The sequence below is a fragment of the Colletotrichum chrysophilum genome (assembly GCF_026319265.1).
Source record: "Colletotrichum chrysophilum strain AFK26 chromosome Unknown scaffold_112, whole genome shotgun sequence".
Classification (NCBI taxonomy): domain Eukaryota; kingdom Fungi; phylum Ascomycota; class Sordariomycetes; order Glomerellales; family Glomerellaceae; genus Colletotrichum; species Colletotrichum chrysophilum.
Genome location: NW_026517399.1, coordinates 1 through 136,822, shown reverse-complemented (window position 1 = coordinate 136,822; position 136,822 = coordinate 1). Strand labels below are relative to the sequence as shown.

At 53.8% G+C, this 136,822-nt stretch overlaps 32 protein-coding genes and 2 non-coding genes across 34 annotated transcripts; 14 read left to right on the top strand and 20 right to left on the bottom strand.

The window, feature by feature from the left end:
• Positions 1-5,013: 5,013 nt before the first annotated feature.
• Positions 5,014-6,274, bottom strand: COL26b_010482 (uncharacterized protein; the record flags this gene model as incomplete). Its single annotated transcript, XM_053183181.1, has 2 exons — positions 5,014-5,858; positions 6,034-6,274. The coding sequence occupies 2 exons, from the start codon at positions 6,272-6,274 to the stop codon at positions 5,014-5,016; spliced, it is 1,086 nt and encodes a 361-aa protein (XP_053032901.1).
• A 3,474-nt stretch (positions 6,275-9,748) lies between these two features.
• COL26b_010481 (uncharacterized protein) lies at positions 9,749-12,019 on the bottom strand (the record flags this gene model as incomplete). Its single annotated transcript, XM_053183180.1, has 4 exons — positions 9,749-11,397; positions 11,452-11,768; positions 11,849-11,879; positions 11,938-12,019. 4 exons carry the CDS (start codon positions 12,017-12,019, stop codon positions 9,749-9,751), a joined length of 2,079 nt encoding a protein of 692 aa, XP_053032900.1.
• A 2,909-nt stretch (positions 12,020-14,928) lies between these two features.
• On the bottom strand, positions 14,929-16,653 carry COL26b_010480 (uncharacterized protein; the record flags this gene model as incomplete). Its single annotated transcript, XM_053183179.1, has 2 exons — positions 14,929-16,001; positions 16,062-16,653. 2 exons carry the CDS (start codon positions 16,651-16,653, stop codon positions 14,929-14,931), a joined length of 1,665 nt encoding a protein of 554 aa, XP_053032899.1.
• A 971-nt stretch (positions 16,654-17,624) lies between these two features.
• COL26b_010479 (uncharacterized protein) lies at positions 17,625-23,318 on the bottom strand (the record flags this gene model as incomplete). The annotated part of the gene is made up of 3 exons (XM_053183178.1): positions 17,625-23,007; positions 23,050-23,096; positions 23,151-23,318. The coding sequence occupies 3 exons, from the start codon at positions 23,316-23,318 to the stop codon at positions 17,625-17,627; spliced, it is 5,598 nt and encodes a 1,865-aa protein (XP_053032898.1).
• A 2,731-nt stretch (positions 23,319-26,049) lies between these two features.
• Positions 26,050-27,153, bottom strand: COL26b_010478 (uncharacterized protein; the record flags this gene model as incomplete). Its single annotated transcript, XM_053183177.1, has 1 exon — positions 26,050-27,153. The coding sequence occupies one exon, from the start codon at positions 27,151-27,153 to the stop codon at positions 26,050-26,052; it is 1,104 nt and encodes a 367-aa protein (XP_053032897.1).
• Positions 27,154-27,565: 412 nt separating this feature from the next.
• Positions 27,566-28,600, bottom strand: COL26b_010477 (uncharacterized protein; the record flags this gene model as incomplete). The annotated part of the gene is made up of 1 exon (XM_053183176.1): positions 27,566-28,600. The coding sequence occupies one exon, from the start codon at positions 28,598-28,600 to the stop codon at positions 27,566-27,568; it is 1,035 nt and encodes a 344-aa protein (XP_053032896.1).
• Positions 28,601-29,556: 956 nt separating this feature from the next.
• Positions 29,557-38,773, bottom strand: COL26b_010476 (NRPS; the record flags this gene model as incomplete). The annotated part of the gene is made up of 2 exons (XM_053183175.1): positions 29,557-38,507; positions 38,593-38,773. 2 exons carry the CDS (start codon positions 38,771-38,773, stop codon positions 29,557-29,559), a joined length of 9,132 nt encoding a protein of 3,043 aa, XP_053032895.1.
• A 1,982-nt stretch (positions 38,774-40,755) lies between these two features.
• Positions 40,756-48,010, top strand: COL26b_010475 (Type I Iterative PKS; the record flags this gene model as incomplete). Its single annotated transcript, XM_053183174.1, is given in 4 exon segments — positions 40,756-40,821; positions 40,834-41,047; positions 41,230-47,264; positions 47,303-48,010. 4 exon segments carry the CDS (start codon positions 40,756-40,758, stop codon positions 48,008-48,010), a joined length of 7,023 nt encoding a protein of 2,340 aa, XP_053032894.1.
• Positions 48,011-49,270: 1,260 nt separating this feature from the next.
• COL26b_010474 (putative secondary metabolism biosynthetic enzyme) lies at positions 49,271-50,932 on the top strand (the record flags this gene model as incomplete). Its single annotated transcript, XM_053183173.1, has 2 exons — positions 49,271-49,819; positions 49,883-50,932. The coding sequence occupies 2 exons, from the start codon at positions 49,271-49,273 to the stop codon at positions 50,930-50,932; spliced, it is 1,599 nt and encodes a 532-aa protein (XP_053032893.1).
• A 2,310-nt stretch (positions 50,933-53,242) lies between these two features.
• On the bottom strand, positions 53,243-54,679 carry COL26b_010473 (uncharacterized protein; the record flags this gene model as incomplete). The annotated part of the gene is made up of 1 exon (XM_053183172.1): positions 53,243-54,679. One exon carries the CDS (start codon positions 54,677-54,679, stop codon positions 53,243-53,245), a length of 1,437 nt encoding a protein of 478 aa, XP_053032892.1.
• Positions 54,680-57,594: 2,915 nt separating this feature from the next.
• COL26b_010472 (uncharacterized protein) lies at positions 57,595-58,845 on the bottom strand (the record flags this gene model as incomplete). Its single annotated transcript, XM_053183171.1, has 1 exon — positions 57,595-58,845. The coding sequence occupies one exon, from the start codon at positions 58,843-58,845 to the stop codon at positions 57,595-57,597; it is 1,251 nt and encodes a 416-aa protein (XP_053032891.1).
• Positions 58,846-71,531: 12,686 nt separating this feature from the next.
• Positions 71,532-72,652, bottom strand: COL26b_010471 (uncharacterized protein; the record flags this gene model as incomplete). The annotated part of the gene is made up of 3 exons (XM_053183170.1): positions 71,532-71,668; positions 71,723-72,128; positions 72,185-72,652. The coding sequence occupies 3 exons, from the start codon at positions 72,650-72,652 to the stop codon at positions 71,532-71,534; spliced, it is 1,011 nt and encodes a 336-aa protein (XP_053032890.1).
• A 1,312-nt stretch (positions 72,653-73,964) lies between these two features.
• On the bottom strand, positions 73,965-74,285 carry COL26b_010470 (uncharacterized protein; the record flags this gene model as incomplete). Its single annotated transcript, XM_053183169.1, has 2 exons — positions 73,965-74,131; positions 74,183-74,285. The coding sequence occupies 2 exons, from the start codon at positions 74,283-74,285 to the stop codon at positions 73,965-73,967; spliced, it is 270 nt and encodes an 89-aa protein (XP_053032889.1).
• A 562-nt stretch (positions 74,286-74,847) lies between these two features.
• COL26b_010469 (uncharacterized protein) lies at positions 74,848-75,620 on the top strand (the record flags this gene model as incomplete). Its single annotated transcript, XM_053183168.1, has 2 exons — positions 74,848-75,172; positions 75,238-75,620. The coding sequence occupies 2 exons, from the start codon at positions 74,848-74,850 to the stop codon at positions 75,618-75,620; spliced, it is 708 nt and encodes a 235-aa protein (XP_053032888.1).
• Positions 75,621-76,008: 388 nt separating this feature from the next.
• Positions 76,009-76,082, top strand: COL26b_010468. The gene has a single exon. It is a non-coding gene; the product is annotated as a tRNA-Val (tRNA).
• A 3-nt stretch (positions 76,083-76,085) lies between these two features.
• COL26b_010467 lies at positions 76,086-76,157 on the top strand. The gene has a single exon. It is a non-coding gene; the product is annotated as a tRNA-Ala (tRNA).
• A 927-nt stretch (positions 76,158-77,084) lies between these two features.
• On the top strand, positions 77,085-78,812 carry COL26b_010466 (uncharacterized protein; the record flags this gene model as incomplete). Its single annotated transcript, XM_053183167.1, has 3 exons — positions 77,085-77,318; positions 77,389-77,770; positions 77,824-78,812. The coding sequence occupies 3 exons, from the start codon at positions 77,085-77,087 to the stop codon at positions 78,810-78,812; spliced, it is 1,605 nt and encodes a 534-aa protein (XP_053032887.1).
• Positions 78,813-79,163: 351 nt separating this feature from the next.
• Positions 79,164-80,201, bottom strand: COL26b_010465 (uncharacterized protein; the record flags this gene model as incomplete). The annotated part of the gene is made up of 1 exon (XM_053183166.1): positions 79,164-80,201. The coding sequence occupies one exon, from the start codon at positions 80,199-80,201 to the stop codon at positions 79,164-79,166; it is 1,038 nt and encodes a 345-aa protein (XP_053032886.1).
• Positions 80,202-85,405: 5,204 nt separating this feature from the next.
• On the top strand, positions 85,406-85,864 carry COL26b_010464 (uncharacterized protein; the record flags this gene model as incomplete). The annotated part of the gene is made up of 2 exons (XM_053183165.1): positions 85,406-85,801; positions 85,823-85,864. 2 exons carry the CDS (start codon positions 85,406-85,408, stop codon positions 85,862-85,864), a joined length of 438 nt encoding a protein of 145 aa, XP_053032885.1.
• A 6,568-nt stretch (positions 85,865-92,432) lies between these two features.
• On the bottom strand, positions 92,433-94,036 carry COL26b_010463 (uncharacterized protein; the record flags this gene model as incomplete). Its single annotated transcript, XM_053183164.1, has 2 exons — positions 92,433-93,942; positions 93,993-94,036. The coding sequence occupies 2 exons, from the start codon at positions 94,034-94,036 to the stop codon at positions 92,433-92,435; spliced, it is 1,554 nt and encodes a 517-aa protein (XP_053032884.1).
• A 1,791-nt stretch (positions 94,037-95,827) lies between these two features.
• COL26b_010462 (uncharacterized protein) lies at positions 95,828-97,825 on the bottom strand (the record flags this gene model as incomplete). Its single annotated transcript, XM_053183163.1, has 4 exons — positions 95,828-96,293; positions 96,357-96,566; positions 96,617-97,016; positions 97,177-97,825. 4 exons carry the CDS (start codon positions 97,823-97,825, stop codon positions 95,828-95,830), a joined length of 1,725 nt encoding a protein of 574 aa, XP_053032883.1.
• Positions 97,826-98,511: 686 nt separating this feature from the next.
• COL26b_010461 (putative secondary metabolism biosynthetic enzyme) lies at positions 98,512-99,646 on the bottom strand (the record flags this gene model as incomplete). Its single annotated transcript, XM_053183162.1, has 2 exons — positions 98,512-99,173; positions 99,247-99,646. 2 exons carry the CDS (start codon positions 99,644-99,646, stop codon positions 98,512-98,514), a joined length of 1,062 nt encoding a protein of 353 aa, XP_053032882.1.
• A 1,099-nt stretch (positions 99,647-100,745) lies between these two features.
• Positions 100,746-101,748, top strand: COL26b_010460 (uncharacterized protein; the record flags this gene model as incomplete). The annotated part of the gene is made up of 3 exons (XM_053183161.1): positions 100,746-101,047; positions 101,104-101,243; positions 101,294-101,748. 3 exons carry the CDS (start codon positions 100,746-100,748, stop codon positions 101,746-101,748), a joined length of 897 nt encoding a protein of 298 aa, XP_053032881.1.
• Positions 101,749-102,259: 511 nt separating this feature from the next.
• COL26b_010459 (putative secondary metabolism biosynthetic enzyme) lies at positions 102,260-103,139 on the bottom strand (the record flags this gene model as incomplete). The annotated part of the gene is made up of 2 exons (XM_053183160.1): positions 102,260-102,783; positions 102,848-103,139. 2 exons carry the CDS (start codon positions 103,137-103,139, stop codon positions 102,260-102,262), a joined length of 816 nt encoding a protein of 271 aa, XP_053032880.1.
• Positions 103,140-103,695: 556 nt separating this feature from the next.
• On the top strand, positions 103,696-104,120 carry COL26b_010458 (uncharacterized protein; the record flags this gene model as incomplete). Its single annotated transcript, XM_053183159.1, has 2 exons — positions 103,696-103,857; positions 103,917-104,120. The coding sequence occupies 2 exons, from the start codon at positions 103,696-103,698 to the stop codon at positions 104,118-104,120; spliced, it is 366 nt and encodes a 121-aa protein (XP_053032879.1).
• Positions 104,121-104,938: 818 nt separating this feature from the next.
• Positions 104,939-106,054, top strand: COL26b_010457 (uncharacterized protein; the record flags this gene model as incomplete). The annotated part of the gene is made up of 2 exons (XM_053183158.1): positions 104,939-105,396; positions 105,451-106,054. The coding sequence occupies 2 exons, from the start codon at positions 104,939-104,941 to the stop codon at positions 106,052-106,054; spliced, it is 1,062 nt and encodes a 353-aa protein (XP_053032878.1).
• A 619-nt stretch (positions 106,055-106,673) lies between these two features.
• COL26b_010456 (uncharacterized protein) lies at positions 106,674-108,327 on the bottom strand (the record flags this gene model as incomplete). Its single annotated transcript, XM_053183157.1, has 4 exons — positions 106,674-106,800; positions 106,873-107,311; positions 107,368-107,933; positions 107,987-108,327. 4 exons carry the CDS (start codon positions 108,325-108,327, stop codon positions 106,674-106,676), a joined length of 1,473 nt encoding a protein of 490 aa, XP_053032877.1.
• Positions 108,328-109,665: 1,338 nt separating this feature from the next.
• Positions 109,666-110,548, bottom strand: COL26b_010455 (uncharacterized protein; the record flags this gene model as incomplete). The annotated part of the gene is made up of 2 exons (XM_053183156.1): positions 109,666-109,677; positions 109,742-110,548. The coding sequence occupies 2 exons, from the start codon at positions 110,546-110,548 to the stop codon at positions 109,666-109,668; spliced, it is 819 nt and encodes a 272-aa protein (XP_053032876.1).
• A 938-nt stretch (positions 110,549-111,486) lies between these two features.
• On the top strand, positions 111,487-112,926 carry COL26b_010454 (uncharacterized protein; the record flags this gene model as incomplete). The annotated part of the gene is made up of 1 exon (XM_053183155.1): positions 111,487-112,926. The coding sequence occupies one exon, from the start codon at positions 111,487-111,489 to the stop codon at positions 112,924-112,926; it is 1,440 nt and encodes a 479-aa protein (XP_053032875.1).
• Positions 112,927-113,219: 293 nt separating this feature from the next.
• On the bottom strand, positions 113,220-114,243 carry COL26b_010453 (uncharacterized protein; the record flags this gene model as incomplete). Its single annotated transcript, XM_053183154.1, has 2 exons — positions 113,220-114,140; positions 114,196-114,243. 2 exons carry the CDS (start codon positions 114,241-114,243, stop codon positions 113,220-113,222), a joined length of 969 nt encoding a protein of 322 aa, XP_053032874.1.
• A 531-nt stretch (positions 114,244-114,774) lies between these two features.
• Positions 114,775-116,308, top strand: CTB5 (FAD-dependent monooxygenase ctb5; the record flags this gene model as incomplete). Its single annotated transcript, XM_053183153.1, has 2 exons — positions 114,775-114,778; positions 114,891-116,308. The coding sequence occupies 2 exons, from the start codon at positions 114,775-114,777 to the stop codon at positions 116,306-116,308; spliced, it is 1,422 nt and encodes a 473-aa protein (XP_053032873.1).
• Positions 116,309-117,368: 1,060 nt separating this feature from the next.
• COL26b_010451 (Type I Iterative PKS) lies at positions 117,369-123,995 on the bottom strand (the record flags this gene model as incomplete). The annotated part of the gene is made up of 6 exons (XM_053183152.1): positions 117,369-118,047; positions 118,107-118,906; positions 118,960-119,532; positions 119,590-119,799; positions 119,850-123,290; positions 123,351-123,995. The coding sequence occupies 6 exons, from the start codon at positions 123,993-123,995 to the stop codon at positions 117,369-117,371; spliced, it is 6,348 nt and encodes a 2,115-aa protein (XP_053032872.1).
• Positions 123,996-124,501: 506 nt separating this feature from the next.
• Positions 124,502-127,193, top strand: COL26b_010450 (uncharacterized protein; the record flags this gene model as incomplete). The annotated part of the gene is made up of 2 exons (XM_053183151.1): positions 124,502-124,595; positions 124,870-127,193. 2 exons carry the CDS (start codon positions 124,502-124,504, stop codon positions 127,191-127,193), a joined length of 2,418 nt encoding a protein of 805 aa, XP_053032871.1.
• Positions 127,194-128,964: 1,771 nt separating this feature from the next.
• CTB2 (O-methyltransferase ctb2) lies at positions 128,965-130,125 on the top strand (the record flags this gene model as incomplete). Its single annotated transcript, XM_053183150.1, has 1 exon — positions 128,965-130,125. One exon carries the CDS (start codon positions 128,965-128,967, stop codon positions 130,123-130,125), a length of 1,161 nt encoding a protein of 386 aa, XP_053032870.1.
• Positions 130,126-136,822: the final 6,697 nt, after the last annotated feature.

Sequence of the window (136,822 nt, the reverse complement as noted above, 5' to 3'; positions counted from 1 at the left end):
TAGACTTGATAGCTAGCACAAATCTGCTGAAAAAGAATGTTGCTGATCTAACGGTGACAGACCATCGTCACCCGCCTTTCTGGACTCTCGGCTCGACCACACCCTATCTCACTCCAGCAGAGGACCGCATCCGTTGCGCGAAAACCTGGCTTGAGACGTGCGAGAGAGACGCGCATCGCGAATGCCGGCCTGTTGAAGGTTTCTTGCCAACTAGGCTAATTGATGTTGGAGTGCAGACAGGTATACTACGCCTGGTGCACTCCGACAGTCTAGACGAGCGAGAAGGAAGGGTGAGATACGCGACTTTGAGCCACTGTTGGGGGCTTCCCGGAGTGAAAGGACCCCTGAAAACTACTAGAGAAACGGCGGAAGCTTTTTGCCAAGAAATACCAGAAAGAATGCTTCCAAAGACGTTCCGAGATGCGGTCAGAATTACTAAGTCTCTGGGAATTCCTTATTTGTGGATAGACTCTCTCTGCATCCTCCAAGATGATCCTGACGAATGGCAAAGAGAGGCGTCTCGGATGAAGGATGTCTACTCTGGGGGTGTTGTCACCATCTCAGCCACTTACGGTAAGAATAGCAGCTCGGGCTGTCTTCCGGAAGACGGATCAAAAACGAAGGTAGACATCGCGACCAAGTCATCTCCATTGTCTACCATCAATAACAATCCAGTTGGACATTTTTCATACAACCATCGAGAGAATTTCTCTAGACATCAGAAAAGCGTAATGGTCCGTCTCGAAGGACAGAGTCCCCGGGGTCAGTTGGAGGAGGCCCATCTCAGCACCCGGGGCTGGGCTTGCCAGGAACAGATACTGTCACGCCGCATTCTCTATTGTCTGAACTCAGAGATCCACTGGCAATGTAAGCGATTCTATCATACGCAGTCCGGGCAAACCTTCGGCGGTTCAGAGTCACTCGGGCGTGGGATTGACTTAATCAAGTCTGACCACGGAGAGATCTGGTACAAGTGGATCGAAGATTACGCCAACAGAGAGTTCACAATCTCTTCAGACAGGATGCCAGCATTTTCTGGGGTTACTGAATACTACCAGAACATCGCGCACCAGGAGGTGCTGTTAGGCGTTCGCCGCAAGTCTGTAGCAAAGGATCTATCGTGGGTGAGAATTGGATCAGAAAAGGGCCCAGCGGGCACAAGAGCGCCTTCTTGGAGTTGGCTTTCTTGCAACGCACCTATCTATATAGACTACTGGCAGCGGCAGGAAGGCGATGTCGAACCCCAAGTCTGCACAGTTGCGGTCGATTGCCGCGTTGACTGGACCGGCCCAGCAATGACCTCGGCAATTCAAGCGACCGTCTTCCGTGTACGAGGCCCGGTCATGAAGATGTCGATGCGAATCGCACCGGAGTCTTTACACTGCAACCCGCCATATTTCCTCGTTGGCCAGGAAGAGTCAGATTTCACTAGGGGGCCCATGCCATGGCGCTGTGCTGGACAGTTTGACCACGAAAGTCATCCCGGTGATGAAAAGACCGAATACACTTGTCTTCTTCTTTTTTCACGGAGAAGGGAGGGTGGCACAAGACATAAAGAGGTCTTTTTGATACTTTTACCCAATACGGAGACAGAAGTGGACGGTCAGCTTGAGACTACGAACGCATGCAGCTTCCGCCGCATAGGAATTGCAATGATCAAGGGGTCTGACCCAACGTTTTTGGGGGCAGAGGAAAGAACTCTGGACCTATCATAAACCTAGATATAGTTTTGAATGAGGATTTCTTTCGTCAACAAACCTAAATACGATAGAAGCTCGCATTTAGATCATCGTTTTTTCTTTCGGGGGCCTGTAAGTAATTATAACTCGAACTCCCAATTAAGACTAAGCACCCTTGTGTAACTCAACACCTCCCACCGGCGACTTACTGACTCTACCGCACAGGGGTACTGTTTAAACTCTAGGAACTGGTTGACGTGCTTCGTCAATCTCATGCAAAGCACACTGCGTTGGGGGCTCTTTCTGCCCTTATTCCATCCGTGCCTCTCTTGTTCCTCGCGGCTCTCGCGAAACAACCCCCAATCTATCCCCGGATCCAATGGGCAGAATTGCCCACCCTCCGTTTCGACGCAGGCGAGCTATACTTGACAAATTACTTAAGAGACTCGAGCAACTACATCAACTGAATTGGGAGTCCGTTATTGCCACGACATATAGATGTTAGTCAGGAACAAGAAACCACTCCGCCCGCTTTTCGGGAAAATTGACACGCAATCCATACGTCTCACCATTATCACCGGGGATTCTTTTCTTATGTCTGTCGAATTTTATTTTGATGAATATGACGAACTAGTGAAGGTCTCGGGTGTCAGTCGGCCTTACAAGTCGAACGAGACGGGCCGCTGATTAAGAGGCTCCTGTAGTTCACGTCTTGGGGACAGCTGGATTCGACCGCAAGATATCAAGAATGGGGGGAGATGTTGTCAACCAAATACCATATCGGAAGAGTCCCGAAAAGAAAGCACCAAGATCGCCAACTAGCCCCCGATCGACAAGATAAGCACCCAGTTCCCCCAAATCGCAGCACATCATCACGCCCCCGACATCTCGGGTACCCTTCTCGAACGTATCATCTCAACCTCCGGAAACGTTCCCGGCAACGACACACGTCAGAAAAAGGGAAAGCTCACATCGGATCTGTCAGCAACATCAAATACGGCCCCAACACGAGCGTCTAATAGCTCCAACCCGGGAAACATAAGATCGGCCCCCAACAACAGCCTCCAACCCCGCACCAATCCACGGCCGAGTCCTGCCCCGAGCACTCGGCACTTGCATTGCGCTCTCACGACGATCCGGCATTCAGAACCACCTCTGCGTAATAAAGGCAAATCCAGTCCGGGACAGACATGCCTTATCCCAGGCTCGGCAAGAATCACGCATGCAGACCTCAAACTCTTAAAGCCCAGGGATCGCCTTAGTCAAGGGGGCGCAGTCATCGCTAAACGTGACACGGCTCGCTCCCCTCTCCAAGCGCTCAAGCTCACGCTCCCGGCGTAACGACTTTCCAAGAATGACGGTCGAATCTGCATCACGCAATGCTCCATGTGCCGTGCTATATCATCCGCAGATATCATAGTTGGGGGCCCGGAGGAATCTGCTGCCCACGATCGTCTCTGATCCCCTCTTCGCTGTTCGTTGCGAATCCGATGTCTTATATGCGGGTTGAAGATCGCCTCGATTCCTCCCACATCTTTTGAAATGGATCGTGGCTACCGAGGACATCGGGTTCGTGATCGTAGGAGGCTACTGCAGGATCTGACTTGTGCTCGCCACCCATCCCTTCTCGGCTCCCACCAGGCCGGCTCTTACACCCTCACCCCCAGCCCCGTCACCCGAACTATGTCGGCTGTCAAGAAAGGCCAACCTGCCAAGTCTAACTTCCCCAAGCGTCCCTCATCTCAAAACGAAGCTTTTCCTAAAGCTGGCGTGATGACACCCCCATTTTCCACGGCGAGTCAAGATTGAATGTGATAAAGCTAGTTGACATCCAACTTTTCCTCTCATTTCCAAGACATGCAGTTTCCCGTCAAATCACGACCCCCAAAACCCACGGATCATACTCAATCTGTCGGAAACGCACCAACTTGGCAGCCTTCAGCCCTGCTCTGCAAGGAAAGGGATGGGGATGGGGTTATATCGCGTCATCCCATATAATAACAGGTATCGACAATCATACCTCATGAGACGTCGCAGCGAACTCTATTCTCAGAAACCCCCTGCATCCCTGCCAAAACCTCGCCCTACAGCCAGGGGTCCCATATCGCAGCAGGGGTGGTCACGGACTCGACGACAGCAACGACGTTCCGTCAACTCACGACGACGCCCACTCACACTTATTCCAACATCCACTCACACATAACACCGCTTCACTCACTGACATTTGTCCACACACCGCACGGGAGTACCTCTGCGCTCTGCGCCCTATCAATGCGCGCCACCGGATGACAATCATGACATAAACTCTTTTTATGCCCGGCTCACACCAAAGGCCACCAGTATGCGCAGACGTTTAGCCGTCGAAAGGGATGATCTGCCTTGCCGCGGAGAAGCATACTCTTTCCATCATGAAGCCAAACCTTGCGTGTGGCCACCCATTAGCAATAGTTGAAATCGCAACCAGCTGTTGAAGCCCAACCCAAAATCAACAGCCAGCCTGCCCTCTCACGCCAAGGGAGCCGCAGAGCCCCTGCCGATCATTGCCCTCTCCATGAAGCAGCGGCTGAGTCCCATCCCGGGCCCCCTTCCAACCGTGACTACGACCCTAAGGCGCAGCACGTGGTGCTCGTCGATGAAGAGTCCCGAGTCCCACGAGGAAGCGTGTCGAGAGGGGCTTCCGAGTGGACGCCGATCCGGTCGGTCGTTTCCCTAGCCGAATCCACTCGGCTGGTAAACCGCTACCGTGTCTACCTACCTACCTTACCACCCCCCCCTTCATGGGCCGTCTGACGATGTTCAGCCGCTCCGTCGGTTAGAGTGGCAGTCTAAGAGTTGAGTTGTTCGTGCCGAAATGCCGGCGCCCGTCGTCGTGACTCGTCCGGTCCCCTTCCCGTGATGGTCGAATCAGGACGGTTTTCATTAGGCTTATCGGTCGTTCCTCCTGTCAGAGTAAACATGTTTGCTGTCCGTGATCCGTCTAGTTGAGATGATCTCGGCCGTACGTGGATCAGTGGGCGTTGATCTCTCAAGAATGAGAACAGTGGTAGATCTCAGCAAGGCAGATTTAGTCCCCAGTGTTCATTGCGTGATTCACCCAGATTGAAGCCCGTGATATTTGACATCATGATATGAAATTCGTAGAAGAGTAGATTCTCATCAACCATGAACTAAAAAAGATGAAATCCAAAAGAAATCCCGCTATCCGAATTGAAGGTATCACCCACCATCACCGCCATACTCATCCCTTCCGCCCCATGCCATCCGGTTTTCTTTTTGTACAAATCAACCACCGTCTACAACTCACCACCGCCCCTCTCAAGCTCGCACGCCAACGCTACGGCAACTCATACAGACTCTTCTTCCGCCCCTTCGGCTCCCCAACCACCAGCGCCTCCTTGCCGTCAATCTCCGCCATCTGATACGACCCGCCCAGTCCGCCCGGGCTGCCGTCCCACTCACTGCTCGCCCTCCTTCCGCCCATCGTCCCCATGCCGTTCACATACGTCCCCGTGCCCATCGAGCTGATCGTCCCCGTCCCGTTTCCCACATTCATCCCGCCGTACGCGATCCGCCCCGAGTTCGCCCGCGACAGATCCCCGCCGTTGCCGCCGGCCCCGTACACGCTGCTCCCGTCTAGCTCCACGGGGCCCCTCTCCCTCCTCTCCTTCCTCATCCACCACATCACCCCGACCGCAACCAGCAGGGCGCCGCCCACGCTCGCGCCCACGCCCATCCCGACCGTCGCCACCGTGCTCAGGCCCTGCTTCTCCGTCGTGCCGCTCGTCGTCTCGCCCGTCGTGGCGCCCGTTCCCGACCCAGCGGCGGGGGTGGACGCCGGGATCTTGGACGTCATCGTCGGCGCGCTCGTGATCGCCGGCGTGTGCCCCGGCCCCGTCGCCTCCGCCGCGGTGCCGCCCGTCTTGTGCGAGCCCGAGGCGGACTGCGTGGGCGTGGACTTGGAGTTGGTGTTGAGCGTCTGCACGGCGGCGGCGTTGCCCGGCGTCGCGGCGATGAGCGGGCCGAAGACGGCGGCCGGCGTGGAGCAGCACCGCGTCTTCTCGGCGGCGGATTCGCAGCAGAACTTGCCCGGCGTGGCGAAGCCTTGCGAGTCGCATTGCCAGACCTGCACGCCGTTGAAGCGGAAGTCGAAGGCCGTGTTGTTCTTTCTCGTATCGGGGTCTGTGGGTGGGCTGTTAGTACGATATGTTCCCGTTTCACCCCCATCAAGCTGCCATCTCATGACCGTTCCCCCCCTTTTCACGCACTGAGAGGGCGGAAACATCACGGGGAAGGAAGGACTCACTCAACACGCAATGTTGCGGGCAAATCGGGCTCTGCCATGTCGGGTCCGAACACGTCCCTCTCGCGTACGCGATGCCCGTGTTGTTCGAAGTGTCCTCGAGCTTGCACAGCCCGTTGCTCAGGCACGCGTTCACGCTGCCGCAGCACATGCTGACCTCGGCCTTGGGGTCGCACGGCACGTCGAGGCTCTGCACGCCGCCGGGGAAGAAGCACAGGTTCGCCGCGGCCCGCACTCCGTTGACACCGCTGGCGAGCGTCGTCAGCGCCACGACGAGTAATGTTGTCGACCTCATGTTTGCTTTGGTGATACTGAGGTTGTGTGGAGAATAGGGAGTAGGCCAGGTGGAGTTTTTGTCGTCGTTCACAACAGTCGGCCAAGCTTGCTGAAGGAACGGTTGTTCGGGGGTTAATAGTATGTTGCGTCTTTTGTCGAGAACCAGCCTCTGTTGTATCGTTGGACGTAAAGTCGATTTTCGGTGTGCGGAAATTCGAGTTTCGAGTGACGATTTGAGGCGTTCGGTGCCCTTCCGGGTAGGATAATGAGTGATTACAAGATAAAAATGAATGGATGTGATGGGGGTATGATGTATGTTGATGGTGAATGATTCCTCCAGATACTGAGCAAAGCAAGAAAAGAACAGAGGCTTTCGATCCTCCCCCGTAGGATTACGATTAACCTCGACCGAAACAACGAAAACAAGTATAACAGATATTTGAAAAGAGTGTGATGGGTTTGCTTTCCTTTTCTCTCTCTCCTCTCTCGTGTCCACACAAGTCAACAGTCGATGTCCGTGAAGGTAGCCGTCTTGAATAGTAGTCGCCAGGCAGGAAACGTAATCAACACGATCCAAGCAAGGGAAACACGACCAACAACAGCAGCGGCAACAACAACAACAACAACAACAAGGCAAAAAGGAAGGAGTGAGAATATGTTGCAAAGAAAGTCCGAAGAAGACTTCCAAGACGGAGGGAAGGGGGGTCAGGAGGGGAGGAGAAGAAAGGCGGCGGTGCAGCTACCCTTAAGAGACGTCACATAACATCAGACACACACACATCCACCGGACTCTTCCAGTCTCCACGACTCGCCCTCGTGGGTGGTCGGAACGAAAAATCCGTGCTCACGTTCGCCTCCCAGATGGACCATGGCCGATTCCCCACGAACATCTCGCCGGCAGCACGCCGACCCGGGGCCCTGTCTGCAAAAGTCTTGTCTCTCTCTCAACAGCGGTGCCAGGGGTCTCCCGAGATGCATCTCTGTGCGTCTGCGAAGCGACAAGGCTTGCCTGCTGCCCGCGCCAGTAACCCAAAGCACGCACAACCCAAGACGTTCCCTCCTCCCGAAAAGGGCAAAAAGAGGATACTCCCCAGGGCCAAGACGTCGTCAGGTACGCTGCAGGTTCTGCACCACCAGTGGCACTTGGCACGTACACACACACACACACACACACACACTCGGTAGGCCGATTGACTCGTCCCAAGTCTGGGGTTGGTGGCCTTTGGGACCGGGGTCCGGTTGTGGCCCCAAGGATCAAGGGTCCTGGTGTGAGCCACCCCTGTTCAGCCGGCACAATTTATCGCTGCCCAGCAAGGCCATCCATCGTCAATGCAATAGCAAATGTATTAGAAATGCCTCTGCCCTCTTCTTCTGTATTCTGTTTCTCTGTGCGAGAAACTTTGGACAGCCAGAACCAGTTGGAGAAAGTAGTCTGCGTATCAATGTCCTGATAGCTAAACCATGCAGTCCTCAGACATTGAATACAACTTGCGTATAAGACCAAACAAACCGCAAGTATCCAACACAACTCACAAAGTCCGCTCGTCCTCCGGCAGCCCTCATTTTGACTTCCGCCAAGTTCCCGGCGCACCGTTCTGCAGCAGACGGCGGCACACAGAAGCAAGAAGAGTCCAACAAGGGTCATGACTCGAGCCGCCCCACGCGCGCGTCTGGTTTCAGGTTGAGGATACAGGACGTCCAAACCTGCCGCCGCTGCGACTTTGCTTTGGTCTGCTTTACCTTGCCTGCCTTTTTTGCCTTCTGCTTCTCTGGAGTTCTTGGATGTAGTATCGTATCGCACTCCCCATCGTCGCGAAATTCCCATACCGTCGGACTCGTCTCCGACTTCCATCCGTGCCCTCACTCCTCACTCTCGATCGGATACCTACCTACCTAACCTACCTTATCCCTCCCATCCAAACACACACACAAATTCCTGCTGCCCTCCTCCCCGCCGCCACCGCCAATGCTTCACCACAAAACCCCATTCATCCAAGATTCCAAGGCCGTTCTTGCCAAGGGTCCGTCGTGGGTAGAGTCATGTCAAACGGCCATATAACAGACCACAGAGAAAACCCACCCGCCATCCTACCTCCCTCCCATCCCATGAATTCCCATCACATATTCCCCCCTCCCTCCCCTCCCCCTTCCCCGGTCTGCTCGCAGGCGCTCTGAACTTGAAGCGTCCCAAGTCCAGCCGCATCCCCCTCCCCTCGCTGGCTTCCAAGAAAATCCGCATCGAGGCTGAACGAACATCAACCACATGCACAAAACCCCCCTCCCTCCCTCTCCCAGCCCCCATGAACAACAGAACAGAAATCCAGCGAGAATTTCTGCTTGGTACAACACTTGTTTCCTCCGGCAGTCCCGCCCAGATCCCCAAACCCACACAAACTTGCCCTTGCAGCGTGCCAGCCAAAAAGGCCAAAAGAGGCCACCACCACGCGGCCAAGCGGACGTACCCGCGTCTAGAACCGCTGGCCACCGCAGCCACGCCGGCGCAGGGTATCCTCATTCTTCAAGATTTCCGCGCGGGAATACCACTCACTCCACAGACAAACTAAGCGCGAATGAAAGCAGACCAAATAGATTAAAAAACCGCCGTCCCACAAACCCAAAGTGGCTGCGTTAAGAAACCATGAATAATAGACAACATGCGCAGAAGGTCTCGCCTCTCTCGATATTAACACACACATTCCCACTCCAGGCCTGTGCCTCACCATGACTGGCTAGGCAAGGCGGCGTCTGGGCACGCAGGCGCCAGCCGCAGCCGCAGCCTCAGCCCTGCATCGGGTCCTCCGGGGTGGCCCCAGGTCTGGTCTCCCAGAGGCAGACAGAGAGAAAGAAAGGCGAGAGCGAGTGAGAGCGAATAACACGAAGGGCACGCACTCTATTCTTGGGTTAAGTAGATGCCGGGTATAATACAGAGGGAATCAAAGAGAAAACACATAGAAAACAACACACACAGTCCAGTGTAATCAGTCCATTTCATTCGTCTTTGCGGAAGCCCACCCACACCTATAGCATCTCGCCACCATCCCCATTTCATGTTCTTATCGTTTCTTTCCAGTCTGAGAAAGACAGGACAAGCCAAGAAGAATATCAATCCGTCGTGTCGTGCGTGTCGTGTCGTCTTTTGCCGGCCCAATCAATGCCTCGCATGAGTTTGTTGTATAGTAATCGTACTTTAGAGTGTCGTATAGTCTTTTGTATCCCGTTTCGCTTCGCTCGCTCGCTCGCCGCTCGCCGACGACGGCTGTTTTTTAATACCGCGAAGTACGACCCCGATCGAACCGGCTGTTCGCAATATCCATTGTTCCCATATTCCCATATCCCATGCCACCTCGCTAAAATGCACTCGTGACAAGCGGCGAGTCGAGAAGCATGTGCTTCTCGCTGGCTGCTGCTGGCTGTCCCCACCAGGCATGCCCCCTGTCCCCCTTTCGTCCCGCCTGAGCAGGCTCACACACATCCGCCAAGGCCATCAGACGGCTCACGCCGCAACTTCCTCCTCGTCGAGGGGTTCAACCCTGACGAGTATTTCCTCCAGCAGTCCCTCCAGGAAGGTGCCCACGTCTCTTCCCATACCCACCGGCTCCGCCTTGTCATAGTGGTCAATCTCTTTGCAGACGTGGGCGAGCTTATATACGAGCTTCCGCAGCTTCTCGTGCGCCGCCTCGGCGCGCTGCTGCTTCGGGGTCACCTGGTTCATCACCACGGGGCTCGACGAGCCGGGCTGCGGCCGGAAAGCCTGCTGCAGTCTGATCTGCCGTCTCTTCAGCGCCTCCTCGAGCGCTGGGAAGATAACGTCGTTCAGCGCGTCCAGCTCGCCGTTGGGGTTCGACGGCGCGGGTGAGGGGAACGCGGAGGGGGCCGGCTCCGGTGTGGGCGTCTGCGTCTTTGAAGGCAGTGCGTGGGCCTTGGACGGCGGAGGCGGCGGCGCCTGGCCCGAGGGCTGCCGGAAGTATTGCCCGTTTGGTGACTGGCTCGATATTCTGGGCGACATCTGTGAGGCCTGCGGCGGCCCACCGCGGTAGGGCGGGATCTCTGGGAGCGCCATGGGTGCTAGCTTGGTATTGGAATTGGGCGGTCTGGGCCCGTGAGGCGGTGGCCGCGGCGTCGTCTCCTGCTCCCGCAACTCCGCCGGCTGGATCACAGGGCCCAGACTCAGCAAGCCCATGTCTCTCTGCAACTGGGCCTGCAGTTCTCGGTCGTAGTCCGGCGATTGACTTACAGCGACGGCGGGAGGAATCAGTCGAGAGACGGGCCTTGGCGTCTCTGGAGCTCTCTGGAACTTTTCTGGAGAGACTGGAAGAGACACCTTGGCCGGTGATTGCGGCGCGGTAGTCGGCACTGGTTTCCGTTGTGGTGAGGCCTGTCGAGAAGTTCCCGTATTCGCAATGGCCGCCTTTAGAGTATCTGAAGCGAGAGCAAGGTCACGACCAAACTCGCGGACCTTGGTCGGGCTGTTGTCCCTTGGCCGCTCTCCATAGTCATCCGTATTCTCGATTGATCTCGCTGCCCTGGAGTTGGCAGCCGACTCGTCCAAGGCATTGAGTCCAGGCCGCGGAACGAGACCGCCTCTGTCGCCTACGAGCCGTACCGTGCCAAAGTCCCACATGTCCTCGTCTACCTGCTGTCGCTCGTGGTATTTCTCGTTCTCCTGGTCGCTCTCCTCGTCATCGTTCTTGTGGGTGGTGGCCCACCGGGAGTGCCGCTCAATCAACTCTGTGAGATAGCTCGTCTTCTTAGCGCGGCGTATAAAGGGGTGCTTGAGCAGGTCCTTTGCCGTGGGCCGGTCCCTCGGGTCCCTCTGTAGACACGCCTCGATGAAGTCCTTGAAGGCCTTGGTGAAGTTCCCTTCCAGCCGCGGCGGCGGGTTCTTAGGGATCAAGAACAACACCTTCATGGGGTGGATGTCGGCGTAGGGGGGCTCGCCGTTGGCCAGCTCGAGGGCAGTGATGCCGAGCGACCACACGTCAGCCTTGTGGTCGTAGCCCGATTGCTTAATGACCTCGGGCGCCATCCAGAAGGGGGTGCCCACGAATGTGTTCTTCTTGGTCATTGTCGCCGAGAGCTGTCCGGAAACGCCAAAGTCGGCGAGCTTGACCTGGCCGTTAGAGCTCAGGAGCACGTTTGCAGCTACTTAGCGTTAGCGACACCTCCTGCGACATAGCTTTGCTTGGGGGTACAGACCTTTGACGTCGCGGTGCAGTTTCTTGTCCGAGTGTAGATAGTCGAGTCCCAGCAGCAGCTCGCGGATGATGATGGCAATGTAGTCCTCGCCGATCAAGCCCGGCTTCATCAGGTCGGCGCAGCTCCCGCCGGAGCAGAACTCCATGACGATCCACAGCTCGGCGCCCTTGGCATAGGACCCGTAGTACTTTGTGACGTAGGGCGACTGCAGCTCCGACAGGATGGCGATCTCCTGGATGATGTCTTCGACCTCGTCCTCGGCGCTCTCGATGTCGATGATCTTGATGGCGACGGCATGGCCGGTGCGCTTGTCGACGCTGCACACAAAGGCAATTGTCAGCTTGAGCTCTAGACAGACAGTCTGGTGCGTGCCGGGAGAGGGATCATGCACACTTACCCCTTGTAGACCTTGCCGAAGCTTCCTCCGCCTGGGGGAACCTGTGTGTTAGCGAGGTGCCGCCTCAGACGCGCGGGAACGGCGCATACCGATGCAGTACTCCTTGGTGTAGAGCAGCCCGGGGTCGAGGGCCTCGTTGCCCTCCTCCATGTCCCTCTCGCGATCTCCCATGTTTGCGGCTCGCAATCGCGCAGTGGTGCCCTATGCCGCAATCCCTGTGCTGGCCCAGCAGAGCCGTGGTTCGTCGTCGGCTGCGTAGACCAGCGCGAAGTCGGTGCCGCGGGGTTGCGATCGAGGAGAAGCCGTCGGCGACGTTGGCAGCCGCAGAGGGTTCGTCTGAGTCGCGGGGGCGGTTCGTCGCTGCCCAATTGAAGTTTGACGGTCGCTCGGGAGATGGCAGGGCAAGAAAAGAAGTCTTGCTTCCGTGCTCGGACGAGGATGGGAGGAACCAGGAGGTTTGAAGAGGGGATCCTGGGGTTTGGCAGCGGCGGCGGCCGGGGGAGGGGGGAGGCGGTGGGGGACGACGACGACGACGACGACGACAGCGACAACGAACGACGTTGACGACGGATGCAGCCGTTGTGAGCTGAATGTGCCGGCAGACAGAGTCGAGACGATCTGGGGACGAACGAAAGAAGGGGCGCCGACGGGACGGAGGTGGAAAGGAAGCGATCTGGGATTAAGGCGCACAGTTAGCCTCGAGATCCTTCTAGTCGGGAGCACCTAACGGTGGCTAGCTCCAGACGGGGCGGGTTGGTGCAGCTGGAAGTCGTACGTTTCGCCGCGTGTCTCTGGCTGGCTTCTTCAAAGGGAAATCGACCAGAAACAGAACGTACCAAAAAGGGATGTCGCAGAGGCAGCGAAAGAGAGAGACACTCTAGCGGGCCGCGGCAATTCGCATTTCTCAGATGTCGAGGTCGAGGTCGAGGTGGTCGTGGACTCGTGGCGGGAAGACGTCAATCGATGTCTCGCTGCGCCGAATTTCACAGCTGGAAATACGACCAAAACAACGGACGGTGAGGAAGGGTAAAAAAAGAAAGCAAGCTCCTGCGCAGGTGAGATGAGATGAGGTAAGGCAAGGAAAGGAGAGGGTCAGTTCGCAGCTGCTGCAAGGGCCTAAGAAGGAACGAGCTTTTTCAAAAATAAAAGTGCCGCTGAGTCGCTGTTTTGAGGTGTTGTCGTGCCTTGCTCCGGAGCAATGCGCAAGAACAAGTACCCACGATATGGTAACTTGCAGTGGTCCTTGGTGAAGTGGAATTGGATATGGCCGACAACAATTGTCGTTCAAGGCACAAGAGCTGAGAGTTGAGAGAGAAAGTAACTTGGGGGCAGAACGGTGTGTGGTGTGCTTGAGTGACGCTTTTGGGTGTTGGCGCTGGCTAGACTCGACGCGATGAGGGAACGGACGCAGGAACACACGAGGAAGAGTGTGGGGTAAACAGCCTGCGCCGCTCAGGGACAAAGAAGCGGCTGCGAAGGCGTCTGTTGATGTTTGTGGTGGTGGTTGCGGTGGTTGTTTTCTTCGTCTTTTCCCGTCCCATTCATTCACATTTGACCCCCTGACGCTAGGTAAAAAGGCACTTGATGATTGACCACAACTCAATCCGATGCAGCTTTACCTAACGACTGACTATTCGGATACACCATGGAAACACACGAAAGTCACTATTTCTGCTTTCCTTCCCATAATTGCCAGTTGATATCTTGCTAGATCATTCATTTAATTCCGTCGAATCGCCTCGGGCGGCCTTCCCTCACTGGGAACGAGGTGCATCCCATTTGTTTACACCCAGCCGAGAGGGGTTCGTTCACCAGCAACCAGCCGCTGTTGATGTCAAACCTTTTCCCCTCACTGGGCCGCCCCCCGCAAGCGATTCACAGTTGCTCCCCTCCCCCCTGTCCAGTAAAAACGTCAGCGCTCTCTATCGCCCAAAAACATGAAGCCTTGGGTAAGGGTGTTAAGCGAGCGAATAGAACGCACGGGCCAGAAAGACAGGCACCTCGAGAAAATCACCAAAAAAAAAAATGGGAAAGCTTCTGAACCGACAAGTCTCCGCGCCCTCCTGATTGGCTGGCTCTGCTGAGTACACTTGACCACTGCTCAGGAACCCGTTCGCGACGCCCGCTTGATTGGCTACCAGACGCGCTTTCTCACCTCGGTGAACCGCGGTGAAACGTCCGCTTCTCAGGTGTATGCAACTTCTTCTATTTGCTTGGGTGTGACGACTGCGGCCTCTCTTGACTTTTACCAATGCAAATCGATAGGTTATGAGCCATCGTATTGTATCCAATCCAATACGAGAGAATCAGTACGGTTAATACAAGACCATTTTAGCTGGCGGTTCCTGTGGGCTATATCATTATCCCAACCTGAATTGGAGCTGGGCCATCGTTCATAGATTTGTCGAGCCCACGATAAGTAACGGAATATAAAAAGAGCAACAAGGGCCGAGGAGCCCAAAAGTTCAGCCATAATTTGAAAACCCGCAGATGATTCTTACCAATCTCAAATATAACGATGGCCCATTGTCCTAAACCAGCGTTGAAACTTCAAAATCACTCACATGTGGACTCGGGGCGTTATATCTTGGTCACTCGAGAAGGTGGGTGCCTGGTGACCCCCGAATGCTTGCGAAAGTTCGCGAGTTGGTGAAGCTGTCCGGGGAAAGGGCCTCGGGGTACTCTGGGAAAATCATTCACCCTTCACGTCGCACAAAATCTTTCTGCTGTCTGTCTCCGAGGTCTATTGATGCGCCTCTGTAAGCTCGTCTACCCTAGTCGCCGAAGGTGGAAACATCACCCCCATCTCGGCCCTTCCTCTGTCTGTACTCGGCGGATTACGTCCCAGCCCGCCTGGCAATCATCATCGAGCCAATGCTGTCACCGTGTCATCGTGGTATGTGTATGTGAATGTCCCCTAGTGAAGCGACAAAACAATAAAAGAGAAAAAAGGGGAAGAAAACCAGTCGTCCTCCCTGTACCATCTATCGGTCATGCTCTCCCGGCCCGTGTGAACTCATGCGCGTTGCCCCCAAAAACGGCTGTCATTATCGATCCGTCACTCGTAACCTCGCCAAACCCTAGTCCTCGATGAACTCAATCATGACGGTTCCCTGCTTGAGGCCGGCCTCCATGATGGTCTTGTCCAGCTCCTCCGTCAGGTCTTGGCCCTGCGGCATGCGCTTCAGTTCGAACTCAACGCCCTCCTTGCCCTCCAGCGGCTCTGCCTTGAGCCACTCGTAGATGCGTCTGACCGTGTCGTCGAGGTTGAACCGCCGGATGACACGTCCGGTGGGGTGGCGGAACTGTATCCGCGTCGTCGTGGCGGGGTTGTTCTCGGGCTCTGTGTGGGGCTTGTCGCTCGCGATCTTGGCCCAGATGCTCTGCACAGGTGCCTCCGCCGTGGGGGTCGTCGCCTCGTCCGCCGCAGGAGCCTTGCCCTTCTCGCTGGATGAATCCGACTTGGTGAGCGCGTCGGGGTCGAACACGCTCGTCTTGGGCTTGGAGCTGCTGCTGCCGCCGCCGTTGGACGTCTCGAGACTGTTCTGCAGCGCCATCTCCAACATCTCCTCCTCCGTCATGCGGTCGACGTCGACCGTCTTGGGACGCTGCGTCGTCTGGTCCGCGACGGGGTTCTTGCTGTTCGCCGCCAAGCTGTAGCGGTCGAGGAACTCGGCCAGCTGTGCGTGGAAGTCAGTGGCGGTGGGGAATGGCCGTCCGCTCCAGACCTTGACCTGCTCTCCTGTTCTCGGATCGATAATGGCGACGTGGGGGTAGTTGTCGGGGTTCTCGTGGCCACCATGGTGGAAGTAGAACGTCACGTACTGCTGTGCGGAGATGGAGGACTTGTCGTACTGGAGAAAGATGAAGCTCTCTGCCAACAATTGCCTGATGGCGGGGTCCTTCCAGATGTCGCGGTTCAGGGCCTGGCAGTTGAAGTCGCTCATGTCCTGCAGGTTGACCAAAATCCACTTCTTGTCGTCCTTGCCCTCCTGTCGTGCTTCGTCCCAGTCCGATCTAGACATGATGTCGTAGGGCGGGCGGAAGAGCTCCGCCAGTCTCTGGGCGCGGGCGCCGCTTTCGGTTGCGGCTGGCTGAGGCGTCGGGCTGTCGTCGTCCCAGATAGACAAGTTATGACTGAAGGGGCCACCACCTGCGAACAAATCTTGTTAGCCTCCAGAAATATGGGACGCAATGGCAGCATGTCGCTTACCTCGTGCTGCTCTCGCCGCCTCTCTCTGGCGCATCTGTGCTCGGATGATGGAGTCCATATCCATACCCATGCCGTCGTCGGCATCGTAGCCTCCAACCAGCGTCTCCGTAGTTCTGGCGATGGGCGATCTGACATCGTCGGGGGCAGCTCCGCCTCCTCCTCCTCCTCCGCCGGCGCCACCGCCGTAGAGCTCCTCTTGTAATCTCTTCGCCATGGCGGCATCTTCCTCCTCCTGCGCGTTCCGTGCAATAGCCTCAACCTGGGCCTGGGCCGCGATATCGGAGTCGTCCTGGCCAAACGTATCGTCATCGTCGTCGACGGTCATGGCCGTGTCGCCGTCGTCATCGCTGTCTATGTGAATAATTCCGCGGTCGTCTTGGCGGCCGATGTTTGGTCGGGTAGCTGCGGGGACGGGTGGTGCTGTGGACGCGCTGGCGGCAGGAGCGGCGGTGAAGCTGCTCGCGAGGTCGGGGCTCTCGAAGAAGAGCTGGATGGCCGACTCGAGGTTGTTGTTCGCCATCTCGAGGTAGCCGCGGGCAGCCTCCGGACTGGCGGCCGTGATGGCGACGAAGTTGGAGATGTCCTCGTCCATGGTTGCGGTTTGCGCGCGGCAGAGGTAGGTGCTCGGGTTGCCGGTGGGTGGTTGATTAAGCAGTGTCAAATGAAGCCTCTGGCAGCAGAAAAGCTTGTGTCGGACACGAATATTTTGGTGGCGGTCAAAGAGGTGAACGCAGAGAGGGCTTCGGAGCAGGAAGACGATGGCACCTCTGCCCCACCTTCAACCGAAAGGCAGTGGACGTGGAGTATCCGTAATCCGTAGGTGGTGTTCTGCCACAAGGCGAGGGGCGAGGGGCGAGGGGCGAGGGGCAGCTGCAGGCCTGGGCTGTCCGTGTGCTTCAGTGGCCCGTTTGGGTTGATGACCTCTTTGGCTGTGGTCCTTTCAAGCGTTTCAAGGACGTAGATGGTGCGGCTCCGGACACAAAGAAATATAAGTCCTGGATGTGGCAGCGGTGGTGAATTTGACACGGGAAAAAAAGGATGTCTGCGCGCCGCAGAAGTGTTGTCGTGGTTGCCGTTGGTTGTTGCTGCTGCTACTGCTGCTGCTGGATGCGGGCTTCAAGGCTTGTCCCGGCGGCGCAGGTGCCAGGTGCTGCTGTTGCCGAATCAGTGCCACTCTGAAGGCGCCAGCTCAGTGACGCAACCGCCTGCCCGCTGTGGTGAAATTAGGCGTCGGTGCGGTGCGGCCTGCAGCGGCCCGGGAGAATGGCGGAATGTTTTCGCGGTGACATAATCCCGCTCTCTAGCCACACGGGACAGGCCGCAAGGGTCCTCATGCTGAGGCTGGTGCTCCCGGAAGGCCCAAGCCACATGTGAAGCCATCACCATCTCCTAGCAGCAATAGTATTTCAAAAAGCCATTTCAATTCCTAAAGCTCAAGCAGAGGGTATCTTGCCCCTTGGTTTCCAGTTCTATACAGATCACCATGATCTCACCTATCGTCGTCCGTCGTCTCCGGCGTCTTCACCGTCTGCCTTGGTCCTCTATGCCTATCGCACGTCACCTCTACTTCTCAAGCTCCGCGAGAATCTCCTTGAGGTGCTTCTGCACCTCCAACGACCTCTCACCCTCCAGCATCTTCTTCACCGCCTCCTTGTACTCCTTCCTATCGTCCGCCGTAATCGGCCCAAACACGCCCCGCTGCATCGCCTCGAATACTTGTCCCAGAGCCAGAACCCTCATCGTCCGCTGCGACTCCGTGCCGTTGTCAGGCTGTTCAAGATCGAGACTCTTCAGATACGCCTGAGCAGTCGCCTTATCGCCCGTAGCAGCCTGCGGCTTGGGAGCCGCCTTCATCAGGTCCCTGACGCACTCGTACCACACCTCTCGCTTGATAGCTGCAAACTTGTCGCTCGCGAGGTACGGCTTCAGCAGCTCAAACACCTTCTTAGCCACAGCGCCGGGGTCCTCCTTCATCTGAGGACGGTTGTAGCCCCTAGCAATGGCCTCGACACCATTGACAGCAGCCTTGCGGAGCTTGTCCCCGGACCCGTCGACGTCCATCCTATCCTCGTCGAGCATGTCGTCCAAGACGCCGCTGACGATGCCTGAAATTTCCTCAAGCATATCCCGGTCCTCTCGCTGCTCGGCAAACTTCCACAGGGCCTTGAACGCGTGCGGCCGGTAGTCCTCGTTATTGCGCTTCGCCTCCCGCACGGCAACCTTCAACTGCTGCGCCGCCACGGCGTGGTCGTTCTTCCAGAGACTCTGCCCCTTGCCGACAAACTGCGGGTACGACTCTAGCAGCTTTTCTTTGCCAGGGAACGTCTTCACCGCAAGCGCCTTGTCGAAGATGGGCCAGATAACCTTCAAGTTCGCCTCGGAAATCTGGCCGGTGGCGTCGCTTGAGTTGACGACTGCCTTGACCATCGCCGCAATCGTGAAAGACGCGGTGTGCTGCAAATTCCACCGAGGCGCCTCGAGACCCCTCTTGACAAAGCCAACAATCTCGGGGACGTAGCGCGCAACGGTGCGGGAGCTGCATCCGTGCTGACTCCAAACTTCGTCGAAGCACTTGCGCGTGTAGTCGTCGGTGTCGTGGAGGCCCATATACGTGAACGGGATGAACTTGGCCGCGAGCCTGTTGAAGTGGTCGGGAGCGAGCTTCGAGACTCCAAGAACCACATCAGCTACCTTGGCGCGACGAGCCTCGTCCTCGCTGCCAAAGTACAGCTCGACAAACTTATCAACAAGCCGCTCCTTGGACGCGTCGGGGACGATGCGCATAAGATATCCCACGGCGCGCGCGTAGCCCTTGCTGACCTCGTCGTTGCGGTCCAGGGCCTGCTTCTCCATAAGCTGCATGAACTTGGACGAGACGGGCTTGAAGTCGACGGCGTGGCGCATGACCAGGTCGCCGATGAGTCGGGCGCAGGCAATCTTGGTCGGCATGCCGATGGCCGTCTTGATGATCTCCTCGAGCTTGGGCGCAAGCTGCTTCATGCCCTCGGCGTCCAGCTGGCGAAGGCAGTTGTCGATGGCCTCCGAGATGGGGGACTGATTGACCCATCTGGCGCGCAGCTTGTCGAGTTGGTCCCTGGAGTCCTCGCTGACCTTCTGGTAGGCGTAGTTGATCTGCTCCGGCTCGATGGTGCTGTGGAGACCGAGCAGAGGGGGGATGAAGTCGACGATGAATGGCTTCAGGTTAGGACCGCCCTTCTTTGTGATGTCGATGATGGTCTTGAGCGAGAACAACTTGACCTCGTCGACGCCGCTCTCGAGGCCGCTGGGGGAGAGAAGGAAGCGCAGCGCTTGCTTCAGCATTGCCTGTGCCGACGACGATGATCCGCCTTCCTCGAGCTGTCGTACGATGGTGTTGGTCAGGCCCATGCACAGCTTCAGCGCCGCCTCGCGCACGGAGCCCTTGACGTCGTCGAGAACCTTGAGCGCAGCAGTCCATATCTCGGCGTAGTACTGCTCGTATTTGTGGAACGGCTGCCCTGAGATGAGGTCGGAAATGGCGCCGCAGCTCGCCTGACGGACGCGCCACTCCTTTCCAAGGACGTTCTTCAACAGGTCCTGCATGATGGCGTCGAAGTGGGTGCTGATCGTCTCGTTCGGGTTCTTGACGAGAGCCTTCCAGATGTCGTCCATGGACCGCTGGACATTGGAGTTCGGGTCGAAGCGGTAGCGGAAGAGCTTGGGATACAGCTTCGGGTCCACTTCTGACTCGGAGAGGATATTGCTCAGACCGAATCTGCCAAAGGCGGAACGCGTTGACCAGGTCGCCGCATTGGTGGCGAGAGACATGAACTTGTACACCAAGCTCTGGTCGCCGACCTCATTCGCAAGGCTGACGATATCCTTGTACGAAGTAACAGACTTGCCCTCGCCCGTGGGCAGAGCACCGGGCTCGAAAAGCTCCGTCTCCTCCTCGACCTTGATCTGCGTGCTGTTGCCGGTAAAGGCAGAAACCAAGTCCCTAGTCAGATCCTGCTTCAAATCCTCGTCGCCCTTCTCGTATACCAGCGACAGACCGCGCGAGGCAGTCTCCTGCACCAGCTCGTCTCTCGCGCTGAGGAGCCGCATGAAGGCGACCTGGGCCTCTCTCAAACGAGACTGAACCTCGGTCAGGTGGCCGCAGTACTGAACCACGCAGAAGAGCCATATACCGGAAGCCTTAAGAAGGGAGGGTTTGGTTGTCTTGCAGTCTTTGATCAGCTTGTCGAGGACGGCAGTGACTCTGACGCTGCGCTTTTCCTTCTTCCAGGATCCGGCAGGGGCATCGACGTTGAGAGTAAGTTTGACAAAGTCCGAGTCCCAGCACGCGATAGCAGCGGTGATGGCCTCGCCCACAGTGAACTGGATCTCTGTCTCGCGTCTGGTGTGAAGACCGAAGAGAACGCGGAGGACATTGTCGATGCCGGAAGTCTTGCTTGATGGGTACAGCAGGCCGTCCTCGGGGGTTGCCTCCTCATTGGGCTCGTTGAATGCAAGCGCAAGCCTGCCAAGGGCGAAGATGGCCTTGTCGCTTCCGGCTGCCGCCTTCTCCCCAAGTCTCTCAATCACGTAATCAGCTGTGAGGTTGTTAACATTGTCTGGGATGTACTGCGAGAGGCTGGCAGTCCAGAGCTCAGCGTAGCAGTCGAGGATTGCGTCCTCGAGCGACGGGCGGTGGGAGCTCTTGTCCATGAGCAGCTTCGACGGCAGATGGGTATCGGCCGGGATGGGCAGGTCGTAGTACACGGCCCTGGAGAAGATGTGCCCGAATGCCTGTATGGAGCCCTCCACCGCGTTGGCATATGAGCCCACTGAATTCTCCCATGCATAAGTCGTGGCCTTGAGGTTGTGCAGGAACTCCTGGATGTGCTGGTTCCTGACCTGCTTGGCGGCTGTCGCATCAGGGATGTCCAGATCCGCTTTGTTAAGAGGATGAGGAACCAGGATGCCACACGCCTGAGCTGCGAGGAAGCGAATGTGACGGTTATTGTTTCTCGTGCATGCTTGCAGCAGGTGTGCGTTGCCTGCGATGTGGTTGATGGCGCCTGAGGGGGAAAGCGAGGCGATGTCGACGAGAGAGCGTAGACAGCTTTCGATGACGGGGTTGGCGCCTTCCTTGTTTCTAAAGCGGACGCCGTCGAAACAGACCTTGATTAGCAGCGCGACGTGCTCTTCGTCGATTGAGCGCAGGTAAGCGCGGATTTTGTCGCGGGTCTTGATGTCGTTCCAGACTTGGGTGTCGAGCTGCTCAGCCCATCCGGGGACGAGCGGGAAATCGGGGAGCGCGGCGACGAACAAGGCCCTCTTGACGTACTCCACGGCTACGGGGTACGCCGAGATCTTTTCGCCTTCAAAGTTCTGAATCGTCGCCTCATCCTCAAACTCCAAGTTGTACTTCTTCGTCGCGCTAGTGAAGTCGTCGCTGGTAAAGTCGTCCGAGATCTTTTCGCAGAAGAAGTAGACCATCAGCTTGATCCAGTCCGGCATCTTGTGGTCCTCGCCGTCCCGGTACGTCCACGGGTCCAGGCCCTTACGGCCCTCCTCGACAACTTCCGTCCTCTCGCCCCTGCGTCCAGCGATGGCGAGAATGTCAATCCATCGTCCCCTCTCGTCCCACGATGCAATGGTCTGATTAGCCCACTTAACGGCCGAAAAGCGCGCGCTACGCACCGCGGGAGCGTCTTCGGACAGGTTCATGTAGTGCAGCAGCAGGGAGATGAGGCTCACGTTTCCGCTGCCGCGTCCGTCGCCGCTGACGGTCTTGGGGTCGAAACTCCTTGTCAGTCCCGAAAGCGAGCCCTCGATGTTAACAATCGTCTCGTTCGTGGGATCCTCTGAGAGGGAGCGGAACAGCCAGCCGACGAGGTGCAGCTTGTCCTGTGCGGACCCGGGGCTTCCCATTCCCAAAGAACCCAGAAGATCGTAGGCCATGGCTCGAAGGACCTCTTCGTCTGCGGACAGGGTGCGTGGAGAGGGCCAGCCTTGGTCCTCGACGTATCCGCGCATCATGTCGATGAGCTTGGAGCCAATCGTGAACGGTCCTTGGGTCGGGCCCCGCGTTGCTGTCCAGTTGATGAAGTGGAAAAGGGCCTTGTGGAGCTTGTTTCGCTCGAGGCCGCTGGCAGCTTGGAGATGGGCAGGGGTGTTTGAGGTAGTCTCGGTGCCGAAGTCCAGGGTGACAACGGCGTGGATGCGGTCGTGCATTGTCGTCGCAAGCGTGGACCTGGACAGCAGACCGAGGATTCTAATGCGGTGCGGCGCCGGAAGTCTAGCGTGAGAATTGTAAAGCTCCTCGACAATCTCCTTCTTCTCAAAGTCAATCGTCATTCTCTTTAAAATGTCCTCTCCAACCTGTGAAACCTGGTAGTCCGGGCTCGCGGCAGCAGACAAAGCGGGCAAAAGCCTCTCCTCGTCCTTGAACGCTCCGCTCGCCAGCAGCTGCGCAATCTTGCGGCGCAGGTCCTGCATCTTCTGGAACGCCGATGCCGTGTCACGCTGCTCAGGCTTGAGAAAATCCAGATCCTCCGGGGCGAGTGCAGGGTTCATCCTCTCAAAGTCCTGACGGCTGGGACTTGAGCCTCCGGGGATTCTCAGGAGGAGCACCTTGCCGAGCCATTTGGCGATGAACGCGGCGTCCGCATCGTCGGTCAGGCCGCTAGCCTCGCGGAATGCCATGTCCTCTTCGCTACCGCGTGATGGAACCTGGATGTCGGGGAGAATCTTGAGGAGGACGTTGAACATGGATGCTTGGGTCGGCGACGGTGATGAGATGCCCTCGGCGACTTTGCTGATGAGGGCGCGGCGGTCGTAGTCCTCCATACGGCCAATGCTGTGCTGGATGAAAGACATGTCCAAGACGCGCAGGATGGGTGATGTGGCTTTCTTGTACTGGTCGACCAGAGCCTCAACTGGCAAAATGATGCTGTCGCCACCGTCAGTCTGGCCAGATCTCAATCAAACCGGCAAAACCGTAAGGGGACGACCGGCATACCTCGGATGCATGATGAGCGTCTTCAACTTTCCAGCAAACTGGATAACCTGCGGCAAGCATGAGAATCAATTGAGTCCATCAAAGCCGGGGGGTTCTCTCACCTCATTGCGAACTGATGCATGGTCGCTCGTCGCCTTCAGCAGCAGGGCGCACAGGTACTTCTTCAGAATGTCGTTGAGCTTGTCTTCCTTGTTCGAGGCCTCGAGGATCCGGATCTGGACGGTCCCCACGAGCCTCTTCTCCCGCGCCTCGGGAGATTCGCCCGACATCTTGAAGCTGTAGTCGCGGCGATCTCTTCTAATGTGTTGTTGAAGGTCAACGATGATGATGATGAAGGGAAGTCGGTCCAGGTGTGGGGGTACGGGTACATGTACCACGTTCGCTGGGCCAGGCGGTCGTGTACCCGACGTGGCTGGTGGCTGTGGCCAAGTCGACGTTGCTTCCGGCTGCCTGTAGCTTATTCAGCTGCGTCTGAAGGGTTCCAGAAATTCCGCTACAGGGGTGCCCCGCGGTTCCCAGAGTGGCTGAAGCTCCGAAACCGGTTTAGCGACCTGTTGCGGAGTTCTGTTTGCGGCGACTCAGTCGTCTTGAAGTTGAGTATTGATAGATTTTGGGGGATGGAATGAAGTTGAGGAGAAAGATTGTGGTTTCAAAATGAATCGGAAAAGAGGTGGAAGCAAGATGAAAATCCAGGTCTTGTACAGTAATTGACCTAGTGTGTGTGTTTGTTCCTGTTCGAGGCGGGTGCTCTCAAACTTACAAAGCGGGTGCACTCGCCTTCATTGACTTGTGACCACTTTTTCTACCTTGCTCACATGGCGAGAGCTTATCCAGGACCAAAAAGGCGAGAGCATCAAGTTATCAAGTCTTCAAATGAGACTTCCCAAAAAAGAAAAAGAAATGAGTAGAGAAGAGAAAGTACCCAGGGTGACATAATTGCTTATATATGATGGATTAGGTCAGAGTGTCTTTAATCCTGTTCTTAAGCTGGGTGCTGTTAAGGTTGCAAGGCACACCTTCTAGGGGATTCAGTTGTGCCCATTTTATCTATCTTGCTTGCAGCACTGTGAAGGCAAGAGTTAACCCAAGACCCAAAAGGCGAGAGCAGTGGGCTTTTAAGTTACAAGAGATAACAATGACAAGGCATGAGGCGGGTGCTGACAAAGGCATTGAAGTGGATGCACTCGCCTGCATTAAACTGTGCCCGCTTTGTTTAACTCACTCAAGAGGTGGGAGCTAACTTCAGGTAGTGAGCTTCTACTTAAGGTACCCTATGCTTCAACACAAATAAAGAAAGATGCTTATATTTGTTTGGAGAATGATGATGTACACGTCTGGCCCACCCCAGATGCTCTCGCACGGCGGCTGCCACTAGAGTCAGCCTGGGCAATTATCCCAGTCCCCTGGATATATATACTGCGCTCGTCTCACTGGAAGGAGCACCGGCTGAAGTGCTGTTACTGGATTTCCATTATTACTGAATGTCCTTTTTCGGGGTGGGCCATGAAAATCCGTCAACATATTCGTCTAAAGAGTCCTTATCCCTGGATTCAGTCTCCTTATCAGGCCTAAACGAGTTGCTGTAAGGTACACATGACCAGACTCGCTGTGGACAGTCCAACAATCAGAAAATGTGATTGAAGCGTTCCATGGGTGGGTGTTCTGACGACTCCTGCTTATCCCAAAACCTCAAACCTCACAATTACAGTTTTGAGCTTCAGCGAACGGAGCGTCGCTTATAATGACTTTTGTTGGTTCTGATAATGCAGATTCGCATTCGAGAATGAAATCGACGTCATACGCCCCCGATCGCCATCCACTAGATAGATCGTAGAAGTTAGGGGTCAAAGTATTGGCCGTGCTTTCCAGAGTTGTTTGTACTATGGTATGATGGGTAAGTAACACCTGTGGAGCTGATATCGTGAGGACTTGCGGCCCACTCGAGGCTTTGGATTAACTGCTGAATGGCTGTGTGAGCGATGTATCGGCCCTGGGTCGCCTAGCTCGCAAAACCCTGATACTGTGTTTTTATTTTGGCCTGGTATCGGAGTATTGGTTTGATGCTTTAAAAAGGATGCCTGTGACTTAAATTAGACGTCACATTTGAGGCGATACCGCCCGCAAGTGCGACATGGATATGCAGCTTTGCGATGGCCTGGTGCCGTTGCTTCTTTCCACGCCGCCCCCTGAGTTGTCCGAACCATGTAAGAGCTAGTGCTCAGCATAACCCAACGGCCAAATCAACCCATCAAACAATCTCTGCAATGACGCCTTCGGAACACCCTTGCCTGGCCAAAACGGAATCGTAAGTTTTTGAATACATTATCTCTCTTTCTCCAGACCAGCCAATTCCTAACGAGAGAACAGTGCTGTATTTCCCAGCCAGAGTACAAGACGAGATACGACAAGGGCTGCACGGATAACCAGGGTAAAGTTAACCAAATCACCGACTGCTAAGGGAAGTGACGAAGTTGTGTACCAAATTTGTCTGCAGAGCGCTAGGTCGATACTATGGATACATGAATGATTTGATATCTTCTCGAAGGTGCAGTTTAAGCCGAGTTAAGCTCCGCAGGGTACCATGTCTCTAGCACATATATTTTCGAAATGCCTCTTCTTCCACCAGGAGTTTCCACACCGGCTCAGATACTGAAAAGATTGCATCAATGGCTCGGGGGGCCGCAGATGTAGAAGGAGCCCCGTCTTCATTACTCTCACGAGCCTCTTCTGGTGGAGATGATACCATCAGCGCCAGCCCATCCATCAATGACACCTCCGTGAAAGGAGGAGCAACGAGAGCCGGACCGACCGAGTTTCCATCAACGTCTGTCTCAAAGTCCACCCCGGAATACATCTCGTGTCTGGACCACTGGCTCACAACAAAATTCCCAGTGCCGAAATCGAAGTCCATTTTGAGGCGGCTCTTGTCTGGCTGCGCCGCAAACCAGTTCGTGATATTTTCCATGTTCGTCTTGTTCATCGACCGCACCAAGTTATGGATTACTTCGGCCACCTGCCAGAGCTCGCCATCTGCAAGTATGGAATGATCGATGCGGGTGAGGATGGAGAGCGACGCATTGCCAAAGTATCGAGAACCCAGACCGAGCCTCGAAGGATCACGAGTGTCGATTGAACCCAAAAGCCCTGCCGTAATTGAGAAGCGGCTGATGACGACGACACGCCCTGCATGTCGAGCAGACGGAGACGAGCTTTGTAGATGGTCTGGCAGAGGTACGCAGACACTGACTCAAAGGCGGAGACCCAGCCCTGGCCAGAAGGATTCGTTGCCTTTTTCTTGAGCAAGGTAAGGTGTTCACTGGAGAAGTGCAAGGTGTGACCGACGATAGGGTCCCCATCTGCTGGAACAGCACTCGGCGCGTCGACCGGGACCGGCTCGGGCTTCTGATCTTGGGCGTACCAGAACAAGGGGTTGCCATCGAGAGCGGCACGCCTTTCTTCCGCAGACATGGCATCGGGCGCTGATAGGTAGTAATTGAGATCCGGCGGCGATGGCGGAGACGAGGATCGGTGAATTGTCGCCCAGTCTCGCACGAACTGGAAGAAGCCGCCAGCGTCACAGACCATATGATGCAGGCGGATCCCCAAAGCCACTCCACCGCACGCGAAGCGAGTATGTTGGACTGCGAGGATGGGGTCCCGGCAGATGCCTTCAATTGTGGCCTCGAACGGCGGCATCAAAGCGTTGCCAGAGCCCGGCAGGTTCTCAACAATTATGCGACCCGATCTGCTCTGCGCAGCGATGTCGGTAAGGATTGCGTCGCATTCTGCCTGCAAAAAGACAACGCCTTTTGAAAAGTTTCCAATCTCGAATGTGTTGGAGCTTTTGTTGAGTTGAAACCGACCGGTGAGATGGGGATAGTGGGTGAGAAGACGTGTAAGTGAAAGTTGCAGTGCCTGCGCCGTCATGAAGCTGTTCGCGGGGCTGCTTTTGGGCCGTTCGTAGACAAAAACTACGTTTGTCGGAACAGTGGGAAAGACCATGTGATCGATAGGTCCGAGAAGCATCCGAGATCCAAGTGTTGACTCGGCCTCGGGGTTGTATAGCTCAACGACAGAGACGACAGAGACGACAGGGATGGTCATGACGGGCGCGTCAATGAAGGGCAGGAATTATGTTTGAGAAGCACGTCCATTTGCATTTTTTTTATTATTTGCGTATCATTTTATATAGAGACGACTCTAGAATTTCACATCTATTTCGCAGTAACACTGTCTAGATCACTCGTCTGAACTCTGAAATTGCTCATTGTGAGTCATCTGCTATAGTCTTGTAGCCCCCACACAGCGCTCATCACCGAGTAAACTTGTAATCATTACATGTGGCAGTAGAGCTGAGCTTAATTCTTTTCATTGAATTAATGCATTGCTGTTCAGAAACCACAATGCTCGGGTGTTTTGAGAGAAGCAAGCAGCCTTTTCCAACGCTTACCTTACCTCTAAAAGAAGCATAAACTCAAAGTCCTCAATCGATAACTACAGTAAGTTAAGGAATGATTTAAGTAGGTAAATCGGATCTCCTCCTGTTCCAATCGAGACCGAGCAGCCAGGAAATACCGTCGAGTGTTGCCTCCTTAATCCTCCGACTATGGCACTCTGGCGGCGGCAGTGACACCCACGCTGTGTGGCTCTCATTCTCAACCGCCGAAGTTCGAGACTCGACACCCGGCAATTCTGAAAGCCATTTGTTGTAAATTAGGCAGTCGTCGCGGAAGGGATCAAGTGTCGTGTAGTAGGTAAAGACCTTGGGCGGATGATTCTTGGCAAATGCTGGGTTTGATGAGTCCAGGTGAATCGGCGAGAACCATGGTGTGTTAACGGCAGTGCCGAGGAGCTGCTCAAGTTCTCGGACCATTGCACTGGTCTGCCCGGTACCGTCGCCGTTCTCCTCACGGGACTTGAACATCTCTTTAAAACGCGGCGGCAGCATCGTCTCGGTGGCGAGCATCGGGGTGCCCGAAAAGATCCCCGTGATGGGACTTCTCAAGGGGCTGAGACCATCGAAGCCATTCGACCCAGCCGCGATCGCCGCCGATATCCCACCGATACTCGCTGCGGCACCGCCGCCGGCGCTGACACCGCCAATGACAAAGCCGCGATGCAGATCAACTTTGACATCCTCGGCTTCCAGGATTCCGCCGTTCAAGTGCTTCGCATCAGAAAGCCAAGCGCAGACTTCCCAGGCAATCTGTACGGGCGCTGGGAATGGTTGCTCGGGCAGTTGATTGAGGGACGGGCAGACGACGACAGTTGGAAACATGGATGCGAAGCCTCGGGTGGGTGCGAGGACGATGTCTGGGCTGCCGACGGCGAAACCGCCCCCGTGAAAGTATACGACAAGCGATGTCTGCAGAGGCAAAGACTGGCCTTCGATGGGCTTTGGCCAAACAATTTTGGTGCGGTTCACCTGTCCATCTGGCAGTGGGATGTCGATCCAAGCCTCGCCTAGATGAGGCGGACAAGGGCCGAGGAGCTCGAGACCGGCGGCCTCGGCTTGGGCCATTCCTCGGCGTTGATCCTCGACAGTGCTCATTTTCGTCCAAATTGAGCTGTGAAAGAAAATTTGGGGCAGAGAAATCCACTGCAGAGAGTGAGCTCAGAGCTGCGTGTGTTCCGAAAGAATGTGTTGTCTTCTATGTGTGGGTTGTGAGATGGGGACCGAATAGCAAAGGAGATTTTACATTCGCAGCAGTATTATATCGCGAGTTGCTCCTAGGCAACAATATCTGGTTGAGAGTTGCGACGCGTCATTGCAATACGCCCGCTGTTCCTCAGCCGATATTCTCGCCTATTATTGGATAGAAGTATCTTGGCGGCGCTCGTATTCTTACCGCGACTGGCCACCACGCGATTGTTTTACTATGCGGTATCCCCCAAAATTGCACGTTTGTTTCCTGAAATCCATGCGAAGTATGCGTAATCACTTACGCGGGCAAATCAGATCAAAACGGACATCAGTCCACCTTTCACCAAAATGTTTGATCTCCTCCAATTAGGCTTCCATTGGCAGCATTTATCCAGCTGCAGATTCCAAAGACACTGATATATGTTGACTAGTTCAATCAATCGTAATGTTGTACCTGATCCTTTTTTCCCCAATCACTAGAACACCCAGACTATGCCTGCATTACAGAATAACGATGCACGAACTTCCACTCGTTTTCCCTTGTTCTCTTGCCTTCCCAGTATCTATCTATGCAACAGTATTTATATAACTGCTCAGGAGTTGATGTGTCTTCAATTCTTTTTTCGTCTGTGTACCCCAGCAGCAGCCCCTCGGTTTGCAAGCGATAAAGCTGTAGTAAAAAAATGAACCTTGGATGAAGTCTGGGCTTAGTCTAAGTAGATCTTAATGAAGGTGGGTGCACCCAGCTCCATACTTTGACATGACCCGTTGTAAGAACAGGACCAACTGTCGTGGATGCTTCATGATTCTTGCGGCACCTCGATGCCACAGAATCAGTCCTTATGCGGTATGCTACACACCTATCAAAGGTACTCAAAATGCTTCGCCTGAAGCACTCTATCAACAACATCCTCCGGATCGGCCCCCGCTGTCCTGGCTGTGTCTCTATCGTACCGAATAGGAGACAACGGGTTGGGCCCGGACGCGCGCAAAACGTCCTCATGGATGTCAAGTATTATCCTTTCCCACGACCCCGATAGATTGTTCAACAGGCTCTCGAAGTAGCCAGAGATCCATTGGCACAGCCCTACCGGCACCCTAACCGGTGAAAACCTCAGTTCAATGCTGAGCGTTTGATCCATCCCCGGAACCGCCGAGATCCAGACGTCAGCCGAGTCTGCGCCTTGCCCAACTCCGATAATTGCGCACTCGGTATCTCCTAGCCTGATGCTATCGCCCATTGACTCGTGGTTTTGGAATAGAATAGCCGAGTTAAACCGGCTCGTCGGCCACTGCGTGCAGTGCTTTACGATAGAACGGAATCCGACATGTTGATACGGGAGGGTTTGGTTGTGCTGGTCTTGCAGCTCCGTGACGAGAGACGTCATGGACTTGGTGCCATCGCCCATGGAAGCTCGCATAGGCACCAGGTTGATACACGGCCCAGCCACCTGCTCCGCGCTACCGCGAGGAAATGTGCCGGAGAAGCGGTTAGCACTCACAAAGCCGAAGACGATGTCAGGGCTTTCGAGCACCTGAGAGAGAACACAGGACCACGCGGCCTTCAAGACCGTTGCGGGAGTTTCGTTGGGGCTTGCAAGATTCGCGGTCGGCACCTTGAATGACGCAAGGTGTTGGTTTTGATGTGAATCTGACAATCGTTTTTGCTGCCTCGTGTTGCCCCTAGGTGCCAAGGGGTGAGACATGGAACCATTCAGCAACTTTCTCCAGAAATCTTGCCCTTCGACTACCCCGTCAGCCTTGGCAACGTACGAAGACCACTCATGGAAGCTTGGATGCCTCGTTACGATGGCCGTTCCGGCATAGACAGTTTTCAGATCTCCCAAGAGGTGACCCAGGGAGACGGCGTCGTAGTGAGCGTGATGGATGGACAGCTTGAGGCGGGTGCAGAGCAACCCGCTATCGTCGCTGTGCAGGTCAAAGTGAGGCAGGATATCAAGCATATCCGACGATACCGAGACTCGGTGCTGGCTCGTTTCACCTGCACGTAGCACGTGAATCTGCTCCACCGGCGGGTTCCGCAGCGTCACCTGCAACAGGGACTGCTTATTCTGGATGAAGACTGTTCTCAGGATGCCATGGTGGCGGATGACCTGCTCGCAAGCTTCTCGCAGCTTAGCAAGGTCCAGGCTCTGATGATTATTCCCGCTGAGAGGCTCAAGCGTAACAGTTGCAACCATAGTACCGCAGTCTGGAACATGCTCTATGGCGAGCATGAGCGCTTGGAGATCTGTTGCCAAAGAGACACCCTCGATATTTGATGAGTCCAACCACGTTCTCTTCTTGGCCAGAAAGCCGAGATGTGGGAAATCACGCGGCCGCACAGAGGCGGACCTCTGCGAGACACCGGCCTTGCGGTCACCTGCAAGCTGGCCAATCTTCATCGCCATCTCTGCTAGGGTCGGATGCTTGAAGACATCAACGACGCCGAGACGGTGCCTTGACTTCCTCAGGGCTGTCACAAGACGCATGGCCCGGATGGAGTTGCCTCCGAGGACGAAGAAGTCATCTTGGGGCCTGATCGACTGGGGCGGAAGACCGAGCAAAGCAGCCCACGTGCGCTGCAGCAACAGCTCGAGATCTGTCAGCTCTCCACCAGAAGCAGCGTTCGGCTGTGTCAGGACATTGACGTCTTGCTGCCGTCCGTCAAGACGGTAAGAAAGTTTATCGGATGCAGAAAAGCCACTCGCCATCGTGCGCAGAGCTTTACGGTCCGTCTTCATCGGCCCAACTACCGGGAATTTTCGCAAAGGAATGAAGATTTCCGGCACCATATAAGACGGCAACACTTGTGGAAGGGCTGCTGCGGCTGCCTCGGCCGCCTTAGGCATGGCTGCGAGGACGTTGTCGCCGAGCCCTGACGCCGGAAGGGTTGCGGCATCTCTGCTCGACACTTGGCAAAACGCAGCTAAAGTTTTCTCTTGGCCTGCGCCTTCAAGAAAGGCGTCGACGACCCATTTAGTGTCTCCTGTCGTCTGTCGATTGAGGTGGTATTCGATCTCGCCCATCTCGATCCTCTGGCCTCTGATCTTGACCTGGGTGTCCTTCCGGCTCTCGTAGACAAAAGAGTCTGCCGCTTTCTGCGTGACGAGATCTCCCGTCTTGTAGAAGCGACGCTGGCCGAGTCCCATATGCGCAAGGTCGGGATGCCGTGTCCACGCAGGCGCATCAATGAAGGCAGCAGCCATTGCCTGGGGGCTGTTCACGTAGCCGCGGGCCACGATAGGTCCTTCGATGAGGAGCTCACCGGTGGTTCCCACGGGGACCAGCTCATCGTGATCTTGCGGGTCGACAACCCAGTATCGGCAGCCAACGGGAAGACCAATGTCCTGGATGATGGCGCCGCTCTCGCTAACGGCAACAGGTCTGCCGCTCGAGATACCCACCTCGGCTGGGCCGTACACGTCCATGACGCGAGCGTGAGAGGCCCAGGTTTCCAGGTTCTCCTGCCTGAGAGCCTCGCCGCCCAAGACCACCGCTCGTACGCTCGGGGAGTCTTGCGGGCTGAACAATGTGGCATACGTCGGCGTGCATTGCACATAGTTGGCGCCGGTGCGTCGTATCGCACCGGCGATATCACCGGACGCTTCCGCGTCGGACGGCATACACACACAGGCTCCGTTGTACAGGGCAAATATGATGTCTAGGAGACCGAAGTCGAAGACCAAGTTGTTCAGCTGCAGAATGCGGCTTTGCGATGTGACACCCATGATGCGCGGTATCTCCTGGGCGGTTGTAGCGATGCCTTTGTGTTCGAGCACAATGCCTTTGGGTCGCCCCGTGCTTCCAGATGTGTACACGAGATAGCCGGCGTGGTGTGGATCGATCGTGAAGGACCTCAACTCATCGATGATGGCGGAATTGTCTGGTGTGAAACTTTCGAGGGCCGTCAAATCCACGAGGTCAACGGCGCCGCCGGGAAAGCAGCTTTTCATTGTAGAAACACGTTCGGGTGCGTTGACGAGAATCAATGTGGCTTCCGTCTCTCTCAAAATGGCCGTTCGACGTTCCGGTGGGTGGTTGATATCCAACGCCAAGAAGGCGCCGCCAGCTTTCCACACGGCCAGCATGATGATGACGGCGCTCGTTGCCTTGATGCAGCAGAAGGCAACCACGCTCTGGCTTCGGACGCCGTGCTCGATCTGAAGCTTGTACGCCAGGCGATCGGATAGACGATCCAGCTCGCTGTAAGTCAGATCACCGTCCCATGAGCAGACAGCGGGGGCAGATCCTTGCGAGCGGGCCATGGCCTGGAAGGCGCTGACGACATTTGAATACGCTGCCGCGGCTGGGGGTTCTGCATTCCATTGCTTCAGGAGATCTAGAGACCCAGCTGGCAAAGAGGAATGCTCGTCAAGATGGACTAGGGGCTCATGCGGTGTTTGGATCATGTATTCGATGGCCCTCGCAAAGGTGTCCGCGATGCGCCCGACCAGCTGGTCAGAAACGTGGGCACGTTCGTGTGCCAGTCGAATCATGAGTCCACTGTCCGAGTAAGAAACTCCAACGACGATGGAGAACTCGGTCGGATCTTCGCCATCCATCGTCTCAACTGCCAGATGACCGCCGTCGCCGCCCAGGTCTGCTGGCCAGGCACGCTGGACGGTCATGGCCGTGTCGAATAAGGGCGAGTCTCTCAGGCCCAGGTCATCGTGCAGCTCTGCCAGGTAGCAGCCCGAATAGCTCATCGCGCTGGAGGCGGCGGTTTTAGCTGCATGGAGCACATCCATCGCAGTCATTGCGGCGGGATTGTCGAGGGAAAACTTGCAAGGCAGCATGGAGATGCAGGGCCCTAGGAGCTCTGCCGTGTCATCGACGCCTGCCAGTACCTCTTGGTCAGATCGAGAAGCTACAAAGCAAACCGTCGAGTTGCCAGTGTGCTTCCACAACACCAGAGCCCACGCAGCCTGCATGACCATGGCGCTCGTGATGCCCTGGCCTTTGCAGAAGCTATTCAACAGACGAGCATCGTTGAAGGGGACAATGGGCCCCCAGGCACGATAGTCCGAAGCAGCGGACGGGTCTAGAGGGAGTACGCATGGCTTGACGCCTTCTAGATACTCTTTCCAGTGCTGGCGTGCCTCCTGTTCCTGACCTTGCAGCCAGACGACGTAGTCTGAGAAGGGCCTGCCCGGGGTGACAGCGACACGGCTACCCCTGTCTGCTCGTGAGTATTCCCTCCCGACGTTCCTCCATAAGTCCTGGTATGTTCTCGCAGCAACTATTGTATGGCTGATGTCCAAGGCGGCGTATACCACAGAAGCTGATTCGCGAAAGAGAGATAAGTGATGGGGTGGCTTCTTGGGGTCCAAGGCCCGCTTCTCTTGCAACGCCAACACCTGTATGATTGTCGAACCATCCGCCGGCATCTGCTCAATTGAAACAGATGGCTCATGCTCTTTGGGAACGACTTGCTGAAAGCCGCCTTGGTCCGAGAGGCCGTTAGTGAAGACGGTTCGCAGGATAGAGTGCTTCTTGCAGACGGCTTTCCAGGCATCTGCTATCCTATCCGGATCGATCTCGCCGTCAGACGAGGTGAGCCTCGATAAGAAGCGGTTGTGGTAGTCGTGTCCGCTGATCTGGGCAAGAAGGATGCCCTCCTGTGTCGCAGTGCACGGATAAATTGACTCGACATTGTCCTGGGCAATTTGTAGACCCGCCAACTGGGAATGAAGATGCTCAAGACTTCCCGATGCCAACTTCAAAAGTGGTAAGTCACTGGCTGTCAAGCGGCGCTGGCTTCCGGGAAGCGTAGATGTCATCTCGCGGACGCAGTTGCCCAGCTCCTGTTGTATCCAACGGGCAACGCGGTCTTGGTGGGCCATGTGGCGATCGTATTCAAGAGTGAACGTGAGCTCGTTGTTCTCACCGACGGAGGCAAAAAGACTCAAAAGACCGACCGGCTCAGAGTCTCCCGTGACATTTTCGAGGTGGACTGGGGGCCCATCAGTGCGAATTTTCAGGAGAGCGTCGTCTCGTGTGAATTGCTGCAGGCGGCCGGCAAAGTTGAAAATCAACTCGATATCGCTTCTCTTGAATGACTTTTGCCCGCCAAGTACCTCCGAAGCGAACTGCTCTGTAGCTGTCCGTAAGGTGTCTAGGTATTCGTCCTTGATGACCATGACTGCGTCATCAACACGGCTGTCCGCTTCCATAGCCTGCAAGGACAGGGGAAACAGGGTGGTGAACCAGCCGATGGTGCGTGAAGTATCAACTGACTTGTTCGCGAAACCTTTGTCTCTGCCGTGACTTTCACAATAGACCGCAGGGGCGCCTCGATCGGGAAACACGCGTCGGAAGGACAATACGACGGCCGCTAGCAGGAGAACAACTGGGGTCGTATTTAAGGGCAAGTTGCAAGCCGGTCCCATGATTTGAGCCGTCTGCTCCTGATCCAGGGTGTAACTCATCCGCAGCGTATCTTTCATCTTGGGTGTTACGTTGTGCATTTCCCAGAAAAGACGGTCAGCCTTGGGCCACGGAGACGGCGGTGGCGAAGAGACCCGCGAGAGCGATGATGCCGAATCTGGCGAGGGCGATGACGATGAGAACACCGATGACGCTTTGGAGGATGACAAGGAAGATGAGTTGCCGCTTTTCAGCATGTCGCGTTGGCTTTGTAACCAGACCGGGAAAGGAAGACTTGGGGGCAGGACGCAAGCATCGTCCTGTAGGATAAGCTCGAGATCCTCCCATAGAATTCTCCACGACATCAGATCGATAACGAGGTGGTGCGCGACTAGGAGTATCGAAACCTTTCCTTGCGAACTGACAATGACATCGGCAGCGAAGACAGGCCCTTGAACGATGTTGAGACTCGACTGAGAGCTGGATACGATGGCCGCAAGATCGGCTTGCGAGTCAACATCGCGGTGTGCGCGGAAACCCCAAGTAGCTTCGCCGTCTTGGTGTTGTTCACAGGGAGCAATCCACTGGGTCAGAGTACTGTTACCCTGGTCGTCCTCAACACGGGAGAAGCGGCATCTCAGCATCGGATGATACGCAACGAGCTTGCCGAGAGCCTTCTGGATGCGAGTGGGCGTCGCCGCTACCGCCATGCTCAGGTGAAGATCCAGCAGGAATGCCTGATTGAACTGGTTGTGCGCGGCCGGGCCGCCATCCTCAACAAGGAACTTCTGGATGGCAGACAACGGGCGGTGCTGAGACTGCTCGACCACATCCATTACTGGTATGGCCGTGGAGTGCGTCTCTTGCGCAGTCCGCTGGACTTCCCTGGCGGCTTCCGCGAGGGTGGGCTTGCGCAGCAGATCGGCCACTGCGATCTGGAAGCCTTGCTTTCGACAGCGCGTCGCGACTTGCATGGCTGTGATGGAGTCTCCTCCGAGCTGCATGAGCGAGCTTTCCCGGCCAATGTTTGACGGGTCGATCCCCAACACGGATGACCACGCCAGCTGTAGAGCCACCTCGGCCGGACTTACCGGGGGCGTGAGGACTTGGTGGTCATCGTCTACCGCCCGGGACGAATTTACCTGGGGGTTTGATCGGAAAGCGTCAGCGCGGGCGGTCGACATGTCGATGGTATCCAGAAAGGCTTGGATCTTGATACGATCGACCTTCCTGGACGGAGTGAGTGGGAAGTCGCTGACAACCAGCCATGCGGTGGGCACCATGAACGTTGGAAGACAGCCCTCGGCAAACTCTCGGATAGCTTGCAGCTGATTGCGGCTCTCACCGTCGAGACGGATTCTGTTCATCTTTCCAGACTCACTGGCACCGTTATCATGGCGCGCAAGATGCTGGTCGTCGAGTATGATAACAGCGACGAGGTCTTTGTTTGCAGACCCGTTGCGAGCCTGATGTGTAGTCACCACAACTTTGGAGACACGTTGGTGACTGGATAGGACGGATTCGACTTCACCCAGCTCAAAACGCTGGCCACGAACCTTGACCTGGTTGTCTCGTCGGCCGCCGAAGGCGATGGTGCCGTCCGCATTGTATCGGGCCAGATCACCGGTCCGGTACAGATGATGGGAGGAGGAGCCAAGGCTACTCTGCCGTTTGGGCACAAAGGAGGGGGGTTTGATGAAGGAGCTTTTGGTCAGCTCGGGCGCCAGATAGTACTCTCGCGCCACGCCTGGTCCGTCGATGAGCATCTCACCCATGGCACCGATGGGTAGAAGTCGACTGGCGTCTTCCGGGTCTACGATCCACACGGCGCAGCCTACCGGCGTTCCGATTGTGTCAGGATAACGAGCATCAGGTGCGAGGTGTCCCATGGATGCGACGACTGAACCCTCGCAGGGCCCCCATGCGTTGAAGAGCCGCAGTTTGTCGCTCCAAGTCTCAAAGATTCTTCGAGTGATGGGCTCACCGCAAGAGACAAGCGTCTGGAGACTGGGAAGCACGTCCTCCGGCGCGAGGTTGCGCAAGGCTGTCGGGGTCAGGATGGCAGAGTTGACCTGGGCGGACCTGATGTAGACTCCCAAGCCAGACTCCCGGTCTAGATTTGACGGGATGCACAAACACGCGCCAGCGAGGAGCGAGCCGAAGATCTCGAGCGCGCACGCGTCCCAAGCTGGAACTGAAAACTGCAGAACCGTCGAGTTCCTGCTCCAGCCCAACACGTCCGCCCAAGCGGTAAGGGAAGACGCAAGTAATCGGTGCTCTAGGACAACTCCCTTGGGATGACCCGTGCTGCCGCTGGTGAACAAGATGTATGCGGCCCTCGACGAAGGGGTATTGACATCCATGTCGGCTGGGAACCCAGGAACCCTGGTCTTATCCTTGGTCCGATTGAGGACAACGGCGTGTGTGATGTGATCCTTTTGAAACTCTTGACGAAGAGAATCGGACGAGGTCAGAATCAATTGAGCCCTGCACTGCCGCAAGATGGTTTCCTTGCGGCCATCGGGGAGGTTCGGGTCGATGGGCACACAAGTCCCTCCAGTTCTCATGACGGCCAGCAGAGATACTACCAGAGACAGGGATCTACCGAGCATTACGCATATTGGCTCTTCGGCAGTGATCTCTCCCTGCCGGGCAGCCAAGATCTCGTGCGCGAGGTTGTCGACCATAGTTACCAGTTCAGCGTACGTTACTTCGCCGTCCCAGGATTTGACAGCCAGCGCATTGGGTTGCTCCGCAGCCCTGGCAAAGACACGACTGTGAAGACACAAATCCACAGGCGCACCTGTTGCGAACCCTCGACTGTTCCAGTCCATGAGCTCTAACGTGTCGCCAAAGTTGAGGCAGGGCAGCCGCTTCAGCGGCGTTGACGGGGAAGAGGTGACAAGCTGTCTGAGGCGGTGCTCAAACTGCCGCAGTATCCTGTGTACCTGCTCCCGAGCAAGGACGGCCGGGTCAAAGAGCGTCTTGACTGAAATCTGCTTCTCGCCCGGGGCACAGATAAGGAGAAGACCGTACGGCTTGGGCGGCTCCTCGGTGTGCGATGCATCAAGGCTCAAGCCCGACGTGCCGAGTCCTGCCGTGTGCGCGCGGTGCACGATGTTGAGCACGCTCTGGAAGCTTGACGCCTGCTGGGCGTCGCCGCTGATATTGCGGATTCTCCTGAGGCCGTACTGTAAGAAGGGACTCGTAGACAACTCTCGCCTCGAGGCAACCCGTCCCTTGACAAGCTGCTGGATGGTCATGTTCCGCCGCAGATCAACTTGCACGGGGACGGTGGTGATGGTAGGCCCGAAGGTCGTCTCTGCACCGCCAGGCTGGCCTGAGCCACGTCCTGACAATATGCAACCGAAGGCGACGCTGTCGTTGCTGGTGTAGTCCGAGGCAGTCATGGCCCAGGCGGCTTCTATGTAGGCCGGCATTAACGCTGGCGAAGGATATGTCCCGGGTCAAGACCTCGTTGGCCAGGACTTGGTGATGGTGGGCAGGGAGCGGTGGAAAAATGGATGCACCATTCTTGAAGCGACCTTTCCAGAAGGCGGCGGCTTCCTTGGAGTTGATGGCGGCGCAGTGTTCAACAAAGTCCTTGAACGGGGCATGTATCGGCGGCGCGATGCCCTGATAGATGCTCCAGGTGTCGTCCATAAGGAACTCCATAACGTGGAAGTCAAACATGACGTGGAAGTCAAACATGACGTGGTGCAGGGTCTTGACCAGTCTGATTCCGCCATCTCCAGAGCTGCAGCAGACAAGAGCGAGTCTGATTAGGGGCGTGCCCAGGTCGGTCTTTACCGAGTTGTTCCATTCCAGGAACCGTTCGAGATCTGTCTCGGTTGACCGGAGGACGGGCTCGCCCCCTTTTACCACGGCCTGCAGCAAGCCAGCGCCATCGCAGTCGACTATTCTCGTCCTCAAGACCTCGTTCGAGGCTACGACCTGATCTATGGCAGCGCATAGCCTGTCCAAGTCAACGGAAGGGTCAATTTTGTGAACAATAACGTGAATTTATAGAGAAGAGTCCACCATCATGCCCGACTGCAGCGGCGTGCATGGGTAGACATCTTGGATGTCTTTGGGGGAAAGCTGGCATTGCTCGCAAATCTGGGCCAGAATGGCGGGATCGTCGAGGAGGCTTGAGTTTGTCATGCTCATATCGGCCAAGCCAGGAAGCAAAGAGTGGATTGACAGATTTGGTTCCTCACAAACAGACAGATTCTGGCTTTTCTTCTTTTTCATTTGTTGAGATACCTCGTCAGAGGGTGGTTGCTATTTCCATATCTTATGAGAGACAGCCCCAAAACATCTAACGTAATCAAAGAGTCTGAAGGCAATGGCCGACCGACACGAAGACCCCGTTCCGGCCAAGTATCGTGTACTTGCTTGCCAAGTACCTTCGATTGCGCTCTCGCCCGGGCGCCTCTGCGAAATCCAGGGTTATACTTTGGGTTACGAATCATTTATACGACTTTGAAGCAAAATATCGCCATCAAGCGGGACTTGCTGCAACGCTGACGTTTGCTGACCGGTGTTCTGCGGCAAAGACGGCCGGCATGTCATCATTCTTCAGGTAGGGATTCTTACAAAAGATCATTCTTCATCTCGGCATGCCACGTTTCGGGATGGCTGTTCCGGAATGGTCTATGTGGTCTCGCTTAGACTTGAGCTCTCCTGTTGGTAACTGGATCTCGGCGGAGTGCTGTACCAATGGTCGCACGATGTCAGATTTATCAATCCGGCTTGACCAGCAACCTGGTTCGAAGTGGAAGCTGCAAGGGGCGGCTCGGCTGCATGGCTCGGGAGCCGGATGGACAGAGGACGGGAACTAGGGCGGGTAAATCTCTTGTCGATCTGACTGGGGTTGGTTGGACTAGCTATAAATTACATATAAATCTATTGCTATATCGAATAAGTCTGATTCGATACTTTTTAAACAGGGATAGAACAGGATACGTATTCTCGTTCGGGTTGTCTTCCTTTACCAAAGTCCCATGTGGCGGTGGATCACCGCATCCGCAAGAGGATGTTCGTATCTTCAGCGGAACCTACGCAGGCTGCAAGCACGTCAACTCCACTGGATCCATGCTTCCTCGATATACTGTTACACTTAGATAGTTACTTGACTGCAAGCAACGGGTCTTTTGTTACTAAGCGACAAGAAGGGTTTCTTATGTTACAGCTGACACATTTGTCACGTATGATCAATGTACCTATATCCAGTTTGCCTCTAACGGTTTTCATACTTTCGTATAGCAGGTCACCTATGCCTAATTGACTTTGGCAACTTGTTGTTGGGTGCACCCCCGGCCTGTGATGCATGTAAGTCGTTTCCTTTAGTCCAAAATGGAGTCAGGTGAAAATGGAATCGCCTCGCGTGCGAGTTTTGAATGCGTATGCGGCGACAATCAGTCTATCGACCCGATCATCATCGGATCTGTATTTCCCGTATAAACCAGAGTACCCAATATCCCGTTGGAAGGCGAACAAAACCACAGACACACAGACGGACAGATATACTAGATCTTGATCTTTCTCTCAAGAGTCTGTCTGATCAAAGGCCCCTTCTTTCATCATTGATCAATTCATTCTTCCAAATAACGTGTCATCTTGTGTGCTATCGTCGACAGACTAGACCGCTTCTATCCCTCTCTCTCGTATGATCTGGTAGTAGCATCATCATGGCAGCTTCAACCTCACCACCTGTGCCGATAGCGGTGATCGGCGTCGCCTACAGGGCGCCTGGCGTGGGGAGATAGGGGCTCTTTGACTTTCTGTCCGAGGCCAAGTCGGCCTTCTCACGCGTCCCTGAGGACCGTTTCGACCATGAGTCGTTCCATTACAGCGACTCTGCTAAGCCGGGTGCTCTCTCGGCCAAGGGAGCCTACTTCCTACCTGACGATATCTACGCCTTTGACGCTCCCTTTTTCAACATCACTGCCGAGGAGGCCGTGTCAATGGACCCCCAAATTCGTAAGCAAAATTCCTTACCTCTTTCACACGTCTCATATCTCGCGAACCTCAGATATCGTTTTGAGACTCGCGTCTGAATCACATGAGCCGCAGACGAAGACTGACACGCCGTCCAGGTGTGCTGCTAGAATGTGCATTCGAAGCCGCTGAGAGTGCAGGACTGCCCCTTGACAGGCTTTCAGGATCCAAGACGGGGGTCTTCTCAGCCCAGGAAGAGGCAGAGTATGGCCAGCAGATGATTGAAGATCTCCCAACATCGACAAAGTACTGCATCACTGGCAACGCGGGCTGCATGGTGTCTAACCGCCTCTCTTACTTCTTCAACCTCAGGGGTCCGAATATTTCTCTCGACTCCGCCTGCTCCAGCAGCGGTTACGCGGTGCACATGGCCTGCCAAAGCCTCCGCGCTGGTGAGTGCGAAACGGCCTTCGTCGGCGCCTCGTCGCTGATGGTCAACCACCACACCATGTCGCAGCTCGACACCCTGGGCGCCCTCTCGTCCGACGTCAAGTGCTTCTCCTACGATAGCCGCGCAAACGGCTTCGGGAGAGGCGAAGGCGCCTCCTGTTTGATCCTGAAGCGGCTGGACATGGCTATCGAGGCAGGTGACCCCGTACACGCCGTCATCCGCAACTCGGCGGCCAATCACTCCGGCCGCACGAGAGGAATCACCTTGCCGTCGCAGGTAGCTCAGGAGGAGCTGCTCTGGCGCGTGCATCAAAAGGTCGGCCTCAAGCCGGCTGAGACGGATGTTGTCGAGGGCCACGGCACAAGAACCCCCGTCGGCGACCCCATCGACGCCTCTGCCGCGGCCAATGTCATCGGAAGGGACCGAGAAGGGAAGAAAGTCTACCTCGGCTCCTTGAAGTCCAACTTTGGCCATTTGCATAGCGCTAGCGGCCTGCTCTCCGTCATCAAGGCGGCGATGATGGTCCGGCTGGGCACAATCTTCCCCAACGCGGAGTTAGAGACGATGAATCCCAAGATTGACTCCTCCAGGCTCGAGGTTGTCCGCCGTCCCACGCCATGGATTTCTCCTGAATCAAGGCCCAGACGAGCGGTGGTCACCAATTTCGGCTTTGGCGGGAGCAATGCGGCCGTGTTGATTGAGGAGTATAAGGCGGATGAGAACCCCTCATCGTCATCCTCGTCGCTGAAGTCGTCTCAGCCCTCTCAAATGCTATTTCCCATCTCCGCACAGTCCCTTGCGTCCCTTTCTAGCTATCAATCCCAGGTAGCGTCCCATCTCGAGAAGGTTTCCGTTGATGATTCCTCCTCCTACTTGGGTGACCTGGGCTACACACTCGGCCTGAGACGGACGCACTTCGCTCACCGCATGGCCCTTGTCGCGGGATCCCTCTCGGAGCTCCGTGAGCAGCTTGTTTCCCCTTCGCTGTCCAGCACGGGAGGCAGGGTGGCCGCGGGCCAGAAGCCCGCCCCATGCTTCGTCTTCACAGGTCAGGGGGCTCAGTCCGCCCGCATGGCCGCGGATCTCGGTCCTCAATACCCGGTATTCGCGAAGGCGATGGAAGACGCAGAGAAGCACCTCCGAGCGTTCGGCGCCACATGGTTGCTGGCCGAGGAGCTGGCCAAGTCTGAAGGGTCCCGGATCAACGAGGCGGAGATCAGCCAGCCGGCCTGCACCGCCGTTCAGCTAGGCCTGGTCGAGCGCATCGCCAACACGCAGGGTATCTTCAACCGCAGACTGAGAGTCAATGTTGCGTACCACTCCCACCACATGGAGCGTGTAGCCAGCTCGTATGTTGCCGCGATCGAGCCGTACTTTATGGACGATCGCAAGAGCCGGTTGGCGCTTAATGGCGACTACGAGAAGAAGAGAGTGTTGCTGCCCCTTTTCTCATCTGTCACCGGCCAAGTCGAGGGCGCGGAAGCCATCACTTCCGCGCGGTATTGGGCCAAGAACCTCGTCAGTCCCGTCAGGTTCTCCGAGGCCGTCACGCTCGTGGCCAACGAATCCTCGGCAAACGTCCTCGTCGAAATTGGCCCGCATGCCGCCCTTAAGGGGCTCATCAACCAGACCTTGCAGTCATTAGAGCAGAAGAAGGATAGCATCACGTATGTCCCCTCGCTTGTTCGCGGCACGGATGACGCCAAGGCTGTGCTGCAACTTGCTGGCCGCTTATATGCCATGGGACTCACCGTCGACTTTCACGCCATTAACGGAACCGGGCCGAAGAGTCGGCACCGCGTCTTGGCTGATCTCCCTTCATACGAGTGGGACAAGAAGGCAAGGTTCATCCACAGATCGTCCGTCTCGGTCGGCAAGTTCCACTCCGGCCACACCTTCACGCCCCTCCTGGGCTGGAAGATGGCCTCTCAGGGGCGAGACCATGTCTTCCGCCAGGTTTTCACGCTGGACGAGTTGCCATGGGTCCGGGACCACAAGGTTGTCGGCGACGTTCTATTCCCTTTTACTGGCTTCTTGAGTCTGGCAGTGGATGCCTTCCGATCCATCACCACTGCCACCGTCGATCCTGCCACGTCCTTTTCGATCTGCGAAATGCACATCGAGCGCGGTTTGCACATCAAAGAAGAGCAGCGTGTTGATATCTGTACCAAGCTGAGACCCGTAGAGACGGGAACGGGTCACCTCTCATCGTCTACGTGGGCCTTTGAGGTCATGACCTGGAGCGAGCAGACAGGCTGGGTCACCCACGTCCACGGCAGAATCGAAGCCGGCTCGGGGGAGAAATGCCTCGTTGCGTCTGAAAGCCCGGTGTGGCAGGCCGCGGAGAAGATTCTGAAGGGAGTCAACGCGGCCGAGCTGGACGAAGCCACCGCCCTGTCAGGATATGATACTCTCGACCAATCCGGTGTCTGTTACGGTTCGAGCTTTAAAAACATCTTCGAGATGTGGAGGTCCCCCGGCAAGACGGTTCACCGAACACGTCTTCGACAGACCAACGACGAGGAGCCGCTCTCCATCCCAAAGCGAGGATCTGCCATGACGGTCGACCCTCCCATGCTCGACTCCGTGCTCAGCTCCGCCCTTCTCGCCGTCGGCGATGGCCTCCCGGAGCCGCGTCCGGCTTTCGTGCCGACATACGTTCGCCGCATGCAGCTCTCCAACACCATCCCCTGTGAGCCGGGCCAGCTCTTCACCACCGTCTCCCATCGCAAGACCTTTCAGGAGAAGACAGGCCGGTCAGATGTCAGCATCGTCGTGTGGGCCGATGGCCCCCAGGGCTCCAACGAGCGCGTGCCCTGTGTCGAGATGGAACTAACGTACCAGCGTATCAACGATGCCGGCCAGGAAGGCGAGGAGCACGTCAAGCAAACTCTGCCCCGAGGTTATCAAGAGGTCTTGATGCCGCATGTCGACCTCTCCGACAATAAGGCTCTCTCGGAGTCCATCATGGACCGTTCGTGGACTCCGGAGGAGCTGCTCCCCCGACACAAGCACAACGCCGTCGGCCGGCATTTCCTCAAGCGTGCAATCGAAGTCGCCGCCGGCCTCGACGAAACAACACTGCCAAAGCACCTCAAGGCCTTTTTGGTATGGGCCGGGGTCCAAGTCCGCAGCGTCGATGACGAGCCGGAAGCCAGCGCCGAGTTGCTGCAGGAGGTTGCCCGAGACGATGCCTTTGGCGAGCTCATCTGCGCCGTGGGCAACGCGATCCCCGAGATCCTGCGCGGCGAGGTCGAGCCTCTGGAGGTTATGATGAAGGACGGCCTTCTCATGAAGCACTACGACGACATTCGCACCATGGCTAGGGGCAACCAAGCTCTCGCCAGGTACATCGCCAAGCTCGGCGAGCTGAACCCGGACTTGCGGATCATCGAAGTGGGCACCGGCACGGGCGCAGCCACCACCAAGGTCTTACAGGCCTTGTCCGCCGAGGAGCCGGAGGAGGAGGACAACTTCTCCGCGTACACATATACGGACATCTCGCCCGGCTTCTTCGATGCCGCGCGCAAAAAGCTGGCGAGATGGCCGCAGGTGACCTACACCAAGCTCGACATCAGCCAGGACCCGGCCGAGCAGGGCATCGAGGTGGGCATCTACGACGTCGTGATCGCGTCCAATGTGCTACACGCGACGCAGGATATCGAGGAGACCGTCCGCAACATCGGCAGCCTTCTCAGACCGGGAACGGGCAAGCTCGCCATCGTCGAGTCGCTACCGGAGAGTTGCGACGCCGCGTTCCTCCCGTACACCATCCTGCCGGGCTGGTGGCTGACGGAGAATAGCTGGAGACAGGGAAACGACGGCCCGCTCATGTCCCAGGAGACTTGGGACCGGCTGCTCGTCACCCTCGGCTTCAACGGCGTCGAAGGTGCGGTGGCGGACTGGCCCGGTGCGGACATTTGCATTGTCAAGACCATGTGGTCCACCAAATTGTCCGAGGACATCCAAGACGAAGAAGAAGAGTCCGACGCGGCAGGAGAGGTGACGATCTGTGGCACCATCACCGAGGAGCAGCGGCAGCTTGCCGGGGCCGTCCAGAGCAAGCTGGAGCATCTCAAGCCACAGATTATCAAGTCCGTTCCAGAGACCCAACAGATCAGGGACAAGTTCTGCATCTTCCTAGACTGCGGCGAGACCAGCTTCCTCGCCGACATAGCCACCGAGGAGGCGTTCGCAGCACTCAGAGCCATGGTGCTCGACACGCGCGGCCTTCTCTGGATGACCCCCGATTCCGACAGCCCCGACTTTGCTCGCGTTCAAGGCCTCCTCCGTACGCTGCGGCTGGAAGATCCAACGAAGAAGCTCCTCTGGCTCAGCAAGGCACCAACCAGCGACCCAACGCAGACGGCAGAGCTGGTCGACAAGCTCACGGAGAGACTCGTCAAGGATTCTTCCTCGTCGCCCGCAGAGCTCCTCGAGCAGGACTTTGTGTGGCAGGACGGCATGTTCCAAGTGCCTCGCCTTCGCAGACTCCCCGAGACAACGAGGACGTTCGCCATCGAAAAGGGGCTTTCGGTCCGACGGGAGCAGAACCTCTGGGACGGCTCAAGCCCCAACAGCGCCCTCTTCATGACCATGGACACGCCGGGCGTCATGGACTCGGTGTACTTCAAGCGCCACGACTTGATGCGCCCCGCCGAGAAGCCGCTGGGCGACGACGAGATCATCGTCAAGGTCGACGCTTGCGGCATCAACTTCCGAGACGTTCTAGCCCTCCTCAACACCATACCCTGGAGTCTGCCGGGCCGTGAAGGAGCAGGCACCGTCGTCGCCGCCGGCGCAAACGTCTCCCATGTCCGGCCGGGTGACAGCGTGATCTACATGATCGCCCAGGGCGGCCTCGCGACGCATGTCCGCATTCCCGCGGCACACGCCTGCAAGCTGCCGTCGGGCCTCTCCCCCGCCGAGGCCGCCTCCATGGCCGTCGCCTACGTCACCGCTCTCGTGTGTCTCGACGATGTCTCGAGGCTCCGGCCGGGCGAGTCCGTCCTCGTCCACGCGGCTTCGGGAGCTGTTGGCCAGGCGTGCGTGCGTATCGCCCAGAGCATGGGTGCCACCGTTTTCGCCACGGCCGGGTCCGAGGAGAAGAGAACGTTTGTCCACGAGACACTCGGCGTGCCGCGTGAGCATATCTACTCGAGCCGTAAGCGGGGTTTCGCTGCTGGTATCCTCAACGTGACGGGCGGCCGCGGCGTCGACGTCGTCGTCAACTCCCTGAGCGGCGAGCTGCTTCAGGACACATGGTCGATCGTCACCGAGTTTGGTCGCTTCGTCGAGATCGGGAAGAAGGACATTCTGGCGAACTCGTACCTCGGCATGAGGCAGTTCGAGCGCAACGTCTCCTTCTTCGCGGTGGACCTCGTGCCGTACCTCTCGCACAAGTCGGACAGCATCCAGGCCTGTTTGGCGAAGATGGTAAGCCTGTTCGAGGCCAAGGTTATCCAGCCCATCCAGCCCATCCATGAGGTGCCCGTCTCCGATATCGTCTCCGGCTTCCGTGCTCTGCAGAGTGGTCAGAACATCGGCAAGATTGTCGCGATCATGGGGAAAGATGACAGGGTCGTGGCAGACGTGGCATCGCCGCTCCGCCGGGATGACGGCAGCGCTTTGCTTCGCGGTGATGCGACATATCTCATCACCGGTGGAACCGGTGGCATTGGCAAGTCCCTCGTGCCTTGGATGCTGGGGAACGGTGCGTCCAACGTCGTCGTGCTCGGCCGTTCAGCCACCAACGCCGAGGTGGCGAAGCTCATCAGCGACTACGACTCGCCTTCAACGATGATTCACGTGCGTGCTGTGGCGTGTGACGTCTCCTCTCGAGACAGTCTCCTTGCCGCGTTGGAAGCAGTCAAGGCTCAATGTACCTCCGCGACTCCATCTTCTTCAACGCCTCCTTCGACGACTGGAAGACCATCAACGGCCCCAAGATCGTCGCCGCTTGGAATCTCCACCACCTCCTCCCTGATCTCGATTTCTTCGTCGCCCTCGCATCCGGGGCTAACGTCGTCGGCAACGTCGGCCAGTCCATCTACTGCCAGACATCATCCTTCCTCGACGCCTTCGCGCAGTGGAGGAGCCGCGCTGGCAAACCAACCATTTCCATCAGCTTGCCTGTCGTGGACGACGTCGGCTATGTAATCCAGCAAGGCATGCGCGAGCAGCTCCTCGAGAAGCTGGGCTTCTACATCTCCATCGCCCAGGTCCACACCGTCATCAAGGGCGCCATCATCGGCCCGTCATCAGGCCTGAACATTGACTCGCGAGCCATTGCGTTCGTGCTTTACGACTCGCCCCAGGGCAAGTCGCACGGACTGGAAGAGCGGTCGCGCTACCTGTCCGCCCTGCGTCAGAAGAAGTGGAGGAAGAACAAGCACGCGCTGGACAACCACGGCGACGGCGAGGTCGCTGCCGGAGGGCGGCTGAGTCTTCTCGATGCTTTGGCCGGGAAGGTCTCGTCTATTATCGCCGACACGCAGTCTCATCGAGTACGGCCTGGACTCTCTAGTGTCGGTGGAGCTGCGGAACTGGATTAAGAGAGAATACGGAGCTGATTTGGCTCTTACGCAGATCGTTGGCGCCCCTGATTTGCAGGCGTTGGCGGACGTGATTGTTACTCGTCAGAAGGCGTGAATAATACCAAATACGATTTGGCTGTGAATACGGAACTGAATTTATATAAATCATCATGGCCTTCACTTGATACCTAGACATAGATTTGTTTATTTCACACTTGGCTTGAACACCATCCCTGAAGTTACAAAACAAAAGTTTACAGAGGTACAACACCAAGGAAAAGAGCTGCAGGAAACAAAATGCATTTGTTCTAAAAACAATACATAGCTTCATGTGAGACGCGCACAATGAGTCTTGTAGACCGCTACGCTATTTTCCTATCGGCGCGCAGCGGATGATACTCCAGTTCTACCAGACCGCGGTGGCTCTGTGTGGTTTTCCAGCAATGTTAGACGGGTTTGTTGGTAATTCGTGCTATGATCCAAGGATTAGGCATGCGTATTGGACGCGGTTCGGCCCTTCAGGTTTCGCCAACGATTTCTCTAAGTGAAGTATCTATTATTTCAGAATGCCACTGCTATTGCACCCTTACAATATGACGATATCTTTGTTCATCAGCACCTAACGTGCGAGGAGTCCCTGTCAACTCGGGTTGCTCTCCCATGCCAAGTTCTTTTGTTTCCCATGGTTCTTGCTATTCTGGCTAGAATTCCGAAAATATGGGGCATAGAACCTGGTCAGAGATGCCTCTAAAACAGGGACTTTCGGGGGTCGGCCAATATGGGAACCGTCTCATTTCTGAACAAAAGATCAAAACAGCGTTGTATTCATAGTCGAAGTTGGCGCACCCGACATGGGTTCCGGGAACTGCAGAAGGTGAGTCCACACCATGTATCCGTAACAGAGCCACAAATGCAAACAAGGTATGCCCGCAGGCGGTAGCCTGTTACCTATACGAACGTATGAAAAAGGTTAGGAGGGAGATGATACAAATAGTCAACGCAGGGTTTCAACGTGACCCGACCTCCGTCCTGCTGACATGCATCAAAAATGACGTGGAACACCAGCCCCATAGAAATATTCATGGGGGCAATGTCCGAACATGTCACAAACGGATTATCGAGGTGCATAGCAAAGTTGCGGTTACAAGAATCTCAACATCAGATTAGAAAACCTCAAAACGAAAGATTGCTTGCGCTCACCTCGCTCCATCATTTTCTTTGGCAAAAGACCAGCCACCTTTCGTTACCCACTACTTGCCGTACCCCTTGTTGAAAATTATGGATACCCTGGAAGCTGAAGACATCCATGCCATCGAGCAGCTCTTGCGCAGTCATGAGTCTGTCAAAGACGCGGCCGTGTTATCTGTACAGAAATACGGGGAAGATATGCTGGTGGGCTTTGTGACGCTGCACGACCAAGCCCTCGAGAACCAGATCCGAACCCTGGGCCAGTCCGGCGATGACTTCGAAGCGGAGCAAGTGCAGCTGTGGGAGTCGGTCTTTGACCGGCGCGTTTACGCCACCATCGACGACGAAGCGCGGCGGGAATCTGTCGGGCGCGACTTCACCGGCTGGATCTCGGCCTACGATGGCAGCTTGCTGGACAAGACGGACATGAACGAGTGGCTGGACGATACCATCGATATGGTGGTCACGCACAGCATTCGCGACCGTCCCGTCAACGTTGTCGAACTCGGAACCGGCTCCGGCATGATTCTCTTCAGTCTCGCGCGCCACATACGTTCCTATCATGGTATTGAGCCATCCCGTAAGGCCGTCGACTTCGTCTCAGCGACGGCTCAATCGATCCCTGAACTCGCAGACAAGGTGCATGTGTACGAAGGCACAGCAACCGACTTTCATTTACTGGGGTCGCCCTCCCCCGACTAGGTCGTCATCAACTCGGTTGCCCAGTATTTCCCTAGCCAGGCCTACCTTCTAGAGGTGGTTGAGGGCATCCTAAAATTCGGCTCCGTTCAGACAGTTGTGTTTGGGGATATCCGATCGTTTGCTCTTCAGAAGGAGTTCCTGGTCACCAAGGCACTTCACGCCACGGGCGGAAAGGCAGGCAAGGGCGCTCTTCGCGAAAAGATCTCGGAGCTGGAGCAAGCCGAGATTGAATTCTTGGTTGACCCGGCATTCTTCACCAGCCTGCCTGACCGGTTTCCAGGCCTCATTGAGCATGTCTGCATCATCCCGAAAAAGATGAAGGCCACCAACGAGTTGAGCTGCTATCGCTACGCTGCGGTCCTTTACATTGCGAGTGGAAGCCAACAGAGCGGAGAACAGCAGCAGCACCTTACTAGCAACATTCGGGAAGTCGCCGGTGACGAATGGATTAACTTCGTGGATCAAGGACTGGATCGTGCAACCCTCTCGCATCGTCTGATCACCGAAAACCCAGACATCATGGCCGTGAGCAACATTCCCTACAGCAAGACTGCCTTTGAGAGGCACTGTCTCGACGCGCTCGCGGACGGAAAAAGGCACGAAGAAAACGCGGATGATGATTCTGCGTGGCTCGCGTCCGTCCGTCAGACCAGCCAAGAGCCCCCCTCTCTCTCGGCTCTAGACCTGGCAAACATCGCTCAAGAAGCCGGATATCAAGTTGCATCTAGCTGGGCGAGGCAGTTCTCACAGCGCGGTGGCCTCGACGCCGTCTTCTACCGTCCATCCGACACCGTAGCTGGTAGTGATGGTGTCAGGGACAAAGCTCTCTGGCGCTTCCCGACTGATCATCAGGGTCGAGAGCCCACCGCTTTCAGTAATCAGCCACTTCAGCAGCAGGCCAGGCAAACGATCCAACGACAGCTCTTCGAAACTCTGGAAGATCAGCTTCCTATGGAGTCGGTACCCGAGGATATAGTCATCATGAGCGCTTTGCCGACCACTTCGGATGGCAAAGTGGACCGTCAGGCGCTCTCAGAGAAGGCAAACTAGTAGCATGACACATGAAACAGCAGTTGCTTCTGTGTTGTCCTGGACCACCTCCTTGAATTGTTTTCCGACCGAGGCTCGGGTTACTGGGGGGATGAACAAGTATCTGCCATATTTCCGGGTTGGGTGCGTTGCCTGACATTTGTCTGCTGGTCGTCATTTTCTCCTCCGCACGGCAAACGGACGGGTCAAGTAATATCAGCTGCTGAGCCAACTCTCGTAATTCATTATAATTCGGACAGCTAGCTGCTGATTATTCATATGAACGTGTTACCCTCAGTATTAGGATATAATTCGTGTTTTTCAGCAAAAGAAAAGCCTTCCATGCTCATAACTTTCATAAACCGCTAGTCAGAGTTACTGTCAAACAAAAACATTAAATTGACAGTGGCAGCGTAGTCATTTAAAACCAGGTCCTTGAAACCCCAAAAGATCACATCCATGGATCTAAACTCCTACCTAGGTATTGTTCTGGCGTTATGAATCTACCTATTAAAGATAGAAGGTCTTTACGCAAGGTCAGGAGAAATCTTATCATTCGAGTCGACAACTACTAAAGGCCTGTATTCACAGCATTCTATCACCCAACTTGGCGGTATGATTCTACCAGCACAACACCGCTATCCACCACCAGCAAAGAAACAATCCCTCTAACCATTCACCACCGTCCTGACCATCTACGCCGCCGGTCTAAGCATCACCAGGTCATGATCTCGCACAGGGGCCCAAGGAGTTGGCCTTCCCGCCGTTGTCAGCGCATCCCTGCTCGAAGCTCGCCGCCCTGGCCGACTCGTCAAAGCAGCACTTTCGTTCGTTAGCAATCAGCTGTTCTTGCAATAATACGCAATATGTCGACGACTTACAGTCCCCGGTGACTCAGGGAGAGGTGTTCCGGCAGCTGCGACGCAGATGTTGTCCGAGGTATTGACGTTGCCGTTGATGACGCACGAGTACCCTTGGATGACAGCACCAAGCACAATGCTAGGGTTGGGTCCATTCAGTAAGCTCCCGTTTACTTTACAATTGTAGGAAAGCTTTCAAAGCAAGAACTCACGCGGCTTGTGCCAGGGCAACTGCAATCAGAGTGGATTTCATGGTGTTGACTGAAGATAGATCGGGGCAGATATCGAAGAAAACAGAAAGATTTGGGAATGGTGACCGGATACCTGCAGTTGAATAGTTCGTCTGCATCCCTCCGTTAAATAGAATGGGAAGACATGCTTTTGAGTCAGTATCAAATGGCATATGCCAGTTGACAACCCAAACTCCCAATCCCAAAATAGTCGACCGGCCCCCCTTTATCAACTGATCCAAGTTTGAGGGTTGAACTCAAAATCGGTTGTCGTATCGCGTTATAGCGTTTGATTGGTTGTTATTGGTCCTGTCAATTAACGGGATCAGCGCAGATCTCGGCTCAGTCCGAGATACTCGGATGGAGAGGCGCCATCGCGATATTCAAGGCTCTATTGAAACGAGCAAGGGTCTCTGATGACCGCGGCGACCGGTCAGTCCGAGATCATGGTAGCCTTGTTGCACTAGATGCAAGGCGCAAGGCGCAGACCTAACGTGGGGACATACGTTAGCTGAGACGAGGCTAGGAACAGTAGTGCTAGGAAGGCGATTATACAGACCTTGGATTGCTGCTCTGTACCAGTTTTCAACTGTCAAGTCTACCGCGCATCTGGAAAATAAGACTCTGCTCCACCCTGCGCAACATTACGTACTGACGTTATCAGACACGCGGTCACGAGAGAGAGGCTACCTAGGGGTCTTAATGGGCTGTAGCTCCGGGGGACAATACCTACTATGAAGGTTTGTGGCTATCAGAGACCCTATGCCACGAGAATATCGGTTTTATCAGAGTTCATAGTCCGTATATTGCGAACTTGTTGGGCTGGATGACTTCGATAGCGTCAAGTGTTTCAAACCCCTAGCATCTCCTGGAGACAGATTAGCATTAAAGGATGAAGTTCAAGCAAAGAGGCAAGTCGTAACAGTAGTTAAGCATTCTGACGGAACGTATCTGGGAATGGTGTCTTCAAACTAATAACTTACCCGCAGACAATGTTCATCCATCTGCCGACAGTTGCGTCTTGCTCATTACACTGGGCGTCATATTTAGCAGAGGTTGAAACTCAGACACGTGAGGTAAATAGTTGACTTTCTATAACGTTGAAACATATTATAAGCTGTCTTTATGAAGAATACACACCCCACGCTCGCTCCCTTCGAACTCCAAAAATCACCATTACCCGTTCCCCAACCACACCACTACCCAACACTCAACCCCCAAACTCCGTCTCGGCCCCTAACTTAGGCACGAGCATAACCCATCAAAGCCGGCTCGCCAATCAACTTGGGCAGGTAGGCCAACAACCGCACACCGGCAGCCACAATCGATCCGGCGGTAGCAACACCGTCCTCGACGTTCAGCCCGGGGGCGATGATGTCCTTGCACACATCGTTCAGGTTGATCCGGCCAATCTGCGCAGGGCCGCTGCCATTCATCAGCGCGTCCTTGACCAGCGCAGCAGTGAGGGGGTTCAAGAGCGTCGTCGCGTGTCCGTAAACACCACCAGCAGGGCGGCCGGCGCAGACCTTCTGCACCTCAACATTCGTAACTCCAACCCGGCGCGCGTCAGTGATGTACGCGGAGGCGGCGGTGCCCTGCTGCGGCTCGACGACCTCGTCCAGCAGCGCGGAGTAGAACGTTGTGGTCGGCACGTACGCGTCAGCACCGCCCTTGGCGCGGAGCGTGGTCACGAAGTTGGAGGTGTACTCCTGCTGGATGACGGACGGGTCGCAGGGGGCGTTGAGCGCGCCGGCGCCGGGGGAGAGGCAGAGCACGTTGGCGAGCACGGTGCCGTGGAAGTCGGGCGAGACGGGGAGGAAGTTGGAGACGACGGCGCGGGTGGACGGCCAGAAGCTGAAGGCCCACTGCGTGTCGAGGCCGCCCTGGGACCAGGAGACGATGCTGGCGTTCTTGCCGGTGATGCCGTTGATGTAGTTGGTCGCGTAGGCGACGTACTCGGAGTTGACCTGGGCGTCGCCGAGGAGCGCGCCGGGGACGTTGAGGAGCACGGGGTCGGCGTAGGGGACGCCGGTGAGGAGCTTGAGGAGGTTGCCGCCGAAGGCCTCGTTGGCGTAGGTGCCGGTGCCCGGGACGAAGATGACGGGGGGCTTCTGGCCGTAGGTGAAGGACTTGGGGATGTAGATGGCCTGGCGGAGCTGCTGCTCGGTGAGGGAGTAGGGCGCGTCGGCGGCGTCCTTCTTGGGGTAGATGGGCTTGGCCGGGTTGAGGGGGTTGAGGTTGTTGGTCGAGTCGAGCGGGGTGAGGGGCCCGACGAGCTTGTTCACGATGGAAGTGAGGTCGGCGCTGCCGAGGCCGAGGAGGCCGCTGCCGCCGAGGAGACCGCCGCTGCTGAGGATGCCCTGGAAGCCGGAGAGGAGGCCGGCGGGGACGATGCCCTGACCGATCTGCTTCTGGATGTTGCCGTAGAAGTCGGTGGAGCCGCCGGACTTGGAGCCCCAGATGGCGCCGAGCTTGGTCTGGAGGTCGTTCGCGTTGAGGACGTTGAGGCCGGCGGTGGGGTTCGTGCCCAGGATGCCGGAGAGGGACTGGACGTAGTTGGTCGGGAGGGAGAGGAGCTGGGTGACGCCGGTGAGGGAGTCGAGGAGGCCGGCGGGCGCGGCGTCGGTGGATTGGAGAAGGATCGCGAGAAGCGCGGCTTGCTGAACCGGAGAACGCATTTTTAAATATTTGTTCTTGTTGTTTTTAAAGAGAGAAAGACTGCAGTGAATGTTGACTGGGTTAGTAGTTAGAAAAGAGAGACAGAGATGGGGAGACAAAGATGAAGTGCTAGGAAAGAGAGGGTAAGTCTTGAGATGAAGCCTGTGAGTTGGATGAAGAACCTTTCTCTCTCTCTTGACGCCGGATCAACTGGATGCTTATATCCTTCCTTCGCTCACGACAGGATTCAGGATTCCGTGTTGATGTTGATGAAGCAAAGACAAAAAAAGCCGTTGCCGTGCGCCACAAACGTCTTTCGAGGAGTTGAGGGGAGCATGCGAAGGTCAAGCGCCCTCCCGCCGGCCTTCCGCCAGTCTAACCCAAGCCCCTCCTCTGAACAAATCTAGCTCGACATCTTCAAAGAGTGTGCAAGCAAACGCTCTCTTGCTAGAGCCTAGTCGCGCCGATCCCCAAGCTAAGCATTCCCCATGGCAAAAAGATCTTTACGGCGCGGGGGAGCGAATGGCAACCACAGAGAGATCTTCGGTGTTATTGCACGTCGTATTGGGTCATAGAGTTCGGTAGTGTTGTGCTCGTGTTGCTGTATTAGGAGATGGCGGCTAGTCTAGCGTGGGACCAAGCCGAGGCGTCGCCTCCCGTCCAAGGGCCGCCCGTCGTTCGTTCGTTCTATTCTCGCATGGTTCTCCCCTTTTGGGGGCGCCAGCCGGAGCGTTTGTGACGTTCTGCTGCTGCTGTTGCTTCTGTGGTAGTAGACTTTGAGATGGGAGAGTCGGATTGCCCTTTTGTTTGTAAGACGTCGTTGACTCGAAGTTAAGCTTGGTCGAAGCGCCACAACCGGCCGCCAAGCAGACTTCGCGGCTAATCTTCAGGTTGAACAAAGGAACAATGAACTACCTCGGCATCAACGGCTCCCTTCTTCATCTTCCCCAACCTTGCGTTTCCCCTTTCGTCACGTCTTCCTCAACAAGCGAAAAAAAGAAGAAACAAGCTTCCCCGCGACAGCTTTCCCCTGATGCTACCTAACCCCTGAACCATCCTTGTTCCCCCAGATCAAAAAAACAAAAAAACCATCCGAAGCCCGCCGTCCCAGCAACCCCAAAAGCGCCCAAGCTCCCCAGATAAGCTCACGGATATATAAACATCGCCTCACCACACGGGCTTTTTCTTCGTTCCCTTTTGGCGTCCAGCTCGGACGAAACAAAAAGCTTGCCCCCTGCCCCCGTGAGTATGGGGAGATTTTCTCCTCGCCCGGCTGGCCTCGTTTTTGACAACCAACGGCTCCGGCATTGCTTGTCTAGTCCACGGCGCGAAGACAATGCATGTTCTCAAGACTTGCCCAAACCAGGAATTCTTCCTCTTCAGAGACTGCTTCCCGTTCACTGAGTCCATGCTTCGGTCCGATATCAGGTGGAACGCATCGTCCGGGCCTCCGGAGCATGGCATGACAACTGTTAACATTCTTTCCCACGATAGCGTCTGGCGATGCGGCGAACAAAGCTATTGTGTTAGCCCAAGATCCAGCAACGACCGACGATGATCTCTGTCCGGGAAAACCACGAAGGCCTCGGAAAGATCCGAGTTCGCGCATCGGCTTGGTCAACCCAGCCTACTGGGCCTCTCGCCTCCAACCGGGCCGATTCGACGAACGACTGCGCTCTCTTCTTCCCTACCCTGCGAGTTTCTCAGGTGAAGCTTCAAAGAATCCAGAATATCTCATGTTGCCATGCCGACTGACGATCGACAGTATCCGATCGAAACCATACCCAGCGACGGCCAGAAACAAGATGTCGGGGTATCTGGATAGCACGTCACAATTGTTCGTCGTCCCTAGTTTGGCACCTTTCCTTCAACGAAAAAAGCGATCAGCTAAGGAAACTGGCTCAAACGCTGCGCATCCCACCTGTCCTGGTTTCCATACGTTCAGGGGACATAACTTCAGAGAAAAGGACGAAGCGAAACTCGGTTCAACAACGAACACCACCCCTAAAGTCGTACCCGCGATAACACGGAAGTAAGTCATAAACCAGGAACGAAACGCCTCGTGAACCTCAAATCATCAATCTTATTTCTCTATTCAGGGTCAGAGCCCTCATTCCCTTCACACCCGCCCCAACGCCAATGGCGTGGTACACCCGCCAGACCGTCCCAATTTTTGATCCCACCCGTGTAGCCAGCCACGCCAACCTCACACTGTTATTTTTGAACACCCAGTCCACAGTCCGTCTTTGTGTTGCCAGCTGTAAAACGCCAGGCCGCCGTCCCTCTCAAAGTAAACGAAGGGAAAAGCAAAATTGTTAAAACAAAAGGGCTTTAAAGCGCAACATGCCCTAACGAAAGAGGGGGTATTGTACTGCGACGACATGAGCAAAGAACGAACGATGGCAGACAGGCTACAGTCACGCGCAGGAAGTGTCACAAGTACGCAAAACAGACAACGTGCAAGCAAACTGAAAAAAAGCTAGGAAATCTCTGTTGGGGGCGAGTGCCGTGTGTGGTAGACAAATAGAAGGGGCAACCGGGCCCGGGGAGCCCATCGAGACGATGATTCTCGAGACAAGCCCAGATGTCCAGAGATAACTAAAGCCGCAAAGCAAGCATGCATTGGTCGTTCTCGTGGCGTCTGACAGTCGTGTCCGCTAACCGTATGCCTAAGATCAAAAGTCCAAAGAAATGTGTCATTCGCCCAGGTATCCATCGTGCAGCGTAAAAGTTCCAAGGCGGTGGGATGAACGAAAACGACGAAAGAAGTTCGAGTGTAAGCAACAAGACAGTCATGAGAGGTGTTTCGCTTTCTTTCCCGCGGCCATAAGGACGTCGAGGGTAGGAATGAGGCCGCTCTAAAGGCCCATCAGACCGTCACTCTACTGCAGCACTTGATTAGAAACATAACACAGCAAATGACCTTTGGGGTTCATCATACCTGAGGAGGGGCACCAGGAGGGCCCTGGGGTCCCGGGGGTCCGTGAGGGCCAGGAGCACCGAAGTGGGCAGGGCCGTAGGCACCGGGGCCGGGGGCGGGAGCGAAGTAGTGGGGCGGGGGAGGGGCAGGGCGGTAGGGAGTGCCGACGCCAGAGTTGTTCTGGCTACGGCCCCAGCTCAGACGAACGCGGGAGTTTCCGATAGGGTATCCCTGCATCTGGTTGATGGCCATCTCAGCAGCGTGGCGGTGGACGAACTGAACGAAACCGCAGCCCTTTCCGGGAGGGATCTTGACGTAGGTGATCTCGCCAAAGCCCTGGAAGAAGCTTCGGAGCTCGTCCTCAGTGACGTAGCCGGACAGGCCACCGACAAAGACGGTGGTGTTGTTGGGGTCAGTGAACTGGTTCATCTGCTGGCCAGGGGGGTTGTAGGGGGCTCCGTAAGCACCGCCGTACTGGGCAGGAGAAGGAACGCCGTAGAATCCTTGCTGGTGAGGAGGCAGACCAGGAGCCATCATCTGGTTGCCGTGGTGCTGGTAGGGACCGTGGTTGCGGTTCTTGGGGGTGGCAGTCGAGATACGCATGGGGCGGTTGCCGCAGTAAACTCCCTGCATCTCCACAAGAGCGCGCTGCTGGTCCTGCTCATCCGTGAAGCGGACGAATCCGTATCCGCGCGACTGTCCCGACATGGCATCCGTCATGATCTTAGCAGACTTGCAAGAGGGGAAGCGCGCCTGGAAGAGGGACACAAGAACGTATTCGTTGACCTCGGGGCCGAGGTCGCCGACGAAGATCGAGTACTCAGGACCGCGGTCGTCGCGACGGTCGTTGATACCGCCGCCGGACGCCCAGTTGAGCTTGAAGGCGCGGTTGGAGTTGGGAACGGGAGTTCCGTTCAATTGAAGAGCCTTGCTGGCCGCATCGCTGGACGTGAACTCGACGAAGCAGTATCCAGCGTTGCCAGACGTCTTGTCGCGGATAACCTTGACGTTAACAGGTTCTCCAGTGGCAGTGAGAAAGACGCCCTTAATGAAGTTCTCGTCCATCCAGGGCTCGAGCTCGCCCATCCAGAGAGTGTTCTTATTCGCGTCGCCCTGGATGGGAGCCTGACCACCGGGGATCTCTCCAGATCCGTTGTTGCCGGGGAAGGGCATGCCACCAGAGACCGGGGTGCCGAAGCCGTCGCCGTTGGCGTTGGGGGGAGGGGCACCGTTGCCCTGAGCGGGGTTGTACGCGAGACCGTCCATGGTGAAGACTTTCGAAACTGGTAGCAAAAAGGTCAGTCAAAGCTGTCCGTGTCGCCCTGAGCTGCGGGTTGGCTGACCTACAATTCGTGGATTGGAATGATAAGTCGTTACGAGGAATTTAAGCAGTGTTGCCGTCTTCCTTCAATAGATTGGGGTAGTTTTGAGAATCGAACAGAATGAACTGTATTCAGACGCAAAACCGATACTCCGAAAAGCACTTTGTGGAAAGTCGATTCTCTCAGACGCCAGCACGCCCCGTAGAAAAACGAAAGATCGAGATGTCTCGGGTATTCGTGCCAAAAATGCTACAGCCGCCGATTAAGAACAAGCCCGAGCGATGCTTCGAATTCGACTTTTGGATCTCCTAGACTTGCGCCGGGTACCGGAAACCAAGAGATGCCGTGGCTAAACGTAACCTTTCACCGAAGATCCAGAAATGGGCCAAAGGAAGGATCCGAAATGGGAACCTGCGATTACGGTCAGCATCACCTGTCGGTCGTGTGTAGTCAGCGCGTCGCGGGCAGTCAGTCGGCAGTCGCAGTCGCATTCGATAGTCATGAGCCACGAAAATTGACAGGCTTGGGTCGGGTGTTCAGCCACAGGGCTGATCATGCAGCAAGCTCAAGCCGAGCCCTGCGTGCGGGTCGCCCACCAAGCAGCCACGCCGGTCGCTGGCAGCATCGACCCGCACGTAGGTAGCTGCCATGAAGGCATTGCCAATTCCAGCGCATTCTCGCGATTGCGCTTGCCGCATGCGCGTCTCGGTTGGCTCGTACTTGTCGTGGTGGTTTTAGATTATTTCTGCCGCAGTGAGACACGCCGAAGACATTGATATCCGGCAGGGCCAGCACATCGTACGTCGGCAAGTAATCGAGAGACGCAACCACAGCTTTCCATCCGTTTGCAGCAGTTGCATGGCAGCTAGAGCTTTCGTAGTGATTCATGACGGTGCCTTGCGCTTTTCTCGATATTTTGCGGCAGCATAGTGCCGTCCAACATCTGCAATTCCCGCCACGCCGTATCAATCGTTGGGGTCGAGATGACAGCTGTCAGATGGTCATCTTCCATTATGCATAGCTGAATAATGCTGCTCGAAGGCGGGTAGGCGAGGTACAACGGCGTGGTGGGCGGATCGTGAGCGGGGTGCTTAGGCGACATGGCCATGGCCTGCAAGGGAGAGGCATCGAATTACGTCGCCGTAGGCATTGCATCCGCCGGGCAAAGCCGTTCAGGTCGCGATGTTCAGCTCGAACGGAGTCGACGTTGGTTGGACGATCGACAGCCAACACCCAGGATGATCCACGACGCATGGAGGGGTCGTTCGATGCGCCCGAGACTGCAGTTCAAAGTCGGGCCCGGCCACTGTCGGGTGTGGCTCTGCCAATTCGAAGCATACGGCATCGAGTGCCTCGAGCAAAGGATTGCCGAAGATGCCGAAGACGGGAAAATCGGGCTCGAGGTCGATCTTTGCGACTGCGATTGCGACTGCGACGACGCGAAGGGGGGGATTGTCGAATAGGAGGAGAGACAAAGGAAGACGGAGAGGTGGACTTACTTTTGGGCGCCAACAAAAAGACTCTTTTTCCGGATAACCAGGAGAAACGTCGTGCGACTCGTAAGGGGAGGGGAAAGAGAAAGAGGGTATGGGGGGAGGATTACTCAAGAGTAATTTTTCTCTTGTGAAGATTTTTCGGGGGTTAAACGGCGAGGGGAGAAACCGACAAGGAACTTGCGCGCAGAGATTTTTTTTTTCCGTAGCTGTGAGGGCCGTGGACGTGGATCTCGCTCAGTCAGTGGTGACGTGAGGCCGGTCAGGGTAGTAAAAAAGCAGTGGCAGAGGCACGACTTTTGCAACCAAGACAATCGCTGAAAAGGATGCTTCGTTTTTTGCAAAAACCGCAGCACAACGCAGAGCAGACGAGAGATCAGGCAGACGACGCGCAGACAGGCAGAGAGACAGCAGCAAGAGGGCAGAGAGGTGCAACTCTAAAGGAAAAGGGGAAGAAAGAGAAGAATGATGGAAGTGGGATGGGGAGGAGGTAAGAGTAATGGAGAAAGAGGGAGGGAAAGCTAGAGAAGAAGACAGACCGGGTTCTGGCGATGGGCGCGGCGGCGCTCGCTGTGCAGGCAGGTACCTACTCTACTGGACAGGACTGGGCTGCACCTACCAGCACCGGGACTGGTCGTGGAGTGTGCGGATGGGGAAAGCCAAAGGGAAGGGGAAAGGGCCACACTACTTGCCCGCAGCAGCACAGGGAAGGTCCTAGGGAAGGCGCGACCTGAACTTTTTTGGGGGGGGGGGGGGGGGGGGGCGTGTGATTCGTGACTTCTTACTTTTTGGATCTGGCACTGGCGTCGGGTGAGAAGGAGCAGACCCAGCCAGCGCAGGCAGGGCAGGCAGGCAGGTACTGGAGTATGAGTGTGGTGGGTGGTGTGAGTCTGTTCGTTCACTGGTGTGGAAGGGAGGGAGAGACCACCCAGGCAAACTAGGTAGGTAGGTAGGTAGGTACTTGCCCCCGGCGAGGAGGGCAGAAAGGTACCTGCCCTCCTTGCAGTGCGTTGAGGCTACTTCCTTCTTTTTAGAGATGCGTTGGTTACCTTACTTCCACAGCTGATATCCATTTCCCGTCTCATTCCTTCCTCACCTCAACTCTACATTGCAGGCAGCGTGCATCTCGTAAAGATGCAATAGAATCCTCGCAGAGATGCAGCTACAACGAACCACTTGCTCTAGGTTTCTGCATTTTAAGCCCATTCCAAACGTACGCCGTATATACTGACCAAGGTACCTCGAGGCAGAAGGTCCCGGTAAGGTACATCGGATCAAATACACACAGGCACACTCCGCGGCGACGGAGCCTCCAAGTGGGGCACATCGAGCGTACGGAGTACCTTACGTACATTTTGCCTTGCGCCGCGCCTTACCAGCTGTAGATAGCGCGCAGATGGCCATCCAAGAAAATGCGAAAGAAAAGCATGAGAACCAAGATACGGCGCATCGAATGGGTGGGGCCCTGGTGCTGAACAGTGGATGTCGATGCCGTGCGTTCAGAGCACCCGAGTCTGGGCGAACAGTGGCTGCGCCAGTTAAGAAACGAAACCAACCCGAGCAAGGCACGGCATCTTTAAAGGCCACGCCGGCAGACGACGGCCTGCGACCACGTCCAGCATGGCGGCTGACTGAGATCCTGGGTCAGTCAGGTACGTGCGCCGACTCCAAGGACTGCTCAGTCGCTTTTTTTTTCTTCCTCCTTGTCACGGCCTCAGGCTTCCGAATCTTGGGGGAGCTCTGAGACAGATCTTCGGATAAGAAATGGATACACAGGACACGGGAACCGGTGGTCGACTTGCGAAGCACTGATCAGAGTCAAGCAAGTGCCAACGTCCGGTTAGTTCTCTGGTGCGAGGCAGGCAGGCAATCCAGGTTAATGACAGGAAGATGCAGGCAGGTGCAGGAAAGTGCAGTCTTGGGAGCGGGTGAAAACGCAAGCCCGTCTGGTGGTACGAAGAGAAAGAGACGGTCTGCGGGTGTACCTCCCTCTCCAGGTGGTACCTGCCGCACATGTCCTTCCCGCAATTCTACGACTGCCGATTGGAAGATGACAGGCAGCTGCCAATGGAACCTGGAAGGAAGGAAGGGAGGGAGATGCATTTCGTGCATTTCGTGCATCTCGGGCCTGGCCTTGCTTTCCTTCCTTACTACCTGTCTAAGGTAGGTATTCTTGGAAATGGCCTCACTCACTCCTGTCCTCCCGTCCTCACTCGACAGGGCTCCTCAAAAGACGGACATGGGACACTACCTAGCGATCCAGATGGCATGCCGACAGACCACAACCCAGCCAGCCGGCAGCAAGACAATTCCCATCAAAAGGTCAAAACAAAGCCGCTGTTGTCCGTCGGCGACTGTGCGCTCTTGGCGTGGCATGGAGCTGCTGTCCTGACAAGCATCACACACAGGTCACCCCCATGGATCCCGGCATCGTCTCCTCGCGTCCCCCGTCTGCCTGAAAACCTTGTTGCTGTCTCTTTTTATTGATGTTTTGTTGCTGCTGGCAGCTGTAGCTCAAGCTGTGGCTCTGGCTCCATATTGCGCAGTCTTCTTGCTCCAATCCCCAACCCTCAGCTCTCCGCAGGCGTGGATGCGGCGGCGGCCCATGACCATCACGGTCCAGCCTCCATTTGCTTGTCACCGCGCCCAAAAATGCAGAGGTTGTTGTGCATCGAAGCTCATTTCGCAGCAGCCCAAAGAGACGGTAGGGCATTTGAGGGTAGGGCAATCCTCCGGGCAGATCATACGGGGGCGGGAGAGACACGCTAACCAGAAAGTGCTGCTGCCCTGCCCTACTTGTTCGTAGTTGCTCAGGTACCTACTTGTTATGTGCGAATACCAACTCACCTTATTACTTTCGCTGGTATTCGTTCGAATACATCGACTCCTTCCCAACTCTGCCTGAGCTCGAGGGGTGGCTCCAGCGGCATCTCCGGTACGTACCGATCTGAACGCGAAATGGCGTCACGGAAGGAGAGGGGGGAGGGGGCGTGCCCAAAGGGGGAGGGGCTCCTTCCCTGCAGCTGGGAGTCAGCCTATCGGCTCTTTCCTAAGGCACTGCACGGGAGGAAAGGTACGCACGCAGCTGCCACTCGCTTGGCTTCCTTTACTGAGAAGCTCCGAGGGGGCTGCAAATCACCTGCTCACCTGATTGACAACTCACGATACTGCTATGCACACCCAACTTGCACTCGACATTGACGCTGTCAAAGATGCATAGACTGCGTTATTAGCATCGAACGGCCGCCAGATCAGCCATTTTCGCAGCTACTCGTCTCCGTCGCATAGGCGATGCTCTTTCCCGTCATACCGACCTGCAACCCTGCGTCACATCAAATCCTCCAGGCCTCCCATCAACCCATCCTCAACCTCAAAATCTGCACCTCTCGCCATCATTCCCTGCACTGCAAACCAGCTGCCCCATACGATGCTTGCTTTTACGTCGGGCGACACGATAACCCCTTCGCTATCTTCGCCGTATCCAGCTGTCCAGGGCCTCATCGGCCCGGCAATCCCAGTTGCGAACGCGGTCATTCTGGTCACCATTCCAGATGATGTCCATTGATCGGGTCCTTCCCGCTCACATGTCTCTCTCTAATTAAGCACCGGCTGCCGAACAACCACCACCAGAGATGGGATGGCGGGCACGCCAGGCGAAGACGGGCAACTTGCATTTGAGACACGGCCTCCTCTCATTTCTTTTTCCTGCCACTGGCCTCCTCCACGCGAACCCCTCGTGGACTCCGAAAAGCGTCGGCCAGCCTCCTGGTCCGTCTTGGGTTGAGCTTGTCCATCTCGAGGAATCGACGTCGAGTCGCCAGAGGCAAGTGAAGGGTCATCCGTGTGACATGTCGTGCTATTAACCTTTGCTGCAGCTGCTATCAAACTCGTGCCTCGCTAGCCGATTGTGCGCGCACCACGTTTCGAAACGCCGCAACGGTGTCAACTCAACTCAAACAAGTCATGAGCACCACTCCCACGGTCCAGGTGTTTTCTCGCTTCATCTGTGCTGCCAACAAAACACCCGACTCACTTGCTACTGCAACTGCCGTGCACTCTCTCTCTCTCTCTCTCTCTCTCTCTCTCTCTCTCTCTCTCTCTCTCTCTCTCTCTCTCTCTGCCATTCCTCCATGGCCTCGTCTCCATCGTATCGGGGTCAGCGACACGCCCGAGGACAACGTGGCATCGACTTGCCTCGATATCGGACCTCACCTCCGCGGTTCTTTCCCCTGTCCCGCTCATCACCGACGAACCCGGAGCCGGTGGACGATGTCTGCCCGACGAGACAACCCTGACTACAGAAAAGACACGTCAATTCTTTCTCCCCTTCCTCCTTTCGAAAAGCCATGGCTTCCTTGCCCAGAGGAGCGCGCTCGGATTGGCAACTGGTCCATAGCAGACGTCGATATTGCCTCTCCCTGGTCCCTCTCCTGAACAGGACACCCCTGGCTTTCAGATGACGTTGTCAGCGCCATCGGTCATCTGTATTTTTCAACTTCTCCCTCTGGGCACGCCGAAGCACCGGATCGCTTCTGAAAACCCTGTCTACCAGGGCTGAATAGCGCCGGCCCCTCCATTACGAGTGCTGGTTAAAGTGTTTTCGCGTCTCCATGACACGCTGTGTTTTCGGCATCTAGGGGACGCGTTTATTGCAAGACGACGGTCCGGACGGGCCAACACTCTGCCGCACACGCGGTGCCGACAGCGCTGCCTTTCCCCTGTCGGCTCAGCGCCCGAGCGGCGCGCCCAGGCGGTGATCCTCTAACTTGACTGAGTACAGGGCGCGCCGTCGACGACTAATCTGCCAGCCGGGCAAGCCGGCCCAGCCCGGAAGATCCTCAAGCATCTCCCATTATGCCAAACAAATGTTAGGCAAATCTTTCATTGCCAAAGGCGACATTGTGCTCGACTTGTTCAATGTCTGAGATGTCTTGCCCTTATGTGAGGCCTTGCCAGAGCGGCATAGGAAGGAAAACCATTATGTGTTCTCATTCGCGAGCTGCTGGCTTGTGGACGAATCATGGCCTCGACAGGTCTTTGATCGAGAAATGAAATCATTCGACCGGGGTGGAGGGGGGTGTCTACAAAAAGGAGAATTCCCACTGCTACCGTGGATCGAAGTGTGGAAAATAATTAGATCTCTGGCCTTTTTTTTCTCCCTCGCTTTTAACTGGCCACCAGGTTGGCTCGCTATGGCCTAGCCTCTGGGGCCTCAGAAGCGGCCCTCGTCAGTGGCATTCGGCCTGCCATCACAAGCTGCGACGGTTGTCCTGTTGGGCTTCACACATTTGCCTGTATGGGGTAAATGCTATCGCCAGTCGAAAATTCGTGGCAGCGAATAGTGCCTTTGGACGACTTGGGTTTTGCCGTTTCTTCTGCGTCCCACGACGAAGGTCCGGCATAATCTCACCCGCGTTTTCATCTCCGGCCGTTTCTTCATGGGCCCTTTCAGAGCTGAGAAGCCCTTGTCTGGGCATTTTTGTCCTGTGCACGGACACAAGTTCTTGCAAGCATCCGGTTGTGATACAAGAAATCAGCTGTCAGTCGAATGGTCTTCTACTACTGGCATCGCCGACAATAAGCTCTACCGTCTGGCCCTGAAAAGCCACAAACGCATCGATCACCGCCTGCGTGCCTCCTCAAAATAACATGCTTCCGGAGCCCGGAATGGCCCCAAAGGACATTCTGACCATGTACATCAAGTCCACTGGGAACATTAGCCTCGATGCTAGTCCCAAAGTCAGGCTCTCATCAGACACCGGACTGACTTGCGTCCTCAGCAGCATTTTGGAGCTAGCAAGGTTGGGCTTGTCTCATCCGCATACTGTCAAGACGAATCACCAGCTGTCTTTTTCAATTCCACAAAGCTCGCGAATGCACGTCTTCCCTGATCCAGAACCTGCAATGCAGCACTGTATTCCGACAGTGCGTTCGCCTACTGCTACGAGGTGGGTTGAGCGGCAGCTTGAGCCGTCTTTCTAAGCATTACACACTACTTGGCCAGCGAAAAGCTTCTCGAAGCCGTCCTCGCTGACACGCGGCTTTGCCCTCAGCTGTCGTCCGATAACGAGGGTTGCAGCGCCTGGTGAGAAGCAGTCTCCGTTCCCCTCAGCGCATCCCGTCGCAGCATTCCCATAATTCTTTTTGCACCTCTCCCGGTCCACCCAAAATCTTGGAAGCCAATCTGAGCGACAAGGCCGTATATGAAGTCGGGAGGTCGAGTCGCCATACTCTGGGGAAAGGACCACGTTGATCGACGACACCCTTGCCCTGCTGACCTGAGCCGTCCGGAGTCCTCGTTACACAGCTCCGTTCACCATTGCCGCGTCGCAAACATCCCGTCCGTCCGCGGTAATGTGCCAGGTTCCTCGGCCTTCTGCTCCCCCGTGCCCGGTGCGATGTTCCACGGCCACTCGTCCGCCGCAACCTGACTCGGCTATGAAACCTTCTTGTTCGAACTCGCCAGGTCACCTTCTATCATCTACCCGCATGCACCTCGACGATGAACGGCAGAGTTTGGGGAGCGTGGGAGCCTCCCGTTCGTTTGCAAATTTGTCGTCTGGGCAGACCTTTGGCCTTACCCTTTTGGCCTTTTGGGTAGCGAGCTCCGCACAGGTACTTTTCCGTACCGGTCAGGGCGTACATTTAGCGACAACCCACTCTTGACTCATGTCTCCGGTTTTTAGGCGGAACACTGTCTGTTATTCCCTCATGGCCTCACGGGGCACATTATTGCAGGCTGAGAACAGTGCCGGGAGCTGTCACCTCTGCGCAGTTTGCCAACAGCAATAGGCCTCTCGTAGTTAGGCATTACACTCACTGCCGTGGCGTATTCCAGGCAAATTGATCGCGCAGTGCATCACGATCCACTGTTCATCAGTACGCCACGCTCCAGCATGTTGGTTCAGACCTCAAGCAGCTCTTCGTTGTCGATCCTGTCTCCAAGATGAGCTTGTGTTAAATCGGATGTTGCGAGTTGACCAATCCCAAGCTGCGGTTGGATCTCAAAAGTCGCCCCTGTCCTCTGGCTGTCCTCCGGGGACAGCAAGGAAAGGGCCCGAACGCCAGATGTAGTCCCCGGGAAGTTGTGGGATTCCTACCCGGACGGCACGACGTCCAAGATGGTTAGAAATATTCCGTTTTTGGACATTTATCGGTGAGTCGGGTAGCTGAACCTTAAGTGTGAGTTTTGGGCAGCCGCCACTGAGATTCTGGCATCTCTTATGTACATGGAGAGTTTGTCATGTGAACCTAGGTGCGGGGATAGGCGTGTTGAGATCAATGGTGAGGCTCGACTTCCTGCAGGCTCTGGTTCACGCTGGCCACTGGATTCATTGGAGGGATCATCTCTGTGCCGATACGACCGCGCGAGTCGACTGCACTCGGCCGACGTCGGATGGCTAAGGAGCCACGGGAGCCTGAGGTCGCAATAATTCCTCCTGAAAGTCTCGGGGAGGTGGTAACGTTCGCCGCGCTTACGGCTTAGCGCACCGGTCTCCGGCCGTCGTCAGCACCAAGGCCTGCCGGCGTTGCGACTTTCCACTTCAGAAGTTCAGATGGCTAACGGTAATCACATGCAGTCGGGTAGGCATCTTTCCTGACGCAGAAATTGGTCGTTGTTACTTTGGCGTCCGCAGTGGAACTCTCCAGCTGCATGTGAAGCCAATTTCCGAGGCGAATGTGTTGGCCTTTTTGATATGCCGCCTCAAAGTCAATCGAAACACATTGGCGCGTTGCATTCCAGGTGGGGTGGCCTTTAACCCCTGGGGCTGATATGTCAGGGTTTGATATAGTTCATCGTGAGGACCGTCGCGTGTGCGAGCTGAAAGATTTTTTCGCAAGTATACGGGATGGCCTTCTCCATCTCGGCGAGTTTGTTGCCTTGTTTGGGGCGAAGGGGAAAGGGTTCGTGTGAGTGGGTTGTGGCTTAACCGGCGGGAGGACAGATACGAAGTCTGCGGGTAAGAAAAGGTTGAGTTGAGGCAATGTGGGATGTTGTTGGGACTGACAACCTTTTTAGACTTGCGGACCGAATGACTTGTGTGTGGAGAGATGAGAAAAGAGATGGAGGGGAAGTGGTGATAGAGAGAAAAGGACGAACGGGATGATCTCTGTGTCTTTTGTTCTCATTTTCCGTCTCATGTGTGTTGCAGTTGAAAGTTTTACTGTGGCGGGAAAAGCTGTGGATGAATGTGTGTGAGTGGGCTTTCTTTTGTGGTTTGTTTCGTCTGGAGAGGGTGTGTTGGCTTTTCGGGGAGACGTCGGCATCTGCTGTGCTTTGTGGTGACTGGGAGGATGTTGGAGGTTTGAGGTCGGATGAATCCGCTTTCCTGACGTCGGGCTATTAGTAAGTCAGTAGTTGTTGGACTTCAAGATACTGGGAGGATACTGGGAGTGGACGGGACGAGGGTGTGGGCAGTTGGGAAGGTGACTGGAGTTTGTCCGCGGGTGTGTTTGATTGATTCATTTGTTGGAAGTGAAGGTTTGGCTAGTTGGTGGGATGCGGGCGGAGGAAGGGAGTGAAAGCTCCGTTGTGGTGTTCAGCTGGACTGGCTTCTTGCCTCGTGCTGACATCTGTGGCTGGGATATCGTGACTGAAGGGGCTGAGGCGGGGTATAAGAAGCGGTTTGTCCTGTGGTATTAACCTGGGCCAGACCGCAAAATCCGCGAGCTACAACATCTCTGTCCGTCGCTTGCTTGACTAGAAAGTTGGGTGAACTTTGCTTTCTGACAAAATTCTGGTGGATGAAGTAGACTTGCTGACGGCAGTCTTCAACCGTCTTCTGGCATCGTCCTTGGTAGTGTAGGTGGATGTATGCAGGAGAACGTGGAGCGGAGGAGAAGGTTCTGTGCGACTTCGAGTGTAAGACACTCCACTTCTGACGCATAAGTTTGGTCATGACATGCCTGGGGGAGCTTTGGTTATCGTAACCTGGCAAACTGACAAACGATTTGGGTTCTCTCAAGAATCCCCGTCCTTGGATCTGGCAACCTGCTTTTATATCCTGCTCGTGCTTGTCGTTCATTTGGTTGCTGAGGCACGGAAATGCGGTTCGCCTCGACGCGAGAAGCCGGAGCTTACCCAGATGGTATGGCAATGGGGCTCTGGTAGGAATTCCTGTATGGAGTTGCGTGGATGCTGATGGTGATGTGGGCTCGTTGCAAGACGGAAAGTACATAAGGTGCGTGATCTTTCTAGTAGGGAGATTGTTGCGAAGAACGCAGCAACGTAAACGCAGAGACCGAAATTGGCACCATACTCAGTCCCTCATCGGTCCATAGAGCCGCATGGTATGTTTCCCATCCTAAGTTACCATCTGCGTGATGCCTTTGGAATGAGCTTTTCCTCGGCCATGGAAGTTGTTCCCGTCTCGCACCCACGTCCTGAAAGTATTGGTTCGCGTATTGGAAGATAGGAATTATGCCACCACAGGCTGAGGTCTTGATTCTAGGCGGGGAGATGGCTGGAAACCTTCCAGCCAGACGTGGCCCGAGGATTGAGCTGTCTGTAAGCTTTCTCCTTTCATTAACTCGCTAACTACCCCAATGGATGCAAACTATGCCATCAGCGTCACGTTGTCATGGAGAAGACAAAATAAACGGGTTGGTACTGTGATACGGAACTATGAGCACTGTTCGTGGGTTATGCATGTTCGGATAATCTGGGAGGAGGATGACTGATGGGCGGAGGATGTTCGTACTTATATCACTGGTTCGGTGCACTGTTCTCTCGCGCAAATTTCCGTGGATGATTGATTTCAGGTCATTGTTTGTCAAAGAAAACGACACGGAAGAACTATGTCGCGATTGTTATGATAGAGGGAGTTAGAGCTGTGAAATGTTACTAATTTATACAAGTAAACTTGTGGGCTCGGTCTACGGAAGCGATGCGCTTATGATTCTTGAAATTCTCTGGAATCGTAATTGTAGTCTGTCTCCTCGAAAAATGGCGTGAACCGCCGTGTCCCAGCTAGATTGAACATGAAGACCAAGCTTGTGGCTGTGACTTATATCCGTTCTTGAAGACACAAGTTTACCTACCTGTCGTCGCGACTTTCGGCGTGATGTAATCATCCGGCGTCGGTATCGTCTAAGCTTTATGAGGATTCAAATGAGCCATGGGCAAATGCATACGCCGAGGATAATTTGACTGCAGTGTTTCATTGACGCGTGACATCACTATGCCTCCAGTTTCCCCGATAATAAGATTAGACTGCAAGCTTTATTAACGACACACGCTTTCCGTACTGTTGAGTGTGTTATCAAACCTGAGATTGAGAACGATCGCTCAATGTATAGTACGTTATCTGCAGAATATTATATCACTCACTGAAAGACATGAGTGTGGCATCACGAAGGGTGTGTTGTGTTTAACGTACACCAGGATATGAGAAGATGGAAGAATGAGGTTGCTTTGAAATGCAGTCAGTATGTTGAAGCATAACCTTCAAGTAATGGAGATTTGCCTACCTTACCTATATAATAGGAAGACAGGAAATGTAGTGTAGGTCCAAAAAATGGAGTCATTGTCTTGGTGGTGGTAGCAAACCCATATCCGTGAGCCTTGCCCTTTGATGATGGTCCACTATATGGGCTGGTGATTTCAAAGGCTCCTGCCCTACTTTTGCTGTTAAATTTCCAAGGTATCTGGAGCCTCTATCAGCTGACATCTATTTGAAACACCATACACCAGAGATACGAGCGGCTGGAGAGGAATTCGACTTCGGTCACACAATTCACGGTGTGATGCTATTACACAGCACGTATTCCTGTTTGATGCGGATATTTGACCAGTACTTCAAAGTTGACAGGCGATTTTGTTTTGCCGTTTGAGGAAGTATGTTTGAAATTGATTGGATTGATATAGATCGTCTTTTGGGAGACTATTGGCTTTGATTGATGACGAATCAGCTTGTATCACAAAAGCCCGAATGTGTCGGACGCACCTGAAGAATCTAAAAGAATCGCTAATGAAAGAGACAGTTGCTTGGTATACGGGAAAGAGTCTACTTGGTGATGAATTACTGTTTAAGTATTGATGGTGGAAGGCAGAAACACCGAATCCGACCCGTATCCTTTTTGCCTGAGAATTATTCCAACCCCATGATCGAGGGCTCTCCCATTCACACACAGCGACCTACACCCTACCAACACCAGCACCAATCTTGACGATAGGGGCTACGAGTGGCAACGGGGTGAGTTTGAACTTATAAGGCGCCTTGTAGAAGTCGCCCTTCTGTGTGATGTTGACACCAGCCTTGCCCCAGTCGTTGGCTATCACAGAACATTTAGCATAACCCATCACATACAGCAGATGTGACAACTTACGAGACCCAAGGTTGGCAAACCCATCCAACTCCTCATCACCACACGTACACGTATTTGGCGAGTCGTCAGGAATGACCAGTCCATACGTGCTGAGCGCCTCGCGCGTGTTCCCGCGGAAGACGTTGCCCTCAACGAGGACCTGGTTGTCGGAGCGCGAGTGGATGGCCTGGTACAAAAAGTCTTCATACAAGTTGTTGTAGATGTGCTGGCGGCCGAAGCGCCCTGCGGGGCCGCGCGTGCCCTCGTTGCGCCAGTGGTTGTGGTGGTACGTGACGTGCAGGTGGCCCGAGTCGAGGTCGCGGAAGGTCGCGTCGTTGCCAACCAGCGAGGACTTCCAGTGGTCGTGGAAGTAGTTCCAGGAGACGGTAATCCAGTCTGAAGCGCGGATGATATCGACCTGGCCGTCCTGTGAGTCTGTGAGTTGGTATCTGCTGCGGGTATAGAAGTTCCGCCATGACTTACGTAGAAATCAGGGCCTTTGCTGATGTCTGAGGTGAACTCGTTGTGGTCCACCCACACGCGCGTCGAGTTTCGGATTGTGATGCAGTCGTTGTCTAGGATGTGGCTGATCTTCAAGTTCTGCAGGATCACGTTGGTCGAGTTGAACACGTCGACGCCCGTGCCGGTGATGTGCGCCGTGGTCTTGTACCCGACAAGGCTCTTGTTGGAGCCAACCTTGAGCCGCGCGGGGAGCTCGAGAGAGCCCTTCAAGACGACGATTCTGGGATCAGCGCCGGCGACGGCGGTCTGGAGCTCCGGAATGGTGGAGACGGTGACTGTTGGGCCGCCCTTGCCGCCGGTGGTCTTGCCCAGAGGGTTGTCTTTGGCGTAGCCCTCGACGTCCCAGGAGGCGATGCCGAGCCAGTCGAGGGGGTTACCGGCGGCCAGGCCTGTGAAGGTGCAGAGAATGGCTTTTGTTGTCAGTCTCATTATGACTTATACTCTCTCGGTGACTTGAATAATCCACCAGAAAAGACAGGGCGTGGAGAGGCAGGAGAAGAGGAGGACGATCTGTAGGATACTATTTATACACAAACATCGTTACAACTGTGTCTTGCCACAGTATGCCGCAGTAATCACATCCGATCTCGGTCAGCGGAAGCTCTTGATTTCGGGTTCCCCTCCCCTTGCTTTCTTTTTCGCAACATCATCACATCTAATGGCCCCATGCGGAGAACCCTGTCCGATTCGCGTCGTGCATCGCCAATGATTGCCATCCGATCCGCTGCTTCGGGATCTTGGCAAAGATCCCGCCAGGAAGCGATTACGCCAAGGACCGGCTAATGAAGACAGCCTTATTAGGAGTGGTGGAATTTTGGTGATCCGTATCGATGGGCAGACCGGCCAGTGCAGAAGATATTTGGGTGAAGAGAATGCGCTTGGTCGCAGCCAAGAGGGACGGGTGATTTGGGGGTGACACGCGAGATGGCGAGATGAATGGCTTCCCGCGTGGTGTTCACGTTGTTCGTGGGTTCCGGATGGGTGTATTCGCGTACATGTGAGGTGTGACAGAGGCTGCAGGAGCATTTGATTTCTGGGCGAAAGATGGTGCCCTTACAAAGGAGAAGGGCCATGCTGTAGCTAGGAAAGGAAGGTCGAAAAGGCCACAATTTGAAGTCGATAGACCCCGGAGTTTGCGCTGCAGCGTTGCATCGTCGGGTCGGGGGAAAATAAGCTCATGGACGGGGTGACGTTCCGGGAAGTCAAATAAACAAACACCACTCTTTGCAACAGACTAAGTTTTGATAACGGTTGGTTTGCCACTACCAATTCTTTGGGGATATGAGAAGGGACGATGAAGCAATGCTTCATTCTACTCGTGTTAAAATGTTGAAAGGAGAATTCGAGAAATGGGTCAACTGGGAAACTCCTCATTCTGGCTCCCATTAGGGTATACCCATGTCATAGTAGCGCAGGGCCTCGACCTGCAATTGCGAACAGACGCGTACTGGCCAAGCCTTGTGGCGCTGGGCCAACTCCCAGGACCAGAACGCCAACCGGAGAAGTGGCTGTATTATTCCATGAACCATCTCGTCCGCGTCTCCGGGAGCACGATATGCGGGAATAGTGCGGGACGACAATTTGAACTTTGTCTAATTGAGCGTGAATGAAGGCATAAAAGCTCTAGGCACGCGTGATCATCGTGCAATACCCAATTCCCTCTCCCCGATTGAGCATCCCGCTCGAACATTTAAAGCCTCGTATCCCAGCACCAGACATTCGGGAAACCATCTTTGTCTGCTTATTCATGCAAAACCTCGCCGGTGAGGAAGATTGGCTCCTTGTTTGAGAAGTTGGAGACGTCGCCCATGATCTCCCCAACCTCCGGGCCCCCAAAAGCCGTCTTGATCTGCTCCAGGTTGTCCCAGTACACGACCGAACCGAATGCGTACAACGGCTTGGCTCCATCTGCCCCAGGCTGGAATTTCGTTACGGACCAAGACTTGACGCCGTACTTACCCCATCTCTCCTGGATCAGGGGCATGTGCTTGGTGACATAATAGTCGATGTCGTACTGGGCATCGTCGTCGTTGGGGAATACGACGGTGATTGTGATGGTCATTGTGATTGTTGGCGGCTCTTAGTGCATGAAGGCTGTCTTTGAATGATGGATGGAATGTAGTTGGAAAAGCACAAGAGGTGAAGGCGGTTGTTGTCAAACTTTACAACATGCCATCTGGAGAAGAGACTGGATGGGTGCTTTTATATGCGCTCTTGACTCGTCGGCAGTTTCCTCGCAGTTTTGGAAATATCAGCAACGACGTCGTCTTGCAGTGACACTCGGACATAGTCAGTTATAATTTCCGCTAGAACCGACGAGAAACACTTCTTAATGGATAACAGAAAGCTCGGAGGGAGTTAGAGATGACGTTGCCGAGCCTCGAGAGACAAAGTATCCACCCTGGTGATGTATGCCAGGATGTTCGTCCCTAGTTCAACCCAATGCAGTGGGGAACCATAGCCCATATTAGCTACTCTTACGGAGTCAAAACTCTAAATGCACTCTGCCAAGGAATACAAAAAGATGGCTTGGAGTACGCCAAATTACATGTCTTGATGTGATCGCAGGTTGACCATTCCAAATCTTTCTGCAATTGGAATAATACATTTCACTCTTTTTCACAATGACAGTAAAGCCTAAGGTTCTTGTCGTCTTGACATCCCAAGACAACCTCCCTACGCGGGATGGCATGAAGACCGGATGGTACCTTCCAGAATTTGTGCACCCCTATAACGCACTCGCTCCTCATGTGGACATTGTCGTTGCCTCGCCCAAGGGCGGCGAAGCTCCGATTGATCCCTACTCTGTCCAAGAAGCCAAGGATGACGCAGAGTGCCAGGCTTTCTTGAAAGAAAAGGAGAGCCTCTGGAAGAAGACGGAGAAGCTGGAGACTATGCTTCAGAGATCTTCAGAGTTTGCTGCAATCTTCTACGTCGGTGGCCACGGACGTAAGTGAATCAATTCTGAATTCGGAGTGAGTGCCGTGAGATCTCTGACAACATTTAATGTGTAGCCATGTTCGACTTGGCCGTTGACCCGGTCTCCCACGCATTGATTCGAGAGTTCTACGAGAACGGCAAGATTGTCTCGGCCGTCTGCCACGGTCCTGGTGCCCTAGTCAATGTCAAGCTGTCGGATGGAGAATATCTAGTCAAGGACCAAGAGGCGACTGGATTCTCCAACGCCGAGGAGGATGCGTATCATTTTACGGATGCGATGCCTTTCTTGCTGGAGACTGAGATGAAGAATCACGGAGCTCACTATGTCAAGGCAAATCGGCTTTTCGGAGTCAAGGTCGTGGTCAGCGGCAAGGATGGTCGGCTGATTACCGGGCAGAACCCGCCCAGCGCTGGGGTCATTGGAAAGACTCTTGTTGAGGCAATTGGAAAGCTTTAGAAGACAATCATAACCAGTGTTAGTGGAAATGATTGCAGGAGACTATTCACACCTGAATCGTGTGCGGTTTACCACAGCTTGATATCGTAAGATGAGGTCTTTCAATTCCTAAAGCAATTTCAAAGTATTTTACGTAATGAATTGTTGAGAAACGGTCAAAATGATCCTCCCGTCCTTGATCAACACGATTCGACGGTTTGAAATAAACTGAAGACTCCCGAGCTGGGCTCCGGCCGTGCTCCGGCTGCCCTGCCGAAACAGGCCGGGCCAGACCCGGACTGGACCCACATGAGGGCTTTCTTTTCGCTTCACGACTCGATTTTCCACCACACCAAATGCCAATGCTCCATATTCTCAAATTTTGCTTCCCGTCTCCAACAATTTAAATGGTTTCGTGGTGTAGTTGGTTATCACGTCAGTCTAACACACTGAAGGTCTCCGGTTCAAGTCCGGGCGAAATCATCTGGGCGAATGGTTTAGTGGTATAATACTCGCTTAGCATGTGAGTGGTCCAGGGTTCGATTCCCTGTTCGTCCAATCTTTTGCTCTTGAGCTTCATGTTGATTCCTTTTGAACTTATTATCTATCTGTCCGATGAGTTGATTGAGTTGACGGGCGCCACTGCCCAGACCGCGCACTCAGTACAGGCGGGGCCGAGCCAACCAATGAGATAAATTCAGCCTAATTGAATAAGAACAAGGAACAAACCCCAATGCTGCAGGTTCGCATCCTTTCAAGAATTGGTGCTGCTACGCATTACCTTTTTCGGAATGTGGCTGCTTACCAAGGCTAAGGGCACGAATGAGAGCTAGGCAACCGGCGAAGGATGCACATTTTGTTGATTGGCCAAGAAATGGCATGATGATAGCTTCAAACTGGTTAACGTGTTGTTCCAGTGGATCTTCGAGTTGATGATTTTTATGAGAGCTTGTCAGTATCCGCTGCGGCTTGAAGGCGACGTGATCGGGCTGTTGGCTCGTTTTGTACGTTACTTTGTCCAACTATGTGTCTTGCTGCATGTACCCGCTGTTGATCACCTGGACGCTGCTGTGTCGCCCAGGGACATGAAGAGCCGAAGCAATTTACCTTGAAATATCCGGAGCCGATGGCCTCCAGGCAGCCCTACAAAATGTCCAGGCTTCCGTCGCGCACACTGCCCTTGACAAGTTGACATGGGTAATGCGGGCGCGCTACCGGGGGATCACCCTTGCTAGTCTCCACGTTGGGCCCAACTCTCTGGCTCGCGTCTCCCACCTGTGGCCCCATCAAGCCAAACATGGGACGGGGTATGTCAGCATTGAGATGAGTTAAAACCCCAGAGCTTCCCCTCAAGTTTGACGCGGAGCTTGGGTCAATTCAGACATCAACCTTATCCCTCCGTGTTACCCGTGGTGAAGCCGTCACGACTCGGGAAACCGCAGACTGCTGTAATTTGAACGCTAGTTTCAGATCGCGCGGTCCACCATGGCTCCCACGTCATTGATCTTCCCCGAGCTCTCCAGCTGGTCAGGAATCGGCCTGCTGGCAGCGGGAAGCTTTGTGATCTTCTTCCTCATCAGCCGAACATTCTACAGAATCCCCTACCCGGAGGGCATCGCGCTCATCGGCGAGCCAGAGGGCGCGACGCGATTCAGTTTCCGCACCATCCTTCGGTACTACACAGACTGCCCAGGCCTGTTCCGGGAGGCCTTTGACAACGTCAGTCCAAAATTCCTTTATCGCTGCCCATCAATCCAGTTCGGACGCTAACCCGCGTTGGTCGATCCAGTATGCCAAGAAAGGTAAAGCCGTCGTGATCCCTGGCTTGGGCTTCCGCCACGAGGTTATCATGCCCACGAGCACGATGCGATGGGTCTTGACGCAGCCCGAAGACCAATTGAGCCCAAGCGAAGCATTCGCGGAGGTCGATCAGATCCACTACGCGCTTGGAGACGCTCGGTATGTGACGGATGCTTGGCAGGGGCATCTCGTCAAGACAGACATGAACCTCATCCTGGAGAATGTCTGCGCTGCTATGAACAACGAGCTGGGTATCGCGGTCGACAGGTGGTTTGGTAAAGATACCGAGTGGAAGGAGATCGACCTGTTCTCTCTCATCAGACAGATTGTCGCACAAGCGGCTGGTCGCTTCACCATCGGATTGCCCATTTGTAAGACAAAGTTTCCTTCGAAAGTGGTCATCAAACTAACTGATGCGACTTAGGCCGAGACCCAGACTATTTCAAACTCAACTACGAAATCATTGACCATCTGGTCGTCAACGCTGGCGCTGTTGGGGGTGCTCCCAGGATCTTGAGACCTCTCATCGGCTACCTCCTGAACCTGCCGCTGCATGGCAAAATCAAAAGACTGAGAAAGATGTTTGAGCCGTACTGGAACGAACGCGTTGAGAGCTTGAAGTACGGCCGCAACGACCCGGACCATCCGGAGCCGCAAGACCACCTGCAGATGATGGCAAGGTACGCCGAAAAGAACCGCGTCGAGGAGTTCAACAACGTCGACATGATGACGCGACGTCTCATTGCTGCGAACTTCGGCTCGATGCACCAGACAAGCATCCAAGCGACGAACATGCTGCTCAACATCATCGGCTCCGATTCCGAGTTCAACACGATATCCATTCTACGCGACGAAGTTAACCGTATTCTGTACGAAGATGGCAACGACAGCTGGACGAAAGCCAAGGTCAGCAAGATGATGAAGGCCGACAGCGTGGCCCGAGAGACTCTTCGCCTCCAGTCGTTTGGTGGACGCGCAGTCTTCCGCAAGGTCATGGTCGATGGGTACAAGGGCCCAGACGGAAACCACCTGCCCAAGGGCACGCTCATCTCATTCCTCGGCCAGCCCGCTGCCACGGACGGCGAACTTTTCGAGGAGCCCCTCAAGTACGACCCGTTCCGGTTTTCCCGGATCCGCGAGAATGCCGCGGCCAAGGATGAGAAGGTGCCCCGTGTCTCGTTTGTCACTACCAGCACCGATTATTTGCCGTTTGGACACGGAAAGCACGCGTGCCCTGGCCGGTTCCTGATCGACTTTGAGTTGAAGATGATTATTGCCTATGTTTTGGGTCACTACGATGTCGAGTTCCCCGCAGAGTACAACGGGCAAAGACCGCCAAATTACTGGATGACAGAGGCACTGTTTCCCCCCGAAGGAGCGAAAATTAGAATTAGGAGAAAGGCTAAGGCATGAAAGGGGGGTTAGACATGAGATAGCTGCCCACCGGCAGGGTGGGGCGTGTCGTATTCGTATTTACCCCGGTGGGATCTCAGCCAGTTCGTCTGGATTGATAACACATGAATTCAAATCATTAGAGAGTCTGTCACATCAACCTGCAAGTCATGTCCAAAGGGAAGACAGGATATTCCAGGGGTAATAAGCGGACCCTATCACACCCATGGCATTTGACGCACAATATTTGACCGAGACGGCGACTTCGGATTGACGAATACACTAACAGCTACGAACTATGTACAGGAATGTTCTAATACTTCCAGTATCTGCTGAAAATTACACCCGGCCGAAATCCCTCAGCTATCTACCCTAAACACATTGAGAGTAGTACTCGTTGAGAACCTGGCAAGTCGAACCAGAGGCACAAGTCGTCGAGCCACTGTATCCAATACCACCGCACTGGCCATACTTGGGCACGGTGCTGCCGCCGGAACCTCCTCCTGCGGCGGTGGTAGTCGTCGTCCTGGCAGTGGTCGTGGTAGCCGGGGCCGCCGCCGTTGTCGTCCGAGCCGTGGTGGGGCTGCTTCCGCCGGCACCTCCGGGGGCCGTCGCGCTGGATGTCGCGGTCGGCCGGGCGGTGCTCTGAGCAGCAGTCGAAGACGAGATTCCCGCCGCCAAAGTCGGACCGGGGATTGGGTAGACCAAAGGCGAAGTGTACAGGTTGAAAAGAATTCCGGGGTCGTCTGACTTGTACAGAGCCGTGCCCTTGACACCAGCCGGAGCGAGGGAGCCGCCGCCAGTGACCTGCAGGTTGAAGCACTGCGGGTATGCCTGGGCGCCGTTGACGTTGCCGCCAGAGTGCAGCGCGATGATCTCGTGGCGGAGAACGTAGTTGCCTGGGGCCAGGTTCGATGGAATCTGGACGGTCCAGGTGAAGTTGTTGGCCATCAAGACATCGTCGGCCCACTTGCCGTTCGAGAGCGACATGTCAATGAGACCGCCGGCGCTGATCTTGAAGAAGTTCAGCGAGGTCTTGTCGACGGACTCGCAATTGCCGCTGCACTTGGCAAGGTAGTCGATCACAGGGCCCTTGTGGGACTCGGGCCATGTGTTCCAGACGAGCTGGATCTTGGCTCCTGCAGGGACGGTGGCATGGCCTCCGGCGGGAGATCCGTTCTTGTGGCAGATGATATCGCCTGTACCGAAGTTGACTGGCTCGACGAAACCGTTGTCAGGGGCATCGATCTTCCATCCGACGACCGGGTATGTGGGAGGCGAATACGTGAACGCAGGAGAGTCCCAGCCGCGGTAGGCGACGTTGTCAGCCACTAGCCAGTCAACATGGCCGTGTGAGGCGACCAACGTTGCCAAGGATAGCAGCAGAGAGGAGGGAGTGATGATGCCCATGGTCAGCTTGAACGTCTGAGAAGAACGATAAGCGTGTCTCGAGTTGAGAGAAGGGGCCCGGCTTGTTGGATGATGAGCGGTGTCGAGTTCAGGCAATATGCACTCCAAGAGACGAGAGGCACGGCATATATAGTGCATCATCTGGTGCCGGAGAGACGCGTCGACTGAACCGGAAACTCGGCAGTCGATATTGAGCGAACACCCAAAAGGGTAAGTTTGTTGATGACAGAAACCTGAGTCGGACATTGTGCCATCGTGAAAGGCTACGCTGAATCGCTGGCTCAGCAATCTAGGGCCGCCTTCCGATTCTCGGGCACCAATAAGCAGGGCAAACGTGCCATTTCCCCGCGGGCTGTCGCGTTGTCCCTTGCTTCCCTGTGGGCGACGTCTGTCACGAGCGCATAGCGCGCGGCGCCACGATGGGACATATTCATCCGGAGTGCCTGAATAGGATGCCGGGTCTTGGTGTTGTGCTGACGATTATTGATTGGGAGCCACCACATGAGAGCGCGTGGATGCGGTCAAGGGAGGGCACGTGTAGCCCTGAAACGTCGGTAACGAGGCGGCGCCATCGAAGAAGAAAACTGCAGAATCAGGAAATCTCGGGTGGCTTGCACCGAGAAATGTGACGGCGGGTTGGAGCCGGGGTTGCATCGGAGGACCGGGGATGTGGGGTTCCCCTGATTGGTGGGTGAGAGACACTGGACCACCCGGAGGATGTTTATATATTGCCGGTGGCTCCCTCCTTGCGAGTCGCTTTCTCGTTGTAGTAAGTCTTTGTCATGATATTTGTCGGCTGGTTGCATCCATGGGAGCCTGTTAATACTCAGGATGCCGACTTTCTGCGCCTCATGGAGCGGGAGCTTCGCAGACTAGATTTTGGACGAGAGTCTCGAATAAGCAGATTAGTAGTTTCTCAATTTCAAATAGCCTCCAAGATAACACAAGACACGTGATGCCCAACTATCCGTCACGAGTTTCAAATAACTGGCGCTTTTTGCCTAGCTTCGAAGGTGCCGAAGCCAACCCCTGCAGTGCCAAGCCTGTGATGTCGAACCATCCCAGACGCGCCTAGTGAGTTGGGATACTTATATACTGAGGGCCAGCTCTGCAGATAACGTGAAATTCGTGGGCCATTGAAGCCCAAAGTAGATGGCTCGTGGCTGATAGAGCAGTAGCAAGAGGTAAACTGATTCTTGTTGCCCTCACAGAGATACGCAAGCCGCCGCGCCGCCAGCCAAGCAACTGCCTATTCCTCGGAAGGGTAGATTGAACGATGGAGTTTTATATGAGAAATACTCAACTGACCGGAAAGGTTCGAAGAGGCTATTTGAAAACAGGCTACTTCAATGATTCACAATGTTCCATTTCGTCTCGTCGCCGGTGACTGTGAACCCCTGAATATGGTCGTTTCCATGGTTGGCAAACTCCACCCAGATATCTTTGAGCCTGTCACCTAAACCGTCCATAGCGTCTTGAGATGCTTCTCCTCCTAACATTGGTGCAGATTTCCATGACTCCCATGAACCAAGGAGGAACGGTAGCTCGATGCAGTGGGCCGCGCGCAGTGAGCTATGTGAAGGCTGCCACTGGAAGCGGTAGAGTGTTGCCTGACCCTCCGCATCCAAGTATTGCTTGTGGAGGCGATCGGTGAGCCATGTGAACACCTTTCCAGAAACGAACCAAGCTGCAAGTCGCTCGATGAACTGTCCAATCAAAGGCAGATTAATATAAGGACGCAGGGTCTTGTTCATTCGGACGAATGGGACGCCTTCATCATTCGTGTATCCAAGCATGATGGGTATTCGCTGCGCTACCAGGCGGAGCTTCTCAGGTACATCTGTATGGTTGGGTAATGGTCCATGCCCCATAAGCGGACCGAACGGCAACTGTCCCGTAGCAGTGAGAAGAAGCTCAGTCTGTAGAGATAGCATCTCCTGGGAACTCCTTGGCCTGGTATCGGTCGCGAGTCTTTCTTGGGCAAGGCGGCCCAACGACCAAACCACCTCTTCACGGTCTGGCGTCCATATCTCCAGAGGCGCACTTTGTAATATGGCTTTGTGAAATAGGCCATCAGTCCCTTCTGCAAGCATAAGACAGTAGATGGAACCTGCTCCGGCGGATTGTCCAAAGAGCGTGACGTTGTCAGGGTCGCCGCCGAACGCAGCTATATTTTCCTTGATCCAGCGAAGAGCTCCCATTTGGTCCAGCAACCCAAGATTTGCGGGAGCGATATCTGGTATTGGCTGAAACCCGAAGACTCCAAGTCGATAGGAGATGTTGACGCCGACGACACCTCTCTCCACTAGGCCAGTTGGTTGGTAGCAATCCAGGTCTGCGCCACCCGAAACGTAAGCCCCTCCGTGTAGATACGCCATGACCGGCAGCTTCTGTCCGCCCGAAAGCGCATCGACAGTTGTAGTTACTGTCACATGTAGACAGTCTTCGTCTTGGTCGCGCCCTGCTGTGATGGGCCTGGTGACAAAATCCAGCCGGGAAGGCACAGTCTGGGGGCAGATTGGAGATGGACCGGTACAGTCCTTTATGTCGTTCCATTCGCCAACAGGGGTAGGAAGCTGAAAGCGACTTGCGGATGCATATCGAATTCCTCGAGCTCGAATGAGCTGACCACCACACGCAACTGATATTTTACCTCCAGGGAGATCGATAATTTTGTTGTTCATTGATGCGATGATGTTAGCCCTGTCTTCTGACGTGGAACTATCCCGAGGTATGCGGTCCGGTCGCAGCGGCATGGGTAATTCTAGTCTCCGCTATGAAACGTACCTGATTATCAAAGAAATTACCCCGACTTGAAATATCCGGATTCCGTGCTGATTCTGTGCCGCTCAAGCCCCATGCCCAGACTCACACAGCCACATCCATACCTGTTCCGCCTCACCTAGGTATCTATTGGCTTCACTGAGTTACCCGCTTCAACGAGACAGTCATCTCCCATTCAGCTACTTCTCAAAAAAGGCCACCTCTCGAGACGCCCATGTTTCAAATGTAGGACAATTCCATTCCATTCCATCAGCGGCAATGATCAATGGCACAGGAACATGCTTTCTGGGAGGAGGGGGAAAAGCATTTCGAGTGTTATCTTCTGTGAGAGAGAATGTGTATTCATCCTTGTTTGCTTCCGCCCTTTCGACATTCTCTATGATCGAGGAGCTGTCGCATGTTGTAATCAGCGTTTCGATAGGAGTCTTTGGACCATACTGAGCTTCCATCACATTGTGAGTTTTGCTACCTGATTGGGTGGATATTACTAGCTATCTGGGCCGGTAGTAGATATAGACGATAACAGGGACGGCGACGACGACGACCAAGGAGACCAAGATCAAGACGACGCCGGGAATAGGGGTAACAGGGACGATATAGATAGTAATTCTTCAAATGAGTTACATTGCTACCTAGACATATAATATAATATAAGTAGTTATCCGCCTGGTTAGCGAGGAGTCTCCGCCCGGATAGCAAGACTCGATATTGTTGCATATTGTACGGTTACGGCAAGTAAAAGTACCAAGGTCTATCGGTCAGCCTAGGAAGTCCTCAGTCAGCCTGATCGCCATTTTCATTGGGACGCAAACAGTCGATTGATCTTACATGTACCTGCGATGGGCACTGGAGGTATCGAATTGTCTCAAATCGAATGACATTCGTCAATTGTAGCCAATTACATGCTCCGGAATGCATGGCGAAGCGGGGAGTCATTGCGGCTGAGGCCAGACAGGCAAAGCTGGGCTTTAGCAGCTCGTAGCCTCATTCTGACATGCTTCCTATTTCATCTATCCATCGGCATCTGCAAGTTAGACCATTGAAACCCAAGATTTGAACTGATTTCATCTTTATAGACTTTTCATGAACGTCAAACTGCGACTGCACGTCAGATATACCTACAGCCATGGCATCTATCGGGAATGTTCCTAGCAGCTTGTGGGAAAAGGCTTTCCAACTATTGGATTCTGATACACAAAGGGGATTAGGTCCGTCCAAGACGAACAGACGCGATGTCCTGGTTAGTATTGCCCCTGAGCCTCCAAATCAATCATCTGGATCATTCGCTTATTCTCATTTCCATAAACAGAGCGCAGTACTCCAAGAAGTCGAAAAAGCGAGGGACTTGGCCCTACGGAAGAGATGGAAGTTCACGAAGCCCAACGGCGACTTTGTGATCGTTAGAGATGTAATGGAGAAGATCGCAGGATGGGTTCAACGTTTCAAAGAGACCGCCGATGCCGCAATGCAATACGACCCTGCTCATGCTGCATTGCCCTGGGCGGCATTTAGGTTCTTGTTGCAAACCACAGTGTCTGAAGCTCAAGTATTCTCCGCAGTAGTGACAGACCGTAAGTGCTTGGACAAACATAAGCTGGAGGTTATAGAGCTAACCTGCCTCAAGTTGAAGACATTGCTCGAAAGCTAGCGAGGTATCGCATGACCGAGAAGCTCCACGTACGCAGGATACAGTCCGAGATAGACACGGAGGTAGAGCGCGCTTTGGTCCGCCTTTACGCAGAGATTCTTACCCACTTAAGCTACGCTGTGAGGTTCTACAGTGAAAGAACCATCGGTAAGTATTCGTACTTTTCATCATTTCATTGATGAATTTCCACAGTGGCTGGTCTCGAGGCTTGAACTGACATCAGGCTTCGCTAGCCCGGGCGGTTAAGGGTCCCTTCCGCACAGTCAAGGAAGACCGAAAAAAGGAGTTGCAAGATCGAGAGCATGGAGTCAATCAGCTTACCACACTTGCGGACGCGGAAATACTTCGGTCCTTCGATGGGACATTCAAACGATTTTCCATGCAGGCGTCCAGATTGGTGTCCGAAGACTAATTCAACGAAATTGCCTCATGGCTATCCGTCGCACCTTACTACTCTCATCACCAATTCATTGCCGACTCTCGCCTGACAGGTGTCGGCCAATGGTTGCTCAACCACCAGGACTATACCCAGTGGCTCACGTCCAGCTCGTCCTCTCTTTTTTATCTCTATGGGATCCCTGGGTCAGGCAAATCGACTTTGTGCTCTGTGGTCGTGGATACCATGATCTCAGCGGCCGGCAACGACCCATGTGCGTCTCCTTTGGGGTATTTCTACTGCGCGAACCCTGAGTTCGAAAAGGCGCGTCGTTCATGTGACGATGTCTTGAGAACTATACTGTTTCAACTTTCCATTGATTCTTCGAGTCGGACGATGGTGAAGCAGTTTCTCTACTCGGAGTATGAGCGACAACTGGCCCGATCTCCCGCCGGTAGGTTTGATATGGTGAAGCTCCGGACCAAAGACTGTGTGCGACTTATACTGGAACTGGCCGAAGAAGATCCTATCACAATCATCATCGATGGCCTCGATAGTATCGATGATGATGATAAGTATACGCTCATCAAGACTCTCGATGACATAGTCTCCCAGGCCGACAATGTGGTGAAGATCTTCGTCACGAGCAGAAGCTCTAACCAAGCCGCCATGATACCAACGGCCGCCTTCAAAACCCAAATCACTCCTGAGGCCACGAGACAAGACATGGAGGCTTTCGTGAAGCATCAAATTGACGCCGCGCTGGCAGCCAAATTGCTACTCGGGGGAGTTGTACGTTTCGACACACGCAAGGTGTTGGAGGAAGCCCTACTTGAAGGTGCTGGTGAGATGTGAGTTCCTGCCCCAGCGATATTTTGTTAATTGTGTCATCGCCCTGGAAAAGGCTGTGCATAGGAGTGAGGCTGACGAATGCAAGGTTTCTCTGGGTCAAACTCTGCATGGAGCGCAACTGTCGTGAAACGGTTGAGGATGATGTCCTCTCCGCTCTACGCACTAAGCTCCCCGAGAGCATAGACCAGCTTTACCAAAGCTCTCTTGACCGCATATCGAGAGCCGGGAATGAAGTCCGTGGCCTTGCGATGAAGGCCCTGTCTTGGGTACTGCACATGAGAGAACCCCTGACCCCACCGGCCCTTTTGGCAGCGTTGGAATCTGGCCAGGATCCTACCCTGGATGCAGCCCAATTGATGAACATTTGTCACAATTTGGTTGTTCTGGATACCCAGTGTAATGTCATGAGGTTCTCGCACCAGTCAGTGCAAGACTTCCTCAAAGGCCATGAGAGTTTCGCTCCGAGGACAGCCCATAATCTCCTGGCTTCTATCTGCATCGAGGCTTGCTCTCGCGGACCAGTCTCAGAGCACGCCCTAGCAATCCCAAGCGACGACTTCTACGTCTACGCGGCAATGTACTGGCCTGTTCATTCTAAAATGGCCCAGGATTTATGCACAAGCGGACCGTCGCCTGACGACGCAAGTCTCACACAAAACATAATCTCATTTATGTTTGACGAAGACAGGGCAACGACCCTGTCCTTCAAACTTTGGATTGAAACAGTAGGCGACATCGTCGCCTCTCTTCAAAGAAGCCATCAAATACTACCCGCTTTGTCCGCCATTTCCGAGTCCGAGAACGGGTTTCTTTTCGTGTTGAGCACTTTCGGACTCGATGGTGCCCTCATGATGGTTCTGTCGCAGATTGATTCTATTGATACCAATCAACGGAACGACATAGGGTATACACCTCTCCACCTTGCATCTATGTTTGGCCATACTAGTACTGTGATGATCCTGGAGAAATATGGTGCGAAACTCAATGTCGAATGCGGGAAGTTCGGGAGTCCGTTGCATGCGGCATGCTTCAATGGGCATTTACAAGTGGTCGAAAAGCTCCTGGAACTTGGAGTCGACACAACCTGCGGTTCCAATTTCAACACCGCACTACAAGCTGCCTTGCGAGGCGGCCAAGAAGATGTAGCGGTGCATCTTGTGGATCACGGTGTTGCAATCACGAACGAAGAAGCGTATGAGGAAGCAATGCAAGGTGCTGCCTCGGTTGGTTTCGTCAGACTTGTTCATTTACTTGAAAGCTCCAAATTCGACATTCTCAAACGGGAATCCAAAGACAAACTCAGGAAAAGGTTGTTGAAGGCAATCCAGGGCGGTCAGCTCGAAGTTCTTCGGCGATATTTTCGCCGAAACATCGGAACCGACGTTTTAATTCCCCCAGATGCTGTTGCTGTCGCAACTTTATACAATCATAAGGACTTAGTAGAGTTCCTTCTAGATCAGAAGAGGCTGCACTTATCAACGAGACTTGCCCAGGCAGACGTGTCTACATCAAGGCCAACCACCTCGATACGTGTGCTTGTGGACGGCAGAAGTGCCTAGAAGACAACACAGTCGTCGAAGGGTGCACAATCACGACACAAACACGGAATTCTACGATATTCATAAAGCTCAAAAACCTCTACTCGATTACGAGGTAATTATCGGAGAAGGGCACGGTGAATCAGAAACAACGCATTCGAGCAAACAGCAGGCTTCTCAACTGCAAGACCAAGCAGCGAAAATGTCTGGCTCTCTCCAAGCGGCAGCCTTTGCAGGTCATATGAATACGGTCAGACTGCTTTTGGAACACAGGGATACCTTAGGTATATCCAGTCATGAGATCAAGTTGGCTGTGGAGGTAGCGGAGGAGGCTGGCCACCTGTCCATCATTCAACATCTTATTAAAGCCACAAAATCTGAGGAGGAAGTCCGCGACCATATTAGGGGCATGGTCAACAGAGGGCACGCAGCGCATCAAACTGATGTGGTTAACTTCGCACTCGCATTGGCTTCGCAACATCTTTCGCCAGATGAATGTTCCAGGTTGCAAGAAACGACTTGCACAACAGCTGAAACATACAAGACAACAGGCAGGAACGAAGAGAAGCTATACTCAAGTTTCTTTAAAAGCTGCGAAGCGGGAGATTTTCACCTGATGAGTGTCATACTTGAAACAGGAGACCAAGAGTTACTGTCAGTAAGGGACGTCGAGGGCGGCCTCCATTTGTGCGCTCTCCATAGCAACCTCGCCGTCGCTCAAATGCTCCTAGACGAGCCTCTTTTGCAAAAACCAAACTTGGTTTTCGCTGAAGAGGTGTTTGTGACAGCGGCGGCTAGTGGATCGACGGCATTCATGAAGTTGGTTCTTCGCTATTGGCCGCAGCTGCTACTATCTTCTGGGTCGACAGCATTGAGCCACGCGCTGGTGAAATCCAGTGAGAATGGACACATAGATGTTGTTCGCTACTTGGTGCTGGATCTGGACGTTGATGTGAACACAGTTTTGCACGACAAGCGCTTTGATCTGAACTGGATAGACGGTGCAGCCACAGGACTGGAGTTTTTCATGCACCAGATTTCAGGGGGCCCACGTCATCGCGCCATCGGACCTCGGATTGAGGTGAACTACGGGACCGTGATACCTAAGATTTCACCTCTTCAGGCCGTGATTAGAGGGTTGGTCAAATTTGACCCGGAAACAGACTTGGACCGGAATGATCTAGTATCGATGCATCAGAGGCATTCGCCACCACACGCTGAACAGGATCAACAGGAGCAAACTTTGGCCTTTCTTCTCGAAAAGGGCTCTGACCCTAATGATTTTGGCGGCCAAACGGTATACCCGATGCAACTGGTTGCGAAGCACGGTTCTGAATATAGCGTGGATCTCCTTATTTCAGCAGGGGCGGATGTAAACGTGGAAGGCCACGACAAAAACTCTTTTTCCGACCGGTCTCCGCTTGGCAACTCGCATCTGGGCTCGACAAACAACAAAAATGCACTTCTCGCAGCGGCTGGTCGTGAGCTATCGGCCCTATCAATAGTGCGAAAGCTTGTAGCTGCTGGGGCAAACATACCACGTCGCCTTGAAGAACAACACAGTCTTCTAGAACAGGCTCTGCGCCATTTCCACGGAGACAATATTCTCGGAAGCCAAACCTATGGATCGTACCGGTCTACAGACGGTAAATTTATCGTAACGCCGTCCTTGGAGTATCTTTTCACGGAAGGTTGTGCGGGAGTTCTTCTTTTCTTCCTCGCCCAAATGCCACACGTCCGGACAACAAATATCCAATGGGGTCTAGTCCTCCAAATGGCTGCCTTTATCGGAGACATCAAAGCTGTTGATCTTCTCCTGTCCCGAGGGGCAAACGTAAATAGCATTGGGTACTTTTATGGCACGGCTCTACAGGCTGCATCCTCAAGTGGCCACGACAAGGTAGTGCAAAGCCTATTGGATACTGGTGCCAATGTCAACCTCATAGCAGGCCGGTGGGAGACACCTTTGAGAGGCTCTCTTGTTGCCGGTCACGAGCAGAGTGTGAAAATCCTTCTCCAACGCGGAGCCAGGGTTTACAACGAAATCCCATCGTCACAGAACGGCTCGGGAGCACAAAGTTGGAAGGAAGCACAAACTGATCTGCAGTTGGGAGTTGCAACGAAGGATGCGAAGATTGTCAAGCATCCTTTATCGAAAGGGGCAGACCCGATTATTGACCCCCAGGAAGGACAGCATCCTCTTATCATGGCTTCTGGAAATGGAAGTGTGGCCATCGTCCAGGATCTGATTCAGGCCGGGGCGCCGGTGAATATTCACGGGAAGAAAAGAAGGGGTTACAAGCACTTTCAAGCTGAGGATGCGAGTCCGATGCATGCAGCCATTGCAAATGGCTCCTTGGACGTGGTCGAAGTCCTCTTGGAGAATGGCGCAAACATTGACCTCAATATTCAGGAATCAGGCACCCCCCTCACTATCGCAGCCGCGGAAGGTCAAGCTTCGATCATTCGTCACTTACTCATGGTCGGTGCGAAAGACAGCAATAGCCGGGCTTTCAGGAAAGCCATTGAAAATAACCACGTTGAGACTGTGAGGGTACTGCTGGAAGAAGGAGTACAGGTTATGGGCATGCTCTCTGTGGCATGCGAGCGTGGTCACATCGAAATCATTGAGCTGCTTGTTGAAAGCATCACCGACAGAGGCTCTTTGAAGGCCGCTCTTGATGAGGCATTCGCCGTCGAAGGCCTCAAAGATTCTGTAGTAAAAGTCCTTCTTTGCTACGCGGCCCCGACAGCACAACGTTTTCTCAACGTTTGCGCAGTGGGATCGCCATACTCTGTCAAGTCAATGCTGGAGCAGGGTGATATTGACGTCAACACACCAACAGAAGATGGCGGTAATTTGCCGCTCCAAGTCGCAGCGCTGCATTTGAATTCTGAGGCAGTACAAGTCCTTCTTGAAGCCGGAGCTCACACAGAGCGCACCAGTGCAGAACATGGCCCGCCATTGATATCTGCTCTGGAAGCATGCGCCGCTTGGATACTGTGCCGAGAGAAAGATGAGAGACTAAAATCACTGGCATTTGGGACAGGGGCCCTACACTTCACAGTCCAGGTCTTTCCGGTTGAAGTGTGAAGCCATAGTGGAACTTCTGATCGACCACGAGGCAAATATCGCTGATGTGGGACGTCCTCTCGGATCTCCACTACATCTTGCCTGTCTGCTAGGGAGTAGGCCCATGGTCGAGAAGCTCATACAACGTGGGTGCGATCTTGACACTACAGTAGGACACTTCGAAAGGCCTATTTTCTCTGCCATCCGTGGACAGAACGCAGACATTGTTCTGATACTCCTGAAGCATATGCCAACCCCGAACTATATTCACACTGAATATTCTACACCCTTACATTACGCATGCGCAGTGGGTGATGCTGCATCTGTCCGGACGCTGCTGGAGTGCGGTGCAGATGCTGATATTTCCAACCAGCTTGGTCACACACCTCTAACGATTGCGCTTCTAAACCCGATTTCTCAATATGTGCCTGGACGCAGACAAGAAGAAACCTCTTTGGATGCGATTCTCTCCACAGTGCGGTCACTTCGCATTTCCGACCACGACGTTGTTGCCGTAGCTCAGTCTTGGACCTTCAATCCTGAGGAAACTATTCCTCAGCTATTGAATCTTGACAGGAGCACGGTGTTTCATGAACATACCATGTGTCACATGCTCAGTTCCCAGTCTTACGCCGACATACTCGGTTCCCAGTCTTACCCCAACATACTCGGTTCCCAGTCTTACGCCGCTGCGGGTGCAATCAAGCTTCTCATGTCCCGCATGGGTGGGATCGGAGTGACTGACCGAATGCTCAAATGCGTCTCGAGCGAAAAGGCCCTTAAAGCACTGCTCGATTGCACCCCTGGGAGAAAAGTGACAACAGATGTGCTTCTGGCGCAGGAGAATGTCGCATGCATGGAGCTCTTACTTAATTTCGACCGCGCTGCTCCAGCTACCCAAGAGATTCTGCTGCGAGCCTTGGAACTGTACGACTTTAAGGGCGACGCCAAACTTAGTGTCTTGGCAGAGTTATTCAAGCGAAACCCGGAACTCTGCGTCACCCAAAACATGCTGCAAGCAGCAGACTATGCAGCCCTCTTGGAGATACTTCTCAGCCATTTCAGACCTGCGGCCGGAATCTCCGAGGACACTCTGGACAAAATAATCACCTCGACAGATTGGCAGGGGCAAGAAATCCTACGTCTTCTCCTGAAGCACGACCCCAGCATTCTAGTCAGCGACAAGATCGTATTGCAGTCTCTGAAGCACTCCTCTTCGCCAGTTGACGCCCTTGAACTCCTTCTAGACCATCAGCCATCAATTGTTGTAACGCCTGAAATATTCCTACTGGTTTGGAAGAAATCACGCGAAGATTCGAGATTGAAGGTTCCAAAGCTTCTAGAAAAGCACGGAAAACGGGTCATATTCACAGATGAAGTGAGAGCCGCCATTGATCAGGCTCACCAACTAACAAGTGAGGCCTCGAAGAAAGAGCGTGTTTACAGGTTAAGGGCATCGGATGAGGAACAGATGGGCCATCACGGAACTTATCCTGTTCCTTAAGGAAGTAGTCACTCCCCGTCCTCGCACAATGAGTCTGGGCGAAAGTATTTGAAGTGAAAGACAGGTTGCAAGGGCTAGACATTATCGCGGCAAGGTGCTTGGCAACTGTTCCTTATGTTGAATTATGTTCGTCTACACAATAAAACGCTTTTTGGCTTTGAACAACATCGCCGAATCCTGATCAAATCTTTTTTCAGCGTAGAATCCGGTATTCTCATGACCCCATACTTCAAAATGATACAAGAGATGCGGCAGATTTCTCACTAATTTATGTTGTTGAAGGTATTTTCCTTACTTGTGCAAGCTCTAACATAGATATGATCTTAGGCCTACAACCCACAAGGAAATATACCAGACCCAGATTATTGGACCTTGTTTCGATATATAAGGTTACGCTGATAAGGGTATTGTTGTCCAAATATGCAGATGAAGGCTGAGAGCGCAGGAGATCCTGGTCTACCAGTAGTAGGTTTCATCAATCAAAGTCACTGGGATCGGTGCTTTGCCTGCCAGTTCGCTGACAACGCACCGCACTTCGTCAGTCATAGCTGCGGGACCACCCACGACGACGGCCGTATCTCCCTTGGCTTTTGCAATCTCTTCTTCCAGAACATTGCGCAACTTGAACCTCTCGCCTACCAGGATGTCCGTGTCAATACGATCAAGGTCAACGATTTCGACCAGACCAGGACTCCTGCATGACCAGTACACCTTAGCGTGTCCTGGGTAAGCACGTAAAGCTGGTGCTACAGCTGTGATTGCGACACCTCCAACGATGCATATGAGGGTTTGATACTTGGTCAAGTCGGGGTACGGCAGATAGTCTGCCTCGACGAGAACGGGGAGTCGGGTCTTATGGCGAAGCATGCCTGTGGCGCCGTCAAAGGTTCGGATTAAGAAGAAAAGGCCAACATGAGGCGGTTCGTGGATGATGACCACATCGGCGGCTGTGGTGCTGGAAAGCTTGGATGTCGACCCCAGTGACTTCTCGGTTGAGCTTCCCGAGGATGATCGCGGAGGATCCGCAGATCTCACTCTAGTTCCCATGATGGAGAAGGGATGACTTTCCCAGATTCTCCACGTTAGCGTCGGGAAGTATAGATAGGCGTGTCCGTGTCCCTTTGCCCCTTCTATGTCAACTTGGACGTATTCGTCGTCAATGACTGTGATAACGGCTTGCCGCCAGCCATTTCTGGCCATCCTGGCAAGCCTGGCAACGCGGTCGAATCCCCAGACTGCTATGGCGATGTACATCCAAATCTCGTATCCCCATTGATGGTTGAAGCGGTATATAATATGCAGGTAGCAACCTACCACCGAGAAGACAGCAAGTACGATGTGCCAAAAGAAGAACATCTCGTACATCTTGGCACGGAAGGGAATGGCTGACGCTGGGAGTAGCAGGCTCATCGCAAGCGTTGCGATGATGCCCCACACCCAGTAAGCAAGCTTCGATTCGCTATCATGCCATCCTAAGACGACATATATGCGAAGCCATATGATAGAGTGCATGATAGCTTGAAGGGTACACAGGTATGCAGTCCAACGATGCATGACCATGAATGTCGACTGTGTCCAGTCTGTCAACCAGTACAGAAAGTTGTTTCTGCCGGCATACAGAATGAGCAATGGTACGTTCGCAAAGCTGAGAACACCAGTGCGGTTGGCGACAGAGGTAAGGACTTCCTGTAACTGGTTGTCCCACCACCAAGCATTGGGCTGCGCCGACTGGATGTCCACTCCACTGAGTACGAAGTTGAGGACCACGATATACGCGATGAGCATCGCCTGGCCACGGGTGGGCATGATGAACATGTTGAAGTAGGGCGCTTGGTGGCGGCTGCCGAATAAGGGCGGGTCTATAATAGCGGCGCTGACTTTGGCTTTGAAAAGCTTGGGCAATGGTAGGAAGCGAAGCCAAGAGCTTGCAATGGGGACAATGGCGCCCAAGGCGATGAGTACTAATCTGGAATCATGTAAGCAGAGTTTCTCTCGAATTCAACAGACACGGCATACCCATATTTCTCATGGTGGGTTTCCATCCTCTCAAACATTTCCATTGTGTCATACTGCAGCTGATACTGGAAGTCGGCAACCAGAGCTGTCCGATTAAGGGGTTCTCCATATGCCAACGTCGAGGTGACATTACCCTGAACCTGTGCGAGGGCCTGTTGGTACGTCCACTTTGGAACCGGAGGTTTCGCAACAACATGAACTCCAGGTTCATCAAGCCGTCTGTGACTATTCCGGATACTCGCTTCAGTCTTATGCCAATACTTCTCAATCTCCCATGCAGGAAGATCAGTACAACGCTACTACAAGTTAGTACAATTCTCGCTATCGGACTCGCAAAAGACGTGACCCACCGATTGCAGGCAAAGGGCCATAGATGTTAGGAAGGCATCGTCAGTCGCGAAGCACTCAGGGGAGGTTCGAGGCATCGGCAGGCCACCCTCGATACCCATCGTGCTGCAATTCAGTGCGCTGCCGGAGAGCACCACGCGGCACGAGTAGGCGCAGAGGGGCTAAGCGCCGTCAGTTCTGAGTATCACTCTTGAGGTTGAATCATGCTCACTTGGTACATCGTGATACCGTAGCCGATGAGACCGTGGCCTGCTTCCCCCACCTCATCGGCCATGCACACCTGCATATGCATAGCCGCTAGGATAGGTATCAGGAGTTTCCTGAATGACGAAATCATCGCGAAAGCGAGAATATGCTCAGATGATTATGGGGCAAACTCGCTGAGAATGGACTGTGCTGCAAAGACTAAAGACCAGAATGCCCCAAGGTACTTCGAAATGAACACCGACTATGCGAGGCTAACCATTGTTTTACCACAATTCTGGCATGGTGTAGCTGCTCAAGCTCCGAGGTCATCATCTTTCACGCACAGCGGAGACCGACGGAGTTACCACCCTGAGCTCAGACGTGATTGGCCTCTGAGGGGTTTCGCAGCTTTGGCCGACTTGGCAGATTTTCACGGTGAATGGAAGCCGACGCCTTTTCCCGGTCTCAAACATTGACTCGACATGAAAGTTTGACGGTTCCCGATTGACCGGAATCTTCAAAAACAAGTGCCCGGTATTACAAGGCCAACGAAATAACTGCCTCTGACGTCTTGATTGGCCGTACCTGTTTGGCTATGGAATTACCGTTCACCATGCCATCTCCAGGATGATGCAGCTCGGTCGATGGGTTCTTAATCAACATACATGGATGGATGCAAGTCGAGAGTGCTCTCCGTCTGAGAGATTCATAATTGAAAATGAGAAATGTGGCTATGGTTCATTCGCTTAGAATATCGAATCGTTGATTCTTGCATTGCGGTAAAGTACCTACCTTGCGGAATCAGTTTTGTTAGCTGATGTAGTTGTGAGCGACCAACCATGTGCAACACTTCAGCCCTACGAGTCGCATGAGCCAGAAAGATAAGACACGGTCAACATAAATGAATGCAACGCTAGGTGGAATGTCTGCGCATCGATAATGACGTGACTGAGGCTGTATCCTTGGCTGACGCCCAACGGTCTGTTGCCGTCTTCCACGTTCATGGTTAGACGTTGTGGCCCGAGGCGACCAGTCGACAACTTCATTTGAAGATCGTCAAATGAACACAAAACGCTAGCGCAAAGTGGTCTCATGCATTGCGTAGCAAATTCAACATCTCCTGCAAAGTCTGAAGAAGTACAATTGAAGCCAAAATGCTTCTTTTTAATGTTTATTTCCCCCCCTAGAGGCCCTCTGTGCAGATTGGATGCAGGCAATTGCAGAAGTGACCTTGTGGTCATGCATTCTCAAGCTCGGTAAACGAGACTGCTCTGGTCTACTGTACAGATATTTTGGGGACTTTAGTTGGCCTTTTGGTTGCCTCCCCTTTCCTTCTGGTCCTCCTCGGCTCTCTTCTCCTTTTTGACACTCTTCCATTCCACGAGAAGCCCGAATGGGAACGATATGGCAGCCAATATCATAGCCAGCATAAATGTTCTCGTGATGGCGTAGTTTACTCCATTGAGAGCGCTTTGGAAGGCGGGTGTATTGTCTCCAAACATCGTTTGCAGCTTCATGCGCAGGTCTGGAGCACCGCCGTCCCCGTAGACAACACCAGCGAGAGACGGGCCAAGCGCCTTGACGAGCTCTTGTTGGATGACGCTCTGAGCAACCGGAACGGACAACGCAACGCCTAGTAATCTGGTGAAGAGCGTGAGACTTGTGCCCTTGGCAATCTTCTCGCTTGGCAACACAGTCTGGACAGCAACGTTTGCTTGCTCTGCACCAACTCCAACACCCGCGCCAACGAGAATCTGAGCGCCAATCCTATACAGCTCATTAGCCTATTATTTCGGATTTGATCCGTAAACACCACTCGGAAACACTTACACCATTCCGAGAGTAGCATCCGGCTTAATGACCATGTAGAGGGCTGATCCAGCCGTGACCAACATTGAACCAACGATGATAAAGGGATTGTAAAACCCTAGGGCGACGACCATTCCGCCGGCGACGATCGACGCAATGGCAGTGCTGATACACAACGCTATCTGCTTGAAGCCAGATGACTGGGCACTGTCGCCATTGATAGACTGGAACCTGCATAGTGTCAGTAAAACGAATATGCTGGATGCTCAAAGGCAACAAACCAGACGGGAAGGAAGAAGATGAAGACACCGAAAGCTCCGTTTAGGAAGAGCAGGTACAGGTTGGAGCCTGCGACTGACCGCTGCTTCAAAATGCTTAGAGGTACGGTAGCATCATCACCTTGGAAGTATTGTAGGGCCATCCAAGGCAGGATAGTCACCGCGAAAACCACCAAGACGGCGATGACACGACCATCGCTCCAAGCGTACTCACCTCCGCCCCACTGCAAGGCCAGCATGAGGCAGACCAGAGATGTCAGGAGTAAGCCAGTCCCCAGCGGATCGAACTTCATGATTATCTCTTTCCATGTCATGTCCTTCAGAGTTGCAGATGTTCGTCCCAAGGAATCAGGCAGACAGAAGATGATTGTCGGAATCACCACCGCACCGATGGGAAGGTTGACTAAGAACGTTAGCAATGTGTTTCTGAAGGTAAGTTGTTGATGTTTGAAACTCACACCAGAAGCACCATCTCCAAGAGGCTCCAGTAGTCATTGCACCGCCTGGCAGACAGCAAGTTAGCATGGGATAATATCGAGCCACCAAGAAAGGAAGACGCATACCCATAATTGGACCAATAACACTTGCAATGGCATATGCTGCCCCGAAGAGACCAGCGAACAAGCTCCGCTTCCTGAGCGGAGTTACGCGGGCCAGGACGATGAACGAGCCCCCGAAGACGCCAGCCATACCCACGCCCTGGATGACTCTTCCGATGATCAGAACGACGGACACAGGCGCGAACCCACAGATAGCGCTGCCGGCAAGATAGATAATGACAGATACCAGAAATGTCCACTTGTTGTTTGCCAATGTGTATGCCCGGCCGAAAGGAAGTTGCATCGCTACGGCGGTGATCTGCTCGCCCGTGCTGTACCATGCGATGTCATCGAAACTGTTGAACGCGCTCGTAATGGTCGGGATTGCCGTAGCGAGGACAGTTTGACTGACGGCAACGATAAAGACAGAAATGAATAAGGAGAAGATGATGAGTGCAAACTGAAGCCCAGATGGATATTGTGACTCGTCAAGATCCTCTCCCCAGCCACCAGGACCGGCTTCTGTTTCCGAGGCATCTTTGTCGGCCTTGTCGATAGTTCCAACCTGTTCCGAAGAGGATACGCCATTTTCGTATGGTAATGCCACGGAAGAGGCCTCTTTCGAGCGATCGTGCAACTCATACGAGCCAGATGACTTTGTAGAACGAGGCATGGCTGGATACTGCGGACAACGATGATCGAGACTAGAAGAATGAATGTGATTGGTCTGCAATAATCAACGAATCAAAGAGCAATACTTATCTCATGGACATGGAAGAGTACCTTTTAGAGAAGGCCTCCAGATTTAACTGACTGCTGTCAAAACTGCATGACACGTACATCATCGATCTGTGGGCGGAAGATCCGATCGATCTCGGAAGCATGCACGGGAGGAGCTGCGGCTACCATTTCGCGACGGTTGCCGGACAGTGTTTGCGTTACTGGAGAAACACTGTACGCGGCCATTGGCTATCGTCGAATGGTCTGCCTCAAAAAGTTAAGGATGGAGGGTTTGATGCCCAATAATGTTCAGATGCAGACGTTCAGACGGATTAAGTGGTGGCAGCTTTTCCTGTTGATCTAGTAAAATCCTGCTTACCTGCTCAATGGATCATCAGCGGTTCATCAGCGATGCAGATAAATCTGTCATATGTCAAAGGCTTAAGAATTGTGATGTTCAACTCAGGTCAAATATTGCTCTATCATAGCTACAACAATGCAGGCAAGACGTCTTCTAATCTGTCGAAGAATCTGACAATGATTACTCAAATTTTGTCAAAATGGAAGTTCATGGTGTCGTGAATTTGGAGAAGAGTATTTCTGTTGTCGATCTAAGAGCTACAAACTCAACACCACAATCTACTGGTCGTCTTCCAACCCAACCATTTTCAGAGAATCGATCCAAAGCTTTTTCTCGCCTGCCTCGTCAAATGCCCAGGACTTGAAACCGTAACCTGCCCAATGCAGATCATCCGGGATAGGCTTGCTCACACCGCAGTCCTCCATATAGATTCCTCCGACACCATCAAACTCTTTGCCGACAGCTGCAAGTGTATTCGTTGCCGCGCCTTGCTCGACGCTCTTCCAAATTTTCTTGATGTGTGGCATTTGGATCATCTTGTTCAGCATCACCTTACTGTGCTCTTCAGAAGAGTCCATAAGCCCACTGGTAAACCCGCCCGGCTGAATGCTAATTGCATGCAGACCCTTGGAACCATAGCGCCGCTCCAGCTCGTTGCAGAACCAGATCTTGGCTGTGTTGGAGTGGGCATAGGACACACCGGGCTCATAGCCGTTGCCGTTGGGGTTGGCGGTGTCGTAGTTGTTCTCGGGGAGCACCGTCGACGCTGTGTGCGAAGTGCTAGCCGTCGAAACGATACGTACGTTCACACCGTGGGTTGCTGCGGTGCTCAGAAGTAGCGGCTTGACAAGCTGGAACAGGTAGAAATGTGCCACGTGGTTGACACCGAATTGCTGTTCAAAGCCTTCTTTCGTGAACCCGTGAGGCGTCGCCGCGATACCTGATGGCATCGGCATATGTTAGTGATGATGTTCGGAAGCCTCGAGTTCTTATGGCGCCGAAGAAATACATACCCGCATTGTTCATGAGGACGTCAAGTCTGTCGGTTTTGCTCAAGACAAACTCGGCACCAGCCTTCACACTTTCTAAGCTCTTGAGTTCCATCTCGACAACCTCAAGATTAAAGAGAGCGTCCTCGCTCTGAAGCTTCTCCTTCACCTTCTGGCCTTTGACAGGATCGCGGGCCGTAAAGAAGACTCGCATGCCCGTCTTTGCCAAGGTGCGTACAAGCTCAAGACCAATGCCGTTGGTCCCTCCAGTTACCAATGCTACCTTGTGGCTTAGCTTGCCGACGAGGCCCTCATCTTGGATGATTTGGAAGGCCGTGGGGCGCGCATCGCCAGCGCCCTGAGGATTGGCATGAGCAGACGCATACCGGTTGGCAATTTGCGGAAGGTTAGGAGCGTAGTGCATGGTGACGATTGTGTATTGAAGATGGCTGTGAACAAAAATATTGCCGCCTGATGAGACAAAGCTTGAAAGCCAAAAAGTTTCAAAAAGGCAGGTTGATGTTTAGATATTGGCGTCTCGACTTGGACGGCATTGTACTGAAGTCCGAATCCAAGCATGATTTTAACGTTTACAGACATTAGCAGGAGATTGTAAGGGACACCGGGGAATGCGATGGGAATAGCATTTCCCTTGCGAAAGCGCACATCGAGATCTGGAGGCTACGAAATCGTGATCTTTCATCACGGACAACGATTGGTACAGTCAGTCTGCAGTCAATGGTGCTGTGCAATAGGTAAATCGGGGTCATTTGAGCATAAAGTATTAATTACAGTTTGCTCCAGTTCCGATTCACAGCTTGTTCAGAGCACTGAGCACCGGCAAACACGCCAAATTGCTCGGTGACTAGCGACCAGGGCGCCCAAGGTTTACCCAGCTGATGGAAAGTTCCAGACGTCTGCTCGCTGTTCTACTGACTCGGGACGGTGAGGACGGCGACAGCGAGGGCCGGCTTCTGCTGGGAGCAAACCACCAGGGGTCTCTAGCTCTAACCAACAGTCTGATTCCGCTGTCCAGCGCTCACCATAGCTTCTGCGGCCGTACTGTCCATGCTTTGCGCGGCAACCGGCGAAAGTTCACCGTGGCACAAGACACACCCAGAAGCCCTGATGTCTGCCCGAACACTTTTACCGGCCTCCTGTAGATGAGCCGCTTCCACGCACTTGTTGGTCGCTTTCAAAGGATCTCTACCGACACTAACATTATGAACGTTAATAAGCCACAATCAATAAAGTAAATAGGTGTAGGATGAGCCGATACTGAAGATTTGCCGCTTATGAACCATCATCCCGCGGTGGTACAGCAGGGCAGCAGAGGCTGACACGTTGGGTGCCTCGCGGTAAAAGAGACCACAATCACCGACGAATGTCTTCGGTTTTAGTTCCATATATTGAAACTTCATCATCATCATTCCCAGCCCTTAATCCTGTGCCGCAATCTTGTGTCCTAGCTCTCTGGTCTACTTTCCCTATCACCCTCACATACATAGTTCCAAAAACCAACGATGCCACACGTCACGAAAACCCCCGATTCTGTGCAGGCCTACGTCAACTGTCACCTGCCACCAGCCAAGGGTGAAAAGTATCCAGTCCAATACATAGCTACAGTAGGCTTCCAGAGAGCGAGGTATGACAAGCAACTCGTCAACGTGACCGACAGTCGTACGTGTGAAGATGACTTCAAGCTTGACACCCACGGCTTTCAGTGGGTTGAGAGCACGATCCAAGAGAAGCAGTGGGACGGCGACTATCGATTTGGACTGCCCCCTCAACTGCAGAAAGATGTCCAAGATCTTCTGAAGCGACAGTAAGTACAGCGCCCCAACGTACCTTCAGCAAAGTCTTTGCTAAGGCCCAATGCAGCACGGGAGCGACATACGTCCATCCCTTCGCTCCTCATGTGATTCGCCGTGACAGTCACCAGAAGATTGTCAACATTGAGGATGATGTCCCGGACGATGCAATGCTGAACATGCAACCGCCTGCAATGTTTGTCCACGTCGGTAAGCACACCATGTGCCAATTAGAGAAGATCTCAATTAACAGAGTCTAGACCAATCCTATGACGGGGCTCAAATCATTCTCGATAGACTTCCTGAAGCAGAGATGCTTCGCGCCAAGACAGGCAACCGTTGGGGCATTATCAATGTGTGGCAGCCTCTCAAGCCCGTGAACCGCGAGCCTCTCGCCGTCTGCGATGCCCGCAGTGTTGACGAGTCTGATCTTGTTCCCGTCACTACCCGCATTGTAATTGGAAAACCCCCCAATACCATGAACAAGGACAATGAGCAGTGGCATATGAAGGCAAGTCCGAAACATAAATGGTACTATGCTAGCAATATGACAACGGACGAGGCGCTTTTGATCAAGTGTTTCGACTCAAAGTTGGACGGGAGGGCGAGGCGCACGCCGCACACCGCGATTCAAACTCCGAACGACTTCGGTCCACCTCGTGAGAGCATTGAGATCCGGTGTCTCGTTTTCTGGGAGGACCAGGAAAAGGAATAGGTTATTCAAGACGAGTTAGACCTCAGAAATATGAAACAGAATGATACTGAGCCCTACTTCATTTCCTGAGAGATCCCTGAAACGTGAATAACTTCCATTAGTGGGTGATGCTAAACTGCGTGGCCTGAAGCTCATGACGAAGATGAGCTTGTGTTGCCATCCCGTGAAATCGGCAGCATAACGGAGAATCTCTGCAGAGCAAACAAGATTCTCACATATGATAATATTCACACAACAACAAGAGACGAGCGAGTTTTCCCCAGCCACATGCATCGCCAACATCCATACACAGTGAGTGTATGAACACCACAGACCACCTCATAAGGCAACTTCACTTACACCACTCCTAAACGAAGAACAATGTCGCAGACCCAACCACGTAGCCTGTGGATTTCGCCGACACTTTGACTTGACCCAAGTCAATGACCACGGACACGAAAGTGGAGTAATTATATGAGACGCTTCTGATGGCGATGCATGTATTTTTGACCAGACTATGTCATTTTGTTTCCTACCATGCCTGCACAGGTGTGCCGTATACCGCCATGTTGCAGACCTTGCCAACATCCGCGTCCCTCTTGCCCTCAACAACATCGACGAGCGCCTTGCCACCACCAGCGGGATCGCCAGCACCCATTTTCCTCATTGACTCCGGGTTGCCCTCTCCAATATCCGTCGCAAAGAAACCAGGAGCAACACACCAGACCTTAACCCCATCATTCGTCAACATCCTCACCCACTCAAGCATGACCATGTTCAACCCAGCCTTCGCAGCTCTGTAGGAGATGGTGCCAACCGGCTTGGGCGCACCAGCTGGGGGCACCTTGTACGTGAAATGGGACGAGTCCGCAGCGTTGGCCAAGGACGACACACCGCTGGTGTTGAAGATGAGTCTGGGGTCAGAAGACTTCAGCAATAGCGGCAGGAAAGTCGTCGTAATGACATGAGGTCCAGTGACGTTGATGTCCCATGACTTGTTGTAAGCCTCCCGAGCAGTCATGTTCCCGCGCTCGATTTGCTGGTCAAGCATCACACCTAACCAGCGCAGATAGTTCAGCCAAAGTTCAACGCGTAATGAGTTGGAGGATATGTGACTTACCAGCGTTGTTGATGAGCACATCAACTCTGTCGCATTTGCTCTCGACAGTTTCATATGCCTTCTGGATGGACTCATCGCTCTCGACATCGAGCTGCAGAGGCTCGACAGTGCTGAGGGAGGAAACCTCCTTGCGCGCTGTGTCGGCAGCCTCCTGTCCCTTGGCGAAGTCGCGACTTCCCAAGAAGATGTGGTACTTCTTCTCAGAGCCGAGAAGCGTCTTCACAGCTTGGTAGCCTAGGCCCTTGTTGGCGCCTGTGATGACGACGACCTTGTGATCAGCGATGGCGGGCATTTTTGGAGACAATTGGGGGTATCGTAAGATGTAGGTTCTTTGGGTGTGGAATCTCCAAGAGAGGCTAGGGAGCTTGCGAAGAGAAGATGATGAAAAAAGCATCTTGGGAACCATGTTCTGACGACGATCTTTGGCCTAACCTATATAGGAGTCTTTGCTTTGGTCTTCTGTCGTGTTCATCGGTAATGCCTGGCCGGCGAACCCTGGGCTGCGATACAAGCTGAGTCCGCGAAGCACGCTGAAGGCAGCCGGGGCTTGTTGGACAGAAAAGTTTCAATGGCGACGAAACGTTGTGCACTGTCCAGTGTCCCTCAAGGAGGCCGACAGGCCGGTAAACAGCAAACTTTAGCGGAAACACATCCCCGATACCACTACCAAGAGCTTGATGAAAACCACCCAGCGGCTCATCCCGCCTACCGGAATATTGTTCTCGATCAAAGTACTTATCGCAGGCATTGTCTGTCTTTCATACGCGAGGGCCGCGTGTAAACCTACCATTTCGGATAGACATTCTGCCGTCGTGGACGTTCTTGATTCAATCAACCAAATCGCCAGAATGGGCTCCAATGAACAACCCAACCGCCTGCTGGCGTACAACATTTACGTCTACAGGAAGCCAGACATGGATGAGCAAAGCCATCACCAGCACCTAGAGCACGTCAACAGCCCAATCATTACTTCTCTTCTCAAGAAGTACGGCGCAGTCTCCTACAGTGTGGTATGGTGCCGTTTACAGACGTGATCCCGGTTTCCACAAACTGACCAGCTACGGCCTAGACACACAACGACTCTACTTCCAAAGCGGCCTTCAAGCGCTTGTTTTCTGACGCGCCAGAAGCGATGTTACTAGACTACGACAGCGTAATCTCTATGATTGTCCCGAACATCGAGTGCATTGAGAAAATGCGCGAAGACCCCGATTTCATGCAAAAGTTCATTCCGGATCACTTCAACTTTGCTGACATGAGCCGAAGCAGGTAGGAGGTTCCTGCGTGGATGGCAGTGTCCTTGAGCTGACTGGTTTGTGCACAGGTGTATTGTTGGTTGGGTGGAAAACTACAACTTCCAGAAAGGGGTGTGATGTGCTTTTAGTCGCCCCGTAGACTATTTGAATAAAATTTAGATAAGCTTGCTCAAATCCTATTTGCATCCCCATCCCGTTCATGTGTCGTTCGACGAGTATCGAATTTGATGTAAAGACGATCTGGTGTTCTGCCGATGACGGCAAACATAGCGCCCTAGGCACGTCCCAGGCGCTAGAGCACTGCTGTTCGCCTAAAAGCCCAGATGCTTCGGCTTCACGAAGCCCGGTCAAGACCAAGACATCTTGACGACTCTGTGGCCATCGTCCGGGGTTGGCTTCAGTTGGGAGGAAAATCAAAGTTCCTAAGTCTACGATCCATGGTAAATGACGGGGAGCTATGATGTGATTGATGCCAGACTTCAACACGGGTCGGCTTCTTTGGGGGACTCAGCACTCCGCTCAAGTGTCCTCCTCATCCCTGTTCTGAAGCTCACTTGCACTGCTTCGGCATTCAGTCACCGACCGAACTTGTCGAATAGCCATACAGCTGCTACACCGGAGAACACCAGCGGACAAGGTTCAACGCCAGCGACAAGCAAATCGAGGCATCCGCGGCCTGAGCATGATAATAAAAGAGTCTTTCTTCACCAACCGAATCCTGTCCCTATCGTCAATCATCAACAACCGCAAGGTTCTGCGACGTAGTTTTACCATTTGAAATTACTCAGTCCTAGCTCTCTGTTTCCAGCGGCCCAGCGCCCCCAACCAGACCACAATGCCTACCCTTGAGCTGAACTATGCCACGAAGGACGAGCTTGCCTTCCTGGACACCGATATCCAAAGAAAGCTCACAGTCTCCGGCGACACCGTCGAGTACAAAGCCACTACAGAAGTCGACAAGGAAAAGGAGGCTGAAGAGCGCGCCAAGCTCGATGCCATTGACAACCACAACGTGTCTGCTTACACCGTGACGCTCAACTACCGCCTCGACCCCAGAAAGGGCGGAGACGAGATGATTTGGGGCGGCACCTTCGCGCAGATGCGACGCAAGTACGACCCCCGCGAGGTCGTTATCCAAAACGCCAGAGGAAAGGAGAGCGAGTTCAGTCTTGATAAGACTGGATTCCAGTTCGAACATTTTCCTACTTCGTACAAAGACTTTCCCTGGAGCCCGATCGACGAGCACCTCAACAAGGTGTACAATGCGGAGTGCGAGGAGTTTATGAGGAAGATGTAAGTCGACCCCAGCGAATTTTCCTCAGTGTAGTGTCGCTAATCTTTCGACAGCACCGGAGCCTCCGACGTTCGCTTGATCTCCCACATCATCCGTCAGCGTCAATGGGAAAAGACGGATCCCGAAGAAGAGGCCAAGAAGCCCGACATGGCCATGACTGATGGAGGTCTTCTGTCCGCAAGATTTGTGCACATTGATCAGTCTGACCTCGGCGCTATCCGCCGCCTGTACGACGACATGCCCCCTGGTGAGGGCGCCAAGCACGATGGCAAGCACCGCTGGGCCATCATCAACCTCTGGAGACCCTGGGAGCAGGTCCACCGCGAGCCCCTGGCGCTCTGCGATGCCAAGTCAGTGCGGGACGACGAGCTGCACGACACGATGCACTGCGTTCCTTTCCAGTGGCCGCGAAAGCCCACAGAGAACCACATGTGGCAGATTGCCCCGCCTGAGAGCTCAACTCAGCACAAGTGGTGGTTCAGGAGCGGCATGACCAGAGACGATGTCATCTTGATCAAGATCTTTGATTCGAAGAAGGACGGAAGAGCTCGCCGTACGCCGCATAGCGCTTTCCCAACCCCTGACGACATTGGCCCTGCTCGTCGCAGTATCGAGACCAGGTTTTTCGTCTTCTGGGAAGACGAGAGCTGCGAATAAGTGCACGAACATGGACAGGGTCTGGTGAGGTTGGAACATGTTGCATACATAGCTTAGGTAGATCCAAATTGAGCAAATGGTACAGATCAATCATTTATTTCCCATGTGAAGTTCCTTTTGTATTTCCTCCGTGGTTCGGCTTGTTGTGTTCCTGCGGTATGTATCCTCAGTTCCACGCAGGTTAGGGTTCCAGTCTTGCAATGAGATAGGTCTTAGGGACAGAGTTCTGTTGATACGACGGGCTATTCTCTTATCTACTTCATACGAATGATTTAGGACCATAGCTAATTTCAGTCTGTTTTTGTACGTGAGACAAGCAACTGTTGAGCTTGTCGCTCACAGGTAGTCATGACAAGAGTGAGAGGTTGGCAGATGGTCCAGTTGCTTGTGAATGCGTACCTATCTGAGGAATAACTACGCTGGGAGGGAACCAAACATGAACGAGAAGACTTCATCGCTCAAGAAACCAGGTCCTAATTGGAGTTGATTCAAATGTGTTCAATGTATAGCTATTCCCTTGCTTATGGACTTACGATACCCATTCTAAAATGTCCAAAATGCTCGTGTGTTTATAGGCCTAGCCCCCCTGAACACCCCCTAAATAATCCCACGCAGGTAACTAAGAGGGCGCCCACTTGCTCCTGGAACGGATCTCCTCCCCATACTTGAAGAACAGAAACGGAATAGGCGCCAGAACAACACCGAAGAGGCCCAAAAATGACGTCGCGCGAGCGACTCCGATTGAGCTGTAAAGAGAGGACCTGCAATATGTCAACCTATGTTAATGCTATCAAGACTCGGGTGAGAAGGGAACTTACGCGAAGACCGGAAAGCCGGACGCGAACAGCGACCGCATGAAAGTGTTGGCTGAGATTGCAGAGTTCGAGAATGGTCCGTAGCAGTCCACAATGTAGTTCATTCCTTGCATGTTGATGAGAATGATGCCCATGCCAATTGGCACACCTGCAATGATCTGTTGCGTTGCGCTAGTCTCCGGCGAGCTTGTCGCGGCGAACCAGAACATTCCGACCGGCAGGCAGACGGAGCCAAGCATCATGAGGAGGAGCCTATTCTCCTGCGGCCTGCCAGCCTTGGGATCTGGGGACAGGTTGGTATTGACCGTGAGGATGATGAGAGCACCCCCGATGACGGTTCCAAGCAGGATGGAAAGAAGGGGAAGGCCCGCCGAGGTAGAGTCCCAGTGCCGTTCATTGGCGAACGACATGGGGTATGCAAGGAAGAAAATGTACATCAGGCCTATCAATGCATGGTTAGCCAGAGCAACGAACAGCAAATAGCAGCTGATAACCTACCAAAAACCACGGAGATGTAGGTGGACATCAGAAGAAGAATGGGCTCCAAGACAAGCATCTTCGCCGGTCGAGAAAGACTACTCTCTACAACATCCTTGAGGTTTCGGTCCTGTTCCTCAGATCTTGCCCTGAGCGCCCAGTTGCGTGTCATATGACGCATGCGACTTGCCCTCTTTGCCAAGAGAACCGGCGAATAGGTCTCACTCAAGAGGGGATACGTGATCGCCGCAATGGCAAGAGTAACTATGGCGGTGAAGTTGAATATCCAGCGCCAGCCTAAGGAGCTCTGGACGATGACAGAACCAGTCATTGGTCCAATCACCGGTCCAATCATGAGGAAGGTTCCAGTGCACGGCATCGCGAAACCTCTCTGCTTTGGTGTCCAGATGTCGGCCAGAGTGCCGCTCAAGATCGCAGAAGGTGCTGCACCAAAGACTCCCTGGAGAAAGCGAGACACGAAGATGGCGAAGAGACTCTGAGCATTGGCTGCCGGGAGCTGGAGTAGAGCAAAGGAGACGTAGCCAATAACCAGGGGACCCTTTCGCCCATACCGCTCAGATAGTGGCCTGGCCTCTGTTCAGTACTGACGGGAGAGTCAGAGCATAAGGACATTACTCACCCAAAGATGATGGGACCAACAGCAAACCCGAGCATGAACAGCGATGTGCCGCCAAACACCATAGTCTGAACGGTGGTCTCGAATTCCATTGCGGTCACTGCCGACGCAGCGCTGAAGACAGATGACGAGAAGGTTGTCGACAACACATACAGGGCAAGGACCCAGGTGATGAGCCACTTTCGCGGTTTGGGAAGATTTTGGGCATTGCCTTTGTCGTCGGGGCCATTCCAGTCCACGATGAAATCATCTCCTTGGATCTTCTCGAAGAGGCGAGTTTCAAACTCGACTTCCTCTTCGAGAGTGACCACATCTTCAGGAACAGGCTGTTGGGTTGACGTCATCTTGACTTCAATCAAAAATAATCCTGTATAATCAAGCAAAGGCACATAGGAACATTCTGCAGAGTAAAATGAATTCGCCCTGCTCACAGTGAAAGGCGGCTTAAGTCAACCTAGAGCAGGGCCTGGTGCATGCGATGCGTCAGATGCGGCATCAGTCAGAAGTAATCGGAGACTGCCTTCTGTCTTCGTCGCCGACGCGGCACTTCTTCAAATTTACTCTCTAGGGAAAAGTCTCGTTGACGGCTATGCTTGATGGCGCCCTTGCTAAAGGCTTATTACGGTTCACCGCTGGACGAGGATCAGGATGGGCTACATCGATGTCTCTACTGCACTCGGGTCCCCGAGCTCACCTTCCTTAAAGCCATCCCTGCTCAGATTTGTGTTGCCTATTGCTGCTAGCCGCAAGTCACAGACTCCTTCAATTCTCTTCAAGAGCCTTCACATCACAGATTTCGGCGAATGATTACCGTCATCTTGGGAAGCCTTTCATCCCGTCGTGAGTGGCCAAGAGATTGCCGAGTATCGGAGTAGGTAAGCAGTTGGGCAGGAAAGTCTCGGAGACTGGTTGCCGAGCGACAAATGCTTTCGCCGTGATCCAAATCTTAGCAAGCCTTCGGCAAGAACCTTATTCCTCCTGTTGCTAAGCTGACGGATCTTTCAAAGTTGGCAAACGGATGAAGATCGCGTGATTGGTCACTCCTCAAGATGGGCGCCTGAAAGGGGCATCATCTCATCTTTCAGCCAATAGGATTCCACAGGTATCCGAGTAGCGGATTCCAAATCTAGATGTCGAAGCACCGAAGTCTCCAAACATGTCTGCAATAACTGCTGTCTCTTGTATCACTGACAGGTGGTTCCCCTCACACAGGCTAGTCTCTATCACGGCTGGCGGGATTCCGTGCATGTGAGAGAATCTCAGCATCAGGGACACCTTCTGGGAAAAAAGTACTGGAATAGACAAACAATATGAATGCAGCCGCTGAAGTCAACGGACACCTGTGGTCATATGCTAGTCAACTCAAGTAAATATTGCCTGAGATTAAAGGGAATTTTGAGTGTTCTGTATTGCTCTGGATTTAATTGTTGCCTAAACTGGCACATAGTAATACACAACAGAAGACCTAAACTGTGTTTCCCGAACTACACCTTCCTTCGTGATGCAACCGCCAAAGTCTCGTTGATACGAGGAAGTCTTCCACCGAACGACCTTTTGGATAACGAGAGCACCAAGTATGAACAGCAAAGCCGCCCCAAAAATGACTTCTGTCGTGTTCTTCCAAGGATACTCATACCATCGCAAGGATGCCACATACTGCCACAGACCATCGCTTTTGACATTCAAGTCAGAGCCTATTGAACAAGTCAGTTAGATCGTCTAGATTTTCTTTCACCTCAGACATATACTTTGATTTACTAGAAGCACGTTGTCCAACACCTGTGAAACCCCGCCGTAGATGAGCACGTCCTGCTTCAGAACTTGCGCATGGTTGACAAAGAGGCGGTCCACGGAGTCACGGCTTAACTTGAGCTTAAGCCCGCTCACTGCTGTGACCTCCTCGCTGCCCGCTCTGAAGTTCGTGTGGTACAAAACACGGTTCGGGATTACGTGGTTGTTGATGGTAGTCCGGAGGTCCGCTGGGCCGAGAGATTCAAGATGAAATTTGTATTTCTCCATCGCTTCATTGCTTGGCAACATAATCGTCGTGTCTCGGAAGGATTCCAAAAGCTCGCTCATTTGAGCCTTTTGGACGAGGCTCCAGAACTTTTCAAGATTTCCCAAGTTTGTCGTTTCTGACAGATTGTGCGGAAGGACGAGGTTCTCGCTGATGGTGTGCAAGACGCCTGAGTCGTAGTAGATGTCCGCTTCGACGATGGGCAAAACCTTCTGGATCCCGCATTCTACCCGAAATGGGTTTTCATTATCGGCAGCCGTCAGCTTGACCACGGCACCGTCCGAAACGTTTGTGAAAATAGGCGGACGGAGAACGGAATGAATCAGCTGCGTCTCCATTCCCAACAGGGGATTCGTTGAAGTGTAAAAACCATCTAGGAAATGATACTTCATGATCCCTCTTGCAAGCTCTGGATCTATCGAGCTGAGGTTCATCCCCCAGTTCGCGAGGTATTCGAAAGCATCGTCATTCATCGCCAAAAGTGTCGAGTTCTTAGCCGCTTCGAATGTGCTCATCAGGTTCAGCTCCATGAGGAGGTCGTGAAGCATGGTAAGTGACCCGTGACTAGCGAGGACATGTTTCAGCGACTCCCCGGCTACCAAGCAGGGGACGATGGCGAGAGCTGAAAGAATTCGTGAATGCATTGATGACGTAACCCGCAGCGAACAACGAAAGATACTGCGAAAGATGTGGCATCTGAATACTGATATTGGAAGAAATTGAATATCTACCTGTAATAAGAGGTGTCTTGCCAGGTCGATCAGGGCTGTCTGGCCATTGTTACGATTAAGCTCGTGGGGAAGATAGGGTGTGGGCAGATTGCCCGAACGCACTGATCGGTGTTTGATTGCCGCCGTCACTACTGTCACGGCGCCCCAAAGTCTCGCAGAGCTCGCCCCTTAACCACTCTAATCCCTAAGATGAGCGTGCACCTGGGAGCTTATTCCAAATTCCATCCCTTCATCGCCTGAACCACCAACTCTCCACGTGGCGAGCTAGTCTTGCTCGATGATTTCTGGAGCTTTGTTTCTGAGACCCGTCAATCATGCAGCTTATGACCCTTCTTTCGTGCGCTTTGCGCATATGGTCTCCTACCTGGTGCCAACGACCACACCTCCTCCAGTTAGACGATGCGAAAGAACCATCGCCGGCCCGGCAGCCTGTCCGCTTCGAATTACATATCACCTCTGGGAAGGTGGACGTCATCGGTGCGGGCACAAGAGATGCCATTCTTGTCAATGGGACGTTCGTAGGTCCCACACTGCGGCTTGAGCAAGGCGATGAAGTCGAGTTCTTGGTTCGGAACTATTTGCGGGAAGACACGACGATGCATTTCCATGGCATCGCGCAACGGACGACGCCTTGGAGTGATGGCGTTCCGGGGCTTACACAACGCCAAATCCACCCTGGGGCCTCTTATCTCTACCGATGGGCGGCAGAGGAGGCCGGGACCTTCTTCTACCACGCCCACTCCAAAGGCCAGCTGATGGACGGTCTATATGGCGCAATCGTCATAGATGCATCGCTAAAGGTCAAGAGACCGTTCCATCTCATTAGCCGTGATGCATCTGAGGAACAAGCCATGCTTGCGGCTGAGTTGCGGAACCAGCCACTGCTCCTAGCCGACTGGAGCCAGTACAAGTTTGACGACTTTTACCACATTGAAACAACGGCAAACTTTGACTTGGCTTGCACGGATGCAATCATTGTCAATGGAATGGGATCTCAATACTGCCTAGACCCAATCACGTTGGACAACATGACCAATCCCATCATCCTCAAGATGCTGAAAGACCTTGGCGAGGATCACATGACGGCAAAGGGCTGTGTGCCACCAATTCAGGCGCTGCAGGGAGACTACGATGTAGATGTTGGGAAGCTTCCGCCGCATGCTGTGAGAGAGTGCATTGGGGGAAGAAACCCCAAGGGCAACTTCACTTTCAGTGTCGATGAGAAAAGGGGCTGGGTGGCACTGACTTTCGTCAATGTTGGCGGCCTCTACCCATTACAAGTCTCTGTCGACAACCATGAGCTTCACGTCTATGCCGTTGACGGGCAGTACATTCACCCCGTGGTTACTGATCGCGTGTACGTCGGCAACGGAAATCGAGTGTCAGTGCTGGTAAAACTTGACCAGGAGCCTGCGCGGTACACTATCCGAATGGCCAATGACCTTCTCAACCAAATCCTCGGGGGCTTCGCAGAGATGGCGTATGGCGACGCTGCTCACCCACCGCGTCACCAAAAGCCAAAGATGAACTACGCGGGCCAGCCTCTCATTGACCCAATCCGCTCATTCAAGCCAGAAGAAGGCCAGCCGTATCCTGAACGGCGACCGGCCAGACGACCTGACCGGACAGTCAAGCTGGTGTTGAGAAAGCCTGGTCGCCCTCACGGTGCGTACGAGTGGAGCCTCTCTGGGCATGAGCTGTACAACATGACGGCTGAAGGACTGGACCCGCCAATGCTTTTTCAGGGACCTACCAAAGCACCTGCCAGCGAGCTGGTGGTCTTCTCAGAAGTTGGTGATTGGGTAGACATGATCTTGGAGACTGAGGGCCCTTTTGCTCAAAGTCACCCAATTCACAAGCATGGGAATAAGGTGTACTTCCTCGGTTCTGGGATCGGGAGGTTCCCCTGGAGCAGTGTGGAAGAAGCTGAGCGAAGCCTTCCGGTGGGGTCATTCAACTTCGAGAACCCGGCTTATCTCGATACCTTCACCACACCTGACATTGCCGGTAATGCACCTGCTGTCTGGACAGTCGTGAGATACCAGGTTGAGAATCCGGGTGCCTGGCTTCTGCACTGCCATGTGCAGACCCATCAGGCTGGGGGAATGGGTATCGTCTTGATGGACGGCATTGACCAGTTTCCGGATGTGCCGCTGCAATACCGCGAATGGAACGGGTTCACTCTGCCCTCTTAGTAGAACATCTCCGTATCTGTCATTTGTTAAAAATACTGAAAAGTGTATCTTCAACTTGAATAAACACAAATCATGTAAGCCTCATTACCTGGAGTCCAGGAGATGTTTTCCCATGAGCCTGGTGATTGATTCTCTTTCTTCAATTGCAAAATCGTCACTTCATCGTCTCTACTTGGCTACAGTGTTTTGATCAGAGCAATACAATAGGGCTTTGTACATGAACCGTCTCTGTGTTTTCAATGATTTTATGCAGTGGTCTACTCAGACTACTCTAGCACTCAGCTTGTGGTATTCTACTTCCTTGGCTTGGGGGCAGAGTTCCACGGAAGCCCACCATCAATAGGCTCGTTCCGAACCCTCTGCGCAATCAGATCCTCCCACTCCTCTCTCGCCAAAGTTGGAATGCCAAGGGCCTTGTTACCCTCTCCGTTCCAGTCGGTCTTGTATTTGCCGCCAAAGATGGTGTAGTGGATGACGAGAAACGTAGCGAAGATAGGAGCCGGCTTGTCTCCAGCTGCCTTGAACATGCCCAGCCCTTCCTGCAGCTTGGCCTCAGCATCCACATGAGAGACCGACCACTTTGCGTCAGACTTCTCTTCCGCAATCCTGAGAATCTCTTGCTGAGAAGTCACAACATCATGGATGTAAATGGGCCCGCTCTTCATCTCCTTCGTCTTGCTAAAGATGGAGACAACAGCTTTTCCAATGGTGTAGCCCCGCGTCATGCTGACTTTGTGGCTACTGTTGCTCTCGTCGCCAACTTGAAGCGCAGTCCGGTCTTGGAAGTTGTACGCATACGCCCCGTTCAGCACACACCCGATGATGGGACCTGTCTGAATGATAGTCCACTTCATTTTTGCGTTCTCTGCCTTCTTCCGCAGGTAGTCTTGGATGCCGACCGCGTCTCTGTAGTACGGCAGACTGGCAACTTGCGGGTTGGTGGAGAGCGCGGTGAAGTCGCTGGGGATGAAGTGCTTGACGGTGCCTGCGGCGACGGCGGCGTCAATCAGCTTGTACTGGTGGGGCCAGCCTGCCATCGAGATGGTCGAGACGACGGCATCCTGGCCTTCTAACGCCTCTGTGAGGCTTTTCGTGGATTCGTAATCTACGACCCGGACGTTGGCCTTGTTATTTGGGTTCGAACGAGAGAGGACCGTCACATCGAAGCCGGCGTCGACGAGTTTGTCGTAGACGTATCCTCCGACATATCCTTTCTGCCCATGTTGTCAGCATACACTCCCCTATGGGCATGGATGGCCTGGGGCTTACCCCAACCACCGCGACTTTGTGAATATCGGTAGTAGTAAGACCAGGCATTTTGGAGAGAAGTGTTCGTGAATTGTCCTTGGAGTAGACGATTCAGACAAAACTCCAGCTTGGGTTTAGATGTCTTCTTCACCTGCTGTATTATGAACCTGCGGATAAACCAGCATGTCTCCAGCGTTGACGAGACCGGTGAATGCTCATAATTGTCCGTTACAGGGTGCTATTCGTTTGCCGTAGTGCTTTCCCGGGGCGCGGGAACCGCCCAAAACTAAGGGAAACGTACTAAACTTTCGGCGATTGGACAACACCCCATCTGGCCGACTCGCGCAATCGCCCGGTACTTTTGTTGAAGCATCATCCGCTTTCTCTAGAATTCCATCATGTCAACCCTATCAAAGCTCAATTTCGCATTTTCCCATATCGCCATAGAATTTTAAGATTTTGAATCATGTTCGGCGCAGGTCTCCAACAGTGGGTGATCAGCCTCTCGAAGCTGGCATCCAGCAATCAGATCCTCTTGGGGAGCCTGAACTCTGCGCCTGGCAGTGCAGCAGTAGAAGACGCGGTTGCATCTTCGACATCATGCGTGAGTCCTTTGAATCAATGAGCTTTGCATGTTGACTTGCTAACTATATCAAAGTGTGAGGCACTTGTCAAGTTGATGGGCAGCCACAATGTGGTGATACCCCGCGAGACAGCTTACACCTCGTCGGTCGGCTCATACTTCAGTCTCAAGAACGCTGAGACTCATCCAGCCTGCATCGTCGTTCCCGAGTCATCTAATGATGTCTCGATTGCAGTGAAATCTCTCACTCGAGGTTTCGAATTACGCAAGAATCAATGCCAGTTTGCCATCCGCGGTGGCGGGCATACTCCCTACAAAGGCGCTGCAAGCATCGACGGCGGAGTCTTGATCGACCTGGCTCGTCTTCCGGCCTCCGGTATCTCATCGGATCGCAAGACCATTGTTGTTAGTCCCAGTCAGACTTGGGACCAGGTTACTGAGCAACTTGACCCATACGGTCTTAGTACCCTGGGCGCCCGTGTCGCGGGTGTTGGTGTGGGCGGTGCAGTCCTCGGCTGCGGTACTTCATTCTTCTCTCCTCGCTATGGCTTCATCTGCGACGTTGTTGAGGACTTCGAGGTCGTCCTTGCCAGCGGCGATATCGTCCACGCGAACGAGGGAGAGAACAAGGACTTGTGGAAGGCCCTCAGAGGCGGCGCCAACAACTTCGGCGTCGTCACAGCCATCACCATGCAGACCTTCCCTCAGGGCAAGTTCTGGGGAGGCCAGACATTCCACGACATCTCAACCCGCAAAGAGCACTTCAAGGCACACGCGGATCTGGCGTCGATGCCATCATACGATCCCTACGTGCACTACATCAACAACCTCGTTCTCAGCAACGCCACCAGGAGCTGGTTTATCGGCAGCAGCTTGCAGTATACCAAGAGCGACCCACCTGTCATCGAGCCTGCCGTCTTCAAGCCCTTCCTCAACATTGCGCAGAAGCCGCTATTCCCAGGTGGCCCGACCAACACTCTTCGAGTTGACAACGTCACATCCGTCTCTCGCGAGTACGCCGCGTTAGCAACATACCCAAAGAGATGGCTGTTCGCCACCATCAGCTTCGCGCCTTCTGAGGAAATGATGGAGGAGTTCTTCCAGATGGCCGACAGAGCCTTCCAACGCTACCTGGATCTTGATGGCTTCTCAGTTGCCATGGCCTACCAGCCAGTTCCGTCCGTCATGGCTGAGCGCCGTGGGGCATCTGACTCAATGGGCCCCATCCAGACGGAGGGCAACCTCATCTACATCCACCTGGCAGTTTCTGTCGACGGCAAGGAGGGGTCTAGCGATGACACCATTGAGCAGGCGGTTCAGGACCTCATTGAAGGTGCCGAGCGCAAGGCCAAGGAGATGGGCGTCTACCGCAGCTACCTGCAGGCAACCTACGCTGAAAGCTGGCAGAACCCGCTTCTTCGCCGCAGTCCCAGCACGTTAGAGCAGCTGATTGCCACGAGCAGAAAGTATGATCCTAAGCAGGTTTTCCAGACTCAAGTTCCGGGAGGATTCAAGCTGCCCCATGGAGGTGCTTTGCAGGAGGAACTATGATGTTGCTGGTGTGTCGGAGTTCACTGTTGATCGGCGGACAGTACCTGGCACCATTGACCAGAAACACATGGATAGGATTGCATTACAAGACAGCTAGCATAGAATTAAAACGCACATTATAAACTTTCATTACCAAATTGACTCTCGTGAACTCTTTGGGAACCATATACCCTCTCAATGATAACTAGCACTAGTTTGTCGGGCGCATGTCGTGCCAGGGTTGATGCCAGGCATTTGTTTGTGGAAAGACAGCCATTTTCAGCGAATTTCAATCAGTCGAACGGCGTCAGCTGAACGACATGGACATAGTTTTGATATGGTTACCTTGTTTTACTGCCAAATTCTCCCCCCGTCATTACCCCTTTGGTGATCAGTTGCCGTACTGGGTGTATGACGGAAATGCCCTCCGAGGAAAAGTAAATCCCAAGTGTTGTGGGAAGCTTCCGGCGCCACGTGGAGCAAGCAAAGGGGCGAAAGGTCTGCAACTCTTAGCCGCCATTTGAAACTCGCAACATGCCAAATCTCCGGTAGACTCCGTTTTCCAGCAGACTCCGTTCTTCGAGGATCGCCGATTGTCGGTTGAGCTCGGGGTTGAAGACCGGTGACTGGGTCCCCTAGCATTGTAGCAAGCACATCATCGGCACTTTCCCGAGGACTTCGCTGTTTCCTTTCAATGCGAAGATAGGTGAAACCCGCCGGTGGTTTAGTTATCTGCTCGTGCTCAAGGGCGTAAGTCTCTGTTGCTGGAAAGATGAGAGCTGCCGATATCCCCCACCGCGGGACCTCTTTAGCTTGTTCCTCAGCTTGTTACTTACTGGTCGGGGGGATCACATTCGGACATTAAGCTATCTTCAGCATCGGATGTCTAAGTGTGTTTGCACATGAAATTTTCTATCTGCTGTGATTGATTCTCTATGACGATAGCTGCAATTTGGGTAATATGAAAAAAAGGGAATCAAAATCCAATCCGATCCAATGCCGATGCCCAACGCCAACGCCATGAAGTTAGCCATCGCTATGAAATGACCTAAACGCCAACAAATGAAAACATGAAGTTGATTCATGCAGAAGATGCTTGCTTCAAACCATCTCTCACCAGCTCCACCAGTCTCTCAGCGCCCTCTCCCCGCATCATGCTAAAGTGATGTTCTCCCTCAACAACTCTGCTGGTGATGTTCGCCCCAGGGAATAGCTCAGCCCACTTCCCAGGCCCGAAATCCTTCCTGCGTTCCGTGAGGAACTTCATGTCATCCACATCCACCTCCCCCTCCTTGGGCGGCGGCATCTTCGGGTAGCGAACACCGTCGAATGCACACTCGCCCGCCCAGATGATGTTGACTTGCAGTCCTCTTGCGCCAGAAGGTGACAACGGAGGGGCATAGTAATCATTGAGCAGCTGCGTTGACGCACGGAAGTGCGGCATCAGCCAGTCGGGCGGCGGGGCATCATCTGCACCCCGGCGCATCTCGTTGGCGAAAATGCCGACCTTTGTGCAATGTTCGTAAAACCTGTCTGGCAGGCAATCCAAGCCGTTGTTGGGTGGCGGTGAATCAATCAAGGTCAGAGAGGCGACCTTTTCACCCGCGGCTATCAACTGCGATGCAATAGCAAAGGCGAGAATTCCGCCGGCCGACCATCCTCCGAGGTGGTAAGGGCCCTTTTCTTGGCGGTTGCGAAGACCGGCAATGTAAGAATCGAGGACGTCTTGGAGGTTGTGATCGTACATGCGAGATGGAGTTCTGCAAGAAAGGTTTGTCAGTACAAGGAAGAGTACAGCAGAAATGAAGCAGAGACATACTTGATAAATGGCGAGTTGAATGCCACAAGTCCCGTAGTCGGGGCAATGGCCGGGAGAGTGAGGTACGATGTCGCAGCACCGCAACCATCAGGGAACAAGAAGAGTGTCTGAGTGGACCTCTTCCGAGAGCCCTGGAGATACATGGACCAAGCCGGGGGAATCGATGGGGCTTTCGGCTTCACGATATCATCCAGTAGGTCATCGATGGACTCGTCGTCAAGAGACGATGCCGGTGTGGGACACGCATCTTCGGTGTCCATGTCCAGAATTGGCGAGGGTCTCTCCACCAGATCCGGCGACTCCAAGTCCACGGAGTCAGAGTCGCTGCAAGTAAGCGTTGTCGACGAAGAGACAGGCGATGCCAAATCAGATCCGCATATGCGCAGCTTGACATCGCCAACGGTGGTGCACTCAACAAAGAGGGCTCGCTCAGGTAGATCGATGTCTAGCTCATCGCGGATACGGCCGCAGACAACCAGAGACAAGAGAGAGTCGATGCCCAAGTCCGCCAAGGCGACATCTTCAGCAAGGTCTCCCTTGTCGATGCCGCTCTCTTCCGACAAAATGGCAAGAGCGACTTCCCACATGTTCGCGGACTCGTTCTGGGTATCGGCAGCCGCTTGAGGGACTGCATCAATTGCAGCTGACGGGGCAACATCGGCGTGTCTCTCGATGGTCGGTGACAGTGGGGCTTGTTGCGTAGGTGCGCGTTGATCTGCTGCTGACGGGATACCACCGGAGACCTTTTTGTTGGCAGAATTGACGATGTACTGCATGAGTCGCTTAGGAACGCCTTGGAGCTGGTCGATGTTAGCCACTGATGGAGTCTACAGGCGACTGCAAATCGACTTACCGTGACACCTCCGACAAACCCGACGAGATTGTAGCTCTCATCAAATACAATGACGTCTCCCATCCAAAGCTTGCTCTCTCCCTCGGTCATCTTGACGTACGAGTAATAAGTCATGTTTGGGTCCAGCTTGGGAGTGAGAAGCTTCATGGACTTCCATCCGTGATTGACAAAGATCTCCTTCTCCAGGTCGACACCCTCGTTGGCGTTCATCACAAAACCACCGAGCTGCGAGATCGCGTCGAGATAGGCTGGGTTGGAAAACCAAGTGTCGTTATCGGGAAGTCCCTTGAAAGAAACCATGCCGGCAGCTTCGAAGGTGTCGTTGTTGAGGGTGACCGCAGAGAGACCACGGTACTTGGGGTCGAAGTCGGCAAGCTGGGTGATCATCTTGTAGATCATGGCCTTGCTGAATCGGAAGGTGTTACCGGCCTCTCCGACCTGTGCATGCAGGGCCTTCGAGCGAGCCAATGCATCTGACGAAGCCGCCTCGAGGGTGGCGTCTGATCTGACTGCCTCGGAAGGAGAGAAGCGGATTTTGCAATTGGCATGTTGCTCGATGATCTTGTCCTTGCTCTGGATATACATGTCAGTATATTAATACTCAATCAGTCATGGGCTGTTCAAACTTACATCCACGCTGGAGAAGGTGCAAAACACGGTGTTGCTCTCCTTGTCGAACTTGGCATCAGTGCGGAGGATCTGCTCCTTGCCGACATCGTTCGCAACCAAGGCGCTTTGAATATGCATCTCCGCGATCTCGGTGACCATTTCATCAACGGCCATACCGGTGACTTGCGTAACGTAGTTGCCGATCATAAGAGAGATATCGGCGTAAACAGACTACGGATAAGAATTAGCTAAGTCATGTCAGAGACAGGTGAATGGCTTACCGGAGTGCACAGTGGAACACCGTAGACCTTGTGTCCTTGAGCCATAGAATGAACGTCCTTCGAGTTGAGATCAATGTCGACCACGACCTGCCCATCGGCGCTTCCACGCAAAGTATCCTTCACCACTCTGTAGATAGAGGAGTGAGGGAACCTGGCAGGGCCCATGATGGCAGCTGGCTCGCCCTTGCGAAGACTCCAATCGTGGACGTATTGCATCCAGTACTCCTTGAGCGTCCACCCGTAGGCTGGTAGCTGCAAGACTTCGTGACACTCGGGAAAGTCTTCGTGGTACTTGTTCCACTCGATATTGACCCCAGCCATGTACATGCCTGCTATGGCTTCCACAAGCAGTTGCCAAGTGTCGATTCCCTTGTGTAAAGAAGCAAACACCTGCATCTGCGGTCCGACGACGTCCTTGACCATGCGGCAGACTACTGGAGCAGGGCCAATCTCGACAGCGATGCTCTTGTCGTTGATGAGATCCTCGCTCTTCGCAATGTTCAAAGCCTCCTGAATGTTGACGGGGTTCCTGCAGTGTCGGACAAAGTAGCCATCGCCGAACTCCGATGACTTGCGGAGAACCTTGCTGAGTGTCGGGGAGATAACGGGTACAATGGGGTCGCGGACTCGAACCTTCGATGAAAGTCTGAAGAACGGAACAAGAATAGGATCAACCTGCGAGGTGTGGAAGGCAAGAGGCGTGTCGAGGACGTGGCATCGCATGCCCTTTGACTCAAGGAGCACCCTGATCTCCAACATCTGAGCGGTTTTTCCACCGAGAACAACGTTATGCTTTCCATTGCGGCAGCAAACCTCGAAGTCTCTCTTGGCGGATTCTGGCAATGCTGCGAGGACGGTGGCCTCTGGCGCTAGCACCACTAGCATGATGTGGGAGCCAGCTGAGAGGTGTTCCTCCATCAACTTGGCTCTGCTGCCGACCAGGTAAATCACGTCGGCTTGAGACAGTACACCAGCCGCGTACATGGCCGCGTACTCTCCCAGACTATGACCAACAACCGCCTGAGGCTTGACGCCGAAAGATTGCCAAAGTCTGCAGAGAGCCATCTGGTAGCAGACATGAGACAGCTGAAGCAAAGTGGGAGATCCACTACCGAAGCTGCTTGCCTGCTCAAAAACAGGAAGAATTGACGGCATTCCCATTTGTGTGCATAGATGGTCGTAGCGCTGCACATCGGTTCTGAAAGACGTGAAGCGCGCGTACAGGTCAGCTCCCATACCGGCCTGTGGAGAACCCTGTCCAGTGAAGGTGAACACGACGCCTGCTCCACGGGGCGGCACAGGAACGCTCTTCTTGTCCCCGGTTCTCCAGTCTAGGTATTTCTGCAAAGAAGACCTGAGCTGATCGAGACTGGCGGCAGGAATCGCAACTCTGTGACGGTGGTGCATCCTGCGAGATGTGGTGGTGTATGAGAGTTTGGGAAGAAGATTCGTATCCCAGAGTGTCGCCGGGCCATCAAGCCACTGAATCATATTTCGGAGATTTGCGACCAGAGAGTCTGGAGTCTTTGCGGAAATGGCAACAATATGATGTTGTCTCGGGTCTCGAGTCTTGATCTTGCGGGGAACAGGTGCGTCTTCCAGAATCATGGCGGTGTTCCCTCCAGCGGCGGAGAAGTTGTTCAGCAAGACACGACGGGTTCCGTTTTGAGGTCTAGGCCACTCGGTTGCTTCCATCGCAATATGGGTATTGCGCGATGGCAGATCAGGCAGTCTATGGTTGACCTTGGTCTTGATTCCGGCATGGGGCGGAAGAGTGGAGTGCTTCATCATCAGAAGCACCTTGGCCAAACTTGTAACACCTGCAGCAGCCTCTCCGTGTCCCACGTTTGACTTCACAGCACCAATGTGAAGAGGGTGTGTCGCAGGTCGAACGGATGAGCCTCGCGCCGTCAGGGGAGAGAGCGTTGTCACGACAGACGTGGTTTCGCCCGCATCTCCGGCTTGAGTACCTGTGCCGTGCATCTCGACGTAACTGATGTCGCTGGGACTGATGTTTGTCTCGGCGAGGAGATAATCGAAAAGCTCCATCTGAGCCTCGGAATGAGGTCTTGTGATAGACTCTGCCTCTGCGTTGTGGTTGGTCGCAATGCCCCGAATACAGGCCTGGATCGGGTCCTTGTCTGCCATGGCATCGTCTAGTCTCTTCAGAATGATAGTGACAACGGCCTCACCGCGGCAGTAACCGTCAGCGCTATCGTCAAATGTCTTGCAGTTTCCAGTACGAGATAGGAAATGGCCCCGGTCTAGGCCAGCAGTCATGTCGGGATTCGTCAGAACATTGGTGCCGCCAACAATGGCCGTGTCAACTTCTCCTCGCCACAGCGCATTGCATGCTAGGTGCAAAGCTGCGAGACTGGAGCTGCAGGCGGTATCAATCGTGTAGCTGGGCCCGCGGAACTTGAAGTGATAGTTGATGCGGCCGGGAATGAAGGCTCGGTTGCCACCCGGAATGAAGTAGGTGTCAATGTTCTGTGCGCTATTTGTCTCCATCCAGTCATTGCTGGTAGATCCAAACCAAACGCCCACGCGGTGCTTCTGGGTCGATGGCGTGCGATCAGGTACAATACCTGCTTGCTCAAGAGCCTCGGCCGCTGTCAAAAGAGCCAGGCGTTGAGCGGGGTCCACTTGGGAAGCCTCTCGCGGTGACATGTTGAAGAATGCAATGTCAAATTGAGATGCTTGGTGCAGCCAGCAGCCGAAGCCGGTTCCTGAAACATTCTTGTTGCTGGTGTCTCCAACATGAGCTGAGGAGTTCCAACGAGAAGGAGGAACCATCTCGTGGGTGTCAACGCCACGGATGAGAATGTCCCAGAAGGCGTCCATCGTGTCTGCACGGCCTGGAAATCTGCCAGAAGCAGCAAGAATTGCGATAGGAGACTTTGAAACTCCTCCATTTGATCTTAATGATGAGTCCAAGGCAGGATCTTCGGTGGTGTTATGGGATGCTTCTCTTACAGAGAACAAGTCTGTGGGCAACTGGCGGCGGAGGGGAGGCACCAAGCGCTCTGTGCCTTTGAAAGCAATTGGCTGTATAACCACTTCCGTGTTAATTTCAGACACAGACTTTGAAGCATTCTTGACGTGCTGGGCAAGGCGCTGGGGGAGCTGATCCAAGGCCATTTGCCGTTGAAGACAGTCTCGCACAGCCTCTTCGAGAACGTGGCGAAGCGTCGAGCCGCTGACAACTTCTTGACAGTCGGCGCTGGTGGAAATGATGGGAATCTGACTGCGAGGCAAATTGCTCTTGGGTAGACCGGACAATACTTGAGCAATATCTCCTTCGCTGTAGAGAAGGGCTGAATGGTAGGGAGCCGCGATGGGGAGGACTGTGCTGGTTGGCGCAACAGCTTTTCCCATTGCTGAAGCCAGGAAGTCGGTAACAATACCCGGGGGTCCAGAAGCAGTTGATTGGGTTGGGCCCTATCACGAAGTTAGTCACATTACTAGCGGAAATAGCATATGGGACTGGTGTTTACATACCACGATCGCAGAGATGTAGGGAACGGAAGTGATTGGAAGCATCGTCTCAGCAGCGTACTGCTTCAGAGCATCGGCAAGTGCTTTGGGACTTGAGCCTGCAACAACGTATGACCAAGCAGCGAATTCGCTAGTAGAGCTCGATTTTTCATCATCGTTGTTGATTCTACCGGAAACGTCCCAAGCAAGAGCTCCAAGACGAACGGCGATTGCCACAGCGTGCAGAGCAGGCTCCATCAGGCTGGACACGCTGTGAGCACAGCTCACTGCCGCCGCAGCAAGAGCGCCCGTACATACACCGGCAAGGCATGACTGCTCGGGGGTTGGATATACTTGGCAGCCGCTGCTGTGTTGGCGAATGAAGAGACCCAACTGGGCTATACAGGTCAAAGCCTGAGACAGGCAGGGGTTGAGGGCGCCAGCGCGGTAGTGTGACAGTAAGTCTGCGATCTTTGCAAAGCGAGGGCATCGCGACTGTTGTGCTGAAGGCAGTTGTGCGATTTCACGCTTGAGCACGGCGCAACTGCGTTCGATGAAGTCCGTAACGAGGGGATCATTGTGTGTTTGCCCGAGACTGCGCAATGTTTCTGCGCTGTCATAGGTCTGGTCGCCGAAGACATAGGCGTAAACTTCCTTGTGGACAGCCATCGTGTAATGGTGTATGTCTTGGGTGGCAGTGCACCAGTATGGGCGGGCGTAAAGAGAATGAATATAGAAGACTAAAGATCACCAAAAGACGAGAGGCTGAGAGTTATGGTTTAGATGAAAGATGACTTGCATCCGAACTCAAACGTAGCTGATATAAATCGAAGACTTCATTCGTTCGATGACGACTGATGACGAAGTAAATTCTCGTCGTCTGGAGATTTCATGCATCTTTAAGAGATAATTTGGACATCATGAGATGACTCGGCTTTTTCCATCGTGTAGTTGGTGTTACCGAGTCCCCGTAGTTGCGGTTTTCAGGTTCCCGAGGGGGCATTATATTCAATACCCCGAAACACAATGACTTTCGTCTGCCCACTTTTCGCAACCCAGACTCAAGGGACCGTCAACAAAACACATCCGTCTCAGTCATTCCCTCTTTCAGGTTCACAATCATCATCCTATCATTCATTCAGCCGCTGAAAAAATCACTCTTGTTTGTTTTGACAATGGATCTGTACCAGAAACTCAAGAGCTCTCTGGATGAGATTGCGTTACACGGCCCGGAGCTGCTGTGTCACCTGGATACAGAGTCGCACAATGGTGCATCCGGCCAAACTACACTGGCTAGCTTGCTAGAAGATACTTCGAGGTCTTCGATTCAGTATCCGCGGAAAAAGCTTATTGAGTCGGCCACTATGTTACTCCAACTTGCCACCACCGCGGATGGATACCTTGAGCACTTAGCCAACAGCGTAAGTCTGACATAGTGTTACTTCTCATTCATTTACTTGCTTACAGTGAGAACAGTATCAGGAATTGACCTGTGTACGCTGGCTGGTGGATCTCAATGTTCTCCATCATCTTCCTGCCACAGGGTCCATCGCCTATACCACCTTGGCAGCCGACGCGGGTGTTCCTGTGAAGCATCTCAAAGGTGTTGCACGCATGGCCGTAGTCAACGGCTTCCTCGAGGAGCCTCTCCCCGGCCACGTAGCTCATAGCCGCGCGTCATCTCTCCTCCTGCGGGATGACAATTTCATGAGCTGGGCACGCTGGATGATGAACTACTCCATGCCGGTGGCGTATCGATTCGCCGACGCCACTCGCCGATGGGGTGATACCGACGCCAAAGACCAGACGGCTTTCAACCTGGCCCTTGACACCCCGGACCCGTTTTTCGACCACATCCGTAAGAACGCGGAGCTGACATCGGTATTTTCCGACTACATGCGCAACGTTACCGCTTCCCGGTCGTGGAGCTTGGCCCACGCGGTTGAGAGCTTTGACTGGGGCTCTCTCCCCGATGGCGCCAAGGTTGTTGACGTGGGGGGATCTCACGGCCAACTTGCCGCGCAAGTCGCGACTAAGTTCCCGCGCCTTAAGTTTATCGTTCAGGACTTGCCGGAAACCGTTGCAGCTGCCCAGAAAGCCTTTGAGGCAGACGACAAGCTCGATGCCGCGGTCAAGTCGCGGATGCAGTTCATGTCACACGACTTCTTCAAAGCCCAGCCTGTGGTCGATGCAGATGTTTACTTCCTTCGAATGATCATCCATGATTGGCCGGACAGAGATGCCCGCATCATTCTTCAGCAACTCCGCGAAGTGCTGGAGAAGCGTCCCAATGCCCGCGTGGTGATCATGGACACACTGCTCCCTCCGCCAGGCTCAACGGCAGTCCTCCATGAACAGCAGCTGAGAGTACGCGATCTCATGATGATGCAAGTCTTCAACGCGAGTGAGCGCGAACTCGATGACTGGAAAGTTCTGCTCAACGAGGTCGGGATGCAGATCACGCATCTAGAGCAGCCCGAAGATAGCGTGATGGGGTTGTTGACAGTTCAGCTGAAGCCTACCACAAACGGCAACCCTGTCAAAGAGTCAGCGTCCGATCTGCGCAACGGCTGCACACCCAAGAGCCCGATCACACCCACGAGTGCGGATCAGCCCGTCCTCATCATCGGGGCAGGAATAAGCGGTCTGTGCCTGGCCCAGGCATTGAGGAAAAGCCAAATCCCCTTCCGGGTTTACGAGCGCGATCCAGCTGTCGACTCGCGACCGCAGGGATACCGCTTGAAGCTCCAGGGTGATGCCGCTGAGGCGCTCTCCGACATTCTGCCCAAGGATGTGTACGAGATGTTCCAAACCTCGTGCGCTACTCTGTCTATCGGGGAAACAGACTTAGACCCCTTTACGGGCATGGTCGTCAAAAGCCGGTCTGGTGGAGGCTTGAGCGGCAAGATTGGCCTTAACCCGCACTATTGCGTCGACAGATCATCATTCCGAAAGATTCTGATGGCCGATATCGAGCAGCACATCTTCTTCGGAAAAGAGCTTGATTCATACAAGACCGATGCTGAGCGTGGCGTGGTCACAGCTACCTTCAAGGACGGCCATACAGTCAAAGGCCGATTCATCGTGGGCGCTGATGGCTTACACTCGGTGATTCGCCGTAATCACATCCCGAAGTCTCTGCTCAAGGACACCGGGGCTGCATGCATCTATGGAAAGACACCTCTTATACCTGAGGTACTTGCGAAGTTCCCCGAGAAAGGAGTAAGGTGGATGACAGTCGTCTCCGATCACGCACCCATGCTCCAGTCTTGCTTCATCGGGGATTCTCCGGTCACCCTCCTGTTGGAACCTATTCGGTTCAGCAAGGCAAGCCGTTCGCAGCATTCCTTGCCAGAAGACTATCTCTACTGGGCACTCATCGGCCCTGAGCCCCGCTTTCGATTTCCCGATGGCACCTCGGCGTCCAAAGTAGGGGGTCTGACATCAGGACAAGTCCCAAACGATGCTGCCAACCTCAGCTTGGCCATTACGGAAGAGTGGCACCCTTCCATCCGCTGCATGTTCGAACTCCAGGACACGCGGCAGGCAACACTCATACGTGTTGTATCTTCGGTCCCAGACGTTCCCGCATGGCAGCCCTCCTCCATGGTGACGGTACTCGGTGATGCAGTTCATCCCATGAGCCCCTGTGGTGGGATTGGGGCCCAGACCGCGATTTGCGACGCTGCTAGTCTTGCCAAGATTCTCACAGCAACTCAGGGATCACCTTCCTCGCAAGCTGTCGGGGCATTTGAGGAAGGCATGCGCAATCGAGCTCATCGCAGCATCAAGCATAGCGAAGTAGGTTCACAGAAGATGTTTGGTCTGCGGTCTTTGGCAGACTGCAAGCCCTGGACGGGGTGTTAGGCAAATGATCGCGATCATGAGCCCTTTGGGATGTTTGGACTACTCTTTAGATCTTAGTTTACTCTTATTGTAACATTGTTTCCAAGAACCATAAGATGCATGTTGAGCCTGTAACACCATATGGACTCCTAATCGGCTCAGTTGGCTGGTCTGATTCCAGCTGCGAGTGAAGCCAAGCATGGGGCTCTGTGCAATCGCGATCTTTCTCGTTTAGAGGATTTGAAACCGCGTAGATCTCGATGGATTAGTTGAGGACCGTTACCACGGAAGTTAGGAGCCATCTGATCGAGATCGCAATCACAAGAAACGATTACCGGGGTTCGACACCGAGAGTTGGAAGACGTGGCTCCACTTCTCGGGGTGGATTCGCCGATCTTGTCGAGTTGGGATATGGCTGTGCGGTACCGATGCGTAGGTTCACTAGAAGGGCCTTTCTACTCTGCATTAGAGACTCGACTACATGGACTACTGTCGCAGACTTGAATCGGTGCTTCTATGTCCAGACAATGTTTCACCAGGCTACTTGGGGGTAAGAGACACGTGGGATCTACCGAGCGTCGGGTGGTCTGTCATCTTGACGGGGATCAATATTGCGGGAAAGTCTTTGGCACCTGGCCAAAGTTTGGAATCGCCGGCTGTAATTGAGTAATCGGTAATCCGGTATGTGGGAGGCTGCCGGAACATTACGTTCCCATTCTATCAAGATGCGGTGCCATCTATGCGCAAGAATAGAAACCGCATGGACTTCAATTCCTTCATTCACATCAACAATGAAATAGATCACCAAGAACAGAATCTTTATCTATTCAAAGCCCGTAAGACAACGCCGATGCGTACAGCCTTCCAAACATCCGGAGATACCATATGTTCATGCGCTGGGGCTGGAGGCAGGACATTCAACATTTAATTGGAGTAAATGCATGCTGCTGACTGACGGGCCCTTTGTAAATATGTGGAATATCTTCCTGTTTAGGATATCTTTGCTTGCCTACGAGAAGGCTTGTGGTCGGTGATCTTCCTACAGAAGGGGACAAGAAGTCTGGAACAAATGAAGTATATTCAGATGCTGAGGGGGTGCCTGCGATAGGTGGGGGTTGTGTGGGGTGGATACTGCTTCAAAAATAAGCTTCTTAGTGATGGGATAGGCAAATGGTTCGCCAGCCAGTTGGAAAGTCATGAGATCATACGGAACAATTCGCTTAGGGCGTACGGGTGCTCGTACGGATGAACGGCGGACCACCAGATAATACTGCGTAGGACTATTCTCTACGGACCTGTCTGATTGGCTCAGGCTAGGATTGTCGGTATCGGTTTCTTTCAAAGAAGCTTTCTTGATACGCTAACTAAACCTTCTTGATATCGGGGATTAATGATCCATGTCTGTGTACCTCGTCCGCGGTCCCCGCAAGGTTGCCGAGACAGACCACGAGGGCGGCTTCCCGCTCCTACATCTGTGGGATGCCTTGATTTTCCGTGTCGCGGTAACCGTTGGATGACAGAAAAGTCAAGATGACAGAAGCCCGGACGAGGAGCCCACGACAATCGCGAACCGTGAACGCTGTGTTGTTGAGTGGGAAAACTGCCTACGTGAAACTTTCACGGGGAGCTCGCGATCCGTCGATGTAAACCCGTCTTAAAAAGAGAAACCAAGTCCACAGTCTCACCTCTCAACATTAAGTGCTTAACGTTGTTGGCTGGAACGCATTGACAACCCACACCCTTGCAAAAAGAAGATCGTCCATTTTTCCCCATTTCTCCAAATTCTTCAGTCATGCCTAGCGCCGCCCAAAAAGACGAGCTCTTTGAGCTTGTGTCGTCGATTCATTCAGCAGCGGCGGATATAACGAAGTTCTGCGAAAAGCGTCGGCTCCCACAACCATCCTCTTCGGCTCCCGCGCCTAGCCTTGACCTGACTCTAGAAAATGCGCCATACTTCAACGCAAAGGCCGCCATCGTTGACGCTGCGGAGCAGCTCATTCGGCTTATCCGGGGTCCAAGGGAGCAGTTGCTGGCATTGAGTTTCGAGCATTGTGCTTCGGCCTCCTTTCAGGTGATTCTCAAGTACAAGTTCGCCAGCCACGTCCCGCTCAAGGGGACCACCACATATGCGGCGATCTCTCAAGCCGTCGGCAAGCCTGAGATTCAACCGGCGCTTGTTGCGCGTATCCTTGAGCATGCCACGTCTTACGGCTTGTTCGATGTTCAACCCGGTGGGCTGGTAGCGCACAACCCCACATCTGCGCTTTTGGTCGCCGATCCTGATCTAGAGGCTTGGATGGATCTCAGCGCAACCATCGCGTATCCCGCGGGCGCTTCCATCCCGAAGGCTCTTGAACAGTATGGCTACAGCATGGAGGCCGATGAAGCTCCTTACGGGGTATCCATCGGTCGCAAAATCTCCCAATTCCAACGATTCCGCGAGGCCGACGGGACTCAACTGCATGAGATGTTCGCCCGTGCGATGCGCGGAATTGCCGCGGGAGGTGCCTACGATTTCCGCCATGCGGTGAACGGAGGGTATCCCTGGCACACGTTGGATCAGTCCGGGCATCTCATCGTTGACGTCGGCGGCGGTCCAGGCCATGTGTCAATCGCGCTGGCCGAGAAGTACCCCAAGCTTCGATTTGAGGTCCAGGACTTGCCGGAGACCGTAGCCGTTGGCGAAAAGTCCTGCCCAGAGGCTCTCAAGTCGCGCATCATGTACAGGCCCCACGATTTTATGACGCCGCAGCCGCCTCATGATGTGGCTGACAACGAGGGCATTGCCTATTTCTGTCGCTTCATCCTCCATGACTGGAGCGACAAGTATGCGCGGAACATCCTGCAAGGCCTTGCATCTGCTCTGCGGCCACAAGACCGGATCATCGTCAACGAGGTTGTCGTTCCAGACCCTGGAACGGAAAGCCGCGAGAGAGAACGCCGGATGCAGTAAGTTCACCGCTTTTACATCTAACAGAGATTGAGCTGACAATTCCAGTGACCGTGATATGTTGATGCTCATGAATCTGAACGGCCGCGAGAGAACTAGAGCAGCATTTGAAGACTTGTGCAGCTCTGTGACGCCTAAGTTGCGAGTGCATAGGATCCATCGTCCAGACCAAGGCGAGCTCTCACTGATTGAGATCACACGGTCTGATTCTTCCTTGTAAATAGCAATTTGAATGATACGAAAGATTTCAGAGAGACTGCTAATGCACACATCTGGGACATAGAAAGAACGTTTGAATGTTCATGAGGCACCTAATGAATTATTCCATAGTAGATTTGTCTTTTATATTTTATCAGAAGTTGGCCGTTTCTCATTTGACTCCCAAAATAACATGTCCAAAATTCAGAATAACCTTCAACTCCGAAACCGAAAGGCCGACGTGGGAACCCCATCGCCGACTAATGGGACTAACTGCCCACAAAGGATATCTCCAACCCGCTTCGAGCCAATGCCTAATAGCAACAAAGATGCTGTACAGATCGATTCCCCGCGCCAATATGCCTAATAGCAACCTGGTATCATATATGCCTAAAAGCCGACCCGCTGATATGCTCATGCCTCCATTCCTATGCTAAGTGTCCACTGCTGTTTCAAGTGAGATTCTCCAGCTCGCATCCATGGCTCTGTTTGCCCGTCCCCTAATTATAACTCAAAATACCAATAACAATCGAAGACCCCCAACAGATGAAAAGAAATGTTTAACAAATTTGCTTGATGGTGTTTGCCTTCGCAGAAATCCGGTTGAGCTCCTCCGAAAGAGCAAGGTGGTGATGTTCGATAACGCTAGAAGTACGCCGGCCGGAGGTGGACGGCTCCGAGGAATCGTCCGCCATTGATGCCGACGTTGACGGATGTCTATGACGCAATCTCTTCAAGAGAGGGTGGACGTGATCCTTTAGCTGAGTCAAGACAAGGTGCGCACTGACTAGTCTCTGGGCGTCGTTGTCCAAAGAATAGCTTCCCATGAATGAACTGGTTCTCGCGATCCGTCTGAACATCCGGGGTGTGGCTGGATCGTCGTCTTCCTGCGACGCCTCATCGTCGTCGCTACCGAGCACCGCCGCATACCACTCCACAGCTTTGGCGATGGCCAGGTAGATTAAGACCAAAACCTCCTGCCTGGTAGAACAGCGGCAGTCGAGCAAATTGTCGAGCCTCTTCAGGGCCTTTCGGTTTTCCGACAGGACTGTCCCCATCTCTCTCGGAGTGTCTTCAGTGTAGCACCCCAGATTAAATGGAGAAATGGGGTCTTTCGCTGCAGTTAAGCAGCCAGCTGCCAAGACATGAAAATCAGCAACTAGCATCAGAGCCTCGGTGGTGCAGTCGTGGACTTTGCTGGGCCGGAATGCGTCACAGTCGATGGATGAACTTCGTCGACTGTCCACGCTGCCTGAAAGGTCTCTAGTCGGTTGCTGCTGTTCGAGGGACTGAAGGCCGTGATCCTGATTGAAGTTGTTGAAGCTGTATTCTTGGGTAGATGGCGTAGGTAGCAGGCCGTACGATTGATTGAGAGAATCCTCTTGCTCATTTGGAAGTCCGAATTCGGGTGTTCCTGCATTGCTTAGGCGAGTTGCCTGCAGGACCCAGTCGATGTCATCTTGGACGTCGTCCATTTGGGCTGTTCCAGCAGTGGGGTCCGAGGAGTGGTCCATTTGCGTGAGAGTAAATGCATTCTCGATCGTCGACTGTGGAGCGTCTCTCGATGAGATCGGGGTCGTGTTGCCCGCCTCTCGTTGCACGATTGGAGAAGCAACTACACGAGGGCGCTCCCCAGTACGCATCGACATGCCATACTCACAGCACAGCCCCTTCATCGTGCATCGACTGCACTTTGGGCGTTGTTTACCGCACCGGATCTTCTGAGAACTGCACGCGTTACATGACTGCCGTACTTTCCGTTGCTTGCGGCTAAAGGCATGGATTGAGTCTTGGATAGGTGTACGGGTTGCCATTGATGATGCGGACAAGTTGACAGTGAAACCATTGGCAACTTGACAAGCAATGCAGACAGGCGAGTACTTAATCATAGAGACTTGGCAACCTGTCGATCAGGGGACGCGGCTTACTCCGCTACTTCCTGGCAGAAGGGTGACTTCGCGATCGCGATCGATGACGGCAAATGCCTTAATGTGGTATGTGGGATTTCGGCTGATGTTACGTGAGTCGAATATGAAGGCAGACTGAACACTTCCGTCAGAGCAGCGTGCGATTAACTTTGTTTCATTGATTCACTGTTATGTTAAACTCTATAGTGGCCGGTTCTCAGGTCAGTGTCCCCCGTCCCAAGATTTCCTCCACTTTCAAACGTCGATGGGCTGTAGGGCAACCCGATGAATAGATTCTCGTCCTATGTTCTCACAACTACGAACAGTTCCACAAGCTTGTCAATACGGCGCGGCCAATGAGGCTCTTGATTACGATCTTTACTTCAGTCGTGGCTTTCGGGACTCGATACCGAGACTGAGAAGTTGCCATTATCAGACTGGATGAAGCAGTGACCTAATTTGGTTATTTTTTTGGCGCTTACATCTCCTCTTTCCGGATGAGGCAATCCACCTTTCCGGCATTCCATCCATGAACGTGTCTCGCGTGGAAAGCAGACAAACGAGTTACGGATGAGATATACAACAAACCTTCTGCTTCGACATGCGATGACCTGCAGTGCTGCAGTGCAGGGGCACGACTCGCGATATCAACTCGCCGGACTACTCCTTTCGAATTCGTTTCTGGAATCACGCAGCGGTTGTCAGGTAAGGCGTGCCGCGCGGGTGGGACGAGCAGGTGGGATACGCCGACAGAACTCCCTAAGTTGGGGTAGCTCTGTGACAAGCTGCTTCCGCAGGTGGGGTACGGCGAGAAGCAGTAGAACTCTAATTACGTGAATGTCGTAAACTCACCGGCCGTGGCATGCGAGAGCGACAATACCATTCGACTGGGAACGAAAGCCTAATAGACTCAATGTGACTGCCGGACCCAGTACGAAGATCCCAGCCACGGCAACGCGGCACTGGGCAGCTGGGCAGCACATCGAGAACTGCTTTCTGCAATAATGCCATCGGCCGCTGACAGTCATGGGGGCAGGGAGTGCCGTTGCTGCTGGCCGAACTCTGACGAGGGTTCTGAATAAGACTCCTTGGTGACATGCGCTGTAGAACGCCGTTGGAAACTCGAATCCGACGCGCTGGTCCTGGTGTCGGGGTCGGCACGGAACCCGTGCATCCCACTTTCCTGTTTCCGGCAGCGGGGCTGTTCCGACTGCCTCGGGTCGGTCTGGCAAACTGGTGTAGATAAAGGAGGCGGCTGGCATCTCAGTCGAGCTGAAGAACGATCACTCACCTTAAGTTCGATCAACAGGACGGATTACAGTTCAAAGCTGTAGTGGTGAAGTCGTACGCAGATCCACTCGGGATAACACCGGTGTGTGCCGTCTTCCCCAACCCCAGCCCTATACGCGGACCAACGCGACGATTCATGCGCTTTTAGCCGCGTATCACGTTGTTAGTCGTCAGAGAGAACGCCGACGGTTTCGAGAATTATGGAGAGAATGTCAACAAAGTTTCCGCCTCGGGGACCAGTTCGTGATGAGTTTCTGGTGTTTTATGGAGATATTATCGGAAATGGCTATATCAGCCTCTAATATGGCAGTTTTGCAGATCTCGATGCTACGGCGCTTGGCGTTCCCACGTTGAAACCAACTGTCAAATTAGACGTCGCTATACCGTATACAGGGTTCTCGTACACTCGGGATTTGGTAATGCTCCGGAGATGTTGGCCTCGTGATATGGTTGATGCAACGGGTGTTATCTTGTCACAGCGGTTTCCGCCCCCAAGTTGCATTTGACGAAAACGAACATATGTCGGTGAAACGATGGAATATTCGAAAAGGTTTTCTGCCTCTGTCTTCAACGTCAGCGAAAGATTGAGCGGGTGTCATGTCGTGAGGCTGGGGTTGAATTGATTCAAGAACTACTGCCACCATCTCAGGGTCTAGAAATTTCGGCCGGGACCTGACACATGAAAGTAAAGTTTGGTGTGTCCTCGGGACCGGAGTTGGGACTGAAGCGCCGGGCCCGACCCAAGCTGGCGGTGCCCGCTTTGTCAGGACATTGGACGGCAGCACGGCGAAATTTTCCACATCTGATACTACCTGCGACTCATTGGAGTTGAATCGCTGCGACGCAGTCTAGACCGACCTATCCGCGAGGGGGATTACTGCGCGGAATATAGCCTGTAACGGCTGCCCTTCGGCACTCGAGGGCAGCAATTCTTAATTCGACCGACGGTTGAATAACTGTTCATCATGTTTTGGCTGCTTGGGGGTTGCGAGGGAGGGCATCACCAAGCAGTGAGACTTGTACGCTCGCTGGAATGTTACCATTTGGGACACAATCTATAGCGCAACAACCCTCATTCGCAACTGTACTGCGAGAGGTGTTCCACAGCGTGAACGCAACAGCCACACCTCAAGTCAGGAAATCGTTCTTTCCGGGGCAGAATATTTGCTGACATGCGGCCGCGAATCGTGAGATGAAGATTGTCCTTCACCTGCATGGTGAAAAACCTTCTCGTACCAATTACCACCGGGCACTGCTGTAGAGCACTTATTCAGGAGTTACTGATGAGTGGTTTGAATCATGAAGCAATACGCTGAGTCGTATTCGGTACAGAATGTGTTCTGCACTGAGTATCATCGGAAAACTCCAAGTTTCCATAACTAGGTAGCGATAAATCATTTGCCTGCCGAGTTTCCATTCAGGTCGGCGGTTGCGCCCTGATTCCTAGGCCAAAGAGCTGGTTTTCCAAAAGTTCCCCAGGGTCGGCATTGATCAGCGCACTAGTCCCCTGCCATCGTAGTCCCGCTCGCTACAATATGATTCAGAGGCTTGCACTCGGGTAAGACGCAAAAACCAGGTCATCAATTGGTCAGCAGTGAAATTGCAGTGTTGCAGGTGAACTCCTAAGAAATCAGCAAGTCGAAGATCAATTGTTTCTAGGAACTTTGCCGATGAATTCTCGGGTTATTTTCCTTAGAAACGTCAAGCCGCGAAGCGTTCGCAGTGGTTCGGCATGTTCGAAGTTCCGTAGATGCGAGACACGGCAGTATGCGCGGCATTGACTAGTCGCAAGCGACGTCGCTGCTGGTGGATTCGCTGTGCGTTGCCGAACTATGTTGGACATGATGTCGGTTGCACTCGGCCGACGGACACAGTGGCAAGAACTAATATGAGCCAAAAACTGAACGTCTTATATGAAGGAGTCTCTTGTCTGAGGCTACATTCTCTTATTGGTGTCTTTGAAATAGGCCGCAAGTCAGCAGAGCTCGCACACCTGTGGTGCAGGCGCCGTTTCAAGTTCGGAAAAGGCACCGGATGCAATGTCGCAGGAAAGCAGCGCGTAAAGACAGATGCTGACAGCGTAGATCGCGTCTGCTGGCCGTAAAAGGTGAATCGCTCCATGGTAAGTTAAACGGAGCGGTTTACGTACGTGGTAATCAAAGAACTGATCGAATTGAGATCTGAAGCAAAATGCAGACATTGATGTCGATGAAGCGTTCGACAACGCAAAATACGCAGGTCATCGCACAGCTGTCAAAGATCTTCCATAGTAGGGCAAGTGTAGAAAGAGACCACAACGTAGTCGCAATCGCGACTTTTGCCATCTATCAACTTGGGCCTCATTGGGATATTTCTCTACGTCGCTTGACTCTTTAATCGAAGATTCCAGTGTTGTTTGTAGCAGAGACAAACTCGCAATGCAAAACACGTCGGGGATTACGTTTTCAATATACAATACTAATTGTCGAGACCGCCTAGTTTTCCTAGGTCTGGGCGGCTATATTTTTTGTGAACACTATGGACGACGACGACGACGACGACGATAATAATAACGAGAGTTACAATACCGACGGAGACCTTAAAGTAGATTAAAGCATAGAACCACAGGAAAAAAGGCGGTCTCTAATTTTCATCGACCGGACCAATATTCATGGGGTATTTTGTACGGCAGCCGCGGTCTGTTCAAGTCCAAGATTGCGTACTGACATGGATCTTGGTTCCATACCAACCTCCGTGACCGACCGTGGTCGTAGGTTGGCTTCCAATCTATTCGCCTTTAATATTGACCCACAGCCTCGGCGCCCTCATGTACCGGCTCGTCCTGTGAGGGCCGAACATGAGTGTGGAGCTCCGGACCCTGTCGAAATTCTCGGCCCCACCTCCGACGCCGTTTCCTGGGTTGGCTGAAGGGAAGCGTCACCCCTTTCCACATTAAAGCAAACTTGAAGCTCAAGCCGGTTCATTTCTTAGGTGGTCCCCTTTCTCTGACAGTCGCGTTCCCACCAAAAGCTCAAGGTAACAAGATCTGCTTTTCGTTTTCAGCAACTCCTGCAGACGCTACGGTCGAGAGTGCAGTTCATCCATCAGGGGAGATAGACACACGATGCGCTTCTGGCGATAGACCAATCATTGTCGTGAGCTGTAACAAAACCTATCCCATTAGTACTAACGTACATGCATAGCGAGTGGGCCATCATAGCGAGCGGGCCACTTCCAAATACCCTCCGGCCATTTGTGTAAGTAAGTTAAGCCACATCGTACGAAATTAATTGGAACTACTCATCAGCCTCTTCTTCAGAGGTCTC